Source organism: Theropithecus gelada, chromosome 10, assembly GCF_003255815.1.
Source record: "Theropithecus gelada isolate Dixy chromosome 10, Tgel_1.0, whole genome shotgun sequence".
In the NCBI taxonomy this organism is placed as follows: domain Eukaryota; kingdom Metazoa; phylum Chordata; class Mammalia; order Primates; family Cercopithecidae; genus Theropithecus; species Theropithecus gelada.
Window position 1 is genome coordinate 65,874,098 of NC_037678.1, and position 140,330 is coordinate 66,014,427.

The 140,330-nt window shown below is 46.4% G+C and overlaps 3 protein-coding genes across 9 annotated transcripts in view; all 3 read left to right on the forward strand.

Moving 5' to 3' along the window:
* The window catches only part of DSN1 (DSN1 homolog, MIS12 kinetochore complex component), a 20,349-nt gene extending 16,440 nt beyond the window's left edge, over positions 1–3,909 (forward strand). For 4 of the 6 annotated variants that reach the window (XM_025400458.1, XM_025400455.1, XM_025400460.1 and 1 more), the window contains 2 exons: positions 886–973; positions 2,812–3,909. In XM_025400458.1, coding sequence (XP_025256243.1) covers positions 886–973; positions 2,812–2,915 — 192 coding nt within the window. In that variant the 3' untranslated portion in view covers positions 2,916–3,909. The remainder of the gene's footprint in view (positions 1–885; positions 974–2,811) is intronic. The other 2 variants (XM_025400456.1, XM_025400457.1) reach the window with 1 other exon arrangement.
* Positions 3,910–13,018: 9,109 nt separating this feature from the next.
* Positions 13,019–106,042, forward strand: NDRG3 (NDRG family member 3). 2 transcript variants are annotated; one of them, XM_025399853.1, is made up of 17 exons: positions 13,019–13,076; positions 39,582–39,686; positions 54,582–54,617; positions 69,538–69,643; positions 70,721–70,841; positions 74,532–74,594; positions 76,209–76,269; positions 77,898–77,984; positions 83,287–83,343; positions 89,573–89,676; positions 90,654–90,719; positions 90,842–90,893; positions 95,549–95,596; positions 101,240–101,275; positions 101,364–101,415; positions 102,942–102,980; positions 104,094–106,042. In XM_025399853.1, exons 2-17 carry the CDS (start codon positions 39,630–39,632, stop codon positions 104,273–104,275), a joined length of 1,167 nt encoding a protein of 388 aa, XP_025255638.1. In that variant the 5' UTR covers positions 13,019–13,076; positions 39,582–39,629; the 3' UTR covers positions 104,276–106,042. The 2 variants fall into 2 exon arrangements, with proteins under 2 accessions (XP_025255638.1, XP_025255639.1); XM_025399854.1 differs by lacking the exon at positions 102,942–102,980.
* Positions 106,043–112,021: 5,979 nt separating this feature from the next.
* SLA2 (Src like adaptor 2) overlaps positions 112,022–140,330 on the forward strand; it is a 37,357-nt gene continuing 9,048 nt past the window's right edge. The window contains exons 1-5 of the mRNA XM_025398860.1: positions 112,022–112,398; positions 117,285–117,418; positions 123,904–124,003; positions 125,348–125,434; positions 126,277–126,380. Coding sequence (XP_025254645.1) covers positions 117,328–117,418; positions 123,904–124,003; positions 125,348–125,434; positions 126,277–126,380 — 382 coding nt within the window. The 5' untranslated portion in view covers positions 112,022–112,398; positions 117,285–117,327. The remainder of the gene's footprint in view (positions 112,399–117,284; positions 117,419–123,903; positions 124,004–125,347; positions 125,435–126,276; positions 126,381–140,330) is intronic.

Consider the following 140,330-nt stretch of genomic DNA (forward strand, 5'->3'; position numbering starts at 1 on the left):
TTTTTTTTTTTTTTTTTTTTTTTTTTTTTTTTTTTGAGATGGAGTCTGGCTCTGTCACCCGGGCTGGAGTGCAGTGGCCGGATCTCAGCTCACTGCAAGCCCCGCCTCCCGGGTTCACGCCATTCTCCTGCCTCAGCCTCCCGAGTAGCTGGGACTACAGGCACCCGCCACCTCGCCCGGCTAATTTTTTTTTTTGTATTTTAGTAGAGACGGGGTTTCACCGTGTTAGCCAGGATGGTCTCGATCTCCTGAACTCGTGATCCGCCCGTCTCGGCCTCCCAAAGTGCTGGGATTACAGGCTTGAGCCACCGCGCCCGGCCAGAGGTGCCATTTTAACAGACTTGAAGGAAATGAACCATGAGGACATTTGAGGGAATAGTATTGTGTCAATCCAGGTATTAACAGCAAGCAGATGGTATTTGAAAGGACAATTCAATGAGAGTTTATTTTCAAAAAAGCTAAATAGATATGGGTATTGGAGAACCACAAGGGTTAGTAGAGTAACCTGGGGCTTACAGGCGGCAGAGCTCTTACTCCCCCTAGGCCTGAAAGGGAGGAGGGAGTAGCAGTTACTGTGGCACCTAATGGGAGAAAGTCACATAGTTAGCTGATTTGAGAGAGCGAACTCAAGATGACTCGTTCAGCTCCTTCCCACTTAGGCATCCTGTTGGTAGAGGTTACACGGGTCAGCCTCCTGGAGCATAGAGCAACCTGGAGAAGAATGTGGTGTGACTTTGGAGGAACAAATAGAGTATCTGGCATAAGCATTCCAGGCTGAAAGAACAGCAAGCCCAAAGCTCCTGAACAAGAGCTTGCTTGTCGGGTTTGAGGAACATCCAAGAAGCCATGGACCTTTACAGCTCACGGCTGTCTTTTTTTCTGCAGATGGATGAGCTGCAAGGGTCAGTGAAACAGCTGCAGGCCTTTATGGAGGAAAGTACCCAGTGCTTCCAGAAGGTGTCAGTACAGCTTGGTAAGCTTGTCTCTTGAGGGGACCAGAGTTTGGGCTGTTTTCCATCTGATAGCTTTTGGGATACAAACTGCCCTTCAAAGCCTATGGTCCAAGAGGGTAAGACCTATATGAGGTGATTTGTTTTTCTCCCCACAATAAATAGTATGTTATTGATACATACTATTTGATAGGAAATTTCTAGATGTAAATTCTACAGAAGCACAGTAGACTGAAAATTAAATCCCCATGAAATATGTTGTTGTTCTGGTAAATCCAAGACTTAAGAAATACCCACCCATTGCTTTTTCCCTCCTCATTTCTCAAGAATTCACTAAGTGACACTGACATTACTCCTCCCTAGCTTTTCCTGACCTCCTCTCAGCCCTTAATTATTTGCTATATGTACCTTCATTTTCTTTCTTTTTTTTTTTTTTTCTTCTTTTTTTGAGGCAAAATCTCACTCTTGCTCTCATCCAGGTTGGAGTGCAGTGGTGCAATGACTGCACAGCTCACTGCAGCCTAAACCTGATAGGCTCAAGCAGTCCTTTCACCTCAGGCTCCCAGAGTAGCTGGGACTAAAAGCGTGCACCACCACACCCAGCTAAATTTTTAATTTTTTTGTAGAGGTGGTCCAGGCTGTGTTGTCCAGGATGGTCTTCAACTCCTGGGCTCAAGTGATCCTCCTGCCTTGGCCCCCCAGAGTGCTGGGATTACAAGTGTGAGCCACTGCGCCTGACCATCATTTTGTTTGTTTGTTTATTTGTTTTGAGAAGGAGTTTCGCTCTTGTTGCCCAGGGTAGAGTGCAATGGCGAGATCTCGGCTCACTGCAACCTCTGCTTCCTGGGTTCAAGTGATTCTCCTACCTCAGCCTCCCGAGTAGCTGGGATTATAGGCATGCTCCACCACGCCCGGCTAATTTTGTATTTTTAGTAGAGACGGGGTTTCTGCATGTTGGTCAAGCTGGTCTCAAACTCCTGACTTCAGGTGATCCACCTGCCTCAGCCTCCCAAAGTGCTGGGATTACAGGCTTGAGCCACTGCGCCCGGCCTCCATCTGCTTACTGATCATGTTGTATTGTGATTGTAGTGGTAGCTGGCTTTTTTTTTCCAGACAGAGTCTCGCTGTGTTGCCCAGGCTAGAGTGCAGTGCCATGATCTTGGCTCCCTGCAACCTCCGCCTCCTGAGTTCAAGATACTCTCCCACCTCATTCTCCTGAGTAGCTGGGATTACAGGCATGTGCCACCATACCTGGCTAATTTTTGTATTTTCAGTAGAGATAGGTTTTCACCACATTGGTCAGGCTGATCTTGAACTTCTGACCGCAAGTGATCCACCCACTTTGGCTTTCCAAAGTGTTGGGATTACAGACATGAACCACCCTTTTTTTTTTTTTTTTTTTTAAGATAGGGTCTTGCTCTGTCGCCCAGGCTGGAATACAGGGGTGCAGTCATGACTCATTACAGCCTCAACTTTCTGGGCTCCCAGCTGATTCTCTTGCCTCCCACGTAGCTGGAGGATCATGCTAGGACCATGCTAGGCTAATTTTTTTTTTTTTTTTTTTTTTTTTTTTTTTTTTGTAGAGACAAGGTCTTACTGTGTTGCCCAGGCTAGTCTCAAACTTCAAACAGTCCTCCCGCCTTGGTTTCCCAAAGTGCTGGGATTACAGGCGTGAGCCACCTTGCCCAGCTGTGGTAAGATGACAGTTCTTACCAAATTGTCATCTCCTTGAGGCCAGAGACTCTCTTATTTGTCTTTGTAATGCCCTTCCATGTCTGGCACAATGTCCATACATTAAGTTTTCAATAAATGTTATGTTATTTCAATTGAAATTTATTTTTTTGGCCTCTTTTCTCTGCAGGGAAGAGAAGCTTGCAACAATTAGATCCCTCACCAGCTCGAAAACTGTTGAAGCTTCAGCTGCAGAACCCACCTGCCACACGTGGATCTGGATCTTGTCAGTGACCTTATGAGCTTTCCTGCCACAAGTTGCCCAAGAGGAGAAGAATGGGAAGAGTGCCCCAGCACGTGGAGACTGCATGATTTCTGCTCTGTTGCCTTTGAAGATAACTGGCTGGACTGACTATAGAGCACTTTGACTTTTTTCAAAAAGTGATGCAATTTGTACATCAAATGAATATTGTATAGACGTTTTTCCCAGGAATGTACAAAATTCTTGAAAGTTCAAACTTCTTTTTTGAAAGGCTCTTCAGATCCAGTGGCCCATTCTTTTATCTTTATCCTATGAAGATGTTTTTCAGGTTTTGAAACAATCCAAAAATCATTTAGGACCAAGTCTAAGGAAACATTTTAGTGGCCATCTTGGATTCTGGTTGTAAAGGAATGATACTAATTTTCTAGCATGGCTCTGAAGGTGATTTTAGGTAGAAGAGTTTTGAGGCTGGGCATAGTGGCTCACGCCTGTAATCCTAGTACTTTGGGAGACTGAGGCGGGTGGATTGCTAGAGCCCAGAGGTTCAAGACCAGCCTGAGAAATAAGGTGAAACCCTGTCTACAAAAAATACAAGAAGTTAGCTGGGTGTGGTGGCATGCGCCTGTAGTGCCAGCTACTCAGAAAGCTGAAGTGGGAGGATTGCTTGAGCCCAGGAGGTTGAGGCTGCAGTGAGCTCTGATTGCGCCAGTGCACTCCAGCCTGAGCAACAGAGTGAGACAGTGTCTTAAAAAAAAATTAAAAATTGTTAAAAAAAAAAGGAAAAGTTTTGAGCATTATTTGCATCATTGGGATACATATGTCACTTCACAAGATGTTCAATTTGAAGGAAATACCACTCATTCTCTATATCCTGTTGTGTGTAGTGTGCTTCCGTTTTTAATATTGAGTTGACCTCCTAAATCCTAGATTCATGACAAGAAAGACTTAAGTACTACTATTCATTGTTCTATTTGTTTATAATCTGTATTGTAAACTTGCACATAATTAAAAGCTTTCCCTTGTCTTTGTCTGTGTTTTGAGTGTATAAACAAAAAGGGAGTACTGGGCACGGTGGCTCATGCCTATAATCCCAGCACTTTGGGAGGCCTAGGCGGGCAGATTGCCTGAGCTCAGGAGTTCACGACCAGCCTGGGCAACATAGTGAAACTCTGTCTCTACTAAAAAAAAAAAAAAAAATTAGCTGGGCATGGTGGCATGCACCAGTAAGTAGTTCCAGCTACTCAGGGGGCTGAGGCAGGAGAATTGATTGAACCCGGGAGGCGGAGGTTGCAGTGAGCCAAGATCACACCACTGCACTCCAGCCTGGGCAAAAGAGCGAGACTCCATCTCAAAAAAAAGGGAGGGCAGGGCCCAGTGGCTCACACCTGTAACCCCAGCACTTTGGGAGGCCAAGGTGGGCAGATCACGAGGTCAGGAGTTCAAGACCAGACTGCCCAACATAGTGAAACACCGTCTCTATTAAAAATACAAGAATTACTTTGGGAGGCCGAGATGGGCAGATCATGAGGTCAGGAGATCGAGACCATCCTGGCTAACACGGTGAAACCCCGTCTCTACTAAAAATACAAAAAAAAAATTAGCCGGGCGTGGTGGCAGGCGCCTGTAGTCTCAGCTACTCGGGAGGCTGAGGCAGGAGAATGGCATGAACCTGGGGGGCGGAGCTTGCAGTGAGCCGAGATTGTGCCACTGCACTCCAGCCTGGGCGACAGAGCGAGACTCCGTCTCAAAAAAAAAAATTAGCCGGCTGTGTTGGTGCACACCTGTAATCCCAGCTACTTGGGAGGCTGAGGCAGAATTGCTTGAACTTGGGAGGTGGAGGTTGCAGTGAGCTGAGATCATGCCATTGCACTCCCACCTGGGCGACAGAGTGAGACTCTATCTCAAAAAAAAAGGGAGGGCTGGGCATGGTGGCTCACACCTGTAATCCCAGCACTTTGGGAGGCCGAGGCAGATGGATCACTTGAGGTCAGGAGTCCGAGACCACCCTGGCCAACATGGTGAATTCCCATATCTACAAAAAATACAAAAAAAATAGCCAGATATGGTGGCACATACCTGTAATCCCAGCTACTTGGGAGGCTGAGGCAGGAGAATCACTTGAACCCAGGAGGCAGAGCTTGTGCCACTGCACTCATGGGCAGTGCTTTATCCTGGGCGAAAAGGCAAGACTCTGTCTCAAAAAACAAAACAAAACAAAAAAAAAGAGTAGGAGGGTTTAACAGAAAATAGGATTCTTTGCCAAGATGCTGAAGTGAACAGTAGTGTTGAGCTATACCTCTGCATTAGTTACCAGTAGAACACCAACTAGGCCAGGCACTTTGGGAGGCTGAGGTGAGTGGTCGCTTGAGCCCAGGAGTTTGAGGCCAGCCATGAGCAGCATGCCGAAAATCAGTCTACAAAAAATACAAAAATTGGCTGAGTGGTGGTGCATACCTGTATTTCCAGCTACTTGGGAGGCTGAAGTGAGAGGATCAATTGAGCCTGGAAGGCCAAGGCTGCAGCAAGACATGATCGTAGTACTGCATTCCAGCCTGGGCAACAAAGTGAGACCCTATCTCAAAATTAAAAAAATTAAAAATAAATAAAAATAAAAAAGGGCCGGGCGCGGTGGCCCACACCTGTAATCCCAGCACGTTGGGAGGCCAAGGCGGGCGGATCATGAAGTCAGGAGATCAAGACCATCCTGGCTAACATGGTGAAACCCCATCTCTACTAAAAACACAAAAAATTATCCAGGCATGGTGGCAGGTGCCTGTAGTCCCAGCTACGTGGGAGGCTAAGGCAGGAGAACGGTGTCAACTCAGGAGGCAGAGCTTGCAGTGAGCCAAGATCACGCCATGGCACTCCAGCCTCGGCAACAGAGTGAGACTCCATCTCAAAACAATAAATTAATTAAATAAATTAAATTAAAAAGCCACACACACACACAAAAACCCACCATCTAATTTATTACTTATGTTTCTTATTCTGGCCAGGCATGGTGGCTCACACCTGTAATCCAGCATTTTGAGAAGCTGAAGTAGAGATCACTTGAAACTAGGAGTTCGAGATCAGCCTAGGCAAGATGGTGAGACCCCCATCCCTTCAAAAATTTTAAAAATTAGCCAGGCTTGATGGTGTGTGCCTATAGTGCTCATGCCTGTAGTCCCAGCTACTCAGGAGGCTGGGGCAGGAAGATCCCTTGAGCTCAGGAGTTCAAGGCTGCAGCGAGCTATGATTGTGCCACTGCACTCCAGCCTGGACAACAGCAAGACCCTGGCTCAAAAGCTAACTAACTAACTAACTAACTAAATAAATAAATAAATCCAGGCAGTAGGTGCCATGGCACGCTTATGGCTCACTGGACCCTCAACCTCCTGAGCTCAATCAATTCTTCCACCTCAGCCTTCCAAACAGCTGGGACTACAGGTGTGCACCACCACATCTGACTAATTTTTGTTTTGTCTGAGAGGAGTCTCCCTCTGTTGCCCAGGCTGGAGTGCAGCAGTGCCATCTCGGCTCACTCCAACATCTGCCTCCTGGCTTTAAGTGATTCTCCTGCCTCAGCCTCCTGAGTGCATGGGATTACACACACGCACCACCACACCCAGCTAATTTTTGTATATTTAGTAGAGATGGGGTTTCACCATGTTGTCCAGGCTGGTCTTGAACTTCTGACCTTAGGTGAGCCACCCGTCTTAGCCTCCCAAAGTGCTGGGATTACAGGTATGAGCCACTGCACCTGACCTAACCTTTTTTTTTTTTTTTTTTTTTTTTTTTTTTGAGACGGAGTCTTGCTCTGTCACCCAGGCTGGAGTGCAGTGGCCGGATCTCAGCTCACTGCAAGCTCCTCCTCTCGGGTTCACGCCATTCTCCTGCCTCAGCCTCCCAAGTAGCTGGGACTACAGGCGCCCGCCACTGCGCCCGGCTAATTTTTTCCATTTTTAGTAGAGACGGGGTTTCACCATGGTCTCGATCTCCTGACCTTGTGATCCACCCGCCTCGGCCTCCCAAAGTGCTGGGATTACAGGCGTGAGCCACCGCGCCCGGCGACCTAACCTTTTTTTAGACGGAGTCTTGCTCTGTCACCCAGGCTGGAGTGCAGTGGCGCGATCTCGGCTCACTGCAAGCTCCGCCTCCCGGGTTCACGCCAGTCTCCTGCCTCAGCCTCCCCAGTAGCTGGGACTACAGGCGCCCGCCACCATGCCTGGATACTTTTTTTTGTATTTTTAGTAGAGACAGGGTTTCACCGTTTTAGCCAGGATGGTCTCGATCTCCTGACTTCGTGATCTGCCCGCCTCGGCCTCCCAAAGTGCTGGGATTACAGGCGTGAGCCACCACGCCCGGCCCTGACCTAACTGTTGTATTGTCGTTGAAATGGGGTTTCTCCATGTTGCCCAGACTGGTCTCAAACTGGACTGAAGATATCCACCCACCTCAGCCTCCCAAAATGCTGAGATTACAAGTGTGAGCCACTGTACTCAGCCAAAATAAAATGTTTCTTATTCTCTGATCCCACTAAAGGGACAAATCCCATTTCAGTTAAACACCCAGTCTTAATCTTAAGTCTTAAACCTTGGCGCAAGTGCCAGTTAATAAGAGATGACATCTCCTTGCTTTGACCTACATTTGTTCTTTATTCCTTTATATATTTACTGAGGACCTGCCATATGCCACACACAGTTCTAGGATTGGAGGGGCAAGCAAAGAGCAAAAACACATGGGTTCTTTCTCAAGATGCTCAGTTTCCTGACGACACAAGGACCAAGAGAAAACACTGCAGAAGAGATATTTCAGTTGACTTGAGAAAGATGAAGGAGTTAAATGGGACATTTCAGGCAAAAGGAGATGCAATTTTCAAAGGCTTGAGGAGCAGAGTGGAGCATGCTAGGATACTTAAAAAAAAAAAAAAAAGGCCGGGCGCGGTGGCTCACGCCTGTAATCCCAGCACTTTGGGAGGCTGAGGCGGGCAGATCACAAGGTCAGGAGATCGAGGTCATCCTGGCTAACACGGTGAAACCCCGTCTCTACTAAAAAATAAAAAGAAAAATTAGCTGGGTGTGGTGGCGGGCGCCTGTAGTCCCAGCTACTGGAGAGGCTGAGGCAGGAAAATGGCGTGAACCCGGGAGGCGGAGCTTGCAGTGAGCCGAGATCCCACCACTGCACTCCAGCCTGGGCTACAGAGCGAGACTCCGTCTCAAAAAAAAAAAAAAAAAAAGAATAAAGCAGGAGTGCTGGGCACCAGCAGAAGACTGGCCTGAAACAAGTATAATTGAAAGTTATTAGAAGGTTTCAAGAAAGGGCAAGAGGACAGAACTTTATTTTTAAAAGATTACTCGGCCGAGCGCAGTGGCTCACACCTGTAATCCCAGCACTTTGGTAGGCCGAGGTGGGTGGATCACGAGGTCAAGAGATCAAGACCATCCTGGCCAACATGGTGAAACCCCGTCTCTACTAAAAATACAAAAAATTAGCTGGACGTGGTGTCGCGTGCCTGTAGTCCCAGCTACTCAAGAGGCTGAGGCAGGAGACTCGCTTGAAACAGGAAGACCGGAGATCGTGCCACTGCACACCAGCCTGGGCCACAAGAGTGAAACGCCATCTCAAAAAAAAAAAAAAAAAAAAGATTACTCTAGTTGCGGTGTGGGGAAAAGACAAAAGCAAGCAAGGTGTGGGTGTGAGAGACCAGTTAGGTTATTGCAGGCGTCAAGGACAGAAATGACAGCTTGTGCTGGGTGTTTGCAGTGGACGAGTGGGGTGAGACTGCTTCTGTTGCCCACAGTGTCTGGAACATAGACATGGAACCTAGGTATTAAAAACCTTACTCTAGCCGGGTATGGTGGCTCACACCTGTAATCCCAGCACTTTGGGAGGCTGAGGCAGGTGGATCACCTGAGGTCAGGAGTTCAAGACCAGCCTGGGCAACATGGTGAAACCCCATCTCCTCAAAAATACAAAAATTAGCCTAGCATGATGGCAGGTGCCTGTAATCCCAGCTACTTAGGAGGCTGAGGTGGGAGAATCGCTTGAACCCGGGAGGGGGCGAAGGTTGTAGTGAGCCAAGATTGTGCCACTGCACTCTAGTCTGGGCCACAGAGCAAGACTCTGTTTCAAAAAAAAACCCTAACTCGGCCGGGCGCGGTGGCTCACGCCTGTAATCCCAGCACTTTGGGAAGCTGAGGCGGGCTCACGAGGTTAGGAGTTCCAGACCAGCCTGGCCAACATGGTGAAACCCTGTCTCTGCTAAAAATACAAAAAAAAAAAAAAAAAAAAAAATTAGCTGGACGTGGTGGTGGGCGTCTGTAGTCCCAGCTACTCGGGAGGCTGAGGTGGGAGAATCGCTTGAACCCGGGAGGCGGAGGTTGCAGTGAGCTGAGATCGCGCCATTGCACTCCAACCTGGGCAACAGAGCAAGACTCTGTCTCAAAAAAAAAAAACAAAAAACAAAAAGCACCTAACTCTGCCATCTATTTATGAGATGGAGTTTTGTTCTGTCACCCAGGCTGGAGTGCAGTGGCACAATTGGCTCACTGCAACCTCCATCTCCTGGGTTCAAGCCATTTTCCTGCCTCAGCCTCCCCAGTAGCTGGGATTACAGGCATACACCACCACGTCCAGCTAAATTTTGCATTTTAGTAGAGACAGGGTTTTCACCATGTTGGCCAGGCCGGTCTGGAACTCCTGACCTCGTGATCCACCCACCTCAGCCTCCCAAAGTGCTGGGATCACAGGCGTGAGCCACTGCGCCCGGCCCTTCTGCCATTTATTAACTGTAACTGAGAAATTTATTTAATCTCTTATCTCGAAGGTTGAGAGAATTATAGAACCTGTATCACAAGGATGCTATAAGGATTAAATAATATAAAAGTTTAGTGGTATCAGTATGCTGCAGAAAGTGAAGCTTGAACAGTGGATAGATGATGGAGCAGTTAGAGATAGGAAAACTAGTTCTATTCGGGATACCAAATGGAGAAATCAACTGGTCTGTCAAATAACACAGGTGGAGAACTGGGTGGAGAAATCTGTACTGGAAATAACATTTGAGAGTTGTTGATGTCTAGTTATTGATGACTTGAGAATGAATGATATAGTCCACAGTAGAGCAAGAAGGGAAAGTTTGGATGGTCTCATGGAAATCCAACATTTAAGAATCAGAGGAGGCCGGGCGCGGTGGCTCAAGCCTGTAATCCCAGCACTTTGGGAGGCCGAGATGGGCGGATCACGAGGTCAGGAGATCGAGACCATCCTGGCTAACACGGTGAAACCCCGTCTCTATTAAGAAATACAAAAAACTAGCCGGGCGAGGTGGCGGGCGCCTGTAGTCCCAGCTACTCGGGAGGCTGAGGCCGGAGAATGGCGTGAACCCAGGAGGCGGAGCTTGCAGTGAGCTGAGATCCCGCCACTGCACTCCAGCCTGGGTGACAGAGCGAGACTCCGTCTCAAAAAAAAAAAAAAAGAAAAAAAAAAAAAGAATCAGAGGAGGGCAGGACACAATGGCTCATGCCTGTAATCCCAGAACTTTGGGAGGCCTAAGCTTGCTTGAGGATTGCTTGAGTCCAAGAGTTCTAGACCAGCCTAGGCAACATGGTGAGACCCTCATCTATATCTATCTCTATTTATCTGTATCTCAAGAATCAGAGAAATGCTCTTAATTGCCTACTGTTTCATAAACAAAGTAGTATAATGGAGAGAGTTGGAGTGAATTTTCTTTTTTCTTTTTTTTTTTTTTTTTTTTTTTTGAGACGGAGTCTCGCTGTGTCGCCCAGGCTGGAGTGCAGTGGCCGGATCTCAGCTCACTGCAAGCTCTGCCTCCCGGGTTTTTACGCCATTCTCCTGCCTCAGCCTCCCGAGTAGCCGGGACTACAGGCGCCTGCCACCTCGCCCGGCTAGTTTTTCGTATTTTTTAGTAGAGACGGGGTTTCACCGTGTTAGCCAGGATGGTCTCGAACTCCTGACCTCGTGATCCGCCCGTCTCGGCCTCCCAAAGTGCTGGGATTACAGGCTTGAGCCACCGCGCCCGGCCTTCTTTTTTTTTTTTTTGAGACGGAGTCTTGCTCTGTTGCCCAGGCTGGAGTGCAGTGGCACAATCTCAGCTCACTGCAAGCTCCGCTTCCCGGGTTCACGCCATTCTCCTGCCTCAGCCTCCCGAGTAGCTGGGACTAAAGGTGCTTGCCACCATGCCTGGCTAATTTTTGTATTTTTAGTAGACATAGGGTTTCACCTTGTTAGCCAGGATGGTCTCGAGCTCCTGACCTCGTGATCCACCCACTTCGGCCTGCTGGAATTGCAAGCGTGAGCCACCGCGCCTGGCTGTGAATTTTCATTTTATCCTCAATTTCCTCATCTGTAAAATGGGGATAGATTATCTCTCTAAAGATGATTATACCCTCCCTCATTTTATTTATTACATTGTATTGCATTTTTTGCTTATGAGGATTTGTTCAAACTCAAGAAGTATGTTTTGTATCTTCAACAACAGCAAAACAGGAGAGAATAAAGAAAAATAATACTTACTGAACTCTAAGCATTTTACATGCACATTATCATTCAGTCTTTGCCACAACCTTGTAACTTCTATTTCTGGGTGTGTGACTATATAGATGAGGAACTGGGGCATGGAGAGGCATGGAGAGACTTAATCATCTAACCAAGGACATATGGATACATAGTGGATGGTAAACTAGAATAATTTGAATTCAGTAAATGTTAACAAACATAAACCATATAATAAATGGCTGTGATCAATTAATGTTAGTTTTCCCTCCAACTAAATTTGGTTCAGGAATTGTGCTTGATGAATAACAATATTATTGTTGCCCTCTGAGATGTTCGGTAATATTTATTTGTTCAGTTTGCCTTAATTAAAAGAATATACTTCGGGCACGGTGGCTCAAGCCTGTAATCCCAGCACTTTGGGAGGCTGAAGAGGGCAGATCACTTGAGGTCAGCAGTTTGAGACCAGCTTGGACAACATGGTGAAACCCCATCTCTACTATAAAAAAAAAAAAAAATACAAACATTACCCGGACATGGTGGCCTGCGCCTGTAGTCCCAGCTACTTGGGAGGCTGAGGCAGGAGAATCGGTTGAATCCGGGAGGCAGAGTTGCAGTGAACCGAGATGCTGCCACTGGCTCTGGTTTAAAAAAAAAAGGGGCGGGGAGAGTGGGGAGGGGCTGGGCGCAGTGGCTCACACCTGTAATCCCAGCACTTTGGGAAGCCGAGGCGGGCAGATCACTAGGTCAAGAGATGGAGACCATCCTGGCCAACACGGTGAAAATCTGTCTCTACTAATAATAGAAAAATTAGCCAGGCCTGGTGGCACACGCCTGTGGTCCCAGCTACTCGAGAGGCTGAGGCAGGAGAATCGCTTGAACCCAGGAGGCAGAGGTTGCAGTGAGCCGAGATCGCGCTAGTGCACTCCAGCCTGGTGACAGAGCGAGACTCCGTCTCAAAAAAAAACAAAAACAAAAACAACTTTTAGTCAGTAGTACTTAATGCGAAAGAAATAACAGATAATAGAGGAAGAGAGTGTGTCCTATACATTTTGGTGTTGTTTAAATTGTTGGGTCATTAAGTTTAATATCTGCAATCATTCCGGGAAAAAAAAATTCCATCTCTAATGTTGTATTCAAGAAAGTAGATGATTTGGCTGACAGTTGTAATAGGGGTGATACAATGGAGGACCGATAATTCGGAGCCCAGAGTCTTGGACTCTAGTTCTTAAATTACTATGTTCATTCACCAAAAATTTACTAAGTTCTTTCCACGTGCCCAGCACTGTGCTAGGCGCCCTGTGACCTTGGGTATGGCTCTAGGGCACCTTAAAAGGAGAATGCCATACCCTGCAAGAGCTTTTAGGGATTTCATAAGGATGCGACTCAGAGAACGGAGGGAAGCGCTCCAGATGCAGCGGTCAACGGCCCTCCCGCCCAGCGACTCCAAAATCTGAGATTCTACCCTGAGGAAACTCCGCAGCAAGAAAAACTACATCAAAGATGGCGCCGCCGGCCTCTCCCGGCTCAGCCACCATCTTCTCGGTAGTTCCCGAGGTGGACGGGCACAGCACGCATGAGCGGCCCTGGCGTCCTCGGCGCGCCTGCGCGGCCGCAGCACCTCCCCCGCCCCCTCGCCGCCGCCGCCGCCGCCGCCGCCGCCGCTGCTGCTGCACTCACGGCGGGTGCCCGCGCCTCAGGTGAGTGAGCGCCTCCGCCCGGCCCGCGGGGGGCGCGCGGCGCCGCATGCGGGGGCGTCGTTCCTTTGCCCTGCTCCTTCCCGGTATCATCTCCGTGGCACAGCGAGGCCCTGGGGGCCCGTGCTGCCTGCCTCCCCCTTACCCCCGGGGCCCTCTGCCCCGCCCCGCCCGCCGGACCCAGGTCAGCCCGGCTTTCTTCGGCGGCTCCCCGAGCCCAGCCCGCCGGCGACAGCGTGCGGGCAGCAAGAGAGCTTCTCTCCGGGCTCAACGCCCTAGGTCACAGGGACGCCCCCCGCAGGCGCGAACCCTTCTCTCGCTCCGGCTCTGCAGGCAGCAGAGCTCGGTGGGCCTTGGGGTTGTTCATCCATCTACCTCGCCCGCTGCAAGAGCCCAGATGCTTGGAAGAGGGACCGTGAGCAGCCGTTGCACCCGTCCGGCCCCAAAGCAGCAGAGGGCATCCTCTAACGGGACCCTACTACTGCCATACCGGGGAGAGGCTTCTTAGCCCCACTTAACACCCGAGGAAACTGAGGCACGGAAAGGTGAAGTGCCATGCCTAAGGTCACGCAGCTGACAAGTGGCAGGGTCAGCTCTCAACTCAGGGTCTCGGGCTCTCAGGCCAGTGCGGTTGGAATTTGATCTCGTACCTTTGAAAAAATTTTGAAATCACTTGTCATCTCTGAAGTTACTCTCGAACGTCATAAAAGTAGGCTGCACAAAGAAGATTTTCTTGTTGTCGGAGTACAATTGAGGTGTTATTGTAATAGTAATAGTGTTATTAATATAAGAGCTAACGTTCTTCCAACGCTTGCTGTGTGCCAGAGATCTTGCTAAGCATTTTATTAAGATAACCTCGCATAACCACCTCTGCATGTCCCAATCCAAATGCTGCCCCCTTCCTTGTCATGAAGCCCTTTTTTTTTTTTTTTTTTTTTCCTGCAGAGCTGGCCTCCCTATCACAGGTAGGAGCCCCATGGCTTAAGAGGCAGGAAAGCTCTCCTTTGGTGGCTTACTGACAGAACAAGAGTGATCCTTCCCTACTGGCATCCAGATCCGCCCCCCGCTCCCCCCCGCCCCGCGCCCCCCTCCCTTACCCTGGCCCTCAGGGGATATTATTAGCCGTCCTTTCTCAGCTGCCCAGACAGCAGGACTGGGCTGACTGGGGTAGCTGGGCAGGCTGGATTTGGAGGTGACAGAGCAGATTTGGCTAGCACTCACCTCATTCCGGGGCTTTCTGGTTCTGCCCTAAGGTTAGGCTTGAATATTTCAGTATTTAAGATAAAGTAAGAAGAGAAAGAGAACATTGATAGAGTGGTGCTGAATTTAAGAAGTCTCCCATGATTTAAAGTTCCAAATGAACAGCTATAAAAATATGTGAATGTTTCTCCCCCAAAATAACTAGCTCAAACTGTCGTTTTTCTCCCTTAGCAAATCCTCCTCCACATTTCAAAGGCTCCACTAAATCACCACCTTCTCTGTGAAGCCTTCCCTGCTTGATTTTCCCAGTTAGAATTACACGTTCACAAAACAGGGTCTTAGCCTCAGTCTTACCCTGCGGACTTCTAGCCCCTTGAGGGCATGGTCCATCTTTGCAGCTCCAGATGCCTGGCTCACAGTAGATCCTTGGTTAAGGACTCAGTGAATTTCCACTGCCCCTTTTCATTACTCAAAGGGTGGTGTTCTGCCCTTCTGTTCCTCCTTCCTGCCCTTCAGTTTCTCTTTGTTTGTCCCTTCCTTTAGATTCAACTTGTCATCACCATTTACCACTCAAAGGCCTCCATCCACCCTGTCGTTTTTGAAAACTTGCAGATAAGAGCCTTGCATCAAAAAGCCTGTTTCTGGAAAGGGCGCGGAGGTTCACGCCTCTCATCCCAGCACTTTGGGAGGCCGAGGCGGGCGGATTACGAGGTCAGGAGATCGAGACCATCCTGACTAACATGGTGAAACCCCGTCTCTACTAAAAAATACAGAAAATTAGCCGGGCATGGTGGTGGGCACCTGTAGTCCTAGCTACTCCTGAGGCTGAGGCAGGAGAATGGCGTGAACCCGGGAGGCGGAGCTTGCAGTGAGCCGAGATCGCGCCACTGCACTCCAGCCTGGGCGGCAGAGTGAGGCTCCATCTCAAAAAAAAAAAAAAAAGCCTGTTTATGTTACTCGAACGTGCACTCATAGTTGAGCTGCTTTTGGTTTTTCTTGTTTGTTTGTTTGTTGAGACGGAGTCTCGCTCTGTCGCCCAGGCTGGAGTGTAGTGGCGCGATCTCGGCTCACTGCAAATTCCGCCTCCCAGGTTCACGCTATTCTCCTGCCTCAGCCTCCCGCGTAGCCAGGACTACGGGCGCCCGCCACCACGCCCGGCTAATTTTTTGTGTTTTTTTAGTAGAGACGGGGTTTCACTGTGTTAGCCAGGATGGTGTCGATCTCCTGACCTCGTGATCCACCCACCTCGGCCTCCCATAGTGCTGGGATTACAGGCGTGAGCCACCAGACCCGGCCGAGCTGCTTTTGTTTTGTTGTTATTATTATTATTATTATTATTATTTTTTTTTTGAGACAGAGTTTTGCTCTTGTTGCCCAGGCTGGAGTGCAATGGCGCAATCTTGGCTCACTGCAACCTCCCCCTCCCGGGTTCAAGCAATTTTCCTGCCTCAGCCTCCCAAGTAGCTGGAATTACAGGTGCCCACCACCATGCCCAGCTATTTTTACATTTTTAATAGAGATGGATTTTCACCATGTTGACCAAGCTGGTCTTGAATTCCTGACCTCAGGTGATCCACCTGCCTCCGCCTCCCAAAGTGGTGGGATTAGAGGCATGAGCCACCGAGCCCGGCTGCTTTTGTTTTATTCTAAATTGTTACTTTTGAGCAGGGAAAAATGCCTGTTTATCCTCAACAGTGGAGTTGGTATATGCTGTTTCGATGTACAGGTCAGTTTTCATTTGCATGTTGCAGTAGGATAGCCTGAGGCTTATACTCCTTTAGTCTGTCCCTAAATGCTTGAGAGATCCATTTTTACATTCTTTTACCTTCTGTGGCTGATTGCCCCTGGTTGTATCAAAGTAATCACAATTTTTACTGTATATCATTACATGGAATTTATAATAACAAATATTCAAAAGAGTCCTTTGGGAGGCAGCAGATATGTGCATAGATTCTCTATTTAAATGAAGCTTCTAAAAGTTTTTCCAAATAATTTTCTGTAAATATATTAACTATGGGTAAGGCATGGATGTGTGGCGCCTGATATGGTGGAAGATTCGCAGTTGAATCAAACAGGGTCTTGTTGAGAGAGCTTACTAGCTAATTGGGAAACATTGTATCTTTTTTTTTTTTTTTTTTTTTTTTTTTTTTTTTTTTTTTTTTTTTTTTGAGACGGAGTCTCGCTCTGTAGCCCAGGCTGGAGTGCAGTGGCCGGATCTCAGCTCACTGCAAGCTCCGCCTCCCGGGTTCACGCCATTCTCCGGCCTCAGCCTCCCGAGTAGCTGGGACTACAGGCGCCCGCCACCTCGCCCGGCTATTTTTTGTATTTCTTAGTAGAGACGGGGTTTCACCGTGTTAGCCAGGATGGTCTCGATCTCCTGACCTCGTGATCCGCCCATCTCGGCCTCCCAAAGTGCTGGGATTACAGGCTTGAGCCACCGCGCCCGGCCCATTGTATCTAACTGTACTAAAATCAAGTCTAAACATTCTCATATTAATGTTACAAACAAAGCAATATTAGACTATAATGGAATAAGATATTCCTACATGGGGTGTTTCATAAAATTGTATGTTATTCAGGCTGAAAAGGAGCATTGAGTCATTAAGTGACCTTCTCTTTTTTTTTTTTTTTTTTTTTTTTTTTGAGACCGAGTCTCGCTCTGTCGCCCAGGCCGGAGTGCAGTGGCCAGATCTCGGCTCACTGCAAGCTCCGCCTCCCGGGTTCAAGCGATTCTCCTGCCTCAGCCTCCCGAGTAGCCGGGACTACAGGCGCCCACCACCGCGCCCGGCTAGTTTTTTGTATTTTTTAGTAGAGACAGGGTTTCACCATGTTAGCCAGGATGGTCTCGATCTCCTGACCTCGTGATCCGCCCGTCTCGGCCTCTCAAAGTGCAGGGATTACAGGCTTGAGCCACCGCGCCCGGCCCATTAAGTGACCTTCTCACTTAGCACTGTGATTTAAAAAAATTAATTTACCAAAGAAAGCCCTGAAACCTGGTAAATATCCATAATCAACCTAACTAAGTTTTTGTGTGCTATTTTCAAGCGCTGTTAAGAAAGAAAGGTGGCGGGGGGCATCATCCTGAGAATTGAACTTGTCCACGGTCACAGAACTGGGGCTACGACTTGAAATTCCAGACTTTTTAGCCACTAAAGGTTTATCAGTATTTTTCTCAGTGAATTCATCCTTAAAGACATTAACCAGGCCGGGCGCGGTGGCTCAAGCCTGTAATCCCAGCACTTTGGGAGGCCGAGACGGGCGGATCACGAGGTCAGGAGATCGAGACCATCCTGGCTAATACGGTGAAACCCCGTCTCTACTAAAAATACAAAAAACTAGCCGGGCGAGGTGGTGGACGCCTGTAGTCCCAGCTACTCGGGAGGCTGAGGCAGGAGAATGGCGTAAAGCTGAGAGGCGGAGCTTGCAGTGAGCTGAGATCCGGCCACTGCACTCCAGCCTGCGCAACAGAGCCAGACTCCGTCTCAAAAAAAAAAAAAAAAAAAAAAAAGACATTAACCAGCAACTCTATTAAGATTCCCTTTATGTGCTTAGAACAGGGGTAGGAGAAGACATACAGAAACATGATCCATGTCTTCAAGGAAGTTATGGTCTGTTGGGGAAGAGTAAAGCACTGTTCTCTAATGTTGAAGTCAGCATATATGTAATTGTTAAATTGTATGGTAGAGGGACTAGTTATATCATGGGAGCTGGGGAAAGCGGGGCAAGAAGGATCAGTATGAGATGTGGTGGTGAGAGCACTTCGGGTTTTGACTTTCTGGGCTTTGACAGGTGGATAGGGTCAGCATTAATCAAAAGGACAGAAAAACATTTTGAATCAGGGGCTGATAAAACAGACCAGATAGCAGTGCCTACCATGTTTAACGGACAGTAAAAAAATTGGCTTGACTGGCTTAGAGCAGTGGTTCTCAGCCTTTAATGTGCACCAGCATCACCTGGAGAGCTTATTAAAACCCATATTCGGCCGGGCGTGGTGGCTCAAGCCTGTAATCCCAGCACTTTGGGAGGCCAAGACAGGTGGATCACGAGGTCAGGAGATCGAGACCATCCTGGCTAACATGGTGAAACCCCGTCTCTACTAAAAAATACAAAAAAAAAAACTAGCCGGGCGAGGTGGCGGGCGCCTGTAGTCCCGGCTACTCGGGAGCCTGAGGCAGGAGAATGGCATGAACCCGGGAGACGGAGCTTGCAGTGAGCTGAGATCCGGCCACTGCACTCCAGCCTGGGCGACAGAGCAAGACTCTGTCTCAAAAAAAAAAAAAAAAACAAAAAAAAAAAACACAAAAAAACCCATATTCCTGGGCTTGACCTTCAGAGTTTCTGATTCATTAGCTCTGGAGTGGAACCCGAGAATTTGCAGTTCTAACAAGTTCCCAGATGATGCTGATGCTGCTAGTCTAAGGATCACACTTTGAGAACCACTTGATTAGAAGGTTGAGAAGCTAGAATCAGAAACTGTCAAATAACTTGTTCCAAAAAAGTGCATGTGTGTCAGATGTGAGGGTATACTGACATGGGAGAGTTCTGGAAAGATACATACCAAGCTCTAATGGTCCTCACTTCTGGGAGTGGGATTTAGAGACTTGGGGAATTTACTTTTTTACCTTTCTGTATTATTTTTGTATTGTGCACATAAAGCTTTTGTGTTTTAAAAATGAAAGAAAAATAAGAATCTTTTTTGAAGATATATAGTAAAATATTTATGGATTAAAAAAAGACCTTGCTAAAGTAATCTGGTGTCATCCAACAAACATTTTTAGAGTGTCTGCTATGTGCCAGATGCTGCTAGCTTCTGGAAATGCAAAGCCTTTGCTAAAGCTTGCAGGCTGGTGATGGTGATTGAGATGGGCAGATAACAGCTTTAGTTAGTATCATGTGAGCTTCCTAGGAGCAGGGACCAGGGTCTAGCTCTGTGCTTGGCTGATAATAGGCACTTAGTAAATGATGAATGAATGAGCAAATCCAGGTAAGAATTGAAGACAGAAGGAAAGAAAAAAAGGCCAAATGGGAGATTCTGGAAGAAAACAGGCAAGCCTGGATAGGAATGGTGAAAGGAAGGGGTGCATCAAGAAGTACTTTCAAGTACAAAGATTGATAACATTTTGGGTTTACTGCAGAACTGGATGTCAAATTGTTTCTTCTAAAAGATGCCCCTCCCCCCCCCCACATTTCTTTTTTAATAGCGCTTGAAAATAGCACACAAAAACTTAGCTAGCTTGATTATGGATGTTTACCAGGTTTCAGAGCTTTCTTTGGTAAATGAATTTTTAAAAATCACAGTGCTAATTCTATAAAACTAATGTATAATATTTACCTACAATTAATTGTTCTCTCATTCATGTGAAATTAACTGATATATGAAGGATGTTTTACATGTTATACAAAAGTGGGTAGTATTATGTCTTTTGATTTTATCTCTTCAGTGAAAGGGCTAGTAGTCCACTCAAAGTTCTGTGATATGTCTCATAGTAACTGACAGAATTTGACATTTTATCAGTCATAAACAAAAATTTGTTGCCCAGGTGTGGTGGCTCATGCCTGTAATTCCAGCACTTTGGGAGGCTGAGGCAAGTGGATCAGGAGGTCAGGAGTTCAAGACCAGCCTGGCCAACATGGCAAAATGTCTCTACTAAAAATACAAAAATTAGCTGGGTATGGTGGCACGCGTCTGTAGTCCCAGCTACTCAGGAGGCTGAGGCAGGAGAATCGCTTGAACCTGGGAGGCAGAGGTTGTGGTGAGCCAAGATCACACCATTACACTCCAGCTTGGGTGACAGAGTGAGACTCCGTCTTAAAAAAAAAAAAAAAAAAAAAATTGTTGTTGGCCCAATAGGGTGCACTTTGGAGGAATCCAGCTTCTTTGCCTTCTGAATTTAATTCTGTATAAACACTAATTACAATGGCAAACATTAATTAATGTTATTGATAGGGAGCTGATGTCCTCCCTGGATTTGGGAACAATGTGTTATATGGAGTCTTTTTGTGTGGAGGTGCCACTTTTTATCTTCCCTAGAGATTTAATATAGTAAGTGAAGATTAATTTTCTAAGTACAGTGGTGGTTTCCACCAGGCTTTAGCTATAGCATTTGACAATAATCCCCTTATTACCTAAAAGTACCCATGGTCTACAGTCTGGGGTTTTCAATTGATCAAGTAAAATTCTGGATATAGCCAATCTTTATACTTAATTTTATTACTTATTACGTTTTTCTATTGTAAGTCTTGCAGTGTTTTTTGTTTTTTTGGTTTTTTTTTAGATAGATTCTCGCTCTGTCACCAAGGCTGGAGTGCAGTGGTGCAATCTCAGCTCACTGCAAGCTCCGCCTCCCTAGTTCACGCCATTCTCCTGCCTTAGCCTCCTGAGTAGCTGGGACTACAGGTGTCCGCCACCACGCCTGGCTAAGTTTTTGTATTTTTAGTAGAGATGGGGTTTCACCGTGGTCTCAATCTCTTTACCTCATGATCCACCCGCCTTGGCCTCCCAAAGTGCTGGGATTACAGGTGTGAGCCACCGTGCCTGGCCTGCAGTGTTTTTTCAAAAGATGCTACTGTTTTTAGTTTTAGGGCAATAGCTGTCATTTTGGGGGTACCGCTAGTGTGATGGCCTAAGAAAATCATAAACCCAATAAATCAGAGTAAGAAAAATTATATGTAGCTCATAAAGATAACATGAAATTGCTTCCCATTTCCTTTTTTTTTTTTGAGATGAAGTATCGCTCAGTTGCCAGGCTGGAGGTGCACTGGCATGATCTTGGCTCACTGCAACCTCTGCTTCCCAGGCTCAAGCTATTCTTCTGCCTCAGCCTCCCAAATAGCTGGGACTACAGGCGCACACCACCACGCCCAGCTAATCTTTGTACTTTTAGTAGAGGCGGGGTTTCACTGCGTTGGCCAGGATGGTCTTGATCTCTTGACCTTGTGATCTGCCCACCTCGGCCTCCCACAGTGCTGGGATTACAGGTGTGAACCACCATGCCTGGCCTTCCCATTTCTAGTAATAATTTAAGATCAGAAATCAGGCCAGTCTCTGTAGTCCCAGCTACTTACAGGCTGAGGTGAGAAGATCACTGGAGCCCAGAAGTTTGAGACCAGCCTGGGCAGCATAGTGAGACTCCTGCTCAAAAAAGGTTAGAAATCATGTCTGCTTTTCCTTTAATTTGTAATCATCATGTGGTAATCTTTCCAGAAATGTGTACTTTCAAAACAAATATGGTTATTTAAAATGACAGTTTTATCCTTACAGTGCTTCCATATATATATATATATATATATATTGTGGGGGGTCAGGGAAGGTGCTTCTTACAAAAAGGCAGCTGCAAAATACGGAGACTTCTGGAACAATTATTTGTTTTTTCTTAAAGCGAAAAAATGGGTGGGATCCAAGGAATCAAAGCAGTAGATGGACAAACCAGGAGCATCCCCAAGTTATTTTCAGGAAACAGAGCAACAAAACACAAAGGTAAAATTTTCAATTAAGGAATATTTCCAACAACTTAACTTTAGCTAGTCTCGGGGATTCCGAAGCCCTCCCTTTCAGTGGAAAAGTATGACTTATTACTGCAAACACATTACTCCACTACAATAAACACCTTAAAACAGAGTTTTTGATCACATCTGTTTAATTGCACACAAGTAATACTACTGGGTAACTAGAACCAGGTGTGAATGTGTTGAGATTTCTACTGTTTTGCATGATGGTGCTTCTACAAATATATATACATATATATATTTTTTTGTTGTTGTTGTTGGTTTTATTTTTTTTGTTTTTTTTGAGACAGAGTTTCGCTTTTGTTGCCCAGGCTGGTGTGCAATGGCACGATCTTGGCTCACTGCAACCTCCGCCTCCCGGGTTCAAGTGATTTGCCTGCCTCAGGCTCCCAAGTAGCTGGGATTACAGACATGCAGCACCACGCCTGGCTACTTTTTGTATTTTTAGTAGAGACGGGGTTTCGCCATGTTGGCCAGGCTGGTCTCGAACTCCTGCCTCGACCTCCCAAAGTGCTGGGAGAAAGTGTTGCTTTTAAGTCATTTTGTTCGGATGGTTTTAACCAGGGTGTTCACTAAAATATAACTTTGGATGATTAGTCCACAGGGTGTATTGCATTTCCAATACCCCCAGATAGGTACAAGTCTCATATTAAAGTAGTAATGATAATAACAGTACCTAAATTTTGTATGGGGCTTTTCAACGTTCAGAATTTTTTTTTTTTTTTTTTTTTTTGAGACAGAGTCTTGCTCTGTCACCAGGCTGGAGTGCAGTGGCACAGTCTCAGCTCACTGCAACCTCCACCCACTAGGTTCAAGCAATTCTCATGCCTCAGCCTCCTGAGTAGCTGAGACTACAGGTGACCGCCACCACGCCCAGCTAGTTTTTTGTATTTTTAGTGGAGACGGGGTTTTGCCATGTTGGCCAGGCTGGTCTCAAACTCCGCCCACCTCAGCCTCTCAAAGTGCTGGTGTTACAGGCGTGAACCACTGCGCCCAGCCAATTTTCAGAATTATTTTATAGTAACATCCTGGTAAGCTCCAGTAACCTAACCTGAGAGTATGCATTAGAAGGATTAATGATCAGATGGCATCAAGTGGGGAAAATTGGTTATAGAGGTCAGGATACAGATTGCTCAGGTTCATATCCTTGCTCTGCTGCTTGCTAGCTGTGTGACCTTTGGCAAATTACAACAAATTTCATCTGTAAAATGGGGTGGATTACAGTACCTAGCTAAATATGTTGGGAAGCAAAATGAAATCATGAGTCGATAAAGTGCTTATCACGGTACCTGGCATAATGTAAGCGCTCAATAAATTTGGCTAGTATGAGTATTATATACTGCATTTTAGGGCTCTTGTTTGTCCTTTACCTCACTCAGGCCGTCTTAAAGTACAAATTGTTTTCAGGGATTCCGCCTTACAGCTGGCAGGAACCTGGAGCCATCTAAGAGCATGCCCAAGGGCTTTGCTGGTGGTAGCTTTCCTTGTGTCCTGAGTGGCCTTCTTCAGGAGTGGAAGGCAGGGGGTTGTGCTTCTGCTTTTAGAGTTACCTTAGTATGACTCCTGTGTTAAAACTTCTGCTGGCCGATGGGTGTCTGGGATTAACCAGAAGGCTTCTAGACGGATCTTGCTTTGTTCTAGCAGTTATTTATACCAGTACCCTGAGATGGATAGAATTAATATATAGGACAGACTCAGATTCCCAGCTTGGCAGTCTCTACAAACCTCTCATTTACCACCTTCTGCCAGAACCCAGGAGTGACACAACAGGAAGGTGGGCCTATTGCAGGGATTGCTGCCCTTTTCCTTTCAGGAAACTATGAGGGGCGTGAATGGCTCTTATCTAGGCCTGAGGATGAGCAGGGGTACTTCCTGTTACAGTGAGGATCTGTGAGCATATGGGCTACTTAAGTAGCTGCCTTTGATCCTTCCCACCCCTTAGCTTATGGAGATAGGGGGGATAGTGTCTCTGAGAGTATTTCTTCTGGCGAAGAGGTACCCAGACTTTCCTTTATGCAGTGAAAAATCTCAGTGAACTGTGTTTTTAAAAGTGTTCCATGGAGCTGGGTGGTTTGGCTTGTTTATCTGGCTTCCTGGGGGAGTCCCCTGAGATCCTTTGCTTTCCTAAGGGCCCCCAGGAGACAGCAATAGAACCAACATCCGTTATCGTTACCGTAGACACTTGAGGGGATGTTTAAGTCAATAGTTTTATGATTAGATTAATTCAGGCTTTAACCCTGAGGAAACTTAAGAGCCAAGTCTTCAGATAATTGTGCATCTTCTAGACTGAAGTATGGAATTTAGCCCAGTACTCTGGGATCTCTTTCAGAGCTAAGCTAGGAATCCACATGCTAGTTCCAGCTCCACACCTAGCTGGCTGCGTGAATTCAGAAATCACTTCAATTTTCTGGGCCTCTTTTCTCACTGGAGAATGAGGGCATTACTGGAGAATGAGGGCATTACTGTAAACCAGTGGTTCTTAGCCCTGGCTGCATGTAAGAATTACCTGTGAAGCTTTAAAAACAATACTCAGGCCCTACATTAGCCCAATTAAATTGGATCTTTAAGGTTGAGGCTGAGTCGTTGATAATCTTCTCTGTTTCCCAGGTTTAAGTGTAGCTAAGATAACTATGTGCATAACATGACCAAGTTTTAAAAAAAAAAAGTTAAGCTTCTGTGTCATTATGCTCCTCAGAAACCTTCAGGGGTTGTCTGTGTGGTAAAGTCCAGCTCAGGTGCTCTGCGTTCTGACCCAGCCTACTTCTGCAGCTTGTCTTCTTTCCCAGCTACATTGTTCTTGGTGTCTCCTGAATGTATTGTCCTTTTTTTTTTTTTTTTTTTTTTTTTAGACGGAGTCTCGCTCTGTCTCCCAGGCTGGAGTGCAGTGGCCGGATCTCAGCTCACTGCAAGCTCCGCCTCCCGGGTTCCCGCCATTCTCCTGCCTCAGCCTCCCGAGTAGCTGGGACTACAGGCGCCCGCCACCTCACCCGGCTAGTTTTTTGTATATTTTAGTAGAGACGGGGTTTCACCGTGTTAGCCAGGATGGTCTCGATCTCCTGACCTCGTGATCCGCCCACCTCGGCCTCCCACAGTGCTGGGATTACAGGCGTGAGCCACCGCGCCCGGCCATCCTTTTTTTTTTTTTTTTTTTTTTTTTTTTGAGACAGAGCCTCGCTCTGCTGCCCAGGCTGGAGTGCAATGGCGCGATCTTGGCTCACTGCAACCTCAACCCTCTGGGTTCAAGCCTCAACATTCCGAGCTGGGATTAAGGCATGCACCATCATGCTCAGCTAATTTTTGTATTATTACAAAATTTGTATTAATTTTGGTGATAATTTGTCACCATGTTGTATCACCATGTTGGCCAGGCTGATCTTGAACTTCTGACCTCAAGTGATCCTCCCGCCTTAGCCTCCCAAAGTGCTGGAATTACAGGTGCCCTGCCTGAATGTATTGTCTTTAATTCTTTCCCAAACCTGATGTCCTCACCTGTAATGTCTCTTTTCCCTTCCCCTTCTCAAAACATATCCCTTCAGGGCCCATCATTCTCCCCTCCCTTGGGAAACTCCTGACAATCCTAGTCCTTAATTATTTCTCCTGCCTCTGCATAGGTTTTGAGCTTCATTAGCTCTGAGTGTATGTTCCAAACACTAACTGCAATGTAAACATGATAACTCAAGCAACATTCAATCCTTCAGAAAGTGGGACACATGTAAATATAGATTGAGTATCCTTTATCCAAAATGCTTGGGACCAGAAGTGTTTCAGGTTTTGGATTTTTTCCAATTTTGGAATATTTGAATTATACTTACCAGTCGAGCATCCCTAATCTGAAAATCTGAAATCCGAGTGCTCCAATGAGCATTTAGTTTGAGGATCATGTCAGTGCTCAAAAAGGTTTAGATTTTGAAGCATTTTGGATTTTGGATTTTCAGATTGGAGAGGCTCAATATGTGCCACTGGGGTGACTTGTATACTGTTAAACGTGTGATATGGTGTATTGTTGGCTATTTCATTATGTATGTATATCTTGTAAATATTAGTTGATGGATAGCTATCCATGACCAGCCTCCAGCTGTCATTTTTATCCTTATTTCCTATTTCCAGCAGACCTTGTGCCTTCTTTAAGTTCTCCTTGCCTTTAAGTTGTCCTCCCTTTCTGGAATTTCTTCTTTTATTCTTATTCTCATCTACAGAAATTTTCTCTGTTTCTCAAGGTGCAGTTCAGATATTACCTCCTCCATGAAACTTCTTCCCAGCACCCACAAGCTGCATTGCCTCAATTATGCCGTAAACCTCTGTAACCCTTAGAGCAGTGGTTCTTAATTGGGAGTGATTTTGCCCCAAAGAGGACATTTGGCATTATCTGGAGACATTTTTGGTTGTCACAGCTGTTGGGAGAGTGTGCCACTGTCATCTAGTATTGTAGGCCAGGGATGCTGCTACACATTCTACAGTGCACAGGACAGACCTCCCACAACAAAGAATTATCTGGCCTAAAATGTCAGTCGTGCCAAGGTTGAGAAATTGCCTTTGAGTTTGTCCAGTTCGTAAGCTTATATGTATACTGCCTTGAACTGTAACAATTTGTTTATAGACCTTATCTCCCCTACTTAATTGAATTAATGGGTGAAGACTAATTCCAGTCCTCCATCTGTGCTTTCTTGTTATTCACTACATATCAGGGCTTAATCCTAGAGCCTGTGGCCTAATCCTAACTGCTTAAGCAGAGATAAAGACATGTTCAGTGTGGAGTGGGTGTGGTGAGGCAGTCTTCTCAATTCTGAATTTCTCTTCTTTTCACTCTCTGTCTTTTCATCTGTGATGACCTGGGAGAAAGTGTGATTTAGGGCATAAAGTGAGCATTTGGGATAAGAATACCTGGGTTTCAATTCCAGCTGTGCCATTTATTAGTTGTGGTATTTTGGTCAATCCATGTCACCTCTTCTTTTTTTTTTCTTTTAGACAGAGGCTCGCTCTGTCACCCCGGCTGGAGTACAATGGCACGATCTCGACCCACTGCAAAGGTGATCCGCCCACCTTGGCCTCCCAAAGTGCTGGGATTACAGGCATGAGCCACTGCGCCTGGCCATGTCACCTCTTTAAGCCTTAGTTTCTTCATGTCTGTAATAGCCATGATGCCAGTGCCTCAGTGTTTTAGCTCATGGTACCATCATGATATTCCAGTGAGATGTTAAATGTGAAGGTGCTCTGTAAATTGGAAAGTGCTGTAATGATTACTCATATATCCACTGTTCAAAGGTATAAAGAGAGAGGATGTGAATCTGTTTGCTTAGGAGCTCTGCTGACTACCTTCCCAGCTAGTCCCCTGGCCACTTCCTGTGGCTTTCTAACCATAACTGCTTCAGCATCAACTCCAGCTGACCCCTTCCAGGTTATTCTCTCCAGTGTGCCTCCTTTGTTTGTTGCCTTCATTCTGTTTTGGTTATCTGTCTGCAATCTTGCCAGAATCAAAAGTGATCGACTCTGCCCCTAGAATACTAGCTAGTGGCCTGGTGTCAGCACATCCTGGCAAGGCCTGACATAGGCCAAACATGGTCATGGGAAAAAGCTATAAAACAAGACAACTTGCAGTTTCAAAAGCCAGTAACTTTCTTATTGTTCTTTTTGTGTTTATTAAACTAACAAAGAAATCTATTTTTTATATATATATGTGTGTGTGTGTGTGTGTGTGTATATATATATATATTTTTGTGTGTGTGTGACAGAGTCATGTTCTGTCACCCAGGCTGGAGTGCAGTGGTTCAATCTCAGCTCACGGCAGCCTTCACCTTTTGGGCTCAAGCAGTCTTCCCACCTCAGCCTCCTGACTAGCTGGGACTACAGGCACACGTCATCACACCCGGCTAATTTTTGTATTTTTTATAGAGACAGGGTCTTGCCATGTTTCCCGGGCTGGTCTCAAACTCTTGGGTTGACCCTCACTAGGCTAATACCTGGGGAAATGCTTAGGATGTAGTAAGGCTCATAATGTGAAGTACTACTTTTACAGGGAGCTTCAGGATCACAGAATGCCAACCCTGTCAGGGACTCAAAAAGGTCATCCTGCCCAATCTCTTCCCTTGACAGTTGGGGTAACTGAGGCCCAGAAAGGGAAAATGCTTTGCTTAGCGCTATTGAGCTATGTAGGTGCCCATCTAGGTTTAGAATCCACATCTGATGTGCTTACAGGCTCTTTCCATTACTGGAAGAATCCATGTGTCTCTGCGTGTCTTGTCTTTTTTCTGAGTGAACAAAGATTGCACTCTGTATTATCAGGCTTTAAACTGTGTTCTGCAGAGCCCTAGTGGTCTCACCACCACTTCAAGCACAGCTTCTACATGTTTTCTGTTTTCTATTTCAGAGTTTTGCTGTAAAACTTGAAAGTCACTGATCTTGTTGATCTTTTTTTTTTTTTTTTTTTTGAGACGGAGTCTTGCGCTGTGTCACCCAGGCTGGAGTGCAGTTGCGCGATCTCGGCTCACTGCAAGCTCCGCCTCCCAGGTTCACGCCATTCTCCTGCCTCAGCCTCCGAGTAGCTGGGACTACAGGCGCCCGCCACCACGCCCGGCTAGTTTTTTGTATTTTTAGTAGAGACGGGGTTTCACCACGTTAGCCAGGATGGTCTCGATCTCCTGACCTCGTGATCCACCCGCCTCGGCCTCCCAAAGTGCTGGGATTACAGGCTTGAGCCACCGCGCCCAGCCATCTTGTTGATCTTTTAAAGCCCCTCCCAGTATGTGTCTCTCCTGGATTCCTGGTGAGATTTTTGCTTGCATTTCAATTCAGAAATGTTAGTTTCTGTATTTCTATTATTTATTTATTTATTTTGAGACAGGGTCTCACTCTGTTGTCCAGGCTGGACTGCAGCAGTGCAGTTGTGGCTCGCTGCAGCCTCAACCTCCTGGGTTCAGGCGATCCTCCCACCTCAGCCTCCTGAGTGGCTGATGCTACAGGCATGTACCATCACGCCCTGCTAATTGTTTAATTTTTGGTAGAGATGTGGTCTCACTGTGTTGCTCAGGCTGGTCTTGAACTCCTGGACTCAAGTGATCCTCCCACTTCGTCCTCCCAAAGTGCTGGGATTACAGATTTAATCCACTGTGCCAACTATTTTCTTTTCTTTTCTTTGAGATGGAGTCTCGCTCTGTCGCCCAGGCCGGAGCGCAGTGGTACGATCTCGGCTCACTGCAAGCTTCGCCTCCTGGGTTCACGCCATTCTCCTGCCTCAGCCTCCCGAGTAGCTGGGACTACAGGCACCCACCACCACACCCGGCTAATTTTTTTTGTATTTTTAGTAGAGACGGGGTTTTACCATGTTAGCCAGGATGGTCTCAATCTCCTGACCTCGTCATCCACCCACCTCGGCCTCCCAGAGTGCTGGGATTACAGATGTGAGCCACTGCACCTGGCCTAATTTCTATATTTCTAAAAAGTGGTCTACATAGTCATGGACTTTTCAGCATGGAGAACTGAACTTCATTTTTCCTAGATTTTGACACCACTGACTTTTATTGTCCATAGTTAATGGCCCTTTCATAGTCTTCATCCTCCTCCTTTTTTCTTCAGCATTTGACAGTTTTCCTCCACTTTTGTGTAAATCTCTCTTCTCCTTTGAATTCTTTGACATTGTATTTCTGCCTTTTAGCATCTCTGAATATTTTTTCTTTGTCTCTTACTGGTTCTTTCTTTTCCATCACTGAGTTGTCCTTCAGAAGAGCCCAGGCCTACAGACCTCCTTATCTCTGGTTTGGTGATCATTTGGAGGCTTACCTCACTCATTCTCACTCCCAGTTGTCCTTGGGTCTCTCTTGGATTCCTGACTGAAACTGATTTTCTTTTTAACAAATCAGTTTCTCTGTTACTTTTTCTCAGCTCACTCATTTTCATTCATTGTGCCATAATTCTTTTATCTCCCTAACTGAAAACTTTGGCAAAATCTAACTCTTCTCTGACCTTGTTCTATTTTCTACTTTTTTTTTTTTTTGTCGAGACAGCATCTCCCTCTGTTGCCCAGACTGGAGTGCAGTGGTGCGATCTTGGCTCACTGCAACCTCCTTCTCCCAGTTTTAAGCGATTCTCATGCCTCAGCCTCCCACGTAGTTGAAATTACCACCACGCCTGGCTAATTTTTATATGGTTAATAGTGACAGAGTTTTATCATATTGGCCAGGTTGGTCTCGAACTCCTGGCCTTAAATAATCCTCCCATCTTGGCCTCCCACAGTGTTAGGATTATAGGCATGAGCCACTGTGCCCTGGCCAACCTTGTGCTATTTTTACAAACTTTTTATCCCAGAGCTCCCACTCTCTCTCTCTCTCTTTTTTTTTTTTTTTTTTTTGACATTTTGTAATTTCAGGAGTCTAACAGCCCCTTGTTACCTTTCAGCAAGGTTTCTGCAAACTATTTTGTTTCTCCAGTATATTCACATTTTAGTTGATCAGACCTGTTGAGTCTTTAAACAATCGCATCTCAGCCTGGGCAACCTAGTAAGACCTGTTTCTACCAAAAAACAAAAATTAGCCAGGCGTAGTGGTATATGTCTGTAGTCCTAGCTCCTTGGGAGGCTGAGGTGGGAGGATTGCTTGACCCTAGGAGTTCAAGGTTACAGTGAGGTAAGATGGTACCACTGCACTCCAGCCTGAGTGACAGAGCAAGACCCTGTCTCCAAAAAAAACCAATTTTTTGGCCGGGCGTGGTGGCTCAAGCCTGTAATCCCAGCACTTTGGGAGGCTGAGGCGGGCGGATCACCTGAGGTTAGGAGTTCGAGACCAGCCTGGCCAACATGGTGAAACCCCATCTCTACTACAAATACAAAAATTAGCCAGGCATGGTGGCAGGCGCCTGTAATCCCAGCTACTTAGGAGGCTAAGGCAGGAGAATCGCTTGAACCCAGGAGGCAGACGTTGCGGTGAGCCAAGATCGTGCCATTGCACTCCAGCCTGGGGGACCAGAGTGAGACTCTGTCTCAAAAAAAAAGAAAAACAAAAAACAATTTTTTTTTTTTTTTTTTTGGAGACAGAGTCTCGCTCTGTCGCCCGAGCTGGAGTGCAGTGGCACAATCTCAGTTCTCTGCAACTTCCGCCTCCCAGGTTCAAGCGATTCTCCTGCCTCTGCCTCCTGAGTAGCTGGGATTACAGGCACGCGCCATCATGCCTGGCTAATTTTTGTACTTTTGGTAGACACCAGTTTCACCACGTTGGCCAGGCTGGTCTCAAACTCCTGACCTCAGATGATCTGCCCGCCTTGGCCTCCGAAAGTGCTGGGATTACAGATGTGAGCCACCATACTCGGCCCCCAAATTTAAAAATAAAAAATAAAAGTTCCATCTAGTTTACTGAAATTTTGGAATAAGGCAGGACAAAATCAATGGAGTCTTTCTTTACCCCATCCTCACTGATCTCTATTGAAGATTGTTGCTAATTGGCTGGGCATGGTGGCTCACGCCTGTAATCCTAGCACTTTGGGAGGCTGAGGTGGGTGGATCGCCTCAGCTCAGGAGACCAGCCTGAGCAACAAAGTGAAACCCTGACACTACAAAACGTACAAAAATTAGCCAGGCATGGTCGCGTGTTCCTGTGGTCCCAGCTGCTTGGAAGGGTGAAGTGGGAGAATGGCTTGAGCCTGGAAGACAGAGGTTGCAGGTAGCCAAGATCATGCCAATGCACTCTAGTCTGGGTGACAGAGCCAAACTCTGTCTCAAAAGAAAAAAAAGATTGTTGCTAATAATAAGCCTTTCAGTTCATCTCCTCACCTCAGATTATCTCCACCTCTCCTCAGTGATGAGGGCACATGTTAGATTTTCATCACTTAAAACTGATTATATCTGAGATCCTAAACAAGATTCTCAGGTGATAGATTTTGAGGCTCACTGTTCTAACAAGCAAGAAATAGCCCTTGCCTCTGAAACTGGTTGCCAAGTAATAGCTAGAACTTCATTTGTCTTTTCTCTACTCATTCCACATCCTCTATGCCCTTAGTGTTATAACTACTGAGATAGTGAGGGCTCTTGTCCTGGTGTGATGACTCAGAGCTTCATTTCTAAGGTATCTGAGTCATTGTTGGTATGTATAGGATTGCTTTAGGCTTCTCTTACCTCAAGGAGGTGCCACAGGGTGGGTAAAGAGAAAAAAAAACTTGCTCAGGGTCCTACAATCAGTAGATGGGGCCTGGCACAGACATTATGGTACGTGAGTTGAGTATCCCTTATCCAAAATGCCTTGAACAGCCTAGGTGTGGTAGCTCACGCCTATAATCCCAGCACTTTGGGAGGCTGAGGTCGGTGGATCACCTGAGGTCAGGAGTTTGAGACCAGCCTGGTCAACATGGTGAAACCTTGTCTCTACTGAAAATACAAAAATTAGCCGGGCATGGTGGTACATGCCTATAGTCCCAGCTACTCGGGAGATGGAGGCAGGAGAATTGCTTGAGCCCAGGAGGCGGAGGTTGCAGTGAGCCAAGATCAAGCCACTGCACTCCAGCCTGGGTGACAGAGTGAGACTGTGTCTCAAAAAACCCCCCCAAAAAAAACCAAAAAAATGCCTTGAACCAAAAGTGTTTCAGATTTTGGATTTTTTCTGATTTTGCAATATTTGCATTATACTTGCTGTTTAAGCATCCCAAATCTGAAAATATGAAATCTGAAATGCTCCAAAACCCCAATCTTTTTGAACATGGACTTGATGTTCAAGGGAGATACCCATTGGAGCTTGTTTATGTATATATGTGTCCATGTATCCATTGACCCATCCATCCATCTATCCATCCATCTGTCCTTTGTCACTTCTTCCAGGAGCCCATTGGAGCATTTTGGATTTCAGATTTTTGAATTTGGGATGCTCAACCTGTAATGGGAAAGCAAAGGTTTTAAAATCCTTTCCCTATTATTCACTTATTTAGAGGCAGGGTCTTGCTGTGTTGCCCAGGCTGGACTCAAACTCTTGGGCTCAAGCAGTCCTCCTGCATTAGCCTCTCAAGTAGCTGGGACTATAGTTGCATGCCACCACTCCTGGCTCTTTATTAGATGTGGGGATTTTAGAATAGTTACTTAACTTCTCTGAGCCTGAATTTCTCATCTATAAAGAAATAAAGGCTGGGTGCGGTGGCTCACACCTGTAATCCCACCACTTTGGGAGACCAAAGCAGGCGGATCACCTGAGGTCAAGAGTTCGAGACCAGCATGGCCAACATGGTGAAACCCCATCTCTACTAAAAATACAAAAATTAGCCAGGCATGGTGGCGGGCGCCTGTAATCCCAGCTACTTTGGAGGCTGAGACAGGAGAATCGCTTGAACCCAAGAGGTGGAGGTTGCAGTGAGCTGAGATTGCGCCACTGCACTCTAACCTATGTGATGAGTAAAATTCTGTCTCAAAGAAAAAAATAAATAAATAAAGATATCTAGGCCGGGCAGGGTGGCTCACACTTGTAATCCCAGCACTTTGAGAGGCTGAAGCTGGCAGATTACTTGAGGGCAGGAGTTTGAGACCAGCCTGGCTGACAGGGAAGCCCTGTCTTTACTGAAAAATACAAAAATTAGCTGGGCGTGGAGGCATGTGCCTAATAGTCCCAGCTACTCAGGAGGCTGAGGCAGGAGAATCACTTGAACCTGGGAGGCGGAAGTTGCAGTGAGCTGAGATTGCACCACTGCGCTCCAGCCTGGGCAGCAGAGCAAGACTCTTGTCTCAAAAAAAAAAAAAAGAAAGATATCTACCAGAGAGGATTGTTATGAGGATTAAACATAAAGTGCCGAGATTATAATTCCTGACAGAGTAGATGGCCACCTTTTCTCCTTTCCCTTTCTAGCCATTTGGTATCAGACTCATTTCCTTAATTTGAAGATGGCTAGTTTTTCCTTGTCAATCCTCCCTCCTACTCATATGACTAGGAAAGAGGCAAAAATTATTTACTGCAATTTATAAAATCCCTACTAGCCTTTTGAAAATATTAATAGCGGCCGGGCGCGGTGGCTCAAGCCTGTAATCCCAGCACTTTGGGAGGCCGAGACGGGCGGATCACGAGGTCAGGAGATCGAGACCATCCTGACTAACACGGTGAAACCCCGTCTCTACTAAAAAATACAAAAAACTAGCCGGGCGAGGTGGCGGGCGCCTGTAGTCCCCGCTACTCGGGAGGCTGAGGCAGGAGAATGGCGTAAACCCGGGAGGCGGAGCTTGCAGTGAGCCGAGATCTGGCCACTGCACTCCAGCCTGGGCGGCAGAGCGAGACTCCGTCTCAAAAAAAAAAAAAAAAAAAAAAAGAAAAGAAAATATTAATAGCTTTTAGTACCAGTATGGGATCTGGCAACCCTACCATTTGTGCAGATGCTGGAACTGCAGGCCTTAGATCCCCAGGAGGGAATCTGTCTGTGTAGCTGAGGGATCTGGAGATGGAGTTTTCTACCAGAATCTTAGTTTTCTTGTATATGTTATACAACTGCTCACTGGCAAGGGCTTGAGACATTGAAAGTGGAGCAAAAATGGAGTCTCCAGAAGAATGCATTAGATCCCCTAACATGTGGAAGGTGAATGTCTACTGCTGTGATGCCAAATCCTGAGTCACCCTGGAGCAGCTTACTGTCCTGCACAGCATTATTGCCCGAGCCTGCATTGGGCCTAGCTGATAGGGACAGCCTTCTCATTTAATTTGTGTCTTCGTTCGTTTGTTGGTGTAAAAATTGCATTTTTCTTCATCTTTAAAAAAATTACATAGGGCTGGGTGTGGTGGCTCACACCTGTAATCCCAGCACTTTGGGAAGCCAAGGCAGGGGGATTGCTTGAGTCTAGGAGTTCAAGACCAGTCTGGACAACATAGTGAAACCCCTGTCTCTAAAAAAAATTTTTTTTTAATTAGCAAGGCATGGTGCCACATGCCCGTTGTCCCAGCTACGTGAGAGGCTGGGGTGGGAGAATTGCTTGAGCCTGGGAGGTTGAGAGCCATGATTGTGCCACTGCATTCCAGCCTAGGTGAAAGAGTAAGACCCCATCTCAAAAAAAAAAAAAAAAAAAAGGAACACTAGGTGAACGCCTGTCACTTTGGACTTGAGGGCGCCTTAGGCCTTTCTCTGACCCTTTGACAGGCCCACCCATGTGGAGTCATATTTGAATAATTCCCATCTTGAAGTGCATTGCTTTCTAGTGAGTGAATTAAAGTAGGGAATAAAGTGGGTGAGTTGAAAAAACAATTTCAGGAAATCACCATTTAACTGGGAAAAAAGAACAAGTGGAAATAGGCTAAAATGGCTTTCTTTAGATGGAAGGACTATGAGTAAATTATCTGTTCATTATTCTGTGATTTCTGTTTTTTCTTTTTTTTTTTTTTTTTGAGACAGAGTCTCGTTCTGTCACCCAGGCTGGAATGCAGTGGCATGATCTTGGCTCACTGCAACCTTTACCTCCCGGACTCAAGTGATTCTCCTGCCTCAGCCTCCTGAGTAGCTGGAATTACAGCACCTGCCACCACACCCAGCTAATTTTTGTACTGTTAGTAGAGACAGGGTTTCACCATGTTGTCCAGTCTGGTCTCGAACTCCGGACCTGAGGTGATCCTCCCACCTCGGCCTCCCAGTATGCTGGGATTACAGGTGTAAGCCACCGTTCCCAGCTGATTTCCGTATTTTCTTCTTTTTTGTTTTTTGAGACAGGGTCTCACTCTGTCTCCCAGGCTGGAGTGCAGTTGCGTGATCTTGGCTCACTGGAACCTCCGCCTCCCAGGATCAAGCGATTCTCCTGCCTCAGCCTCCCGTGTAGCTGGGATTACAGGCGTGCACCACCACACCTGTCTAATATTTTTATTTTTAGTAGAGATGGGGTTTCTCCATGTTGGCCAGGCTGGTCTTGAACACCTGACCTCAAATGATCCACCTACCTCGGCCTCCCAAAATGCTGGATTATAGGTGTGAGCTACTGTGCCCGGCCGATTTCCATATTTTCTAAAGTGAGCACATATTGCTTTTATAAAAGAGAAAAAGCTGGTTTGGTTTTGTTTTGTTTTTAAATTTTTGAGACAGAGTCTTGTTCTGTTGCCTAGGCTGGAGTGCAGTTGCCAGATCGTGGCTCACTGCAACCTCTGTCTCCTGGGTTCAAGTGATTCTCATGCCTCAGCCTGCTGGAGTAGCTGGAATTACAGGTTTGTGCCACCACATCCAGCTAATTTTTGTACTTTTAGTAGAGATGGTGTTTCACCACATTGACCAGGCTGGTCTCGAACTCCTGACCTCAGGTGATCGAGCCTCAGCCTACCAAAGTGTTGGGATTACAGGCATGAGCCACCATGCCCGGCCGAGAAAAGGTTGTAAGTTGCCATTTTAAATAACTGATAAATAGTAAAGTTCAAATAAAAAGTGGCCTCAGTTTATAGTGTTATTAATAAATAAGCAAGGAGTAGATTCCAGTTAGGCCAGTATTTTGAGAGTTAAGTGGGGACTGTGAAAGAGAGAATGTAGGTGCTGGCTGAAACTCACTGTGTAAGAGTCAAACCACCTCATCCCCTTTTGAAATGTGACTGGTATAAAAATAAACAAAAAAATTCAACTTCTGGGCATTAAGTAGCTCATTCAAGTATATGGGTGCTTGGGATCTGACAAAAGAACCACTGTCCTATAGGGAGGTCAAACATCATCAAGCTTGTGGTCTCTAGGTGGTTCATACTTTTAGAATATTCACAGTTAGCATGTCGGGTTCATAGCCTGAGGAGTGTTCTCAATAGACATCCCCTGGGTCTCTTGAATAAATGATAAGAGGGCTTTTTTGTTAGTCTGTTCTAACATAGGCGTAGCTGGGAGCAGGATTTATTTCAGTGAGTTGGCAAATAATAGCTAAAAGGTAACCTGGGACACATACCCTCTCCATAGGTAATTAAATCAAAATCATGTCATTCTATCTCTAGAAGGTAAACAGAACAGTGGATTAATATAGTACACTAGGCTGGGCGCAGTGGCTCATGCCTGTGATCCCAACACTTTGGGAGGCTGAGGTGGGTGGATCACTTGAGGGCAGGAGTTCAAGACCAGCCTGGCTAATATGGTGAAACCCTCTCTCTACTAAAAATACAAAAATTAGCTGGGCATGATAGCAGGTGCCCATAATCCCAGCTTCTCAGGAGGCTGAGGCACGAGAATCGCTTGAGCCCAGGAGGTGGAGGTTCCAGTGAACCACGATTGTGCCTGTGCCACTGCACTCCAGCCTGGGCGACAGAGCAAGACTAGGTCTCAAAAAAAAAAAAAAAAAAAAAATATATACACACACACACACACACACACACACACGTATATATTAGACTGATATCTTTGGAAGGCTTTCTTGATTCCCACCAATCAGACATAATTGCTTCTCCTTTGAATTCCTATGGCCCTTCTTTTTTTTTTTTTTTTTTTTTTGAGACGGAGTCTTGCTCTGTAGCCCGGGCTGGAGTGCAGTGGCCGGATCTCAGCTCACTGCAAGCTCCGCCTCCCGGGTTTGCGCCATTCTCCTGCCTCAGCCTCCGGAGTAGCTGGGACTACAGGCGCCCGCCACCTCGCCCGGCTAGTTTTTTGTATTTTTAGTAGAGACGGGGTTTCACCGTGTTAGCCAGGATGGTCTCGATCTCCTGACCTCGTGATCCGCCCGTCTCGGCCTCCCAAAGTGCTGGGATTACAGGCTTGAGCCACCGCGCCCGGCCTTGGCCCTTCTTTTTATTTGTCAATTTATAGATCAATGTCATCTCTACTCTTTAGAGGCAGGGACCCTTTTTGTATCTTCCACAGTGCAATGGGTACTCAATAAATGGTTATTAAGTGTAAATCCCCAACTCTGAATTAACATTTTTTTTTTTTTTTTTTTTTTTTTTTTTTTTTTTTTTTTTTTTTTTTGAGACTGAGTCTGGCTCTGTCGCCCAGGCTGGAGTGCAGTGGCCGGATCTCAGCTCGCTGCAAGCTCCGCCTCCCGGGTTTACGCCATTCTCCTGCCTCAGCCTCCCGAGTAGCTGGGACCACAGGCGCCCGCCACTTCGCCCGGCTAGTTTTTTGTATTTTTTAGTAGAGACGGGGTTTCACCGTGTTAGCCAGGATGGTCTCGATCTCCTGACCTCGTGATCCACCCGTCTCGGCCTCCCAAAGTGCTGGGATTACAGGCTTGAGCCACCGCGCCCGGCCTGAATTAACATTTTTCCTGACTTGATAGGTTTAGGGCCAAGACGAAAAGGATGATGCCTGAAGCTGTGAAGTCTAGGTGGGAATCACTTTCCTGCAATATTGAGTATTTGCAGCCTATCTCCATGGCTTCTTGCATGGTGGGATAGAAGAAGAATCTGTAATTCATTACCCTGCCTATCTCTCTCCAACTTGCCTCTTCTCTCTGAACTCCCCATTCTGCTCTCCCTCTGTATTAGTTCTCTATTGCTATAGATCACTCTAAAAACAAAATTATTATCTCTCATGGTTTCTGTGGGTCAGAAACTTGGGAGCAGGCTTGCTAGGGTGGTTCTGGCTTAGAGTCTCTCATGTGGTTGCAGTGAGATGTCCCTGGGACTGTAGCCATCCAAACTCTTGACTGGGGCTGGAGGATTCATTTGCAAGGTAAATCATGCATATGGCTAGCAGGTTGGCACTGGCAAGTTGCTTCCTCTCCACATGGGCCTCTCTAGAGGGCTGTTTGAGTGTCCTGATGATACGGTGGCTAGCTTCCCCCAGAACTAGCAGTTTATAGTGTCTTGAAGCAGAAACTGTAATGTGTTTTATGATGTAGCTTCAGAAGTCACCTATTGTTGCTTCCTCCATATTCCATTAGTTACACAAGCCATCCCTGATTTATTTGGGTGGGGGATTATACATATGTGTGAATGAATATCAGGAGTCAGGGATCACTGGGCTCGTTGAAGGCCATCTTGGAGCTGACTAGCATACCTTTCATCCACTGCTGTGATTCCCCAAATGAGGATTAGTAAGCTTAGCCTTGGTTCCCTCCTCCTTCATTCCCACTGCCATTCCTAATTCAAGGCCTCATCCTGCAGTAATAACCTTCAATTTTTGTCCCCGCTTAATCCGTCTTTCAGTCTGTTCCAAGCATAGCTTTGAGTATGTTGTTTCTTTATCCATCTTCAGTAATTAAAATGTGTGCTCCATGAGAGCAAAGACTATTGTATTAATTGTATTAATCTGTTGCTGCATAAAAATATTACCACAAATGTAGTAGCCTAAAACAACACATATTTATTGTCTCACAATTTCTGTGGTTCAGGAGTCTGGTGTGGGTTGTGTAGGTCCTCTGCAACATGGCGATCAAGGTGTCGGGCAGCTTCTTATCTGACACTCAGCTGGGGAAGGATCTGCTTCCAGGCTCCTGTTGTTGGCAGCATTCAGTTCCTTGCAGATTGTTGAACTGAAGGTTTCAGTTTCTTGCTGTCTTTCTGCCGGAGGCTGCTCTCAGTTCCTTGTTACGTGGCCCTCTCACAGCACATCAGCTTGCCTCTTCAGACCTAGCAGGAGAGAGTGTCCCTCAGCAAGACAGATGTGAAAATACTATATAATGTAATCATGTAAAGTCACTCATATACATTCCATCACTTTTGCTATATTCTGATGGTTAAAAGCAAGCCACAGGCCCTACCCACACTCACTGGGGGGATTATGCAAAGGTGTGAATACCAGGAGGCAAGAATCCTGCAGACCACGTTAGTGTCTGTCTGCAGTGACTATGCGTCTTTAGCACCCTGAGCAGGGCATGGCACAGAGTAAGTCTCATATTTGAATGAATGGGTGTACTGTGACTATTATGTTTCCAACTTCTGGCTTAAGCCTTTTTCTTCACTTCTTTCTTTTCTGTTTCAGAGTTACCAATTTATTCTTGAGACTCCTCTACTCTCGTCATCTGACCTCATGGATGAACTTCAGGATGTTCAGCTCACAGAGATCAAACCACTTCTAAATGATAAGGTAAAGACTTCTCTGTTTTCACTAAAATATGGACAAGCCTCTTCTTCTGATAGTATTTCATTTTCCGTATCATCTAAATAGTAACTTAAAACATATGTGGCTTGATTTTCAATGAAAGGAATACTTTAAACAATCTATTTCTTTTTTTTTTTTTTGAGATGGTGTCTCACTCTGTCCCCAGACTGGAGTGCAGTGGTGCAATCTCGGCTCACTGCAACCTTCGACTCCCTGGTTCAAGCGATTCTCTTGCCTCAGCCTCCTGAGTAGCTGGGATTACAGGCACACGTCACCATGCCCAGCTAATTTTTGTATTTTTAGTAGAGACAGGGTTTCATCATGTTGACCAGGATGGTCTTGATCTCCTGACCTCGTGATCCACCCGCCACGGCCTCCCAAAGTGCTGGGATTACAGGTGTGAGCCACCATGCCAGGCCAAAAAAATCTATTTCTTAAGCATCTTTTTGATGTTTCCCCATCTTTTCTTTCTTCCTACTTTTGTTTCCATGAGCCACATTCAATCAAGTTATCTTTGAGATTTTTGTATTTTACAGATAGAGATGTTAAGGGAAAAAATAATGTGGCAATGTTAAGCAGAAAGTATGAGGGTGGGGCTGGGCGCAGTGGCTCACACCGGTAATCCCAGCACTTTGGGAGGCCGAGGCAGGTGGATCACTTGAGGTCAGGAGTTTGAGACCAGCCTGGACAACAAGGTGAAACCTTGTCTCTACTATAAATGGAAAAATTAGCTAGGTGTGGTGGCACGCACCTGTAATCCCAGCTACTTGGGAGGCTGAGGCAGGAGAATTGCTAGAACCCAGGAGGCGGAGGTTGCAGTAAGCCAAGATCGCACCACTGCACCCCAGTCTGGGTGACTCAGTGAGACTCCGTCTCAAAAAAAAAAAAAAAAGAAAGAAAAAGAAAGTATGAGGGTGGAGTTTGACTCAGAATCCAAGTGTCTTGACTTTCAGTTTCAATAAGGAAAATTTACCATCCATGACTGGTGATGTATGTGGGCTACAGTGTTCTCCCTAAAGTTTGCCAAGTCTATGATGCGATCTTTCTGTCAGTATCACAGTTTTTATCAGGGAGGACTGGATGTCAGTCATATACCACACTTTTATGTTAGTGTCAGAGAACTACACAAGGAGCAGATGAGCAGCACAGTTGATGACCACTAGACACTGGTGTGATATGATTTACCAAAAGAAAGGTTTTGGCCGGGTGCAGTGGCTGATGCCTGTAATCCCAGCACTTTGGGAGGCCAAGGCTGACGGATCACTAGAGGTCAGGAGTTTGAGACCAGCCTCGCCAACATGGTGAAATTCCATCTCTACTAAAAATACAAAAATTAGCTGGGCGTGGTAGTGCAGGCCTATAGTCCCAGCTACTTGGGAGGCTGAGGCAGGAGAATCACTTGAACCCAGAAGGCAGAGGTTGCAGTGAGCTGAGATCATGCACCTGCACTCCAGCCTGGGTGACAGAGCAAGACTCTGCCTCAGAAAAAAGAAAGTTTTGTTTTCTCTCTTGTTCCTTAGTGTTCAGTAAATGTGCCTGAAATTCCTTCTTTTTTTTTGAGACGGAGTCTTACTCTGTCACCCAGGCTGGAGTGCAATGGTATAATCTTCGCTCACTACAAGCTCTACCTCCCGGTTTCAAGTGATTCTCCTGCCTCAGCCTCCTGAGTGGCTGGGATTACAGGCATGCACCTGGCTAATTTTTGTATTTTTACAAAACTGACCTTGTGATCCACCCGCCTTGTCCTCCTAAAGTGCTGGGATTACAGGCATGAGCCACCATGCCCAGCTGCTTGAAATTCCTTCCTTTCCACTCTATTGTTTTGGTTTATTTTCATTGTCTCTATTGAAGTACTCTTGTAGCTCTGTGTGAGTGAGGTCATGCCATCCTTTCCTGAGGGAGTGTTGATGGAGTATGAGGATAAAGATGGATGGACGGGGGGGACGGGGAGGGGATGTGCGGGTGACACCAGGAGATAATCTGTTGCTTATTATTTTTATCTGCCCAAGGCAAGGCCCTTCACCTGCAGCCTCTGGAGCTGCTGACGTCTTATGTGTTTGCTAGTTTGCTTTGGAATCCTGTCACCCCATTTTCATCCCTGTGACCTCTCCATTCCCACTCCCACCCCTTCTTTTATCTTTCACCAGACTTCTCTCTCCCTTGGCAAGCTGCAGGCTTTTTTTTTTTTTTTTTTTTTTTTTTTGAGACGAAGTCTTGCTCTGTCACCAGGCTGGAGTGCAATGGCGTGATCTTGGCTCACTGCAACCTCTGCCTCCTGGGTTCAAGCAATTCTCCTGCCTCAGCCTCCCAAGTAGCTGGGACTACAGGTGCGCACCACCACACCCAGCTAATTTTTGTATTTTGACTAGAGATGGGGTTTCACCGTGTTGGGCAAGATGGTCTCGATCTCTTGACCTCTTGATCTGCCTGCCTCAGCCTCCAAAAGTGCTGGGATTACAGGTGTGAGCCTCTGCGCCCGGCCACTGCATGCTTTTTTAACCTCCATTTGGTTTCTCCTGCTGCTTCCCCTCATATTTCCAGAAAACTCTCTCCTTTAAGTACTATTTGTGTATGTGTATATGTGAGGGCTGTTCCAAAAATGTTGTGCCTAGGAGAGGAGGAAGGAAATAAAATCTGAGCCAGGCACACACCTATAACCGGGCTCACACCTATAATTCCAGCACTTTGGGAGGCTGATGCGGGAGGATCACCTGAAGCCAGAAGTTCAAGACCAGCCTGGGCAACAAAGGGAGATCCTGTCTACCAAAAAATTTAAAAAATTATCCAGGTATGGTAGCAGATGCCTGTAGTCCCAGCTACTTGGGCGGCTGAGCTGCGAGGATCACTTGAGCCTGGGAGGTTGAGGCTGCAGTGAGCTGTGATTGTGCCACTGCACTCCAGCCCGGGCAACAGAGTAAGACCCTGTCTCAAAAAATAAATAAATAGAGAAAGAGGCTCTCTTTCTCTCTCCCTTCCCCTGCCATATGGGGACACAGCAAGAAGGCAGCTGTCACAAACCAGGAAGAGATTCGTCATGAGAAACTGAAACCTTCTAGAACCTTAATCTTGAACTTTGCAGCCTTCAGAACCGTGAGAAAATAAATTTCTGTTCTTTTAAGCCATCAAGTCTATGTGATTTTGTTATGACAGCCCGAGTAGACTAAGACACGAAGCAGTGTCTCACTTCCTAACATCTATCCGCTCCTCTTTGATAGGCCTATGCTGTTCCTACCCACCTCCCACATTCCACCTTACTCCTCTCTCTCCCTGAGATGTAAGTGCTCCTGTGCCATCACTATTCATGAGGACTCTCTCGGCTCTTGCCAAGCAGGTAGATAGGCAAGAGGCCCTCTTTAGATCATGGCACTTCCAAACAAAGACTTCTGTCCCATTAGCGTCCCTCTCCCCCTCCCCAGTACGTGAATGCTTCTGTCTGCCCAGCAGGTGGGTGGTTTTGTGTATGTGGTAAACGGTATAATGATAATAATGCATCCATTATTATGAGAGCATCCATTACTTCATTTGAATCTCCCAATAGCTTGATGAGGAAGAGAACACAGATAAATTTATTCCCACATTGCTAGTGAGTGAACAAAGGCTGGAAAAGGTGAAGTAGCTTACTCCTATTGAGTATCAAAGAATGCCTGCTGTATGGCAGGATTTCTCACTGTTGATGTTTTGGATTGGATCATTGTTTGTTGTGGAACACTGCTCTGTGCATTGTAGAATGTTTAGCAGCATCTTTGGCCTCTACCCACTAGATGCTAATAGTACTCCCCAGTGGACAACTAAAAATGTCTCCAGACATTGCCAGATGTCCCTGGGAGGCAAAATTGCCTTGGTTGAGAACCACTGGTGTAGAGGAAAAACCTCCAGATTTGCATAGAAGTAGATGGCTTGAGGGTTTTGTTGTTGTTTTTGCCTGTCCTGCTGTGATTTATTTATCTTTTATGTGCCAAGTGCTTTACATACATTCTCTCTAATTCTCAGAATATCCCTTTGAGATAGATAGTAGTATTCCTACTTCACAGATTAAAAATCCGAATGAAATGCTGGTTTGCCTAGTAAAGAAGTGGCAAAGCCAGACGGAAACCAAAGTCTTTCCTACTCTTAAAACCTGAGCCGTTTCCACTGTGTTAATCCTATAGATGTTTTGGCATCACCTTTGTGGCTTGCCCTGTCTCTTTTAAGGAGAAGCCTAAAAATGTGCAGTATTTCACCTTATCCTTCTGTCCATTATCCTTATAAATATACTTTTTGCTAAAGACATTGCTGCATCCTCCAGGCTTCAGGAAGCTAAAGGAAGACTAGAACCAACGTTTTACCGTGAAATTTGTCCTGAGATGACTGTAAGGAGGCATTCTCAATATAGCTTTGAGCAAGGCTTATGTTAACTTGTCTCACGTCATTTGTTGGTACTTTTCCCATTTTATTTTAGTATGCCTGTAATTTTGTCTATGGCTCAGAATTGTCAAGAAGTGGATAATTTTGCCATACTTGTTTTGGCTCCAGTGATGAAAAGAAGCAACCACCAGTACTTTGTTTTGCGGGGCAGAAATTCCATGGGCATATGAAATGATTTTTAAAATAGCATTTAACTATTTTCAGAGCACTTTCACAAATAATATCTTATTTTAATCTTCCAGTCTCTTGTAAGTAGTTGAAGATATTTTAACTCCATTTTACAGATGACACTGAGAGGTTATGTGACTTGCTCAGAGCTAGTGTCTGTTAAGTTGGTGAAGCCAGGATAGAAGCTACGTCTTTTGACTTTGACCTGGACCTGGGGGTCTAGGGTTCTTCCCACCATCTACTGCCTCTTGTACCTGGTTGCTCCACTCTCCTCACCCAAAACACCTTGTAATAAACAGGAGAGTATACTGTTTTGCTTCATTTTCCCTGCCTTCCTCTACCTACTATTGGTTCAGATACTACCGAACCCTGTGAAAGCAAAAGGTGAGGCTTGAGAAAACAAGTAGAAGGCCACACTTAGCTTCTGAAGAATTGAGGAAATAGCAGAAAGGGGAATAAATGTTTAGTAGAGAGAACAGAAATAAGTTATGTACTTTGTTTTGGTTGTTACAGTAGAAAGTGAGGTAAATCTTTTTTTGTTTTGTTTTGTTTTTTGAGATGGAGTCTCGCTCTGTTGCCCAGGCTGGAGTGCAGTGGCATGATCTTGGCTCACTGCAACCTCCGCCTCCTGGATTCAAGTGATTCTCCTGCCTCAGCCTCCCAAGTAGCTGGGATTATAGACACCTGCCACCATGTCCAGCTAGTTTTTGTATTTTTAGTAGAGACGGGGTTTCGCCATGTTGGCCAGGCTGGTCTTGAACTCCTGACCTCAAGTGATCCGCCCGCCTTGGCCTCCGAAAGTGCTGGGATTACAGGCATGAGCCACCACACCCACCTGAAAGTGGGGTAAATTTTACTGCAATTTAAGTTTTCCTTTTCTACTAATCGCAACATGTAAACAGAGGAGGGAGAACCCTGGGAACAACATTTTGTAACCTCCAGAACAACAGAGATAGCCAAAGCATTTGTGCTCAGGGCTTGCTCTGTTGCCCAGGCTGGAGTGCAGTGGCACAATCATGGCTTATTGCAGCCTCCCGGGCTCAAGCGATCCTCCTGCCTCTGCCTCCTGAATAGCTCTTGCCACCATGCCTGGCTAAGTTTTGTATTTTTTTAGAGACCAAGCTTTGCCATGTTGAAACTCCTGGGCTCAAGCCATCCACCCATTTTGGCCTCCCAAAGTGCTAGGATTACAGGCATGAACCACTGCCTTTTTTTTTCTTTTTTTTTTTTTTTTTAGACAGGGTCTCTGTCATCCAGGTTGGAGTACAGTGGCATGGCCATGGCTTGCTGTAGTCTCTACCACCTGGGTTCAAGCAATTTTCCCACCTTAGCCTCCTAAGTAGGTGGGACCACAGGTGTGCGCCACCATGCCTGGCCAATTTTTAAATTATTTGTAGAGAAGAGGTCTCATTATGTTGCCCAGGCTGGTCTCAAACTCCTGGGCTCAAGCAATCCTCCTGCCTCAGCCTCCCAAAGTGCTGCTATTATAGGCATGAGCCACTGCACCCAGCTCCAAGGTTGTTTAAAAAAAAAAAGAAAAGAAAAAACGAGGGGGAGAGAGAGAAAAGAAAAAGCAGCTGTAATTAAAAATAGATTTATTGACATTTTCATCAAAGAATATTCATGAAGTGCTACATCTAGTGTGGACTAGAGAGTGGGTGTCCCTTAATGTACTAAGACATGAGTGTTACATCTGTTGTCATCTGTTGCTGTAGATGGGACTGCAGCAGGAAATGGGTTCCCAAACAAGTTGCCATGCCACCATTACAGACCAGATGACCCTTAACCAGTTACAGGAGGCAATAGGTGATCCATGTCTTAGCCACACCTTAGCAGAATGCCCATGGGATTTTTAGAGTGGAAATTCTACTTTTTCAGCAATCTACAGGGGATTATCTGATTGCAGATAGTTTTATCTAAGTATCCAACCTCTTTATAAATTTCTTTATGAAGTCTGTTTCTTAGTATATTTTGAAGGTAATGATTGCTATAGATACTTAAATATATATATATATGCACGTATATATAGAATTTTCATTCTTGTCCCTGGATTATCAGTTTGAACTGATTTCTACTTGAAAATGATTTGCTGGGCTAGGCGCGGTGGCTCATGCCTGTAATCCCAGCACTTTGGGAGGCCGAGGCGGGCGGATCACCTGAGGTCGGCAGTTCGAGACCGTCCTGACCAACATGGAGAAACCTGTCTCTACTAAAAATATAAAATTAGCCGGGCCTGGTGGCACATGCCACCTCAGCTACTCCAGAGGCTGAGGCAGGAGAGTGGCTTGAACCCGGGAGGTAGAGGTTGCTGTGAGCCGAGATCGTGCTATTGCACTCCAGCCTAGGCAAGAAGAGCAAAACTCCGTCTAAAAACAAAAGAAAGAAAATGATTTGCTGATGATTTTTTTTTTTGAGTTAGAGTCTCGCTCTGTCACCCAGGCTGGAGTGCAATGATGCGATCTCGGTTCACTGCAACCTCTGCCTCCCAGGTTCAAGCAATTCTTCTGCCTCAGCCTCCCGAGTAGTTGGGATTATAGGTGCCTGCCACCACACCCTGCTAATTTTTGTATTTTTAGGTAGAGATGACGTTTCACCATATTGGCCAGGCTGGTCTCTTGACCAGGCTGGTCTCAAACTCCTGATCTCGTGATCCACCTGCCTCAGCCCCACAAAGTGCTAGGATTACAGGCGTGAGCCACCACGCATGGCCCTGCTGATGATTTTAATACACTGATTTATTATACTAATTGATTATATTAATCTTTATTATTAAAGAAAAACGGAGTATTTTCTGAGCTTATCTAACTCTTTGCTTGTACAATCCCCCATCTTTGTTTCCACTTTTTGTTGGGAAGGATTATCTTTTTTGTGTATGGCTTTTTAATACAAACAGTCATATTTTATTCTCTTTAACAGTTTTGTTTTGTTTTGTTTTGTTTTTTGAATCAGCTTATTTCTGAAACCTTTTACTATTGCAACAACTCACTTTCTCCACTTTAGTCCCTAGCATGTCAATTACATATAACCTTTCCTCTTTGGTATTCGTTTCTTCCTCAAATCAAGTATCTCTATTTTGAGATGTTCAAAACCTCTACAAAATGATATTTGTTACACTCATTAAGTGTCAGGACCAGGAATAGAGCGGTGAATCAGACACAGACCTTTCCTTTACATTCACAGAACAGGTAAATTCACCCGAAATCTCTTCCTATTGATAGTTGGTCTAAGGTCTTATCTATCTCGTCTTTCTTTACATTATGTCTGTTGCTTCTGTCTTTTGAAACTATGCCTGTTGACCAGATCTCATGTTAGGAAACGACATGTCTCTTCTCCCCAGGAACGACTTGTTTTTGAAACATTTCTCCCTTTCACACCCCCCTTTCTTTTTTTCATAATTCACTTTAATCATTGACCCGTTCTAGTTTATTTTTGCTAATTCTCTAAGCTTGTAACTGTGAGGCTTACTTGCTGTAATTTACCTTTTGGGTTACTTTATTTACCTTCTACATATGGCCACTAGGCTCCATCAGAAAACACTCCTGTTAGCTGGCTTCTACTTTGACTGCAACCTTCAGTAATAATTAATGGCCTTCCTTGACTTTTTTCCTCTTCAAATTATTCTGTTGTTTTAATTTTTTCCTTGAATCCCTTTCTGCTGCTTAAGTCTGCTTCGTGTAAGAATTTCTCAGAATATGGAATTAATGGCATCTTCAAAATGGACAGAAAAAAGAAAGTACCCATAGCCTGAAATTTCTAGAAGTTTTGTTAGAATGGAACCATATACTGTGAACATCAGAAACAAACAAACTGAGGCAGGAGAATTGCTTGAGCCCAGAGGTCAAGGCCACACTGAGCTATGATCATGCCACTGCAACTTCAGCTTGGGTGACAAAGCAAAACTCTGTCTCAAAAAGAAAAAGAAACAGGATAGGTGCAGTGGCTCATGCCTGTAATCCCAACACTTTGGGAGGCCAAGGTAGGCAGATTGCTTGAGCCCAGAAGTTGGAGGCCACCTGGGCAACATGGTGAAACCCTGTCCCTGTTAAAAATACAAAAATTAGCCAGTTGTGGTGGCACGTATCTGTAATCCCAGCTACTCTGGAGGCTGAGGCAGGAGAATCGATGGAACCCGGCAGGCGGAGGTTGCAGTGAGTGGAGATTGCGACACTGCACTCCAGCCTGGGCAGCAGATCAAGACTCAGTCTCAAAAATAAAAACAATTAGCCAAGCAGGGCAGCACATGCCCGTAGTCCCAGCTACTCAAGTGACTGAAGCAGGAGGATTGCCTGAGCCTGGGAGATCAATGCTGCAGTGAGTTGTGATCATGTGACTGCATTCCAGTCCGGCTGACAGCAAGACCTTATCTCAGGAAAAAAAAAAAAAAAGAAAAAAAGAAGTCTCTAGGGAAGGGCCCCAGAAGGTATTCAGCCTTTTAGAATGCCCCCAATGACTAGTATTGAACTTTTAATGAGTACCGAGAATAAATAATATGGCCTCAGTTAACCACAGTTGAATCAAGGACCGGCTAATGATCCCCATTCAGAAACTCTGGAGCCAATTACTGTCACATAGACCTAGTCATTCCCATTTTCCAGGGTGATTACTCATGAAACTGGAAGCCTTTCTCCAAGAGGGTCTGGGATCTGTCTCAAAAAAAAAAAGGCTGGGTGCGATGGCTCACGCCTGTAATCCCAGCACTTTGGGAGACTGAGACAGGCAGATCACGAGGTCAGGAGATCGAGACCATCCTGGCTAACACGGTGAAACCCCATCTCTACTAAAACTACAAAAAAAATTAGCCGGGTGTGGTGGCGGGCACCTGTAGTCCCAGCTACTCAGGAGGCTGCGGCAGGAGAATGGCATGAACCCAGGAGGTGGAGGTTGCAGTGAACCGAGATGGCACCACTGCACTCCAGCCTGGGCGACAGAGCGAGACTCCATCTCAAAATAAATAAATAAATAAAAAGCCAGGAAAACAAGTGCTAAATAGTCTTCCCTCAGTTATTGGTACCTTTTATCTGGGAGTATAGCTCTGAAGATGGGATTGAGAACACAGAGTTGTTTTTTGCTAGGTACTCAACAAATAAGACATAGCTTGAGGTTATTGAGGGCATTGCCTTTCTGCTTTTGGCATGCTCCTTTGTGCTCATGTCAGGAACTGAGGGCTTTACAGAATGCCTCATGGTCATGGTCACATCATTGTAAGAAAAGAGAATTCATGGATACAATGACAGCTGCTTCCCAAAGAGCTAATCAGAATTTGTGGCTCTATATTCTATGACTGAGATTTTAATTCAATCTAGAGTGATTTTTTCTAATTTTTTTTTTTTTTTTTTTTTTTTTTTTTTGAGACGGAGTCTCGCTCTGCCGCCCAGGCTGGAGTGCAGTGGCCAGATCTCGGCTCACTGCAAGCTCCGCCTCCCGGGTTTACGCCATTCTCCTGCCTCAGCCTCCCGAGTAGCGGGGACTACAGGCGCCCGCCACCTCGCCCGGCTAGTTTTTTGTATTTTTTAGTAGAGACGGGGTTTCACCGTGTCAGCCAGGATGGTCTCGATCTCCTGACCTCGTGATCCGCCCGTCTCGGCCTCCCAAAGTGCTGGGATTACAGGCTTGAGCCACCGCGCCCGGCCTTTTCTAATCTTTCTAAATAATCGCTAAAGGAACCTCTGGGACTTCTGTTAGACTGAAGTACTAATATGGTCTGTTTAGACATCATTATAAATCATTCCTCAAAAGGTGAGGTCAATCTTTAAATCTATTTATTTATTATTATTTTTTTGAGATGGAGTCTCGGTCTGTCGCCCAGGCTGGAGTGCAGTGGCATGATCTCTGCTTATTGCAAGCTCCGCCTCCAGGGTTCACACCATTCTCCTGCCTCAGCCTCCCAAGTAGCTGGGACTACAGGTGCCCGCCACCACACTCAGCTAATTTTTTTGTATTTTTAGTAGAGACGGGGTTTCAGTGTGTTAGCCAGGGTAGTCTTGATCTCCTGACCTCGTGATCCGCCCGCCTCAGCCTCCCAAAGTGCTGGGATTACAGGCATGAGCCACTGCACCAGTCCTTATTTATTTATTTATTTGAGATGGAGTCTGCTATGTTGCCCAAGCTGGAGTGCAGTGATACTGTCTGGGCGGCTCACTGCAACCTCGGCCTCCCAGGTTCAAGTGATTCTCCTGCCTCAGCCTCCCGAGTAGATGGGACTACAGGCATGCTCCACCATGCCTGGCTAATTTTTTTTTTTTTTTTTTGAGATGGAGTCTTGCTCTGTAGCCCAGGCTGGAACGCAGTGGTGCGATCTCCACCTCCTGGGTCCCGGTTCAAGCAATTCTCCTGCCTCAGCCTGCCAAGTAGCTACAATTACAGGCACGTGCCGTCATGCCCAGCTAATTTTTGTATTTTTAGTAGAAACAGGGTTTCACCATGTTGGCCAGACGGGACTTGAACTTCTGACCTCGTGATCTGTCTGCCTTGGCTTCCCAAAGTGCTGGGATTACAGGCATGAGCCAACGCACCTGGCCTAATTTTTGTATTTTTAGTAGAGTTGGAGTTTCACCATATTGGCCAATCTGGTCTTGAACTCCTGACCTTGTGATCTGCCCACCTCAACCTCCCAAAGTGTTGGAATTACAGGCATGAGCCACCGCACCCAGCCGTTTAAATCTTATGTTACAAAATACTAAATTTGGTATTTTTTCTAGGGTTTGCTAGACCCTTTTTTTCTAGTTTTCTAATTTCAGAAAGGGAAGTACATGCTCATTGTACATAATATGAAGAAAATTATAATCACCCGTAAACTCTCTCTGCAGAAGCAGCTGCTGTTGTTAATTTTTTGTCTTTTATTTGTTTATTTATTTATGAGACAGGATCTCACTTTGCACCCAGGCTGGAGTGCAGTGGTGCGATCTCAGCTCACTGCAACCTCGACCTCCCAGGCTCAAGTGATCCTCCCACCTCAGCCCCTCAAGTAGATGGGACTATAAGCATGCACTACCACGCCTGGCTAATTATTTTTGCATTTTTTTGTAGAGATGGGATTTCGCCATATTTTCTATGCTGGTCTTGAACTCCTGACCTGAAGTGATCTGCCTACCTCAGCCTCCCAAACTGATAGGATTATAGGCATGAGCCACTGTGCCCGGCCTTTTAGTCTTTTTAAATACATATTTTTAGTGTAGCCAAGGTCAAACTGTAAAGACTATTTTGTATCCTACTTTCTTTTCCTTACATGGTTCTTATTAACCATACATATCTTAAGCTGGAATGCAGCAGAAGTTTTTTTTTAAACCCCAGATTTTAACAGAATTTCCTCAATATTTAATTTTTTAATATTGGCTTATTTGTTTTATGAATCTGTATCAATCACCTGATTTATACCAGGCCCTGTGCTATATTTGGAGGAAGGTACAAGTTGAATCAGGAACCAGAAACTCACTGGCTGACCATTTATATCCTACAAAAACCATCTATCCTAATCCATGAGAGGGCCCTTCCTTTTGCTTCTCATAGTCTATCTGTAAATTAAGCACAATGATTTCTCTGAAGAAGTCCTCAGACATTTCTTAGGGCTAGTGGGAGCCATGGAACACTATGCTCCTTTTAATCAATAGCAACATTCCTTGGAAATGTGCTGCCCAGTTCCATCTGCACAGTATCTTAGTTGTCTTTCCATACTGTGACTGTAGCAGACTTTTTGTGAATTCAGTTTCGTGTTACGAATAATGCTTTACTGTCTCTACCATTCTCTTGCCCGTTCTCAGTGGCATCTGTAGTCTCTCTGTAACTGGTAATCTGTTGTGAGTTTTTAGAAAGTTTTTAGAAAGTTAAGGGCTACTCTTTCATAACCTTATTCCTTCAGAAGCTTTTGGCTTCTAGATCACTGTTATCCAGTAGAAGTTTCTGTAGTCATGGAAATGTTCTGTGTCTGTACTGCCCAAGAGTATGAACACTTGAGATATGGCTAATGTAACTGAGAAACTGAGATTTTATTTTATTGAGTTTAAATTTAAAGTGTACATATGGCTAATGGTTACCATACTGGATAGTGCAGCTCTAGATAGTCCCTCTTATGGAGTGGATAGTTTGTTTATTTGGGTGTTTATACCACACTGGGCTGTGATTTTTTTTTTTTTTTTGAGACAGAGTTTTACTCTTGTTGCCCATGCTGGAGTGCAATGGCGTGATCTCAGCTCACCACAACCTCTGCCTTCCCGGTTCAAGCAATTCTCCTGCCTCAGCCTCCCGAGTAGCTGGGATTACAGGCACGCGCCACCATACCTGGCTAATTTTGTATTTTTAGTAGAGATGGGGTTTCTCCATGTTGGTCAGGCTGGTCTCAAACTCCTGACCTCAGGTGATCTGCCCACCTTGGCCTCCCAAAGTGCAGTGCTGGGATTACAGGCATGAGCCACCGCCCAGCCTGGGCTGTGCTTTTTAACCTCTCTTTTGTCCAGCCAGCAGTGTAGTTGGTGGGATCCCAAAGAACTATTGCTTCTTTTTTTTTTTTTTTTTTTTGAGATGGAGTCTCGCTCTGTCATCCAGGCTGACACGCAATGGGTCAATATCGGCTCACCGCAACCTCTGCCTCCTGGATTCAAGTGATTCTCTTGCCTCAGCCTCTCAAGTAGCTGAGATTATAGGCACCTCCGCGCCCGGCTAGTTTTTGTAATTTTTTTAGTAGAGATGAAGTTTCACCATGTTGGCCAGGCTGGTCTTGAACTCCTGAACTTGGGTGATCCACTTGCTTCAGCCTCCCAACGTGCTGGAATTACAGGCATAAGCCACCGTGCCTGGACCCAAAGAACTATTTCTAGGAGGATCATCTTGAAGGGAGATGAGATTACTTAGTATTTTTGGGGATCGGATATCTATAGTATCTCTGGAGGGGCAGCTTTTGGGAAGCTGTTAGGAACTTTCTGGAAGTCATTGTAGAGACAGAATAAATAGTCGGGATAAATCAGTTTCTACACAATGGGAGACATTTTTCAGGAAAGGGGTTACACTTTGTGAAAATTCAAGTAGAAGTTTTCTTTTATTCCCAAATACATCACTTGTTACCATTTTTTTTTTCCTTTTTTTTTTGAAACGGAGTCTCACTCTGTTGCCTAGGCTGGAGTGCAGTGGTGCGATCTTGGCTCACTGCAACCTCCGCCTCCCGGTTTCAAGCAATTCTCCTGCCTCAGCCTCCTGAGTAGCTGGGACTATAGGCGCCCACCACCACGCCCGGCTAATTTTTATGTTTTTAGTAGAGATGGGGTTTCACCATGTTGGTCAGGCTGGTCTTGAACTCCTGACCTCGTGATCCACCTTCCTCAGCCTCCCAAAGGTCTGGGATTACAGGTGTGAGCCATCGCGCCTGGCCCACTTGTTACCTTTTTTTTTTTGAGACGGAGTCTCACTCTGTCGCCCGGGCTGGAGTGCAGTGGCCGGATCTCAGCTCACTGCAAGCTCCGCCTCCTGGGTTTACACCATTCTCCTGCCTCAGCCTTCCGAGTAGCTGGGACTATAGGCGCCCGCCACCTCGCCTGGCTAGTTTTTTTGTTTCGTATTTTTTAGTAGAGACGGGGTTTCACCGTGTTAGCCAGGATGGTCTCAATCTCCTGACCTTGTGATCCGCACATCTCGGCCTCCCAAAGTGCTGGGATTGCAGGCTTGAGCCACCGCGCCCGGCCTATGTTTTACTTTTTAAATGATTCTATGACTTGTCCTTTTTCCCTATCGGTGATTTCATAGGATGCAACAGACAGGCCAGTGTGTTAAGAACCTTGTTTTGTCTTTCTTTCCCTCCTTCAGTAACACTGCCTTTCTTCTCTGTTAGATTTCAAGGCTTCCATTTCTGATCCATTCATATCTTTGTCCTCTTCCTGATCCTTTCTTTAATTCCTGGTTCTGCACCTGTTCTCCTTCACCCTTCTCAGCTTTGGCCTCTTAACTCCTTTCCTCCCAGGTGCTTCCCTTGCATGTTCAAGGTATGCTTCCAGACTATGATCCATGTTTTACCCTCTTCCTACAAATTCCCACTGCTCTCCTTAGGTAGGAAGGCAAGAAGTTATAAGCTTGCTGGAAAACTAGGCCCCTTCCCTTTATCTTCTCATGAGCCCGCTAAAGCATAATCTCACCTCTGAAGATTTAGCCTTTGTTAACACATGTTCATAACCCTCCCTGCCTCTGAAACCTTCTGATGAGAACCATTTCAGTTTTATGGCAACCAAAAGGCTGCACATGCACTGCTTTCACTGTGAACTGAATTTGCTGCACATGTGGGGAAACCATGTGGGGAAACTGACTGTGTTTTGTGTCTTCTGTTGACAGAATGGTACACGAAACTTCCAGGACTTTGACTGTCAGGTAAGGACTGTACAAGCAACCAGGAGGCTCTGTACAGGATCTCTGCAGTGTTTCCTTTCCTGTAGTGGTGGTCTTGTAGAAGTGGATCTCTCCTTATAGCTAATAATGAGTCCTTAATGTTCGTTTGGTCATTGGATCAAGTTCACTTAAAATGATTTGCAATTGTTGGCCATTGGCACAGTGGCTCATACCTGTAATTCCAGCACTTTGAGAGGCTGAGGCAGACAGATCACTTGAGGTCAGGAGTTTGAGACCAGACCGGCCAACATGGTGAAACCTCATCCCTACTAAAAATACAAAAATTAGCCAAGTGTAGTGGTGCATGCTTATAATCCCAGCTACTCAGGAGGCTGAGGCAGGAGAATCACTTGAACTCGGGAGACGGAAGTTGCAGTGAGCCGAGATCGTGCCACTGCACTCCAGCCTGGGTGACAGAGTAAGACTCCATCTCAAAACAAAACAAAATAAACAAACAAAAAAAAACAACTGATTTGCTGTCATGTTCAGAAATTGCCTGCCAGGTACCTGTTTTATGATTGTAGATTACTGAATAGAGCTGTCTCTTTGTGATTAAGAGTTCTTTTCCTCACATGACATTGGAAACCTCATTTGTCATAGGTGGCGAATGGAGATTTGCTACCTTACCGCAGAGAAGATGGGAGAGGGGCAGATGGAGGAGAGATTTCTTGACAGTAACATCTTTCCCTAAAAGAAATCTTTCCCTAAATTGTTATGAATACCATTTGCAGATTTCTCTTGGGTTTATGTTTGGAAATGCAAAATCAACTTGACTCATTAGTGTTTTCTTAAATGAAACTGTTCTTCCTGGTCTGCTTTTGCATCACCTCTGTTGCCAGTTTGGAAATCGGTAAAATGAACCAGCAGTTCATCTACCTCTTTTATCTGTTGACTGGTCCTGAAAGAAATGGGACTAAGGGCCGGGCACAGTGGCTCACACCTATAATCCCAGCACTTTGGGAGGCTGAGGCAGGCAGATCACTTGAGGTCAAGAGTCTGAGACCAGCCTGGCCAGCGTGGTGAAACCCCATCTCTACTAAAAATACAAAAATTAGCTGGACATGGTGATGTGTGCCTGTAATCCCAGCTACTCAGGAGGCTGAGGTGGGAGAATTTCTTGAACCTGGGAGGCAAAAGTTGCAGTGAGCTGAGATAACACCACTGCACTTCAGCCTGGGCAACAGAGTGGGACTCTCTGTCTCAATAAATAAATAAATAAATAAATAAGAAATAAATAAGAAAAAAGAAAACATAGGAGTAAGAAATAAGTACAGGGAAATGGAAACCTTATAAACTGGGCATCCTGACCCTCCCACTTTTGGGATAGATGCCATAGCAGTAACAGAAGTGACATGAAGTAGACCCAGAGGGTATTAGCAGGAAAGGAAGGTGCTGGCAACATCCTTGCTTCCAGTATTCAGCCAACCTGTATACCCACCAGCAAATAGTTATTTTCAAATACGCATTTTATGTTAAGTACAGTGGAATCTCTAAGCATTAGCATCAGAACAAAGGACTATTTATAAGCAAAACAGTTATAATAATTTGAATGCCTACTGTAGGGTACCTAATAAACATATAGTATCTTCAATACTTAGAGCAATATTACAAGATGGTTTCTTTTTTTCTTTTCTTTTTCTTTTCTTTCTTTCTTTTTTTTTTTTTTGAGACAGAGTCTCGCTCAGTCGCCCATGCTGGAGTGCAGTGGCATGATATCGGCTTACTGCAACCTCCGCCTCCTGGATTCAAGCAATTCTCCTGCCTCAGCCTCCCAGTAGCTGGGATTACAGGCGCCCACCACCACGCTCAGCTAAATCTTTTGAACTTTTAGTAGAGATGGGGTTTCACCATGTTGGTCAGACTGGTCTCGAACCCCTGACCTCAAATGATTCGCCCACCTCAGCCTCCCAAAGTGCTGGGATTACAGGCATGAGCCACCACACCTGGCCAAGATGGTTTTTCTTATTTCTGTTTTATAGTCAGAAAATTAAGAATTAAGTTTTATAACTTGCCATTGAGTGGTTGGGATTGAAAAACCCCATTCTTCCTGAATCTGTTGCCCATTCTTTCCCAACCTGGACGTATCCGGAGCTGAAATGTAAGAAACTAGTTGTTCTTAAAGCTGAGGTTCCTTGGCAGAACAGATGAGACTCACCTTGGAAGGGTCAGGCTCATAGTATAGTTATAGATTTCTGAATCTCAGTTGCAAACACCTCTTGTAATAACTATTTGGTACTTTGTATATACAACATAATCAGCCTAGTGCTGTTACAGTCATTCACTGTAGGCAATGGCTCCTTTCCTCTAAAACAGTAAGTTACATTATTTTTTAATAAATAGTGACAATGAAGTTTGGGTTTGATTATTTTTAATTTGATCTAACTTCAGTTATGGTTTGGATCCTAGGTTGAACCAGTAGAGCTTGATTACTGTTAATATTTGACATAATTTACCTAGAAGGAAAACATTAGAGAGAGGGTGACAGTAAAATTCAAGGTGAAGAACTCCAGAAATAGTATGTGTATACATGTATACTCCTGCCCCAAAGTGTAGAAGTATTAATTTTCTTCAAATTCAGCACCTCCCCTGAAGTAAGAAAATTAGAATATAGCCAGGTGCGGTGGCTCACACCTGTAATCCCAGCACTTTGGGAGGCTGAGGTCAGGAATTCATGAGGTCAGGAGTTTGAGACCAGCCTGGCCAACATAGTGAAACCCCGCCTCTACTAAAAATACAAAAATTAGCCAGGCATGGTGGTGTGCATCTGTAATCCCAGCTACTCAGGAGGCTGAGGAAGGAGAATTGCTTGAACCCGGAAGGCAGATGCTGCAGTGAGCCGAGATCCTGCCGCTGCAGTGAGCCGAGATCCTGCCACTGCACTCCAGCCTGGGCAACAGAGCGAGACTCTGTCTCAACGAAAAAAAGGAATAAAAGAGAAAAGAAAATTAGAATATAATAGATTACATACTTGTTGCAAAATAAATGAGAAAACACCAAAAAGTAAATAAATAAAAATCACCTGTTATTTCACCAGTGTTAATATTGTTAATATTTTGGCATATGTCATTTGAGATTTTTTTCCATACATATATATAATTGTAGATATGAAATTGAGTTTTAGAAATATAATTATGAATCACTTTGTAATATTAAGGCTTAAAAATAGTCTGGCAAAAATTCTTGATACTTTGGGTAAAGCTTTAAAATAGTAACATGTTCTGGCCTTGTGAAATAGAACTTTTAGTTCAGTTCTGATACAAATAGAAAGTCTGGGTGCTGTGGCTCATGCCTGTAATCCCAGAGCTTTGGGAGGCTGATGCAGGAGAATCGCTTGAGCCCAGGAGTTTGAGACCAGCCTGAGCAACATAAGGAGACCCCCTTCTCTACAAAGAATTAAAAAATAAAAAATTAGCTGGGCATGATATCATACGCCTGTAGTCCCAGCACTTTGGGAGGCTGAGGCAAGTGGATTGCTTGAGCCCAGTTGTTTGAGACCAGCCTAGGCAACATAGTGAGACCCCAGTCTTTCTCTCTATATATGTAATATATATATATATTTAGAGATGGAATATTACATATATATATTTAGAGACGAGGGTCTCACTATGTTCAGTATATGTATATATGTGTGTGGGTATATGTACCCACACACATATATGTAAACTATATAGATATATTACAGATAACTATAGCATCTGTCACAACACTCTCTAATATACATATATATGATATACATATATACACATGTAGTATGCATATATGTATATTAGAGAGAGTGTTGGGATAGATGCTATAGTTTATATGTGTATATGATATATTGCTTTAGATAAATAACACTTATTTTGTGTATAATCAGAAACAAATTTAGAAAACTTAGAAAAGCATAAAAATAAAGATTGCTTATACTTCTGCGGGTAGATCACCTGAGATCAGGAGTTCGAGACCAGCCTGGCCAACATGGTGAAACCCTGTCTCTACTGAAAATACAAAAATTAGGACAGGTGTGGTGGCTCACGCCTGTCATCCTAGCACTTTGGGAGGCTGAGGTGGGCAGATCACCTGAGGTCGGGAGTTCAAGACTAGCCTGACCAACATGGAGAAACCCCGTCTCTCCTGAAAATACAAAATTAGCTGGGCGTGGTGGCGCATGCCTGTAATCCCAGCTACTCGAGAAGCTGAGGCAGGAGAATCGCTTGAACCTGAGAGGCGGAGGTTGCAGTGAGCCGAGATCGTACCATTGCACTCCAGCCTGGTCAACAAGAGCGAAACTCTGTCTCAAAAAAAAAAAAAAAAAAAAATTAGCTGGGCATGGTGGCAGGCGCCTATAATCCCAGCTACTTGGGAGGCTGAGACAGGAGAATGGCTTGAACCCGGGAGGCAGAGGTTGCAGTGAGCTGAGATTGAGCCTTTGCACTGCAGCCTGGGTGACAAGAGTGAAACTCTGTCTCAAAAACAAACAAACAAAAAATCTTCTATAACAAAAACTATACCCAAGTCTCATACAGTAGCCTGCTTATTGGAAACAATAACAGTTCATACTAATAAAAATATAGGGGCTGGCGCAGTGTCTCACACCTGGAATCCCAGGACTTTGGGAGACCGAGGCGGGTGGATCATGAGGTCAGGAGATCGAGACCATCCTGGCTAACACAGTGAAACCCCGTCTCTAGTAAAAGTACAAAAAAGTTAGCCAGGCTTGGTGGTGGGTGCCTGTAGTCCCGCCTACTCGGGAGACTAAGGCAGGAGAATGGCGTCAACCCGGGGGGTGCAGGTTGCAGTGAGCCGAGATCGCGCCACTGCACTCCAGCCTGAGCCACAGAGTGAGACTCTTGTCTCAAAAAAAAAAAAGTTGACATTTTCTAGAGCATGTTGTCACGCAAATATAACAAAACTAGTTCAGACTGGCCAGGGAGAGGAAGAAATAGTAACAGGTATGAAATGATCGTGATTTAGTTAAGTGTAGAAATATGGGACAAGTCAGATCGTGTCATTCTGGTGTCAACACATTTATTGAAGTCAGAGGACTCAAGAAAAAAGTGAAAGTTGGTTATCACATAATGGTAACATCTTAAACTCTTACATTCTTAAAAGGCTTTTTGTTGTTTTTTTTTTTTTAAAGATACAGGGTCTAGGCTGGACGCGGTGGCTCACGCCTGTAATCCCAGCACTTTGGGAGGCCGAGGCGGGCGGATCACCTGAGGTTGGGAGTTTGAAACCAGCCTGGCCAACATGGAGAAACCCTGCCTCTACTAAAAAATACAAAATTAGCCAGGCATGATAGCACATGCTTGTAATCCCAGCTACTCAGGAGGCTGAGGCAGGAGAATCACTTGAACCCAGGAGGCGGATGTTGCGGTAGGCCAAGATTGCACCATTGCACTCCAGCCTGGGCAAAAAGAGTGAAACTCCATCTCAAAAAAAAAAAAAAAGATACAGAGTCTTACTTTGTCACCTAGGCTGGGGTTCAGTGACGCGATTATAGCTCACAGTAACCTTGAACTCCTGGGCTGAAGCAACTGCTTCAGCCTCCTGAGTAGCTAGGACTACAGGCACATGCCATTGTGCCTGGCTAATTAGAAAATATATATATTTTTCATAGAGATGGAGTCTTGCTATGTTGCTCAGACTGGTCTTGAACTCCTGGCCTCAAGTGATACTCTCACTTTGGCTTCCCAGAGTGCTAGGATTACAGACATGAGCCATCCTGCCTGACCTTAAAAAGACCTTCTGTTTAAGACTACATCTTTCATTAGGTGGGAGAGACAGTCCAGAATAGAGAATTATGTCAAGGACCTTTATGATTTCAGGTTGTTTTATAAACATGGAGAATAAAGGGATTATGTTCAAGAAGTGCATAGCCTTGGAGTTGATAAATAATCAGAAAGTACTGGGAGAGCCGGAGAATGGTGGCTCATGCCTGTATTCCCAGCACTTTGGGAGGCTGTGGCAGGAAGATCACTTGAGCCCAGGAGTTTGAGATCAGCTTGGGCAATATAGGGAGACTTCATCTCTGCAAAAAATTTAAAAAGTAGTTGGGTATGGTGGCAAGCATGTGTGCTCCAAGCTACCTGGGAGGCTGAGGTAGGAGGATCATTTGAGCCCAGGAATTCGAGGTTACAGTGAGCTATGATCACACCACTGGACTCTAGCCTGAGTGACAACGACGAGACCCTGTCTCAAAAAATAAATAAATAAATGAAGAAGAAGAAAGAAAAGGAAAAGCAAAGAAACTGCTGGGAGAGAGGGGAGAGATCTATGACCAGATGCTCCCTTAGGCTGTGCTCTTTGAGCACAGGCTCATTGTGTAGTCACACTCTAGAATGTTGGGGTGGGAGATGAGATAACTGGATGAAGAGCCAGTAAAACAGATGATAGTTGACTAAGACAAAAAGGTAGCAACAGCAAGTCACTCCCTGCAGTGGCCTGACAATTGAATCAGCTCCTTAGCCAGGGTCTCTGCACATTCATCTTCAGATGGAGTTTTTTTCAAGCTGTTCATTCACAAGGCCGCGAAAAATGTGCATGCCCATCACCATGGAGGTGAGTGCTTCCTTTCTTTTCGTTTTTTATTCTTCTAAGCATATTTACATTCACATACTTTGAAAATGAAGAACTTTGAGACATTGACAACTTGAGGCTGCTCCAAGTAGGGCAATGAACAGGGCCTAGGACTCTTGGCCGTTGATACTTTGGTTGTTACATGACTTGAGGGCATATTATGGCATGGTAGGGGCTGAGATGTCCCTAAAAAGTTGAAATTTTGTAAGGAGCCAATTTTACTTTTGAATATCATCCAGATTATGAAATGGCAACAAAGTAGTAACTTTGCCCTATTCCTTCATCTACTTTTTTTTTTTTTTTTTTGAGATGGAATATCACTCTGTTGCCCAGGCTGGAGTACAGTGGCACGATCTCGGCTCACTGCAACCTCTGCCTCCTGGGTTCAAGCAATTCTACTGCCTCAGCCACCTGAGTAACTGGAATTACAGGTGCGTGCCTCCACGCCTGGCTAATTTGTGCATTTTTAGTAGAGACGGGTTTCACCATGTTGGTCAGGCTGGTCTTGAATTCCTGACCTCGTGATCCACCTGCCTCAGCCTCCTAAAGTGCTGGGATTTTACAGGTGTGAGCCACCGTGCCCAGCCTCCCTCATCTACTTTTAAAGTATTGTGTTTTACCCCACCTTTTATATCTCCCTTTTTACCATCCTTCTCCTGACCTTCCCTGGCAGCTCACTGTCTCATCCCCGTCCACCTCCTGTGTGTATACACACACACACACACACACACACACACACACCCACCACCACCACCACCACCACCACCACCACTAGTTACCATCAGTTACCGGGCCTTGGCGAGGTCCTGCTATGCTTAGAGTCAGAGTATAAACTGGTGTTTCCCTCGATTCTCAGTAGTGGCCAAACGAATCTTTAAGCAGGACCCTACTGAAGGTTTGAGTTTGACAGAAGACAGGTTCCAGAAGACAGGTTCCAGCAACCAGATTGTCAAGGTGACAAGTTGTTGGTGACTCTCTTTAACTTGGATTTGCCTGTAGTGTCACTTCATATGGCAGACACTTTCTCCTTCTCTCCCTTTTTCTTACTCCCTCCCCTGCTTTATTCTTTATTTCTCTCAAGAAACAAAACATGAGAGATACTGAAACAGCTCCTTTAGTTCTCGTTAATAATTTATCCACTCCCAGAAGGAAACAAAGTTCTAAAGTTAGTGTACCTTGTTTCTCCTCCAAGTTTTTATACTTTAGTTATAGGCTGGCTGTGCTGGCTCATGCCTGTAATAGTGCTTTGGATGGCCGATTTGGGACAATCACTTGAGGCCAGGAATTCAAGACCAGCCTGAGCAAATATGGAGACCCCGTCTCTCCAAGAAATCTAAAAAATAAAAGTTAGCCAGGTGTAGGGGTGTGCACCTGTAGTCCTAGCTACTTGGGAGGCTGAGGTGAGAGAATTGCTTGAGCCCAGGAGTTCTATGCTGCAGTGAGCTATGATCACATCACTGCACTCTAGCCTGGGCACTAGAATGAGATCCTATCTCTAAATATATATGTGTATGTATATGTGCGTACACATATGTATAAATAAACAGAATCTATAGTGTTGCTTTTTTAAAAATTGTCATAAGTGGTATATTTTTAATATATATCCTTTTGCATCTTGCTTTTTTACATTTTTTTCAAGATTTTCTGTGTATATTAATGCTAATAATTCTAGTTCATTTTTATCTGTATGTCATATGAATAAATCATAATTCATTTATTTCCCTATTGAATATTTGGGCTGTTTCCAATTTTTTTGACATTATAGAGAAGGTTGTGATGTTTACACCCTTGAACAACACAGGTTTGAACTGTATAGGTCCACTTATACATAGCTTTTTTTCAATACATATATTGGATTTTTTTTTTTTTTTTCCAGAAAGAGTCTTGCTCTGTCACCCAGGCTGGAGTGCAGTGGCAGGAACACGGCTCACTGTAGCTCAAGTGACTTTCCTACCTCAGCCTCTGAGTAACTGGGACCACAGGCATGCACCACCAGGCCTGGCTATTTGTGAAAAATTTTTTGTAGAGACAGGGTCTCACCATGTTGCCAAGGCTGGTCTCAAACTCCTGGGCTCGAGCAGTCCTCCTGTCTCAGCCTCCCAAAGTGCCAGGATTATAGGCACTATCACACACAGTCAGAAAGCTTTTGGAGATTTATAGCAATTTGAAAAAACCCACAGCGGGGCGGGATGGCTCGTGTCTGTAATCCCAGCACTTTGGGAGGCCGAGGCAGCTGGATCACTTGAGGTCAGGAGTTTGATACCAGCCTGGCCAACATGTTGAAACTGTATCTCTACTAAAAAAACAAAAAATCAGCCAGGTGTGGTGGAACGTGCCTGTAGTCCCAGCTACTCAGGAGGTCAAGGCAGGAAAATCGCTTGAACCCGGGAGGTGGAAGTTGCAGTAAGTCGAGATCGGGCCACTGCACTCCAGCCTGGGTGACAGAGCAAGACTCTGTCTCAAAAAAAAAAAAAAAAGAAAAGAAAAAAAACTCGCAAACTGTGTAACCTAAAGCTATTGAAAACATTAAGAAAAAGTTAGGTATGTCATGATTGTATAAACTATATGTAGACATTAGTCTATTTTATCATTTACTAACAAAATATACACAAATCTGTTACAAAAAGTTAAAACTTATGCACACACTTATAGATCATACATGGCGCCATTCATGGTTGAGAGAAATGTAAACAAATGTAAAGATGCAGTATTAAGTCTTTTTTTTTTTGAGACAGAATTTCGCTTTTGTTGCCCAGACTGGAGTGCAATGGCGCGGTCTTGGCCCACAGCAACCTCCACCTCCCGGGTTATAGAAAACGCCTCTGGCCTTTTCTGTAACAACAATGGCATCTTCAATGATGTGGTATGGGTATGAGAAATGGGTACCAGACTTTAAGGCAGGTGCGTGCCTGTAGTCCCAGCTACTTGGGAGGCTGAGGCAGGAGAATCACTCGAACCTGGGAGGCAGAGGTTTCAGTGAGCCAAGATTGTGCCACTGCACTCCAGCCTGGCGACAAAACAAGACTCCGTCTCAAAAAAAGAAAAAGAAAAAGCCAGAGGCCATATGCGGTGGCTCACACCTGCAGTCCCAGCACTTTGGGAGGCCAAGGCAGGCAGATTGCTTGAGCTTAGAAGTTCAAGGCCAGCCAGGCACAGTGGCTCAAACCTGTAATCCCAGCACTTTGGGAGGCCAAGGTGGGTGGATCACCTGAGGTCAGAGTTTGAGACCAGCCTGACCAACATGGTGAAACCCCATCTCTATTAAAAATACAAAATTAGCCAAGCGTGGGGATGCACGCCTGTAATCGCAGCTACTTGGGAGGCTGAGGCAGGAGAATCGCTTGAACTGGGGATGCAGAGGTTGCAGTGAGCCAAGATCACACCATTGCATTCCAACCTGGGAAACAAGAGTGAAACTCCATCTCAAAATAAAAAAGTTAAAGGCCAGCCTGGGCAATATGGCGAAACCTCAACTCTACAAACAGTACAAAAATTAGCCGAGCATGGTGGCATGAATCTATGGTCCCAGCTACTTAAGAGGCTGAGGTGGGAGAATCGCTTGAGCCCAAGAGGTGGGGAATGCAGTGAGCCAAGATCACGCTACTGTACTCCAGCTTGGGTGACAGAATGAGACCCTGTCTCAAAAAAAAATAAAAATAAAATAAAATAAAATATAAAATAAGCCTTGAAAGCCATGAAGCCAAAAACAATAAATTTCTGCCAAAGAAAACTGTGTATAGATGTTGTATATGACTTCACAGGATTTACAACAGAGCCAATCAAGTATCATTAAAAAGATTATGAATATGACCAAAAAAAAGTGGGTCATAGGATGAAGAGTTTCAAGGTATGGATTTTGGAGAAATTTAAGAGCTAGTAGACACCACACCGGAGTAATTAGCAGAAGACAACTTGATGGAGATGAATGCTTCTGAACCAGTGCCAGGCAATGAGGACTATGTAGAAGTAGCAGTGCCAGAAAACAAATTGACATTAGACAGCCTGGCAGAAGGGTTCCAGTTATTCAAGACTGCTTTTCACTTCTTTTGTGTCAGGAACTATTCTGTGATACTCACACTTTAACTAAAGTAAACAGTGGAAGAAGGATTGGTACCGTATAGAAACATTTTTAGAAAAATGAGACATAAAAAGTCAGACAAATTACCATGTGTTTCTATAAAGTTACGTTAAGAGTGCCTGCCTCCCCTTTCGCCACCTCTACCTCTTCCTTCTTTGCCACCCTTGAGATGGCAAGACCAACCCCTCCTGTTCCTCCTCGTCCTCAGCCTACTCAACAAGATAACAAGGATGAAGATCTTTGTGATGATCCACTTCCACTTAATGAATAGTAAATGTATTTTCTCTGCCTTATGATTTTCTTAACATTTCCTTTTCTTTAGCTTACTTTATTAAGAATACAGTATATCAGTGGTCCTTAACCTTTCTGGCACCAGGGATCGGTTTTGTGGAAGACAATTTTTCCACATCCTTGGGGGGTAGGAGATGGTTTGGGGATGATTCAAACACATTGCATTTATTGTGCACTTTCTATTATTACATTGTAATAGATAATGAAATAGTTATGCAACTCACCATAATGTAGAATCAATGCGAGGCCTGAGCTTGTTTTCCTGCAACTAGATGGTCCCATGTGGGGTGATGGGAGACAGTGATAGATCATCAGGCATTAGATTCTCATAAGGAGTGCACAACCTAGATCCCTTGCATGCTTAGTTCACAATAGGGTTCGTGCTCCTATGAAAATCTAAGGTCACTGCTGATCTGACAGGAGGTGGAGCTCAGGCAGTGCAATGGGCAGCAGCTCTTAAGACAGATGAAGCTTCGCTCTTACCTGCCACTCACCTTCTATGCGGCCCGGTTCCTAAGAGGGCACAGACCGATACCAGTCTGTGGCCCAGGTGTTGGGGACCCCTGCAGTATATAATATAACATACAAAATACGTGTTAGTTAGCTGTTTGTGTTATCAATAAGGCTTCTGGTCAATAGTAGGTTATTAGTAGTTAAGTTGTGGGGGCATCAAAAGTTATATGCGGATTTTTGACTACACAGTGGGTTGGCAGGGTTGGCATTACTAACCCTTGTGTTTGAGGGTCACCCGTACATCTCTGCACGTGTCCTTTTGTGTATGTGACCATGTTTGATAGTTCATTTAGATTATATGTTGTCGTTGTTGTTGTTTGAGACAGGGTCTTGCTCTGTCACCCAGGCTGGAGTACAGTATTGTGATCATAGCTCATTGCAGCCTCTACCTCCTGGGCTCAAGCCATTCTCCTGCCTCAGCCTCTCGAATAGTTGGGATTATAGGCACATGCCACCACACCTGGCTAATGTTTTTTTTGTGTGTGTGTAGATACGTGGTCTCGCTATGTTGCCAGGGCTGGTCTCGAACTGAGTTCAAGTGATCCTCTCACCTCAGCCTCCCAAAGTGTTGGGATTACTGGCGTGAGCCACCACCATTGCCTTGGTTAAGATCCTTTAGGGGTATAGGGTACAAACCCACCCAATACAGCTTAAACCAGAGGCAATCCAGGGATGTCTCAGAACTTACAAATACATACAGCTAGCACCAGAAACTAAGGCCCCAGCCTTAGATTATATCTATATGTAAAATTGCTGTAGGGTAGGTACCTCTTAACTTTACTAGAAATTACCAAATTATTCTCCCAGTAGTTGTTCCAGTTTATATGCCTTACCAACAATATATGTTGATTCTTGTGGGGCACGGTGGCTCACGCCTGTAATTCCAACACTTTGGGAGGCCGAGGCAGGTGGATCACTTGAGGTCAGGAGTTCAAGACCAGCCTGGACAACATGGTGAAACCCCATCTCTACTAAAAATACAAAAATTAGTGGGGCATGGTGGTGGTACCTGTAGTCCCAGCTACTCAGGAGACGGGCAGGAGAATTTCTTTAACCTGGGAAGTGGAGGTTGAAGTGAGCTGAGATCATGCCACTGCACTCCAGCCTGGGCGGGCAATAGAGTAAGACTCCGTCTCAAAAACAAAAGAAAACACAACAAAAAAACAGTATATGTTGGTTCTTATTTATTTCTCTGCATCCTGGCCACTACTTGGCATTATCTAACTTTAAGTTTTTGCCATTGTGGTATGTATGAAATAGTATTTTATTGAATTTAATTTCCATTTTCCTGTCTGTTTAGTGAAGGTAATGTCTTCTTATCATAGCACTCTATTTGTTTCTTTTATAGCACCTATCACAAGCTATTATTATGGGTGGGTTTGTTTCTGTGTTTATTGTGTGCCTCCCTATCTAGAACATAATCTTTGTGAAGGCTGGGATCACGTTTCTCAGGTTTACTGTTTTATCCCCACAGCTCAGTCTAGGGTCTGGCATGGAGTGGCATTCAATAAATAGATGTTTAATGAATGAACCAGGGTCGGGAAGTGAGTCTTTTAATAAGTCTAACATTACTGTAAGAGAAATACAGAAATAGGAAGTTATTTCTTTATCTTCCCCCTATCCAAACCTTATACCTTATTTATTTATTTATTTTTTGAGACGGAGTCTCAGTCTATCACCCAGGCTGGAGTGCAGTAGTGTCACAATCTCGGCTCACTGCAACCTTCACCTCTTGGGTTCAAGCAATTCTTGTGCCTCAGCCTCCCAAGTAGCTGGGATTACGGGCACCTGCCATCATGCCCGGCTAATTTTTGTATATTTGTAGAGACAGGGTTTCACCATTTTGGCCAGGCTAGTCTTGAACTCCTGACCTCAGGTGATCTGCCCTCCTCAGCCTCCCAAAGTGCTGGGATTACAGGTGTGAGCCACTGTGCCTGGCCTGTACTTTATTTCATAGCCAGTACACAGTACCTTATTCTAGTCTTCATTTCTTACGTTCATTTTTCAAGGCTTTGAATATACTTGACTAGGAGGTAGTAGTAATAGAAAATAACAGAAATATTGAGTCACGCATGGTTTCATTTGATAGGGATGGCTATCAGCTCCAGCCTACGGCCTGTAATTTGAGATATATTGATGTCCAATTAGCTTGAGATTATATTCTGTGGCCCACATCAGAGAAACCAAAGCTCTGATGAGGTTCATTATTAGACAGGAAATTAAACTGGAAGCGCTTTGCCTTTTTTGGGATTCTCATTGACAGAGTGAATCTTGTCTTGCCTAATGTAAGACTTTCTGAGATAGTTACAGGCTTCATCAACAGAAATTCACTAGGCTAGGATGGTAATTTTTTTTTTATTTTTGAGAAATGTAAAACTTGGTCATGACTAGAATAAATCTCAGTTAACTTTTCTGTAGTCCCTTTTTTTTTTTTCCCACCCAACCACTCTTAGTGCGGCATCTACTCTCAGCAGCTTGGTGCATCCTTTGTCTGCTTTATTCAGTTCCTGAGCTTTGCTGTGGCTACATCTTTAACTTATTGGCTTGGTTAAGATCTTTTAGGAGTGGAGGGTACAAACTCACCCAATATAGCTTACACCAGAGGCAATCCAGGGATGTCTTAGAACTTACAAGTACACACAACTAGCACCAGAAAGTAGAGTAGTGGAAATGCCTACTAAAAGCTCCCAAGTTGATTCCTCTTTTCAAGAGAAGAGCCAAGCTGAAGTTAGAATCTTTTAGTTCCAATTACAAATACCTAGGGAAAGATACTGACTCAGCATGGGCCAGATGCCTCCCTGACTCCAGTAAGCTGTGGCATAAGGTTATGTTCCACAGACATGGTAGCCAAGACCCACCCCTGTAACGTGTGGATGACACAGAAGGGCAGCTCCCAGGAAAGAAGAGATCCTAGGCAGATACACACATAGGTGTCTAGTGAAATTATCTACTGAAATTAATTATAAATTTTCTGAACATGTGTTCAGAAGCTCTGAAACCTCTCACTTGCTACCCAGCAACTTCTTCATATCTTCCATTTCCTTTTATTTTATTTTATTTTTTGAGATGAAGTCTCGCTCTATCATCAGGCTAGAGTGCAGTAGCACGATCTCACTGCACCCTCTGCCTCCCGGGTTCAAGTGATTCTCCAGCCTCAGCCTCCCAAGTAGCTGGGATTACATGTGTGTGCCACCACAGCCAGCTGATTTTTGTATTTTTAGTAAAGACAGGGTTTCATCATGTTGTCCAGGCTGATCTCAAAGTCCTGACCTTAAGTGATCCACCCACCTCAGCCTCCCAAAGTGCTGGGATTACAGGCATGAGCCACTGCATAAACATGTAGTTTATTAATGTGTCCTGCCCCAGCTAGTGGGAAATGGCGGTAAAGCAGGTATTGTAAAACTTTGGCAACCTGGGAAGTTCATTCTGCTTTTTCTGAGACCTTATATTATCTTGTTACAGGAACATGACATAGAAACAACTCATGGTGTGGTCCACGTCACTATAAGAGGCTTACCCAAAGGAAACAGACCAGTTATACTAACGTATCATGACATTGGCCTCAACCGTATGTATTTGATTTTACACCTTCCCTTCTTATCGTACTTGATCTTTGTATCTTAAAAACCAAACAACAATAATATTCTAATAGAGCAGAGGTTTTCCCCTCTCTGTGGTAACCTTCCCTCCTTGTTCCCACATTTGTTAATGGTATAAAGTTCCTGGGAAGTGTGCAGGGGAATATATTTTGGGGATACTGGAATCATATCTCACCTTCATGTCTGCTAAAGGATTGAAGATTATACAATGAATTGCTTAAGAAAGTAGAACTGAAATCCATGTTTTCAAGCCTGTACTTTTTTTTTGTTGTTGTTGTTTGTTTGTTTGTTTCAGGTTAGAAAATTCAGAGTTGGAACTTAACTTTGTTGTGAGCTCTTCAATGAATTAGTAAAAGAGTTCTTGCTAGAGTCTGTCACCAGTGACTTTAAGTGGACTTTTCTAGATGGTAGTGTAAGATTCCGGCCCCAGCCATGGACACACACAGTCTGCATACATGTGTTTTCTTTCACGCTGCTCTGGCTTTCATAAATGCCCTGCATTTGAGGCTACAGTTGAGTGTTAAAGCTTTTGTAGCCGCCTTGGCATGAGAAGTGATTTAAGCAGGTATACAAAGAGGGTAGAAGTGGAAGCAGCAGCCCCTCCCTGCACCCTGGCAATTTTGCCGAGAGGCAAACTCCCGTGAGGTGAATGTGAGCAGCTCAGGACATTCACTCCACCTGTGCTCTTGGGATATAATCAGTGTCTCTTTGTGAGATAGAGGAATAATGTCCATGAGAAACGACAGCATTATGGGTGTAAGATTATTTTGTGCAATAATCGGAAGCCACCAGACATTAACAAAGTAATTTCTACTTTGCAGACATTATTTAGAATTGAGAATTATTTTCAATATGTATCTCAATATGAGATGTCTTATATTCAGCCTTTAGGGCAGCTTGAATCAGACAGATTGTTCAGACACCTCACTTTGGTGGATTGGTGGTTAAAAAGCAGTGAAAGGAGGTGATGATAGGCATTGACTGAGTGGAGGAAAATTGAGGAGATACGGAGAGCCTGTGACTTATGGGTACTTTTATTCTTATAGATAAATCCTGTTTCAATGCATTCTTTAACTTTGAGGATATGCACGAGATCACCCAGCACTTTGCTGTCTGTCATGTGGATGCCCCAGGCCAGCAGGAAGGTGCACCCTCTTTCCCAACAGGGTAAGGCCACAAAAAGATCATCTGGGAGATAAGCACTCAGAGCAACTGGCTGAGCTCCAATGGGAGAAGGGGTTTGTGCTTCCCTTTGATTTTATTACAGTCTATAGGTTATACTTATTGACCATCCATCCTCATGTTTTCTCTCCTTGGGCTGAGAGGACTGGTATTTACAGTTTTTTGGGGGAAACTGTATGTTTTCCCATATCCAGGAATGGCTTTCCATAGCAGGTGCCTGCTTTCCTGTAATCTCAAGGCATAAGTGTCTGGAACACCTACTTCTCACTGTCTTTATCTTTCCCTTCCTTATCTATTTGAAAGCTGTCATTTTTTAGCCAGACGTGGTGACTCACACCTATAATCCCAGCACTTTGGGAGGCCAAGGCAGGAGGATTGCTTGAGCCCCGGAGTTCAAGACCAGCCTGGATAGTGGGCTGGGTGCGGTGGCTCGTGCCTATAATCCCAGCACTTTGGGAGGCCAAGGCAGGCAGATCATGAGGTCAGGAGATCAAGACCATTCTGGCTAACATGGTGAAACCCCATCTCTACTAAAAATACAAAAAATTAGCTGGGTGTGGTGGTGGGCGCCTGTAGTCCCAGCTACTCGGGAGGCTGAGGCAGGAGAATGGCCTGAACCTGGGAGGCAGAGCTTGCAGTGAGCCAAGATCGAGCCACTGCACTCCAGCCTGGGCAATGGAGCAAGAGACTCCGTCTCAAAAAAAAAAAAAAGAAAAAAAAAGACCAGCCTGGATAACATAGGAAGACCTTGTCTCTACAAAAAATTTAAAAATTAGCCAGCCAGGCATGGTGTCGTTCACCTGTGTTCCCATCTGCTTGGGAGGCTGTGGTGGGAGGATCACCTGAGCCCGGAAGATTGAGGCTGCAGTGCCTGGGTGACTGAACAAAACCCTGTCCCCAGAAACAAAACAAAACAAAACAAAACTGTCATTTTTGTGTCCTTCCTCGAAACTCCCAACTACCTAGGCCCAAATTCAGGTCCTTCTGAGCTTTCCTGGGAGCATCTCCCCATCCTGGTAATGGAAATTTGACTCTCAATCTGATCATGGAAATTTGACTATCTGTGTAACTATTTATTCTGAGAGTCTGTCCTGGCAGATAGAGGTGTGGGCCGATTGATTGGCTTTGGCACTCTCAACTTCCTCCTACGTCTGCTTTGCAGGGCAGAGTTACAGGCTCCCTACCTGTTTGTTCCCTGGACGGTGTGCTTATCAAGAAGACCTTAGGAGGAGTGAGCATACACATTGTGGAATGCTAATTCTTCTCTCCTTTCACTCATCTCCAGAGCTGCCTTTGGCCAGTGACTGCTGGGAAATAGACAATTGCAGACAAATAATAGCTAATACTTAAATAGTACTCAAACCATGTTCCAGACACTGCTTTAAATGCTTTACATTTGTTAACTCATTTACTCCTCATAACCTTATGGGATAAGTTTACTATTATTCTCATTTTATAAGTGAGGAAACTGAGGCCCAGAAAAATTAAGTAACATGGCTAACATTACATAGCAAATAAGTGGCAGAACTAAGATTTGAACCCAGACAGTCTGGTGCCAGAATCTGTGCTGTTCTGACTCTATAATGCAAATTGGCCAGTGGTCAGTTTATATCCAGCGGATTTGGATCCAGTTCCTTTTTTCTATTTTGTGCACAAATGGTTCCATAGCACACCATCCCTTAAGTGTTCAGGCAGAGGCAGGCTGACTTCCCTGTCAGATGTAGAACAGATACTGCCTCATATATAAGTGGTCATCTTAGGATCACCTCCATCTTCAATTCTGTAATCGCTTTTTTTTTTTTTTTTGAGATAGGATATTGCTTTGTTTCCCAGGCTGGAGTACAGTGGCGTGATCGTGGCTCACTGCAGCCTCAACCTCCTGGGCTCAAGTGATCCTCTCATCTCAGCCTCCCTACTAGCTGGGACTACAAGTGTGCACCAGCACGCCCGGCTAAGTTTTGTATTTTCAACACGTCCGGCTAGTTTTTGTATTTTCTTTTTTTTTTTTTTGAGACGGAGTCCCACTCTGTCACCCAGACTGGAGTGCAGTGGCGAGATCTCCGCTCATTGCAAGCTCCACATCCCGGGTTCACACCATTCTCTTGCCTCAGCCTCCCAGGTAGCTGGGACTACAGGCACCTGCCACCACTCCCGGCTAATTTTTTGTGTTTTTAGTAGAGACGGGGTTTCACCGTGTTAGCCAGGATGGTCTCGATCTCCTGACCTCGTGATCCGCCCTCCTCGGCCTCCCAAAGTGCTGGGATTACAGGCGTGAGCCACCGCACCCAGCCAATTTTTGTATTTTCTGTAGAGACAGGGTTTTGCCCTGTTGCTCAGGCTGGTCTCGAACTCCTGGGCTCAAGCAATCTGCTTGCCTCAGCCTCCCAAAGTGTTGGGATTACAGGTGTGAGCCAACGCTCCCAGTCAGATGCTTACTACTTTTCTAAGAATTCTGATCTGGGTCTGTTCCTGGGCTTGCTCGAACATCTTAGGATCAGATGGGTCATACTATGAACCAAATTCAAAAACAGTAAAATAACCATGCCAGACACAGTGGCTCACACCTGTAGTTCTAGCACTTTGTTAGGCCGAGGTAGGAGGATCACCTGAGGCCGGGAATTCAAGACCAGCCCTGACAACATAGCGCGACTCCATCTCTACAAAAAATTGAAAAATTAGCCAGGCATGGTGGCACGCGCCTGTAGTCCCAGCTACACAGGAGACTGAGGCAGGAGGATAGCTTGAGCCCCGGAGTTCAAGGTTATAGTGAGCTATGATTTCACCACTGCACTCCAGCCTGGGTGACAGAGTGAGACCATGTCTCTTAAAAATTTAATAATAAATTTTAAAAAATAACTATGTTATTCTATGCCTAAGTGAAACAAATAAGCATTCATGCTAAGGGTTTATAACTGTGTGCCCATAACTAGAAAACCTTTGTTTATTTTTGCATTTAGTTGTCTAAATATAGCGGTAGACCAAGACCCACTTACTGAGTTGACTCTTAACTGCCAGAGGTTTACTGAGCCTGGACTCCAACTGAAGTGATTGTTAGAGGTCTGGAAATACCCTAAGAGAGAACTGTGTTACTAATTCTTTTCATGTGGCACCCTCTGGTCCCAAGGGCTGCTCGTTAGGATATAGAAACAGTGGATTCTTTTACTTTCTCCTTAGCATGGCAGTTGTAGAGAGTTACACAATATGCCACAGTCATTTTCAGGTGCCACATCACCTCCTTTGAGCCTTTGGTAAAAGGAAATGCTTTTATCTAAGACTTCTTTTTTTTTTTTTTTTTTTGGAGGGGGGCGAAATTTCGCTCTTGTTGCCCAGGCTGGAGTGCATTAGCGTGATTTCTGCTCAATGCAACCTCCACCTCCCAGGCTCAAGCGATTCTTCTGCCTCAGCCTCCCGAGTAGCTGGGATTACAGGCACACACCACCATGCCTGGCTAATTTTGTATTTTTAGTAGAGATGGGGTTTCTCCATGTTGGTCAGGCTGGTCTTGAACTCCCAACTCAGGTGATCTGCCCACCTCGGTATCCCAAAGTGCTGGGATTATAGGTGTGAGCCATTGTGCCCAGCCTTTTATCTAAGACTTCTGTACCTTTCCAGCTGTTCTAGTAACTGGGAATTGTGAGTACTTTCTAATTCAGGAGATATCCTTCTGGATTTCAGGTATCAGTACCCCACAATGGATGAGCTGGCCGAAATGCTGCCTCCTGTTCTTACCCACCTAAGGTAGGTTCATTCTGTAGTCTTTCGTGTAGTTTTTATTGACTTTCTATGGCGAATTCTTTAGTGTCTGTTTCAGAGGATACGATGGTTAGGAAAACAATAGTCACTGTCCTTCTAGAGCTTAGTGGGGTAACAAGTAAGCAAACAAATAATAAAGTTTTATAAAATAAGTCAGTGGGGGTGTTGTGATGGAGAATAAGGGCAGGATCTACATTAGTAAGGCTAGTGAGGGAATTCCTCTAGGAAGGTGGCACATACGCTGAGACCTAGAAGATTTAGAAATCTACCTTGAGCTGGGCCCAGTGGTGGGAAGATCACTTAACGACAGGAGTTTGAGGCTACAGTGAGTTGTGATCCCACCCCTGCACTCCAGCCTGAGTAACAGTGACACCCTGTATCTAAAAAATAAAAATAAAGCTGTTTAAATTTTTTTAAGGGGTTCATCTCACTATGAAGAGAATGCTTTGGAGAGGAATCAGAGAAAGCAGGGAGAACAGTTAAACTTAACAATAGTCCAGGCAAGAGATAATGAAAGCATGGTACTGGATGCTGCTGTTGGGGATGATTGAAGTAGATAGTAGTAGGTAGATGGATATATTCTGGAGGTGGACTCCACTGACTTGCTGATGGGTTGGATACTGACAGTAAGCTACCAAGGATAACTCCCAGGTTTCAGTTTTATATATGTGTGTGTGTGTGTATGTCTCTGTGTGTGTGTATATATGTGTGTATATATATGTATATATATATACACTACTTTTTTTTTTTTTTTTGAGATGGAGTCTGATTCCGTTGCCCAGTCTGGAGTGCAGTGGTACGATCTTGGCTCACTGCAACCTCTGCCTCCCAGGTTCAAACGATTTTCCTGCCTCAGCCTCCCATTTAGCTGGGATTATAGGCGCAGGCCACCATACCTGGCTAATTTTTTTTGTATTTTTAGTAGAGACAGGGTTTCATCATGTTGGCCAGGCTGGTCTTGAACTCCTGACCTTCAGTGATCCACCCGCCTTGGCCTCTCAGTCCTGGGATCATAGGTGTGAACCACCGCCCCCAGCCTTAGTTATATTTTATTTAACCATTAAAACCAGCCTGAAAGTAGGTGGTGGGATCCTTCTTGTTGTTGTTTTTGAGACGGAGTCTCACTCTGTCACCAGGTTGGAGTGCAGTGGCGTGCTCTTGGCTCACTGCAGCCTCCGCCTCCCGGGTTCAAACGATTCTCCTGCCTCAGCCTCCTGTTTAGCTGGGACTACAGGCACACGCCACCATGCCTGGCTAATTTTTTGTATTTTAGTAGAGACGGGGTTTCACCATGTTGGCCAGGATGGTCTTGATCTTCCGACCTCGTGATCCACCTGCCTCAGCCTCCCAAAGTGCTGGGATTGCAGGCATGAGGATTACAGGCATGAACCACTGCGCCCAGCTGGGATCCTTGTTTTATAGATAGGGAAGGAACTGAGGCTCAGAAAGTTAGGGAAAAGGAAAAAAGCACTTGCCCAAATTCTCACATCTAATAAATATCAGAGCCAGGATTTCAACCCAGGTTGTATGCTTTCAGTTATGCAGTGCTGCCTCCAAATGAAGTTGACTCTGTCATTTGTCATTATGTCCCATTCACAGCCTGAAAAGCGTCATTGGAATTGGAGTTGGAGCCGGAGCTTACATCCTCAGCAGATTTGCAGTAAGTATATAGAGGATTAGCCTCAACATGCTTGAGGCACTGCCTGGGTCACAGCTATTATGCTGTGTTAAATGACCAGGCAGTATTCTGGGACTTATGTCAATTTTTCTGTAACTTCTGTCAGCTTTAGATGCAGGTTGTATAAAGCCTTGCTTTGTACTTTTAATACTTGAAAAATCACAAATGGGGACAGTACGTCATCAATAAAAAGCCATTCCTAGATGCTGCTTATAATGGAATTTTGTACAGCCATTAAAATTAAGTTTACGAAAAGCTTTATAATGATACATGGTTTGCATACATTATAATGTTAACAAAAAAGTTAGAATAGAATAGAATATGACAAAATGTAAAGTTTGTCATAACTGTAGGAAAGGATTGGAAGAAAATGTACCAAAAAATATTAATGGATTGATGTGTGGTAAGATAATGTGAAATTTTATTTTCTGCTTTTTATAATTTCTCTGCTTATCAAATTTTCTACAGTGAATGTAATCACTGTAGTAAGAGAAAAAAAGTAGGCTAGGGGCTGGACGCAGTGGCCCACGCTTGTAATCCTAGCACTTTGGGAGTTTGACGTGGGCAGATCACCTGAGGTCGGCAGTTCGGACCAGCCTGGCCAACATAGTGAAACCCCATCTCCACTAAAAATACAAAAATTAGCCAGGCATGGTGACGTGTGCCTGTAATCCTGTAATCTTAGCTACTTGGGAGGCTGAGGCAGGAGAATTGCATGAATCCTGGAACCCAAGGTTGTCGTGAGCTGAGATTGCATCACTGCACCAGCCTGGGCAGCAAGAGTGAAACTTTGTCTCAAAATAAATAAATTAATTAATTAAATAAGCTAGAGAGCTAGAACTTGTTTTAAAGAAATTTTTTTTTTTTTTGAGACCGGAGTCTTGCTCTGTCACCCAGCCTGGAGTGCAATGGCACAATCTTGGTTCTCTGCAACCTCTGCCTCCTGGGTTTAAGTGATTCTCCTGCCTCAGCCTCCTAAGTAGCTGGGATTACAGGTGCCCGCCAATACTCCTGGCTAATTTTTGTATTTTTAGTAGAGATGGGGTTTCACCATGTTGGTCAGGCTGGTCTGTAACTCCTGACATCATGATCCTCCCCTCTCACTCTCCCAAAGTGCTGGCATTACAGGCACGAGCCACTGTGCCCGGCCAGAAATTATTATCATTATTTTTTTCAATACCTCCTCAGTGATAGGAGAGTCTTCTGAGGATGATATAAACTGTTCAGGTGGTTTCGGGAAAAAAAAAAAAAAAATTTTAGAAGCCCCTGTTGAGAACAAAGATATATGAGTGTGGATCAGCCGCTTGTGCCAACGGCACTTTCCCAATGAGAAAGATCCACCATGAGTTGAACAACTGCATATAGATCTTTGCAAGGCAAGATAATTTGATAGTAAAATAAGTAATTTGATAGTAAAACCAGAAACTGGTTTCCAGATGCTGAGTCAGATTTCAAGAGCTATTTTTCCACATGTTCTCCTTCTTTGTAGTTTTACTTTCAAATGTGAGGCGTTAAGGCATGTAAGAAAGAATTGATCAGTCATGTTCCAACTATTTAGAAGAACTGTGGGAGTGTAGCTTTCATACTGTCGTCTTTGTCTCATCTTTCAGCTCAACCATCCAGAGCTTGTGGAAGGCCTTGTGCTCATTAATGTTGACCCTTGCGCAAAAGGCTGGATTGACTGGGCAGCTTCCAAAGTAAGTACCACATGAAGGTGTCCATCGGCTCATCTTCGCCCATCTCAAAACAGCTTACCAATTTTTCATTGAGGTATATATACAGTTAAGGGTAAAAATGTTAAGTATACAGCTTGAAGACTGTTTACATATAAAATCACCATCCAATCAAGATACTTCAGAATGTTCCCAGCTCACTAGGGGATTCCTTTGTATCTTTTCCTAATTGATACTTCTTCTCCTTCCCAGAAATTACCTGTTCTGACTGTTGCCACCAGAGATAAGTTTTATCTGTTTTTAAACAGTTTTATCTGTTAAATTGGAATTGTAGAAAATGTATTCCTTTTTTTTTTTTTTTTTTTTTTGAGACAGAGTCTAACTCTGTCGCCTAGGCTGGAGTGCAGTGGTGCGATCTCAGTTCACTGCAACCTCCACCTCCTGGTTCAAGCGATTTCTCTGCCTCATCCTCCCAAGTAGCTGGGACTACAGGTGTGCGCCACCACGCCCAGCTAATTTTTGTATTTTTAGTAGAGATGGGGTTTCACCATTTTGGCCAGGCTGGTCTCAAACTCCTGACCTCGTGATTCGCCCACCTTGGCCTCCCAAAGTGCTGGGATTACAGGCGTGAGTCACTGTGCCCGGCCGAAAATGTATTCTCTGTCTGGTTTCTTTCATTCATCACGGTGTTTGTGAAACTCATCCAAGTTGTGTGTAGCAGTAGTTCTAAATTACAATTTGGGCCAGGCGCGGTGGCTCACGCCTGTAATCCCAGCACTTTGGGAGGCTGAGGCGGGCGGATCACTTGAGGTCAGGAGTTCGAGACCAGCCTGACCAACATGGAGAAACCCCATCTCTACTAAAAATACAAAATTAGCCGGTGGTGCATGCCTGTAATCCCAGCTACTCGGGAGGCTGAGGCAGGAGAATCGCTTGAACCTGGGAGGCGGAGGTTGCAGTGAGTCAAGATCGTGCCACTGTACTCCAAGCCTGGGCAGCAGACAAGACTGTCTCACAAAAAAAAAAAAAAAGCCAGTTGTGGTGGCACACGTCTGTGGTTCCAGCTACTCGGTAAGCTGAGGTGGGAAGAATGCTTGAACCCAGCAGGTCGAGGCTGTAGTGAGCCATGATCATGCCACTGGACTCCAGCCTGGGTGACGGAGACAGACCCTGTCTCGGAAAAAAAAAGAATCTGGCTGGGCATGGTGGCTCATGCCTGTAGTAATAGCACTTTGGGAGGCCAAGGCAGGAGGATCGCTTGAGTCCAGGAGTTTAAGACCAGCCTCGTCAACAGAACAAGACTTTGTCTCTACAAAAATGTAAAAGGTGGTACGTGCTTGTAGTCCCAGCTACTCGGTAGGCTGAAGGGAAAGGATTTCTTGAACCCAGGTGTTGAAGGCTGCAGTGAGCCATGATCATGCTACTGCAGTACTGCCTGGGCAACAGAGAGAGACCTTATCTAAAAAAAAAAAAAAAGCTTTATTGATACTCAAACCATGAGATTCAATAAGTCAATATGTAGGAACTTATTTGAAAGGTAGTTAGTGATCTTTAAAAAGATTTAAAGAGGGCAGAGCGTGGTGGCTCACGTCTGTAATCCCAGCACTTTGGGAGGTCGAGGTGGGCAGATCACCTGAGGTCAGGAGTTCGAGACCAGCCTGACCAACATGGTGAAACCCCGTCTCTACTAAAAATACAAAAATTAGCCAGACGTGGTAGCACACACCTGTATTCCCAGGTACTGGGGAGGCTGAGGCAGGAGAAATCACTTGAACCCAGGAGGCAAGGTTGCAGTGAGCCAAGATTGTACCACTGCACTCCATCTAGCCTGGGTGACACAGCGAGACTCCATCTCAAAAAAACAAACAAACAAACAAAAGGATTTAAAGAGATGGATAATAATTTTTTTTTTTTAATGTAACACCTATATAGTGCTTACTGTGTACCAGGTACTATTCTTAAATGTCTTTTTTGTTTTTTGTTTTTTGTTATTTTGAGACGGAGTTTCGCTCTTGTTGCCCAGGCTGGAGTGTGCAATGGCATGATCTCAGCTCACTGTACCCTCCGTCTCCCGGGTTCAAGTGATTCTCCTGCCTCAGCCTCTTGCGTAGCCAGGATTACAGATGCATGCCACCACGCCCAGGTAATTTTTGTATTTTTAGTAGAGACGGGGTTTCACCATGTTGGTCAGGCTAGTCTCTAACTCCTGACTTCATGATCTGCCCATCTCAGCCTCCCAAAGTCCTGGGATTACAGGCGTGAGCCCCCGCGCCCAACCAAATGTTTTAGATATACTTAACCTTTTCATCCTCAGGACAATCCATTGGTACTATTACTATCCTACAGAGAAATTATTTACTTAAAATTACATTGCTAGTAAGGGGGTTGCAGACCCAGAATATCCATTAAAGCATTGTTTTAATGCTTTAAAGCATTCATTAAAGTGGGCGGATCACTTGAGGTCAGGAGTTCAAGACCAGCCTGGCCACCTGGCCACCATGGTGAAGCCCATCTCTACTAAAAATACAGAAATGTAGCCAGGTGTGCTGGTGCACACCTGTGGTCCCAGCTACTCGGGAGCTGAGGTTGGAGAGCCACTTGAACCTGGGAGGTGAAGGTTGCAGTGAGCCTGGATTGCGCCACTTCACTCCAGCCTGGGTGACAGAACCAGAGAACAAGACCCGGTCTCAAAAAAAAAAGAAAAGAAAACAAACAAATGATGTCTTTTGTATTGTTTTTTCGTAATTTTCTGTGATAAGCATATTTTTATTAAAACTGTTAAAATATTCTAGTCACCAGCAAACTGCAGTCTAAATATCCATTTCTTCCTATGTTTACATTTTTGAGAAATGAGGTATTTCTTAGCTGAAACACATTAACAGTGTTATTGCCAGATGCTGTGGAAATTCCTTCTCACAGCCTGGCTTATTTAAAATTTGTCCTGGCTGGGTGCAGTGTTTCACACTGCTAATCCCAGCACTTTGGGAGGGTGAGGCAGGAGAATTGCTTGAGCTCAGGAGTTCAAGACTACCCTGGGCAACATAGTGAGACCTTGTCTCTATAAAAAATTTAAAAATTAGCCTGGTGCGGTGGTGCACACCTGTAGTCCCAGCTACTTGGTGGCTGAGGCCAGAAGACACTTGAGCCTGGGAGGTCAAGGCTGCAGTGAGCTATGATGGCGCCACTGCACTCCAGCCTGCGTGACAGAGCAAGACCCTGTCAGTCAATCAACCAAACGTGTCCTAATTCTTACTATGTGGGTACAATTTATTTTATTTATTTTTATTTTTTTTGAGACGGAGTCTTGCTCTGTTCCCAGGCTGGAGTGCAGTGGCACAATCTCAGCTTGCTGCAACCTCCACCTCCTGGGTTCAAGTGATTCTCCTGCCTTAGCCTTCCGAGTAGCTGGGACTACAGGCGCGTGCCACCATGCCTGACTAATTTGTATATTTTTAGTAGAGACGGGCTTTCACCATGTTGGTCAGCCTGGTCTCAAACTCCTAACCTCAGGTGATCTGCTGGCCTTGGCCTCCCAAAGTGCTGGGATTACAGGTGTGAGCCACCACGCCCGGCCTGATTTTCTAGTTCATAACCTGTGCATCACTGATAACCTATACAAAGATTTCGGGACTTCTTTCTGGGACTATATGATCCTACTCCAGGCATAGCCATGTCTGTCTCCCTCATCGCCTCTTCTCCATGCCTACCCCCAATTCAGTACTTCACCCCTGATCAGCAGTACGAGTTCAGCATAAAACCAAGGAAGAAGGCTTAACAAGAATCAGCAACATAATTTGAGTTGGAAATTTTTCTGAAAATAGACTACAGTATGTGGATTTACACAGATTGCTGCATTTATTAGACTGTGAGATGCATCATTTTGAAATGGGAAAAATTAGGAGAAAAATGTTTAAAACTCAAGAACATTCTGTAAACAACTCATTTCCTCCTACTTCCTGAAATGAAGATAGCAAAAACGGGAAGAAAGAGAAAAAAATTGTTTTTGTCTCTTGGAAGTCATGGGAGTGATTGTTAGTCCTTATCAACCATTAGTCCAGTGTAAATACAGAAATACAGACAGGAATAAAATATCAAACAACCGGCCGGGCGCGGTGGCTCAAGCCTGTAATCCCAGCACTTTGGGAGGCCGAGACGGGCGGATCACGAGTTCAGGAGATCGAGACCATCCTGGCTAACACGGTGAAACCCCGTCTCTACTAAAATACAAAAAAAAAATTAGCCGGGCGAGGTGGCGGGTGCCTGTAGTCCCAGCTACTCGGGAGGCTGAGGCAGGAGAATGGCGTGAACCCGGGAGGCGGGGCTTGCAGTGAGCTGAGATCCGGCCACTGCACTCCAGCCCGGGTGACAGAGCCAGACTCCATCTCAAAAAAAAAAAAAAAAAAAAAAAATATCAAACAACCATGAGGTCTAGGTCTCAGGCTTTCAAAGAAGGAATGTTCAGTGTCTCTTCCAGTCCCCTGTTTCACAGCAGGCTTTATTATCACCCTGGAAAGGAGACAGTTTTTTCTGATTTGTTTCTCATCTCTGTGTTTCTTTGAAACCATGAAAATGTATAACAATGAATTGTGGGGTTTTTCTCTTTTTTTTGAGATGGAGTCTCACTCTGTTGCCCAGGCTGGAGTGCAGTGGCACAATCTCGGCTCACTGCAAGCTCCGCCTCCCGGATTCACGCCGTTCTCCTGCTTCAGCCTCCAAAGTAGCTGAAACTACAGGCACCTGCCACCACGCCCAGCTAACTTTTTTGTATTTTTAGTAGAGATGGGGTTTCACCATGTTAGCCAGGATGGTCTCGATCTCCTGACCATGGTCCGCCCATCTTAGCCTCCCAAAGTGCTGGGATTACAGGTGTGAGACACCGTGCCCAGCCAAGGGTTTTTCATTTGGTTTTTTTTTTTTTTTTTTTTTTTTTTGAGACGGAGTCTCGCTCTGTCGCCCAGGCTGGAGTGCAGTGGCGCAATCTCGGCTCACTGCAAGCTCCACCTTCCGGGTTCACGCCATTCTCCCACCTCAGCCTCCGAGTAGCTGGGACTACAGGCGCCCGCCACCACGCCCGGCTAGTTTTTTGTATTTTTAGTAGAGACGGGGTTTCACCATGTTAGCCAGGATGGTCTCGATCTCCTGACCTCGTGATCCACCCGCCTCGGCCTCCCAAAGTGCTGGGATTACAGGCTTGAGCCACCGCGCCCGGCCTTCATTTGTTTTTTAAGAGATAACATATATAATAAAGTGCATTCATTTTAATTGGGTAGCTTGATAAATTTTTGCATATGCTTACATTCTTAACACAGAGTTTTTATCTTTTCAGCTCTCTGGCCTGACAACCAATGTTGTGGACATTATTTTGGCTCATCACTTTGGGCCGGTAAGTACCTGTTCCACCCAGAAGAGCTGTGTTTATTGGTTTGCATGCAAATTCTTATTTTACCTCAGGAAAGAAGGGTTACCTTAGAATTTACCTGACCCTAGTAAATAACAGTTCCAATGTAGTCTGAAAGGCATGTGGCCCTGCAAAGGTGAATCTTTAACTCATTGCCACATGACTGTTGACATGTGGAGCTATGAGAGAAGATAGCATCTCCTGCTACCTGCTCCTGTAAGTAGCATGCCATCTGTTAATGTTTGACATCACATGCCTCCCCAGACATCTTTAGAGCCATTAGGAGGTCTGGGAAAGGCTTCACAGAAATAGAAATTTCAGGGGGGAAAACTGTGAAATAATAGTGCTGAAAGAAGCTTAGAGATTATCTTGTTCAAGCCCTGTGTTTTTCAACTGGTGAGGAAACCGAAGTCTTCACAGAAAGTGGCAGTTATCGTGTACATAAGTGCTGGGTAGGGGAGGGAGCTTAACTGGTAGGTGAGAGGGACCCTTCAAAGGGAAAAGTGAGTTGGGTGACTGACAAAGGAGTGATGGAGTAAATGAGCAGTGAGGTCAGAGAGCTGTGAGGTGTCTGGAATGAGGAGACGAGCGTGGGTGCTCAATTGTAATCTGCTTAATTTAAAATACTATCTGAAGGAAAATGGCAGATGGGAAGAAAACTGCTAGTTTTTTTCCTTTCTGAGTACTGATTATTTATAAGTACTTTAGATGTGCAAACCAAGTTGCTTTTTACATGGTTCTATTAGTCTGATTTTAAGATAGGGAAACCAAAGACCAGAGAGGCCACATAACTTGCCACCACTGTCCAGATGGTAAGTGTGGAGCTGACATTTGAATCCAGGTCAGGCTAAGTCTGAAGTCCATAGTCTTTTATTTCATCATATTTTTATCAAAGTTACAAATTCACATATATTTTAGAGTAGAGAAGTTCTACAGGGCTTATTACAAAGAATCTGTCACCTACCCCATATTCTGCTTTTTAGTGGCAACGACTTTAATTCTTCCAGCTGACTCCTTTGGGCTTTGCCTCCATCTTGCCCTCTCTTTAATTGAGGTAATTCTTATACATAGTGTAATGCACACATCCTAAGTGCATCTCAGTGACCATTTACTGATGTATAGTTTCTTGTAACTACCACCCAGAACACAAATAAAACATTTTCATCACCCCACAAAGGTTTACTCATTATCCTTTCCCACTCAATAATTCCCCACCCCAAACAACGTTTTCACTATTCTGTTACCTCCATAGATTAATTTTGACTGTTCTTAAACTTCGTATAAATGGAATAACAGAGTGTTTACTTCTCTGAGTCTAGCTTATTTTGCTCAACATACTATCTTGAGATTCATCCATGTCATTCCATGTGTCAGTAGTTCATTCTTTTTTATTACTGTGTAGCAGCAGTTCATTGTATTAATATACTACAAATTAGGGGTCGGGCGCAGTGGCTCCACATCTGTAATCCAACACTTTGGGAGGCCGAGGTGGGCAGATCACTTGAGGTCAGGTGTTTGAGACCAGCCTGGCCAACATGGTGAAACTCTGTCTCTACTAAAAATACAAAAATTAGCAGGGCGTGGTGGCGTATGCCTATAGTGCCAGCTACCTGGGAGGCTGAGGCAGGTGCCCCATAGTGGGACCCTGTCTTTATAAAAATTCAAAAATTGGCTGGGTGCCATGGCTCACACCTCTAATCCCAGCATTTTGGGAGGCCAAGGCAGGTGGATCACCTGAGGTCAGGAGTTTGAGTTCAGCCTGACCAACATGGAGAAACCCTGCCTCTACTAAAAATACAAAATTAGGCTGGGCACGGTGGCTCACACCTGTAATCCCAGCACTTTGGGAGGCCCAGGCAGGTGGATCACAAGGTCAGGAGTTCAAGACCAGCCTGGCCAACATGGTGAAACCCTACCTCTACTAAAAATACAAAAAAATTAGCCAGCTGTGGTGGCACACGCCTGTAGTACCAGCTACTCGGAAGGCTGAGGCAGGAGAATTGCTTGAACCCAGGAGGCAGAGGTTGCAGTGAGCCGAGATTGCACCACTACACCCCAGCTCTGGGCGACAGAGCAAGACTCCATCTCGGGAAAAACAAACAAACAAACAAAAAATTAGCCCGGTGTGGTGGTACATGCCTGTAATCCCAGCTACTCAGGAGGCTGAGGCAGGAGAATTGCTTGAACCCAGGAGGCGAAGGTTGCATTGAGCCAAGATCGTGCCATTGCACTCCAGCCTGGGCAACAAGAGCAAAACTCTGTCTCAAAAAAAAAATTTTTTTCAAAAATCAGCCGGGCTTAGTAGCCTGTGGTCCCAGCTACTTGGGAGGCTGTGATGGGAGGATCACTTGAGGCCAGAGTTCGAGACCGGCCTGGGCAACATAGCAAAAAGAAATGCCACTTCATATAGGCCTCTGAGGGGAAAGCTAAGGCCAGTATTTAATAATTTCCAGGCCGGGCGTGGTGGCTCAAGCCTGTAATCCCAGCACTTTGGGAGGCCGAGACGGGCGGATCACGAGGTCAGGAGATCGAGACCATCCTGGCTAACGCGGTGAAACCCCGTCTCTACTAAAAATACAAAAAACTAGCCGGGCGAGGTGGCGGCGCCTGTAGTCCCAGCTACTCGGGAGGCTGAGGCAGGAGAATGGCGTGAACCCGGGAGGCGGAGCTTGCAGTGAGCTGAGATCCGGCCACTGCACTACAGGCTGGGTGACAGAGCGAGACTCCGTCTCAAAAAATAATAATAATAATAATTTCCAAAAAGCAAGAACATCCTCACTATATATAGAGAGTTTTATATATATATATATAGAGAGAGAGAGAGAAATATATATATAATATATATTTTTTTAATTTAAAACATATATGTAAATTAAACATATATATGTTTAATTTAAAACATATGAGGTCACAGTGGATTTTCATAAGTCTTATTTTCGTAAGACTGAAGAGTTCATTAAAATTTAAGCATCCAGGCTGGTCTGAAGGTAGGGAATTATCTGAATTGATTGTTCACAGTTAGTTACAGATTGAATTCCCTGTTCTACTCTTTCCCCTTTCTCACTACTGCTCTTGACCAGTCAAAAAGATAATAAAAATTAAAAATAAATTTTATTTTATTTTATTTTATTTATTTTTTTTGAGACGGAGTCATGCTCTGTCGCCCGGGCTGGAATGCAGTGGCCGGATCTCAGCTCACTGCAAGCTCCGCCTCCCAGGTTTACACCGTTCTCCTGCCTCAGCCTCCCGTGTAGCTGGGACTACAGGCGCCCGCCACCTCGCCCAGCTAGTTTTTTGTATTTTTTAGTAGAGACAGGGTTTCACCGTGTTAGCCAGAATGGTCTCGATCTCCTGACCTCGTGATCCGCCCGTCTCGGCCTCCCAAAGTGCTGGGATTACAGGCTTGAGCCACCGCGCCCGGCCTAAAAATAAATTTTAAAACATGTAAGCAAGTTAATGCTTGTATTACTTTGAAATGGAAACAAACATGGTTTTTAAACATGAATAATGTTCAATTCACCAATTAGAGAAATAAATTAAAAATACGTTTGTACTAGCAAGGATGTGGGAAGACAGGTAGTGTAAATAAATGAGATAGCTCTATATATCCGGATAAGGAATGATCTTTACCATACTTTACAAGGGAAAGCAAGTGTAGAACAATGTCTAGAGGACTATAATTTGTGTTTTTAAAAACATGGGAGTCTGTTTGTTTGTTTGTTGAGACAGGGTCTTGCTCTGTTGTCCGGGCTGGAGTGCAGTGGTGCCATCTTAGTTTGCTACAGCCTCGACCTCCTAGGCTCAAGCCATCCTTCTCCTTCAGCCTCCTGAGTAGCTAGTATTACAGGCATGTACCACCACACTAAGCTAGTTTTAAAATTTTTTGTAGAGATGGGGGTCTCGCTACGTTAACCCACGCTGGTCTCAAACTCCTGGCCTCAAGAGATCCTCCTGCCTCAGCCTCCTAAAGTGCTGGGATTACAGGCATGAGCCACCACACCTGGCCTATCATTTGGTATTAACTTTTCTTATAATATCTTTAGAATGAGACTGGGGCTCTCACAAAGTTCTCTAGTAGTGATTCACATACCCTTCAGTTTCAGGTAGACTCTTGTCAGTTTCCAACTGTATTCTGGGTTCATTTCATCCACATGGTTGTGAAAATGTGAAGAAAGTTTTTCCATATCTCTATTTCTCTAACAAGGCTTGGTCACTGGTGAACTTTACACATTGCCCTGGATTAACAGATTTCTTAATTATCCCTGATATTATTTCTTTCCTCCAATGCAAGAATTTTCCTTTCTGCTTAAAACTGGTTAATGATGGCCGGGCGCGGTGGCTCAAGCCTGTAATCCCAGCACTTTGGGAGGCCGAGACGGGCGGATCACGAGGTCAGGAGATCGAGACCATCCTGGCTAACACGGTGAAACCCCGTCTCTACTAAAAAATAAAAATAAAAAATTAGCCGGGCGAGGTGGCAGGCGCCTGTAGTCCCAGCTGCTCGGGAGGCTGAGGCAGGAGAATGGCGGGAACCCGGGAGGCGGAGCTTGCAGTGAGCTGAGATCCGGCCACTGCACTCCAGCCCGGGCGACAGAGCGAGACTCCGTCTCAAAAAAAAAAAAAAAAAAAAAAAAAAAAAAACTGCTTAATGATGTATGTGTGTATGCACACACGTATTTACATGTATGTTTATGTACTCAAGAATCTGGCAACTAGCTCTGATGACATCTGAGAAGGCCAGCAACAGAGTGACCATTAAACAGTGGGTGGTGGAGAGGGAGACTTTTCACTGTATAGACCATTTTGTTTCTCTCGTATTTTATACCTTCAAAAGTATTGGTAATAAGATTAAAATAAGTGAGCCAGGCACAGTTGAGTGTGCCTGTTGTCTCAGCTCCCCAGGAGGCTGAAGCAGGAGGATCACTTGAGCCCAGGAGTTCCAAGCTGCAGTACCTTATGATAGTGCCTGTGAATCGCCACTGCACTCCAGCCTGAGCAGCATAGTGAGTCCCCATCTCTGAAATAAAATTTAAAAGATTAAAATAAATAATGAATTACTAAATCAATAAAGTGTCATAAACGCAATGGAATATATAATTATACAGTGTGTAATATTAAATGGTGGTACATATAGATAGGTAATACGCTGATTATATCATTGAAGATATAGATAAGTTAATTGCACAGATTTATGGTTATTAGAAGAAATGCAGCCAGGTGCAGCAGATCACTTGAGGTCAAGAGTTCAAGACCAGTGTGGCCAACATGGTGAGACCCTGTCTCTACTAAAAATACAAAAAAATTAGCTGAGCATGGTGGTGCATGACCCTCATCCCAGCTACTCAGGAGGCTGAGGCAGGAGAATCGCTGGAACCCGGGAAGTGGAGGTTGCAGTGAGCTGAGACTGCACCATTGCTCAGCCTGGGTAACTGAGCAAGACTCTGTCTCATAAAAAAAGAAAAGAAATGTTACGCCGGGCGCGGTGGCTCAAGCCTGTAATCCCAGCACTTTGGGAGGCCGAGACGGGCGGATCACGAGGTCAGGAGATCGAGACCATCCTGGCTAACACGGTGAAACCCCGTCTCTACTAAAAAATACAAAAAACTAGCCGGGCGTGGTGGCGGGCGCCTGTAGTCCCAACTACTCGGGAGGCTGAGGCAGGAGAATGGCGTGAACCTGGGAGGCGGAGCTTGCAGTGAGCTGAGATCCGGCCACTGCACTCCAGCCTGGGCGGCAGAGCGAGACTCTGTCTCAAAAAAAAAAAAAAAAAAAAAAAAGAAATGTTACGCTCCATTTGTTTTACACTTTGTGGTTTATATGTTTCTATAACTTTTCTTACTTAATCTTTAAAACAGCCTTGTCAGATAGCTGGTTATTGTCTTCATTTTATAGTATCTCCGTTTTTGTGAAGAATGGCAGAACATTAAAAAAACACACAAAGAAATCAGGGTTCAGAGTGATGAGGTGACCTAAGTTCCACAACTAGTACTTGAATCCTTTGCTGCCCTCATCTGACACAGAATATGGCACTGAACCAGTCTGATGCAAATCATCAGCCATTCAGCCTACGAGCACATCAGTAGTCCCCAGGCTCTGCCCCAGTTCCCATCATGAGCTGCACGATTTGACTCGTGGTAATGAAAATGCAAACCAAACAAGATGGACTTATTCTGGAGCTCAAAAGCTTGCCCATGTCTTCTTTAAATTGTTCTAGGAAGAGTTACAGGCCAACCTGGACCTGATCCAAACCTACAGAATGCATATTGCCCAAGACATCAACCAAGACAACCTGCAGCTCTTCTTGAATTCCTACAATGGGTATAGTTTTTTCCCATTTCTTCACTTAAATGTAAACAGCTCTAAAAAGAGGAGGGCGGGAGAAGGAGAGAGGACTGTATCTAATATTGGGACGAGCTTCTCTGAGGTGAAAATGTGAGCCCTTTCTGGCTTTCTAGAAACATGGACAAAGATTGAGGAAATGGATCAGCTGTAACTTAACCAAAGTTATACAGCCAGTAAGGAGTGAAGCCAGATTTTGAACCTTGTCTCTCTAGCTCTTTCCTCTATATAACAGAGCCTCCCTATTTTTAGTTGAAATCAGAAAGATTAAGCCCTGTGCTAAACTCAGTTACGAGGAAAACACCCCTCCCTCCTCCTCAAAGTGTAAGTCATTCTCTTAAGGAATTTATTCCTGTAAATTAAACACTTAGGGCCGGGCGCGGTGGCTCACGCCTATAATCCCAGCACTTTGGGAGGCCGAGGCAGGCGGATCTCAAGGTCAGGAGTTCAAGACCAGCCTGGCCAACATAGTGAAACCCCATCTCTACAAAAATACAAAAATTAGCCAGGCATAGTGGTGGGCGCCTGTAGTCTCACCTACTTGGGAGGCTGAGGCAGGAGAGTCACTTGAACCCGGGAGGCGGAGATTGCAGTGAGCTGAGATCGCGCCACTGCACTCCAGCCTAGGTGACAGACTGAGACTCTGTCTCAAAAAAATTAATTAATTAAACACTTAGGACTTGAGAGTTTCAGTGGGGTTGCTGTTGAGTGTTGAGGCTGTCTCCTTGTAGCATCCCAAAGAGTCCTTCAGGGTTAAGCCAGGAGCCTCCTTCCTGCTCCGTACCAGATGCCACTGAAGTGGCGACTCAAGAACCAAGTCACAGGCCTCTTCCCTTCTCAGGTGTGAAGAAAAGATAGTTTCACCTTCCTTGATAAATTTTGGTGTTTATGACCAGAAAACCTGAGTTGCTATGACTTTACCCAAAAAGGGCATTGCTTCTGCTTTGTTTTTCTAGACGCAGAGACCTGGAGATCGAAAGACCCATACTGGGCCAAAATGATAACAAATCAAAAACATTAAAGTAAGTTCTTCAGTTTCCTCAGCTGACTTGCCAAATATCTTTGCCTTTCATAGACTAATTTGGTGTTCAGTGGAATTTATGTGTCTATTTGCTGAGTGATACCTCTTACTTTGCCTACCTAGGTGTTCTACTTTACTGGTGGTAGGGGACAATTCGCCTGCAGTTGAGGCTGTGGTAAGTATGTCCTCATGCTGTGAAGATGAATGAGATCAAAATGTAATAAGATGTATAGGCCGGGTGCAGTGGCTCACGCCTGTATCCCCAACACTTTGGGAGGCTGAGGCAGGAAGATCACTTGAGCCCAAGAGTTTGAGATTAGCCTGGGCAACACAGTGGGACCCTAACTCTACAATTTTTTTAAAAAAATTAGCTGGCGTGGCTGGGCGCGGTGGCTCACGCCTCTGATCCCAGCACTTTGGGAGGCCAAGGTGGGCGGATCATGAGGTCAGGAGATCGAGACCACCCTGGTTAACACGGTGAAACCCCATCTCTACTAAAAATACAAAAAATTAGCCGGGCATGGTGGCGGGCACCTATAGTCCCAGCTACTCGGGAGGCTAAGGCAGGAGAATGGTGTGAACCTAGGAGGCAGAGCTTGCAGTGAGCCAAGATCGTGCCACTGCACTCCAGCCTGGGCAACAGAGCGAGACTCCATCTCAAAAAATAAAAAAAAAAATTAGCTGGCATGGTGACAGCCTGTAGTCCCAGCCACTCTGGAGGCTGAGGTAGGAGGTTTGCTTGAGCTCAGGAGGTCAAGGCTGCAGTGAGCCATGATTGCGCCACTGCACTCCAGCCTGGGTGACAGAGTGAGACCCTGTCTCAAAAAAAAAGTATGTAGCACACTGCTGACACACTAGAAACAGTCGGTAAATACTAGTTTTCGTTCTTTCTGATTGCACATATCAGGGTTTGCTCTTTGTCATACATTTTGGAAAATTAATTCATCATTAGATTTCCTTAGATGGGATCAGTTTTTTTCTTGATTGCTTTGTGTTGTGTAGTTCACTTTGTGGCAAGTAGTACAACTAAACACCGTTTACTTATTGTCAGATTTCTGACAGCCTCAGCCTTTAATCTGGAATAGATTACCACCATAAATCCAGCAGGCTGGAAGGCCACCTCTGCCTCCTTCTGAAGGACATAGCACATGGATAAAAATGATATATGCTCATTGTAGAAAATATGAAAAAAATTTAAAAATAGAAGGATGAGGGGAAAATCATGATCCTATTACCTAAAGACAGAGTATTATTTTTTGCCTTACGTAGACCTGATTATATTAAATATACAAGATTTGGGGGCCTGACTTAACACTATTGATAGCATTTTTCCATTACAGAATCAGTATGTCTGTAGGTTTACCATTATTTAACTTTGTTCTCATGTTGATTAATTCCAATTTTGCACTATTAATGTTACTGTTGGCCAGGTGTGGTGGCTCACGCCTATAGTCCCAGCACTTTGGGAGGCCGAGGTGGGTGGATCACCTGAGGTCAGGAGTTCAAGACCAGCCTGGGCAACATGGTGAAACCCCGTCTCTACTAAAAATACAAAAAATTAGCTGGGTGTGGTGGCATGCCCCTGTATTCCCAGCTACTTGGGAGGCTGAGACAGGAGAATCGCTCAAACCTGGGAGTCAGAGGCTGCAGTGAGCCAAGATCGCACCACTGCACTCCAGCCTGGGTGAGACAGAGAGACACTCTGTCTCAAAAAAATAAATAAAAATAAAAATAATGATACTGTTGGACATCCTTAGAAAATCTTTGAATCTTTTATTATTTCCTTGGGATGGATTTCCAGAAGTGGGATTAATGTGTCCAAAATTATAAATCTTTACAAAGTCTTTCATACATTTTGCCAGGTTCCTTTCCAGAAAGAATATACCAGTATATTGCCACCAGCACTGTATAAGCATGCCTGTTTCACTGCACACTGTCTAGCATCGAATCTTTTTTTTATTAGTAGTTAATTCGATAGGTTAAAAATAGTATCTCACTGTTTTAATTTGCATTTATTTGATTACAAATGAAGTTGATAGTTTTTCATATGTCTTATTATGTGTTTCCTACAGCATATATAACTTAACTAAATATCTCTGTGAAATTACTTGATTTCTTTGCCCTAAATAGAGCAAAACATTATGGAGTAAAGCTTTTTGGAAAGGAAGTCTAACAAATAATCAGAGGTGTAGACATAGTTGAGAAGGTTTGTAGAGTGGGGAAATGTTTGTAGGGTGAGAACATGCAGATGTGAAAGGATACATTCGCATCTCCCTGAACTGTCCTATAAAACACTCCGTGTCTGGTGTGAAATACATGGCATGACTTCCCATAGAGGCCAATAACGCTCAGTTCCCCTTCCTCAAAAAACATTCCCCAGAGGTAAAAAGGTTATAGAGGTGACCCCAATTTATCAAGAAGGAACTTTATAAAGGTCACTGTTTGCTGGCTAAAAAGGTGGAGATACATGCTTCTAAACTATCAAAAACATTTTAAAATGAACATATATACTTAATACAGGAAAATATTTTTAGAAAATATCCTTAATCAGAATTTCCTTACAATGCTAAATATTTCTGTTCATCTTGTATCTACTTATTTGCCTTTTTAAAATTGTGTGGACTTAAAGCAACCTCTGCAGTTATTTTTCAAGACTATATTAATTTGGCCATATAGATAAGGGCTCTTCCTCTTTCTGATTTCCACACCTTCAGTGTTTATGAGAATTCTGCAGCCCTGTCTATACCACAAGTAGATGCTCTTTCATACGCAGTCAAACCTAGTTCCTCTGCCAGAGCATTTTATCCCACAAGTGTGTAGGGATTAAGAGGAATATCCATGCATTGAAGAGCAAAAAGAAACTCTACAAATTCTAGTCATTGTCAGTAACTATTCTTGCTTACTTATTCATTCAACATCATATTTTGAGCATCTCCTATTTACTTTGCTATGAAGAACATGAAAATGAGTAAGACTGAGTGCATTCAGGCAGCCGGGGAGAGAGTAGATGTCAAAAAACAGTGGTTGTGGCTCATGCCTGTAATCCCAGCACTTTGGGAGGCCGAGATGGGCAGATCACCTGAGGTCAGGAGTTCAAGACCAGCCTGGCCAACATGGCAAAACCCTGTCTCTACTAAAAATACAAAAACGAGCTGGGCGTGATGGCACACACCTGTAATCCCAGCTCCTTGGTGGGAGAATTGCTTGAACCCAGGAGGCGGAGGTTTCAGGGAGCTGAGATCGTGCCACTGCACCCCAGCCTGGGTGAGAGAACAAGACTCCATCTCAAAGAAAACAAAACAAAACAACAACAACAACAACAAAAACCCACAGTGATTGTGGTTGGTCTACTAGGTATCAAGACTTCTTATATAATGTAGAAATTGCAAAGTAGTGAACCAAGGAAAGCATGATTGATTATATTAAATCCAGATTTGAGAGTTCATTCTTCCAGAAAATATTTATAGTCTATCTACTATATTCTAAGCACTGTACCTAGCAGTTAGGGATCCAGTTTTTAAATTCTACGTTTTAGAGTTAATGCACATTCTGTAGTGAACGGGTACATTCATTTGTCACTGTCTGCATTGTCCTTTGTATAGAGCAAATCAAAACTCCGATTTGGTGATCCTGACTTTTATATATTCCCTGATTTTAGAAAAGTTTTGTATACCCCCCAGCCGCAATCCCCAGAGTAAAAGTTCATCTGGATTACTGGGTCTTGCTTAGGTAATTTTAACCACTGCTTGCTGCTACTGCAGTCTATCATGTAGGCCACTGCTCTCCTAAAACAACTCAAATCCTGTCACTTCAGACACCTTCTGTGGCATCCTGCCTTCCACAGTCAGCTCCAGCCTGTGCCCCAGCCTCACCTTCAGTCTACCTCACCTCACACTTGCCTTGGTAGCTGTTCCGTTCCCACCCCTGGGGCTTTGCTTATGCTTTCGCCTTAATTCTGGAAGCCCTCAAGCACTCACCCTTTCCCTTTATCTACCTGTAGAAATCCCACTTCTTTCTGTGTTCACTCAGCTCAGTTGCGAAGCATTTGCAGTGGTTTCATTTTGCTTTGTATTACATATTTCACCCTGCTGGATCCAGATTCTAAGCACAGGTTTTACATGTATGTTCTTAGCAAACATATAAACGGAGAGATCCAGTTGATCAAAATAGCTGTAAAACAATGCGGAACCAAGAGATTGTCTCCCCAGAACATTTTCTTTGAGATCTCTGCCTTCATGAACACAAGGGTGCAGGATATCAGACATGTGAATACACAGGGCCACGATTCTTAATTAAATGACTCCATGAGAGAAAAATGAGAAGAGTTCAACTTTGGACTGGATAGCCAAAGACCTTGAGATAGAAAAGAGTGAGGATATAAAGAATGGCAAACCCACTAAGGAAAGAGGTGAAAAGTGAGGCAAGGGAGGTGCCCAGGGCTTAGCCATTAGAACCAGTTGTGCTCAGAAGCCATTAAAGAGATTCCAGCAGGAGAGGACCCACGGTCCAGTCCATTTTTCAAAGAAGTAAGGTAACCTACTTTCATGTTATATAGCTAGTCAGTAGGAAGACTTAGATTCAGCTTATAGTTTTTTAAAGACACATAACTGATTCAGAAAATTAGATAAGTTAAATTTTTAGATCTGCTCAGAAATATCAAAGTATATCATATAAATATATCTCCCATTATGTATTTTGGTAATCTCTTTGGCTGGTTCAGCCTTCTGCAAACTGAGCTGTTGATCTTGCAAGATCATTCTCATGCCGAGCTATTTCATTTTTTTTCCTAGCAACTCATAAAATTATTTTCTCCTTTTTTTTAAATTTTAGGTCGAATGCAATTCCCGCCTGAACCCTGTAAATACAACTTTGCTAAAGGTAATGTGTCTTCTTCCCTCACTTCCAACCCTTATATATGCTTCAGATTAATCATTGGAATAATTGCCCAGAAAGAAGCAAAGCTTCTCTCTCTTTGGTTATCTCATTCTCTTCTTTTTTTTTTTTGAGACAGACTCTTGCTCTGTCACCCAGGCTGAAGTGCAGTGGCTCGATCTCGGCTCACTGCAACCTCCACCTCCCGGGTTCAAGCGAATCTCCTGTATCAGCCTCCTGAGTAGCTGGGAATACAGGCGCCCACCACCACCCCCAGCTAATTTTTCGTATTTTCAGTAGAGACGAGGTTTCACCATGTTAGCCAGGATGGTCTCAGTCTCCTGACCTTGTGATCCATCCACCTTGGCCTCCCAAAGTGCTGAGATTACAGGTGTGAGCCACCACGCCCAGCCTTCATTCTCTTTTTGAAATTATGCTTTTGGCCAGGTGCAGTGGCTCATACCTGTAATCTCAGCACTTTGGGAGGCTGAGGCAGGTGGATCATGAGGTCAGGAGTTTGAGACCAGCCTAGCCAATATGGTGAAACCCCGTCTCTACTAAAAATACAAAAATTAACCGGGCATGGTGGCACACACCTGTAGTCCCAGCTACCTGGGAGGCTGAGGCAGGAGAATCGCTTGAACCCGGGAGGCAGAGGTTGCAGTGAGCCGAGATCACACCACTGCACTCTAGCCTGGGCGACAGAGCGAGACTCCATCTCAAAAATAAATAAACAGGGCAGCCAGAGGGCGACGCCGCCCAGCTTGCGGCCACTCACGTCTCCGCACTGCTGGGTGTCCGCAGCCAGGACGCTGGCGACCGTCTTGGTGACGGCGATATTGGCAGGCTTGGAGCAGGCGCCGAGGAACAGAGTTGGTGGGAATCATTGCTGTGAGAAGCTGATGGTGGTGGATGACAAGCTTGAATTTCCAGAGGAAATAGACAAAGAAAGACTAGAGAAGTTTGTGAGATTTACCAGAGAAAGTTGTGAGGAAGCAATGGGCAGGTTCAGCAGAAGAGAAGCTGATGCCAAGGGTAATATTTTTTAAAGTAAAGCAAATGAGAATAGAACAGAATAGTGTCTTTCAGATTTAGTAAGAGTATTAACTTATGCAAATTTATTTTCAGTATAGATGTATAATTTACATACTTTGCTTATATAAATATATGATGTGTGTATTACGAGTTTAAGGAGGGAAAGTTTGAACGTGACACAAGATGATTGATTATGAGTATTTATATTTCAATAAAATATTCTAAAATGTGAAACCCTTCAAAATGTTAGAACAGAAGTTACTATGGAACATCATTGAATTGAACATTTTAATTTTATAAACAATAATACGGGCACTCAGTAAAATGAAATTATCTTCTAAAATTATAAATTAGATTAGTGGGAGATTTAGTATTAAAACTCAAGTCTTCTATCAGTTTTCCATCAAATCATACAGCTAAGAAAATATAATGCTAACTGTTCAAGCATGTAACTTTGGATCAGTTCTATTGATTAAAATGAAACTGGCATTGAGTTAAGATTGTTTTTTAAGCAAACATATTTGTTACTTTAAATGCAATAACCACAAAAAATGTAACTGTTCTCCAATTTTAAAGATTAAATATTCATTTAAATAGGATGCCTCTAAAAAAATAAATAAATAAATAAACAAATAAAATAAAATAAAGCTTTTTTCCTGAATATGTTCTCATTGTAAAACATTGCAAAAAAGAGGAAAGGATATGGAATAAAATAAATTTAAATTATTTGTAATCCTACCACCCAAACCTCTGGTAAAATATTGCTGTCTTTTTCCTATACATTTTTACATCATTAAAATTAGGCCGGGCGCGGTGGCTCAAGCCTGTAATCCCAGCACTTTGGGAGGCCGAGACGGGTGGATCACGAGGTCAGGAGATCGAGACCATCCTGGCTAACACGGTAAAACCCCGTCTCTACTAAAAAATACAAAAAACTAGCCGGGCGAAGTGGCGGGCGCCTGTGGTCCCAGCTACTCGGGAGGCTGAGGCAGGAGAATGGTGTAAACCTGGGAGGCGGAGCTTGCAGTGAGCTGAGATCGGGCCACCGCACTCCAGCCTGGGCGACAGAGCCAGACTCAGTCTCAAAAAAAAAAAAAAAAAAAAAAATTAAAGAGGGGCTGGGCATGGTGGCTCATGCCTATAATCCCAACACTTTGGGATGCTGAGGTGGGCGGATCGCTTGAGTCCAGGAGTTTGAGACCAGCCTGGGTGACAGAGTGATACCCTGTCAGAGAGTATTTACAACCCTGTATGTTTTCCTCAACTTTATGACATAGCCTTTCCCATGTAACTAAAAACTTTGGCTGGGCACAGTGGCTCACACCTATAATTCCAGCGCTTTGGAAGGCAGAGGTGGGAGGCCAGGAGTTTGAGAGCAGTCTGGGCAACATAGTGAGACTCTGTCTCTACAAAAACAGTAAGAAAATTAGCTGGGCTTGGTGGTGCGCATCTGTGGCCCCAGCTACTCAGGAAGCTGAGGCACGAGGATTCCTTGAGCCCAGGAATTCGAGGATTTGTGCTCCTGACGCTGCGCTTCAGCCTAGGTGACAGAGTGAAACCCTGTTTCAAAAAAAAAAAAAAAAAGGCCGGGTGCAGTGGCTCAAGCCTGTAATCCCAGCACTTTGGGAGGCCACGAGGGGCGGATCACAAGGTCAGGAGATCGATACCATCCTGGCTAACACGGTGAAACCCCGTCTCTACTAAAAAATACAAAAAAAACTAGCCAGGTAAGGTGGCAGGCACCTGTAGTCCCAGCTACTCCGGAGGCTGAGGCAGGAGAATGGCGTAACCTGGGAGACGGAGCTTGCAGTGAGCTGAGATCCGGTCACTGCACTCCAGCCTGGGCAACACAGCGAGACTCCGTCTCAAAAAAAAAAAAAACAAAAAAAAAACTTTGTCAACATTATTTAATGTTGTGAGAATTAACATAATGGATGTAAATTCTTTATATGCAAAGTCCTGCTGCTGTATTGGTAAGGAAGCTTTCAGTAACAATTCTCATGATGAGAGTGTATGCATTTTCTTTCTCTTAGGGCAAATACAGACCAACTCTTATGCTAAATATCTAGAGATAGTATCAAGTGTCTCCCACTTTTGAGTATATAGGAGGCAAGAATTTCTACCTGTTATTGTTTCAACCTAGCTTTTCCTAGAGCCTCTGCTAAAGTGTTTAGGTAGCTGACCTTCTAGTTTGTACTTGGACTACTGTAGATTTCAGTGCTGATCATATGTTGCTTACTGCTACATTTTCAGTCTGAAAGACCTCTGCCATCTTCCTTTTCTCTTTGAAGTGTGTTTGAAAGGGAAGTGCTGTTACCAGAAACAGCCTGTAGTTCCTAGAAATCTAATGTGAGGTTAATGCTCTGAGGTGACCACATTCAAAATGTTCTGCCCTCCAGGCAATTGATGGGCTGGTCTAAAAATCTGGGGGAGGGGCTGGGCATGGTGGCTCATGCCTGTAATCCCAACACTTTGGGAGGCTGAGGCCAGGAGTTCAAGACCAGCCTGCCCAACGTGATGAAACCTCATCTCTACTAAAAATACAAAAATTAGTCAGGCATGATGCCGGGCGCCTGTAATCCCAGCTACTCTGGAGACTGAGGCAGGAGAATCACTTGAACCTGGGAGGCAGAGGTTGCAGTGAGCTGAGATTGTGCCATTGCACTCCAGCCTGGGCAACAAGAGCGAGACTTTATCTCAAAAAAAAAAAAATTTTTTTAAGTTTGTAGTTTCAAACTAGTTTCTCACTTCAGGTTTGAATCAATATTCAAACGCAGAAAACTAAACCCTACAATAACCATAGACATAGTTATTTTTGGGCAAAAATGCCCATCTATAACACCATAGAATAGAGTGGATAACTCCTATGGCAGATCGAACTGATTCTCAAACCATTTGATAGGTACCCATCTTGGAAATAGTTTCTTCCAGTATTCTCTCTGCATATGGGAACTGTTCTATATTCCAATCAGGTTTCAGCTCCTAAACTTCATGAAAATACAGCCTGTGCTGGTTTGGTTTTTTGTATATTTGTTAGATTAAATGTTTGTTTATAATCTTATGCTTAGAATTGTCAGAGGCCTCTCCCTTGTTAATCTCAAACTTCTATGTCTTCTGTGGCATTCTCCTCAGTTGTAGTCCCTCCTCATAATAAGTTTTGATGCCAGTGAATTGAAACCATGGGGTTCATGTTCCTTTTTGAAAAAAGCCAGTCAGCCTGAATAGGATATCATCTGAGCCCAGAGTGCGTAACAGCTAGAAGAAAGAGCAGGCCTAGGGCCAGCATGCCCTAAAAATGCTTTACTGTGGATAGTAGATTCAAATCACCTGGGAGCTTATTAGAACTGTAAGTTCCTTTTTTTTTTTTTTTGGAGATGGACTCTCTGTTGCCCAGGTTGGAGTGCAGTGGCATGATTTTGGCTCACTGCAACCTCCGCCTCCTAAGTTCAAGCAATTCTTCTGTGTCAGCCTCTAGAGTAGCTGAGACTACAGGTGTGTGCCACCATGCCTGGCTAATTTTTTGTTTGTTTGTTTGTTTGAGACAGAGTCTCGCTCTGTCACCCAGGCTAGAGTGCAATGGCGCCATCTCGGCTCACTGCAAGCTCCCCCTCCAGGATTCATGCCATTCTCCTGCCTCAGCCTCCCGAGTAGCTGGGACCACAGGTGCCTGCCACCACACCCGGCTAATTTTTTGTATTTATAGTAGAGACGGGGTTTCACTGTGTTAGCCAGGATGGTCTCGATCTCCTGACCTCGTGATCCACCCGCCTCGGCCTCCCAAAGTGCTGGGATTACAGGCGTGAGCCACCGCGCCCAGCCAATTTTTGTGTTTTTAGTAGAGATGGAGTTTTACCATGTTGGCCAGTCTGGTCTGGAACTCCTGACCTCAGGTGATCCCCCCGCCTCGGCCTCCCGAAGGGCTGGGATTACAGATGTGAGCCACCGCGCCTGGCCAGAAATGCATGATCGTGAACCATACCCCAAACCTATCAAATCAGAATCTCTGGGACAGGAATCCAAGAATCTGAGTTTTAACAAGTCCTTCAAGTAATTCCAGCACACACTAATGAAGCCATATCCTAGAAATCCTTGCACGCATGAGAATAACCAGCTGTAAATGTTTATGAAGTGAAAAGCAGCATTACCAAACCCAGCTATTAGAGGAAAGTAACTGACTGAGCGAGCTGGCTGAATCAGTATCAGCTCTTGATGGCTGAGTGTCCTTACTCATGGAGGAAAGATAATGTAGAGTTGAAATGGGACTTGGAAAGCACGATGCACAGAGAAGTTAGGGTCACACTGTTCGAGGGCTCTGAAGGGAACATTCTTCAGGTGCTTTTCATGGTTGAGAACAGTGGTTAACTTCACTATCACCTCAACAGAAAATTCCCACCATGGGCCTGAAAATCAGGGCTTCAGTCTTATTGAGGAATAAGTATGTAATAATGATATCAGATTTTCATCCAAGGTTATAAATGTTTGTATGTAGGTAAACTTGCAGTTAAACATTAAAACCTAGAATTCGATCTTGTTCTGTTTGAAAGGACTTGGGGTGTTCAGAGCAATTCTCTTAAGGGTAAGTCCCAGCTGACTTGCATATTTTTCCTTTTCTAGATGGCAGACTGTGGGGGACTGCCCCAGGTAGTTCAGGTAAGGAAATTTTTTTTTTTTAAACACCCATTTAATTCTGCCTCTCTGTCTGTGCGAAGATTAATGCCCTCTTGTTTTATCCCCCCAGCCTGGGAAGCTCACCGAGGCCTTCAAGTACTTTTTGCAGGGAATGGGCTACAGTGAGTAGTATACAACTTTCTATCTAGCAACAATTTAGGATTATTGGGGTCCAGTTTCACATCTGGGAGCCCACAATTCCTGAGATATAACCTCTGTGGCAGCTAGCCTTAAGCAAAGTAGAAACTGAAATGGTTATGGAACATTGATTTGTCCATATTTATGAGAAGCTAACACTCAGCACTTACTTTTTTCAGGCACTATATATTCTTTTGTTTTCTGTTTTGTTTTTTTTTTTTTGAGATGGAGTGTCACTCTCGCCAGGCTGGAGTGCAGTGGTGTGATCTCGGCTCACTGCAGCCTCTGCCTCCTGGGTTCAAGCGATTCTCCTGCCTCAGCCTCCCAAGTAGCTGGGACTACAGGCACATGCCACCATGCCCGGCTAATTTTTATATTTTTAGGAGAGACAGAGTTTCACCATGTTGGCCAGGATGGTCTTGATCTCTTGACCTCGTGATCTGCCTGCCTTGGCTTCCCAAAGTGCTGGGATTACAGGCGTGAGCCACCACACCCAGCCTATATATTCTTAATCTAAGAGGTCGTTCTGTTATTAGTGCCATTTTATAGAAGAAGAAACTGAGGCTCAGAGAGACTAAGCACATTGCCAAGGGTAAAAATTCAGCTGCAAGGCCATGATTCAAACCCTGGCAGTCTGACTCCAAAGCCCAATTTTGAACCCCTGCAGCTTAGGCTGTCCTAGGTGTGAATCTGAAATTATGATTTGCATTTAAACTCAGCTGGTTAATAACTCCTGACCAAGAGAAATGAAACGGAGACGTAGGAGAAAAGGGCAGTATCCTTGGGAAAGTCTCCTCCACTCCAGGAGATGAACTTGGAGAGTGTTTTAGAGCAAGTCCAAGGGTGTGTCCATACCATATGCCATTGTCTTGGTCTTTTGTGTTGTAAGACCCCTGAGCTTTCTCATGGTCACAGAATTATCTACACTTGCTCCTTTCTTAGAGTTTTAAGAAAAACTCTTTCACCCAGGTACAGAGCTCCTTACCCAGTAGGGTGATTTTTCTCCTGTCTTTGGTATTAGTGTGGATAATGGTCATTGGAGAGCTGCCTGGTCAGCTGCTCTGGGCAGCTGGGCCCTGGGTGCAGCCCTGTACCTGCCAGGCAGACCATGTATGTCTTGTCTTAAGTGGCTGTGTCATCCTTGCCTGTGAGCTGCTACCAACCGAGCCCACACCCACAGCCTTGTGGCTCACTGGGAGGAGCAGGAGCCCCTCTCCTATCCCATTCTTATCCTTTTCCTATGAAATAGCTGATCTTCCAGCCCACTTCTGATCCAAAGCAAGATGACTGTTTATAGGCGAGGGGAAAACAATTGCCTTTGTCTGGTGGGGGAAAGTAACATTTGAGATGTTATTGAAGTATCTGTCAGCCTCACCTCCTCTCTGGGAGCTTAAAATAAAACTTTATCCCTGGCTTAGAGTATTCTGTCATGTCTACCAGGCAGCTGAGGTTGCCACTTGGCACTCTCGGATCACTAACTTGCCTTTTCCTGTGTCCATCCTGCTTCCAGTCCCGTATGTGCAGCTCAGTCACCTGAGCACCGAGTCAGGTACCTTCCTCTGTGTTGGCCCCGCCCCGCCTTCCAGTCTCTCCTGGCTGCACTGGCTGCCTGCAGCATGTCCGCGGTCTTCCTGTGCAGTGAGAGCCCGATAGAACGTGGCTCAGTACGCCCCAAGAGGTTTAGCCTACAGGTCCAGCCCTGGCCTCCCAGGAGGAAGAAAGGATCTGGTTGTAAGGGGCAGGCCTCCTCTTGTCATCCTAAATCCAGGGTCATAGCAGCAGCTGAAACTTGATAGGCAGGGCACATCTTCCACCGCCACCTACTAATTCTTGAATTAACCTCCAGACATAGGAATCCAAGGACAGCCTTGGCTCTAAATAGGAGGGTCAGAGCCTGTGCCCAGAGAACTCTGCAGATGATAGCACCTTCTGACCCCAGCATTGAAATACAGCATTGAAATACAGTGGCTGCTGCCCAGGAGGATAGGCAGGGAGGCTATATGCCAGGTAAGGCCCAGTCCCAGCCAAGCTGGAAGGACCTTGGAGTCAAGCAGTGGCAGAACAGGAGTCTGAGTTTAACACCTACCCCCAGAGCTCCTCCATCCCTGGCAACCTGTACCTCATCCCTGTGTCGAGGTCAGCTCCAAGCCAACCTGCCCTGCCCTTCACCTGCACCGTCCTACACATCTCCTCCCTGGTAGCAAGGTAGCCTGTGGACACGGATGGTAGTCTCGTTGTATCGGGCTTGCACTGTGTTTGTGAAACACCTTCATACTTGTGTGTTTGTCTTTCTTTTCTTTTGGTTTAGTCTTGCATGCACTGTAGGTTTTGGTTACCTGTTTGGGTTCCCAAAGCCTCCATTCTGTCACTGTCTGAATGGTGTGGGCATAGCTAAGAGGCCATACTCTGGACTTAGGGTTTCCCCTTGTTCTGTGGTGACTACAATCAGCTGAGATTCCAACCAGATCTAAAGGATTAAAGTGGCCTCACATATCACCACTCACCTAGAGCAAATAATACCAAATGGGGATGGCTATATCTTGTCCTGGGTGTCATTGTAAATGAGTCGGAAAAGCTAAACATAAAGCCTTTGGTGAGACTCCTAGGTTAGCTGGGCTTAACTAGGGCTTCATCTTCTAGTCCCCTTGGTTCTCTGTTACAGTACCATCTGCCAGCATGACTCGGCTCGCCCGATCACGAACCCACTCAACCTCGAGTAGCCTCGGCTCTGGAGAAAGTCCCTTCAGCCGGTCTGTCACCAGCAATCAGTCAGATGGAACTCAAGAATCCTGTGAGTCCCCTGATGTCCTGGACAGACACCAGACCATGGAGGTGTCCTGCTAAGCAGATGCTCCTCCCCTGGACCATTGCAAGTCCATCCTTCTTCAAATGACCACTCCATAATATAACATTTCATCCATGTAAACTGGCCTCTACTATCTTTAACTCATGCATGGCCACTGAACCTCTCTCTAGTAGCCTGGATTTATCATTCTCTCTGCCTGCCCACCCCCTTTTTTGTATAGCCCAAGAACCACTTCCATGCCATACTGTAACATTCCAACATCTTTAGCTGATCAGATCTCTCCATATCCTCTCTTGCCAGCTTTTTCCCGTGCTCCCCCAACTATGTATCGGATAAGATTCTTTGATCCCAACTCTGTGTGTGTGCGAGCACGTGTGTCTCTGTTTGTGTGTGCATAGTTCTGTGGTTTTAGACACGCTTTCTTGTAGTGCTTCTGCAAAAAAACAAAAAAGGGACTTATTTTGCATTCTCAATGGTGTTTTTAAGGGAATTAGGCAGAATAGATTTCTAGGTTGGGTAGGCCACTGCATTCTCTTTTGTTTGCAAATTGGTCAACAAAATTTGCAGAGTGATTTCAGGAGAGAGCAGCTCTGAGGAATGTGGAAAATCGTAATTGCTATCTGGACCATTGATTGATTGTGAGCAATAGTAGAAGGGTGCCTATTACATAGAGAGACTCCTTCTGTCCAAATGAATTTCTGTATACTCTTCTATAAATAAAAGGGAGGAATATATTCTGCTGGAAGCCCATGAACCATCGGTGAGGTTCCGATACAACATAGAGTTTTTTCCAAGGAGTGAATGTGGCTTAATTACTGGACTCTCTTAGCACAGGAAGGTGGAAACAAAATGCCAGGCCTCTGCTCTGAAGAGCAAAACTGCTGTCGCTGCAGTATCTGATACTGGACATCCACATATCCACAAGAAGTGCCTCTTAGGTCTATGACAGAGAGTGTCTCCATTCCTCAGTTACCAGAGAGGGGAGAGGTATGGCCTAAAAAGCATGTAGATGGTGGAGAAATGGGTGGGGAGAGAGGAACAACCATTAACATAGTATCATGTTTAATAAGTATGGCCTTGATTTCAGTAGATGTAATGGAAGCCAAATTAAATTGATACAGAACCCATTTCTCAGAATCTTTTTTTTTTTTTTTTTTTTTTTGGAGACAGAGTCTCGTTCTGTCACCCAGGCTGGAGTGCAATGGCGCAAACTTGGCTCACCCTCTGCCCCCTGGGTTCAAGCGATTCTCCTGCCTCAGCCTCCCGAGTAGCTAGGACTACAGGCACCTGCCACCACGCCCAGCTAAGTTACGTATTTTTAGTAGAGATGGAATATCACCATGTTGGCCAGGCTGGTCTGGAACTCCTGACCTCAGGTGATCTGCCTGCCTCAGCCTCCCAGAGTGCTGGGATTATAGGCATGAGTCATTTTGCCCAGCCATCAGAAAGATTGTTAATCCTATGAACTCCCTTTTGTAGGAGAGAAAGGGCCACTCTGTAGGGGCAGCCCTGTCCAGGTAAAGTTGTTTTCAGCCTCCTGTCTACTGTTAAGTGAGGAAGTCACAGCAAGACAGAGAGTATTGCTGGAGGGTGAGAGAACTGTGGAGACCAACTGCCACATAGCAAGAGCCCAGCTCTTGGGAACGTTGAGATGTAAGCTCAGGGTTACACAGTTCCAAATCTTGGGAAGGGGCTTTTCAGACACACTGTTTGCTTTCTGCTGAGATAAGGAATGCATCACTCTGCCAGAGTATGACTTTTTACAGATTATTAAATAAAGCTGTATATGTCTCATTGTTACCTGATTGCTGGTGGTATTTCTTTCAAGCCATTCACTGGGGTTCAGGGTGGGACGAGTTGCTGTATGCTGGTTCTGTGTTGGCATTTTCACATGTGATTGCTTATCCACCAAGCGACACTGTCCATTTATAGGAGGAAATGAAGCCTGATGATAAATCATTCGCCCAAAGTCATACAGCCAATAACTCCAGCCAGGATCAAATCCTATGGAATTATGCAGAATTCTATCTGATGTGTCTATATTTCCCTGAAGCCAAAAATCGTGAGAAGCCTGACAGTATTGTTTGTGATGGAGAAGCTGAGGTCTTGAGAAGGTGGTCCACGTCACAGCTCTACCACTTGTGTGGGATTGCTGAGTCTCACTTCTCATTTAATAATCTGCAACCACTTGTCTGGGTTCCTCTAAGAGACCAGCCTGTGTTTCTCCAGAAATAGCTATATTTGTACCCATCAAGAATAATTTCAGACCGGGTGCGGCGGCTCACACCTGTAATCCCAGCACTCTGGGAGGCTGAGGTGGGCGGATCGCCTGAGGACAGGAGTTAAAGACCAGCCAGGCCAACATGGTGAAGCCCTGTTTCTACTAAAAATACAAAAATTAGCCGGACATGGTGGTGCGTGCCTGTAATCCCAGCTACTTGGAAGGCTGAGGCAGGAGAATCACTTGAACCCAGGAGCTGGAGGTTGCCGTGAGCTAAGATCACACCACTGCACTCTAGCCTGGGCTACAGAGCGAGACTGTGTCTCAAAAAAAAAAAAAAAAAAGCCAGGTGTGGTGGCTCACACCTGTAATCCCAGCACTTTGGGAGGCCAAGGCAGGCGGATCACCGGAGTTCAGGAGTTCAAGACCAGCCTGACCAATATGATGAAACCCCATCTCTACTAAAAGTACAAAAAAAAAAAAATTAGCCGAGCATGGTGGCATGTGCCTGTAATCCCATCTACTTGGGAGGCTGAGACAGGAGAATCACTTGAACCTGGGAGGTGGAGGTTGCAGTGAGCCAAGATTGCACCATCGCACTCCAGCCTGGGCAACAAGAGTGAGACTCCGTCTCAAAAAAATAATAATAATCATTTCAGGAGACCACCATCTCAGATGAGTTTTCAATGACCCAGGGGCAAGTGCCAGCAAAAGTGCATGTGGATTGCTACATCTGCGAGAGGCACTCGTAAAAAATGACATGGACTGCAGGGTGCAGTGGCTCACGCCAGTAATCCCAGCACTTTGGGAGGCTGAGGTGGGCAAATCACGAGGTCAGGAGATCGAGACCATCCTGGCTAATACAGTGAAACCCCATCTCTACTAAAAATACAAAAAATTAGTCGGCCGTGGTGGCGGGCACCTGTAGTCCCAGCTACTTGGGAGGCTGAGGCAGGAGAATGGTGTGAACCCAGGTGGCAGAGCTTGCAGACAGCAGAGATAGCACCACTGCACTCCAGCCTGGGCAGCAGAGCGAGACTGTCTCAAAAAAAAAAAAAAAAAAATGACATGGACCCTGCCCGTTCTTGCAGAGGAATTGAAACAAATGTATGTGAACAGATAAAGATTACCAAGCTGAAGTCTTACGATGCAGGCCAGTGGTCCACAGAATGCTGACATGGGAAGGAATTGATCTGATGGCCTCAGTTGCCCTTTTTTTGTTTTTTGTTTTGTTATGTTTTGTTTTGACATGGAGTCTCGCTCTGTCGCCCAGGCTATACTGCAGTGGCACGATATCCACTCACTGCAACCTCCGCCTCCTAGGTTCAAGCAATTCTCCTGTCTCAGCCTCCCGAGTCCTGGGACTACAGGCATGTGCTACCACACCCAGCTAATTTTTTGTAGAGATGGGGTTTCGCTATGTTGACCATGCTGGTCTGGAACTCCTGACTTTTAGTGATCTGCCCGCCTCAGCCTCCCAAAGTGCTGAGATTACAGGCATGAGCTACTGCGCTGGGACTTTTTTTTTTTTTTAAATAGTGTCTTGCTTTGTCACCCAAGCTGGATGGCAGTGGTGTAATCATAGCTCACTGCAGCCTCAAACTCCTGGGCTCAAGCCATCCTCCCACTTCAGCCTCTTGAGTAACAGAGACTACAGGCATGCACCACCATGCCTAGCTAATTTTTTATTTTTTATTTTTTATTTTTTTTTTTGAGACGGAGTCTCGCTCTGTCACCCAGGCTGGAGTGCAGTGGCCGGATCTCAGCTCACTGCAAGCTCCTCCTCTCGGGTTCACGCCATTCTCCTGCCTCAGCCTCCCGAGTAGCTGGGACTACAGGCAACCGCCACTTCGCCCGGCTAGTTTTTTTTTTATTTTTTAGTAGAGACGGGGTTTCACCGTGTTAGCCAGGATGGTCTCGATCTCCTGACCTCGTGATCCGCCCGTCTCGGCCTCCCAAAGTGCTGGGATTACAGGCTTGAGCCACCGCGCCCGGCCAAATTTTTTATTTTTTGTAGAGACAGGGTATCACTTTGTTGCCCAGGCTGGACTTGAACTCCTGACCTCAAGTGATCTTGCCTTAGCCTCCCAAAATGCTAGGATTACAGGTGTAGGAATCAGCCCTTTATTGAGCATCTATATATAGGCCAGGCCCTTAATGCCTTCCTATAAATTTCCTTCTATTGATCCAGTGAGATACATGCTATTCCCATTTTATGGATGCAGAAACGGGTCCAGAGATAACTAGTTTGTAAATGGTCACAAAACTAGTAAGTGGCTGTATGGGAAACAGTTTCCTTCACTACACTCAACAATTCCAACACTTCTGTGACCAAATGTATGAGCTTTTTTCCCATACCAACCAATTCTCCAACACCCCAGACACGGAGTAGGTGTCCTAAGTTATGACTCCAGCTTCCTGGAGTTAGCACAGACCCTACAGGTTAAGGGTTCAGGCCCACAAGACCTACTTCAGATGCCAGTTGCAAGCAGTGGATCCCCAGGTTATTCATACTTCTGTCCACCCTGGCTACAAATTGGACCCCCTCCCTCAGGTTTGATAGTTTGCTAGGATGGCTCACAGAACTCAGGGAAACACTGAATTTACTGGTTTATTATTCAAAAGGATATGAGGCTGGATACGGTGGCTCACACTAGTCATCCTAGCACTTTGGGAGGAGGAGGATCACTTGAACCCAGGAGTTCAAGACCAGCCTGGGCAATATAGTGATCATGAGGTCAGGAGATCAAAACCATCCTGGCTAACATGGTGAAACCCCATTTCTACTAAAAATACAAAAAATTAGCTGGGCATGGTGGCAGGCACCTGTAGTCCCAGCTACTCGGGAGGCTGAGGCAGGAGAATGGCGTGAACCCGGGAGGCGAGCTTGCAGTGAGCCAAGATCGTGCCACTGCACTCCAACCTGGGTGACAGAGCAAGACTCCATCTCAAAAAAAAAAAAAAAAAAAAAAGCATACGATAAAGGATACAACAGGTAAATGGCCAGAAAAAGAAGTATATAGGGCCGGGTGTGTGGCTCACACCTGTAATCCAGCACTTTGGGAGGCCAAGGCAGGTGGATCACAAGATCAAGAGTTCGAGGCTGGTCAACATGGTGAAACCCCGTCTACTAAAAATACAAAAATTAGCTGGGCATGGTGGCAGATGCCTGTAATCCTAGCTACTTGGGAGGCTGAGGCAGGAGAATCGCTTAAACCTGGAGACTGAAGTTGCCAAGATTGCACCATTGCACTCCAGCCCGGGCAACAAGAGCAAAACTCCATCTCAAAAAAAAAAAAAAGATATATATATGTAGGAGGCTGGACACAGTGGCTCAAGCCTGTAATCCCAGCAGTTTAGGAAGCCAACGTGGGTGGATCCCCTGAGGTCAGGAGTTCGAGACCAGCCTGGCTAACACGATGAAACTGCCTCTCTACTAAAAATACGAAAATTAACTGGGCACGATGGTGGGCACCTGTAATCCCCGCTACTCGGGAGGCTGAGGCAAGAGGATCGCTTGAACCCAGGAAGCAAAGGATATAGTGAGCCTAAATTGTGCCACTGCACTCCAGTCTGGGCAACACAGCAAGACTCTATCTTAAAAAAAAAAAAAAAAAAAAGTATGTAGAGCAAGGTCTGGAGGGGTCCCAGGGAGTTGGAGTGTGCCATCCTTCTGGTGTGCTGGATGTGTTCAGAGACCTGGAAGCTCTCTGAACCTCGTACTTGAGGATTTTTATAGAAGCTTCATTACATAAGCATTATCAATCATTAACTCAATCTCCAGCTCCTCTCCCTACTCCAGAGGATGAGGGTGGGACTGAAAGCTCCAAGCTCATAATGATGGCTTTGTCTTTCTAGTGACCAGTCCGCATCCAGGAGCCCACCAAGTGTTGCCTCATTAGAACAGAAAACACTTCTGTCACCGAGAAAATTAGAAGGGTTTTAAGAGCTCTGGCCAGGAGCCAGGGAGGAACACCAGTGCATATTTCTTAGTGGAAGACCTAGGATTTTAAATTTTGTAATTCTTAGGTGCCTCCCTAAGTAGAAAAGGAGAGTTATGCGGTGGGATTCTTTTAAGAAGAGACCAGAGTTTCCCTACTTCCTGCCCCATTCATGAACTGCACCTTGAGGCTTGTTTTGGAAATTTGCCTGTCATAAGAAGATGGGCATTAGAGTTGTATGGCAGCAGGAGTGGGAAGGTGGGCTCAAGCCAAGGCCTACGTCCCTGAGTGAATGTCACCCATTCTAACATCCTGATTAGAACTTTCGTGCAGAAGCGTGCCTCCACTCTGGCTCCTTCAGCTGGCTATGCCGAGTGCCTACAAAGATAAAAATCAAACCAGCCTTCCCCAGGATCAAGGGAGAACCTCAGCAGGAGTGCTCTAGCTGGCAAGGCCCCAGAAAGGGCTGCATGGGCTGAGCTGGAGTCAGGAGTCATTTCAGTGCAGTGGGCCCTTTGTCTCCAGGAGTACTAATCCCCCTAATGGGGAAGCAGCAAGAGGGTGTGGTTAAATCTTAATGAAAGGTGGGACTGAAGGTAACACACTGATCAAAGACAATTCAGCCCTCCGGAGTCAGATTCTTTATCCTAGACCAGTGACTCTCAGGCTTAGGCATGGACCGTGGCTCATGCTTGTAATCCCAACACTTAGGGAGGCGGAGGCGGGAGGATCAATTGAGGCCGGGAGTTTGAGACCAGCCTGGGCAGCACAGTGAAACCTCATCTCTACAAAAAAATTTTAAAATTAGCCATGAGTGCTGGTGCACACCTGTAGTCCTAGCTACTCAAGGCTGAGAAGGGAGGATCACTTGAGCCTGGGTCAAGGCTGCACTGAGCTATGATTGTGCCACTGCATTCCATCCTGGGTGACAAAGCAAGACCCTGTTAAAAAAGAAATCAAGCCTGGGCATGCATTGGAATCACCTGGAAGCATGAAAGCAGCTTGCCGGGCCTACCCCCAGAGTAGGATTCCGTGGATCTGGGATGCAGCCTGAGAAGTTGCATGTCTAACAAATTCCCGCTGAGGCTGCTGGTCTAGGGACCACACTTGGAGACCACTGTCCAGATCCTGCTATTCAAAGTGTGGTCCCCAGACTGGCAACATGGGGTCACCTGGGAGCTTATTAGAAATGCAAAATATTGAACTCCGCCCCAGACCTTCTGAATCAGAGCCTGCAGTTTAACAAGATCTGCAGGTGATTCCTATGCACACTAAAGGTTGAGAAGGCACTGCTTCCCAAACTCGGCAGTCAAGGGAATCGCTTGGTTTAAAATTTAGATTCCTGGGCTCCCTGTCTGGTGACTTGGATTTAGAAGGTTTGGGAGATCCCAGAAATTACTACAATTAAGCCCGGCTGAGTGAGTGTTATGGTCAGGCCAGCAGGGGAACTCCTGCTCATTTTCCTCAGTCCTGTGTTCCTTGGACAAGACCATGCCACAAAGCCAGAGAAAAACCTTTTGCTCCAGGATCATGACAAGGCAGCAGCTGCTCCCCTAGAAACAGGAACTCGGGGAAGGTGGCTCCTCCATGGTCTGTGATGCCGTCAGAGGAAACGGGTGGTTGTGAGAACCACAGAGTCTGCAGTCGGAGCTAGAGCTCCAAGGACCCCACGCCTGTGTCTCTGTGACAGAGCTCAGAGGGCCCTGGGCCTTCCTTCCCTGGCTCGGCTGTGCTTGGGAGCGTTCCCCAATCCAGAATCCCTCAGGAGCATGGGGCAGCTGATCCATCCCTGCTGTACAAACTGCTGACTGCAGACGGATGCTGAGCTACCCAAACCGACACCTAGCCTCTCCCTGAAGATCCTCCCAGGCTGAGAGTTCTGGGTGTCCCAGGACCAAGGACACTGGCAGACTTCCAGAAGGCCCCCAAAGCCCTAACCTGTCCAGCCAGAGCATGCGTCTCAGCAGAGCCGTCTTCCCAAGCCTTTGATGACAAACCAGTAAGTATGCTTGCTTTTGTTCTCGGATGGCCTAGAGCCAGGTGAGGAAGAATGATCTCCCCGGCTCAGACTGGGTCTGGGCTTTATTTGCCATTGGGAAAAAAAACAGCTCAAGGAGAAGGGAGAGTGGCTGTAAAAAGGGGTGGTTTCTGGGGGTCCCAGAAGAACCAAGACCCACCTTTTCCACCTTTGACTGCCTCTTGGAGCTTACGCTCTTCCCTGCAGCTTGTCTTCACGCCCGTCCTAGTCCCATCTCAGTTGCGCATTTGCTGTGTGACTTTGGGCCCCTCTCTGCGCTGCAGTGAGACTCCAAAGGCAGGAATGTGAGGGCTATCATCTCTCAAGACAGTTCAGCTGGAGAGCCTACAGTGAAATCTCACTCTCAAAAGGGTGATATTTCTCAGTTGAAAGAAAGGGAGAGATCTCCCTTTAACTCGATCCAAATTCATTATTATTTTTTGTTGAGTTGGGGTCTCATTCTGTCACCCAGGCTGGAGTGCGGCGGCGTAATCATGACTATAGACTTGAACCCCTGGGCTCAAGTGTAGTGGTGCAGTCCTAGCTCATTGCACCCTTGAACTCCTGGGTTCAGGGGATCCTCCCACCTTAGCCTCCCAAGTAGCTGAGACTACAGGCATGTACCACCATACCCAGCTAATTTGTTATATTTTTGTAGAGATGGCGGGGCCGCGGGGAGGTCTCACTGTGTTGCCCAGGCTGGTCTCAAACTCCTGGCCTCAAGCAATCCTCCTGTCTCAGCCTCCTGAATTGCTGGGATTATAGGCATGAGCCACCGTGCCTGGTCAAATCCATCACTCTTACACCCACCGCTGAAAAATGATCTTCAGAAGCGCAAAATACACATGACAACAGGCCCAGCCCTTCACGAATGGGCTATGTGACCAGAAGCACAAGGTCGTCCTCTCAGGGAGTTGGTCACTGTATCTGAAATGGGGCCCAAGTGAGACATTGAAAAAAAAAAAAACAACCAATATTCTGGGCAGTGAGCTGATCTCGGCTGCCGTTGACTAACTTTTTCCTTTCACCCGATGCCTCATGTCCTCCGGAAAGTGCCTGGCACATAGTAAGATTTTCAAAAATTTGTGTAGTTAATGATTAGATGCTGTCTTATAAAAGTTGTGGCTAATACTGCCTCCTCCTAGGCTGGCCTATCGCATGGTCTTTATTTTGCTCCCAGGGGCTTATTGGCCTTGACCTGACCAAGTCCTTGACCAGGTGAGGGGAGCTGCAGAGACTTTGGGGAGGCTTCCAGCCTGAGTACAGCTCCCCGGTCTCCGTCTGCCTTTGGGCCCAGCCCCCAGCTCCACCTGCGGCAGGAAGGAGTCTCTCGGTCTATTGCAGGTGGTGACTGTGGTCTTCCTGAAGGAGGGGAAAGGAAACTAAGCCTTACTGAGCACCCACTCTGTGCTGGACTCCTGCGACTCTCCCCACAGCCCGGTGGCGCCTGTGGTGCACCTCATTCACAGATGAGATGCAGGAAGCTTGCATGCTTTGCCTGAGGCCACACAGCTCCAACCAGGTTCAAGTGGGCACTCACGCTACCCAAGCCAGAGGTTCTCTCCCTGGGGTTTCCTGGTCTTGGGTTTGTAAAATTCCTCCTCAGGAGGATCGTTTGAGCCCAGGAGTTCAAGACCAGCCTGGGCAACACAGCAAGACCCCAATAATGTAAAACAAAACCAAAAAACCTCCTCAAGAACAGCAGCACCATTTCAATGTACCCAGGCTGCAGGATCCTAAAACTCTGAGCAGCAAGTGGCTGTCAGGACTCATTTCCATGCCATATGCCCATTCTGTGTTCAAGAGCTCCCTTCCAGATGAATGCTGAACACCCCATAGGGAGGCAGCAGCAAGCAGGTATTGGGTGTTTGTTTGTTTGTTTGTTTTGCAGCAGGGTGGGTACAGAGTCTCGCTCTGTCACGCAGGCTGCAGTGCAGTGGCACAATCTTGGCTCACTGCAGCCCCTGCCTCCCAGGTTCAAGCAATTCTTTTGCCTCAGCCTCTCAAGTAGCTGGGATTACAGGCACCCACCACCACACCAGGCTCATTTTTGTATTTTTAGTAAAGACAGGGTTTCACCATGTTGGCCAGGCTGGTCTCAAACTCCTGACCTCGTGTGATCTGCTCGCCTCAGCCTCCCAAAGTGCTGGGGATTACAGGAGTGAGCCACCGCACCCGGCCCAGGTATTGTTATTCCCATGTCAACGACATGAGGCTGAAGAACAGAGAGGCTGTTCCATCCGCTAAGGTAGGATCTTTACTCCCCGGACAGGACTGGCCCAGGAGGCCACAGAAATCACTCCATGATGTTGATGGACACCCGTCCTCATCCAGGAAGGAGCCCACTCTGTCACCACCCCCTTCAGTGAGCTCCTCCAGAGCAAGGAGCATGGGTTCCCCTCCAGGGACTGCCAGCCCTTGGCAGGTGCCTGACACAGAGCAGGAACTCCATGAATACCAGCTGAACTGGGCCAAATGTGTAATTGTGCCTTGTCCCTACTGAAAAGAATGAAACCATCTGAAAAGAAATACAAAGCTCTGCCTCCCACTCCCCAAACACTTTAATACAGTGTTTGGAAAAGTCAGCACTACCCTGGAAATCTGGGGATTTAAACTATTCTAAGGATAAGACACCTGTCCGAAGAGCTAACGGTCTCATTTAGTTAATGTGTGCTGAGTGCTTCCCTAAATGCTGAGTAATAGGCAAACAAAAGAAGTTCTTGTCCTCATTCAGTTACAGGATAGTGGCAGATTAAAGAAATGAACTCTAAAATGAATGACGAAAACTTCCCAAGAGGCTGGGTCCCATGGCTCACACCTGTAATCCCAGGACTTTGGGAAGCTGAGGTGGGAGGATTGATGGAGCCCAGGAGTTCAAGAACAGCCTGGGCAAAAAGGCGAGAGCCCATAACTTAAAAAAAAGAAAAAGGGCTGGGCGCAGTGGCTCATGCCTGTAATCCCAGCACTGTGGGAGGCCGAGGTGGGCGGATCACCTGAGGTCGGGAGTTCGAGACCACCCTGACCAATATGGAGAAACCCTGTCTCTACTAAAAATACAAAATTGGCCAGACGTGGTGGCGCATGCCTGTAATCCCAGCTACTCGGGAGGCTGAGGAAGGAGAATCACTTGAAGCCAGGAGGCGGAGGTTGTGGTGAGCCAAGATCGCGCTATTGCACTCCAGCTTGGGCAACAAGAATAAAAATCTGTCTCAAAAAAAAAAAAAAAAAAAAAACTTGCAAAGAGGCTGGGTGTGGTGGCTAATGCCTGTGATCCCAGCTACTTGGGAGGCTGAGCTGGGAGGATCCCCTGAACCCAGGAGTTCAAGGGTGCAATGAGCTAGGACTGCACCACTACACTCTAGCCTGGGTGACGGAGCGAGACCTCCTGGGGAGGCTCCCAGGAGAGGCCTCTGATGAAGTGACATTCAGGACGTGGTAAAGGAAACAGGGGGCTGGCCAGGGTTTTCATGTGCGTTATCTCTCGGACCTGTATGTTGAGTGTTGTTATCCCCATTTTTCAGATGAGGAAAAGGAGGCACAGAGAGGGGAAGTGGCTCAACAGTCAGTCCCCCGAAGCCTTGCAAGTCATCACTGCATCATACAACCCCTGGTACTTTTTTTTTTTTTTTTTTTTTTGAGGCAGCATCTCACTCTGTTGCCCAGGCTGGAGTGCAATAGTATGATCTTGGCTCACTGTGAACTCCACCTCCCAAGCTCAAGCAATCCTCCTGCCCTCCCACCTCAGCCTCCCGAATAGCTGGGATTACAGGTGTGCACCACCACAGCCGGCTAATTTTTGTGGCTTCTTTTATAGAGACTAGATTTCACCATGCTGGCCAGGCTGGTCTGGAACTCCTAAGCTCAAGCAATCTACCCTCCTCAGCCTCTTAAAGTGCTGGGATTAAGTACTCGGCCTCTTAAAGTTCAGGGCCTGGTGGCTCACGCCTGTAATCCCAGCAACTCAGGAGGCTGAGACAGGTACTCTTACTTGGCCCTGTGACACCAGTAAGTGTATCCGTGTCACCGTGGCTTGCTGTGACACCATCTCTCACGCCTGCTCAGATCTCCCTTGCAGACCTCTTTTTTTTTTTTTTTTTTTTGAGAGGGAGTCTCGCTCTGTCACCTAGGCTGGAGTGCAGTGACTTGATCTCGGCTCATTGCAACCTCTGTCTCCCAGGTTCAAGCAATTCTATCTCAGCCTCCCTCCTGAGTAGCTGGGACTACAGGTGCATGCCACCATGCCCACCTAATCTTTGTATTTTTAGTAGAAATGAGGTTTCACCATACTGGTCAGGCTGGTCTTGAACTCCTGACCTCAGGTCATGCACCTGCCTCAGCCTCCCAAAGTGCTGGGATTACAGGCATGAACCACCACACCCAGCCCTCCTTGCAGACCTCTGACCCAAGCCACAGGTCCTGGTATGCCTGGAGGGAGCTCACTGTCCTGTCATTGTCCCCTCCCACCCATAGCAGAGTGTGATCCCTGGTCAGAGAAAGGGTTCTAAGTGAGCCGTAGGAAGTCAAAGGAGTGATCAACAAAGGCTAGGGGCTGGGAAGGCTTCCTGGGGAAGGAAGAATAGGATCCAAACAGGACTGAAGGAGAGGAGAAGGCATAACTGCCCATGGGAGGGACCTAAGCAGAGGCCCAGAAAGAAAAAGTTGAGCCTGTTGCGGCATAAAAAAGATGAGATGTGGAGAAAACAGCGTCCAATCTGCAGGAAGCCTTCAGGGGCTGGAGCCTGGCCCCACAGGAGGGAGGTCATTCACATGCTCTGTGAGGAGACAGCCAGGGCCGATCTGGGGAGGGAGAGTTATCTGAGATTGGGCCAGAAGCCTCGGCTCTGTCCCCATCACTGTGTCTCTTTCAGATTTCCGTCGATGATGTGCTTCTGAGTGCTCTGCTGAGGAACAATGGGAAGTCTGCCCAGCAGAAGAAAATCCCTGCCAAGCCCAAGCTTGAGTCCCTCTGTCCAAGGCCAGGGACCTGTGACCACGGAAGCAGGTAAGCCTCAGGGCCTGTGACAGCCAGGCCCTTCCCACACAGTACTAGACTTCACTGCCTCTGTGCGCCTTCCTAGCCAGCAGCTCCAACACAGCATAAGCACCACTGAGGTCCTGCTGCATACCAGGCCCTGCCTACTGAGACATACAGCAGGGTCCCTGCTCCTATAGAGCCCACCTTAGCAGTAATAGTAAACAATGGGGTAAATGAGAAAATAGGAGAAAGCAATAGGCACTGACCAGAATATTAAACCAGGAGGCATGATAGACCCCCAGGCATTTCCCAAGGCTTCCCTCCTTCCCAACAAGTTGTTTATCCAAACACCGAGCTGGCCAGCCCCACCTCTGCAGCCCCCTAGAGCTGCACTGTCCATTGCAGTAGCCACCAGCCACACGCAACTGCTTAAATTTAAAATTTTAGGCCGGGGTCGGTCACGGTGGTTCATGCCTGTAATCCCGCACTTTGGGAGGCCAAGGCAGGCAGATCACCTGAGGTCAGGAGTTCAAGACCAGCCTGGCCAACATGGTAAAACCCTGTCTCTACTAAAAATACAAAAATTAGCCGGTCATGGTGGCAGGCACCTGTAATCCCAGCTACTTAGGAGGCTGAGGCAAGAGAATCACTTGAACCCGGGAGGCAGAGGTTGCAATGAGTCGAGATCATGCCACTGCACTCCAGCCTGGGCAACAGAGTGAGAATCTGTCTCACCAAAAAAAAAAAAAAAAAAGTCTTAAATCACCCCAGCCACATTTATTTTAAGTAACTGCTTGATAGCACATGTAGTGAGCGACCACCTTGTTACACAGCACAGAACTACAGAACATTTCTATTACTGTAGAAAGTTCTGCTATACTGTTCTAGTGTACGTGACAGGTACTGTGAAATTACCTGAAGTGACATTAGGGCTGTCTTTTTTATTTTTGTGCTATTTTTTTCTTTTTTAAATGCATGATCTTGCTCTGTCACCCAGGCTGGAGTGCAGTGGTGTGATCATGGCTTACTGCATCTCGAACCTCTCAGGCTCAAGCGATCCTCCTACCTCAGCCTCCCAAGTAGCTGGGACTACGGGCACATGCCACCATGCCTGGCTCCATTTTAAATGTTTTTGTAGAGATGGAGTCTCCCTATGTTGCCCAGGCTGGTCTTGAACTCTTGGGGTCAAGTGATGCTCCTGCCTTGGCCTCCCAAAGCGCTGAGATTTCAGGCATGAGCCACCATGCCTGGCCCTTGCCAGGACTGTCTTAATGGTAGAAAAATAGCATAGACAATGCATATGCTGAGTCTATAACCATGATTTTCTAATATAGTCTTTTTTTTTTTTTTTTTTTTTTTGAGACGGAGTCTCGTTCTGTCACCCAGGCTGGAGTGCAGTGGCCGGATCTCAGCTCACTGCAAGCTCCGCCTCCTGGGTTCACGCCATTCTCCCGCATCAGCCTCCCGAGTAGCTGGGACCACAGGCGCCCGCCACCTCGCCTGGCTAATTTTTTGTATTTTTTAGTAGAGACGGGGTTTCACCGTGTTAGCCAGCATGGTCTTGATCTCCTGACCTCGTGATCCGCCCATCTCGGCCTCCCAAAGTGCTGGGATTACAGGCTTGAGCCACCGCGCCCGGCCTCTAATATAGTCTTGACTAAAACTCTGTTTCTAGGACAGTTGAACAATAAAAATATCCTAGCAATTCTGGTATTTTGATGTTGGAACTATGGCCCCAGGTCTATTTCTTGTTCCCCCAAACAGGCCACAAATCCTTTCTCAAGTCACACCTTGATTGGGATTTCAATAAGGTGTTAGGGTTCTCCAGAGAAATAGAACCAATAGGTGGTGTGTGGGGGGATGTGTGTGTGTGTGTGTGTGTGTAGAGAGATTTTGTTTTGAGGAGCTGACTCACATGATTGTGGAGGCTATAAGTCTGAAATCGGCAAGGCAGACTGGAGACCCAGGGAAGAGCTGATGCTGTGGTCCTGAGTCCGACCACAGTCTGGAGGCAGAATTCCCTCTTCCTCAAAGGACGTCAGTCTTGTTCTTTTATGACCTTCAGCTGATTGCATGAGGCCAACTCACATTATGGAGGGTCATCTGCATTACTCAGTCTACTGACTTAAATTCAATCTCGGCTGAGCGCAGTGGCTCACGCCTGTAATCCCAGCACTTTGAGAGGCCGAGGTGGGTGGATCACCTGAGGTTGGGAGTTTGAGACCAGCCTGACCAACATGGTGAAACCCCATCTCTACTAAAAATACAAAATTAGCCAAGCATGGTGGCGCACACCTGTAATCCCAGCTACTTGGGAGGCTGAGGCAGGAGAATCACTTGAACCTGGGAGGCAGAGGTTGCAGTGAGCCAAGATCGCACCACTGCACCTGCACTCCAGCCTGGGCAACAAGAGCGAAACTTCGTCTCAAAAAAATAAATAAACTCAATCTCATTCACAGCAACATCTAGACTGGTATTTGACCACATATCTGGGTTGTGTGGCCTAGCCACAATGACACATAAAATCAACTAGCACAGATAACAAGATCACGCTACTTCACGGTGTATTTCCTCGCTCCCCTGGACAGAGCCTAGGGACATGTGCCTTATATGGCTTTTGTGCAAGTTTTGCTACTGGGACTTTAGTTAAATCACCTAAATTGGCTAGGGGTGGTGGCTCATGCCTGTAAATCCCAGCACTTAGGGAGGCTGAGGCAGGTGGATCACCTGAGCTCGGGAATTTGAGACCAGCTCAACCAATATGGTAAAACCCTGTCTCTACTAAAAATACAAAAGTTAGCCAAGCATGGTGGCATGTACCTGTAGTCCCAGCTACTCTGGAGGCTGAGACAGGAGAATTTCTTAAACCTGGGAGGCGGAGGTTGCAGTGAGCCGAGATCGCACCACTGCACTCCAGCCTGGGGGACAGAGCAAGACTCTGTCTCAAAAACAAAACAAAACAAAACAAAACAATACATCGCCTAAATTCCCCATCTCAAGTTTTTCATTGTAATGTAGAACTCTCCTCAACCATATGATAATTAAAGATGTGAAAATCTTAGCACACTGTTTTATGGAGCTGACTAAAAAAAGCAAACTTCAGGCCAGGTGTGGTGGCTCATGCCTGTAATCCCAGCACTTTAAGAGGCCAAGGAGGGCAGATCATGAGGTCAGGAATTCGAGACCAACCTGGCCAACATAGTGAAACTCCATCTCTACTAAAAATACAAAAAGTTAGCTATGCGTGGTGGTGGGTACCTGTAATCTCAGCTACTTGGGAGGCTGAGGCAGGAGAATCGCTTGAACCCAGGAGGTGGAGGTTGCAGTGAGCCAAGATCATGCCATTGCAGTCCAGCCCGGGTGACAGTGTGAGACTCTGTCTCAAAAAAAAAAAAAAAAGGCCGAGGCAGGCAGACCTGAGGTCAAGAGTTTGAGACCAGCCTGGACAACATGGAGAAACCTGTCTCTACTAAAAGTACAAAAAAAATTAGCCAGGCATGGTGGTATGTGCCTGTAATCCCAGCTACTCAGGAGGCTGAGGGAGGAGAATCGCTTGAACCTGGGAAGTCAAGATTGCAGTGAGCCTAGATCATGCCACTGCACTCCAGCCTCGGCGACAGAGTGGGACTATCTCAAAAGAAGAAAAGCAAACTTCACAGACTATGAGCCTACATTGAAGAAATAACATCACTGTGCCTACAAATATGTAGCAAAGTTTACAGCTGGACATTTCAAACAAGAGTACTGGGTTCAAAACAATTAAAACCTTAGAGGTAGGCTGGGCACAGTGGTTCAATTCTGTAATCCCAGCACTCTGGGAGGCTGAGGCGGGCAGATCACGAGGTCAGGAGTTCGAGACCAGCCTGACTAACATGGTGAACCCTCATCTCTACTAAAAATACAAAAAGTAGCCAAGTGTGGTGGTGGGTGCCTGTAATCCCAGCTACTCAGGAGGCTGAGGTAGGAGAATCGCTTGAACCTGGAAGGCGGAGGTTGCAGTGAACCAAGATTGCAAAGCGAGACTCCGTCTCAAAAAAAAAAAACCAAACAAAAAAAAAAACATGCCTTAGAGGTAGATCTTGACTAATGGAACAAGGGTCACCTCACTCCTATTTCAGTTACAGAAAATGCTGACAAGCAAACACTGATGAGCCAAGACAATTCCGAGCAGATTTACTTACCTCAAAGAAAAATTATTTAGAATTGTGAGTAAATTCTGCCAACCAAGCTATTAATCTGTCACTGCAGTAAAACAGATTGAAGCACATTTTTTTCTTTTTTTTTTTGGAGACGGAACCTTGCTCTGTCGCCCACGCTGGAGTGCAGTGGCGCAATGTTGGCTCACCGCAACCTCCGCCTCTCCTGTCTCAGCCTCCTGAGTAGCTGGGATTACAGGTGCCTGCCACCACGCCCGGCTAATTTTTGTATTTTTATTAGAGACGGGGTTTCTCCATGTGGGCCAGGCTGGTCTGGAACTTCCGACCTCGGGCTATCTGCCCGCCTCGGCCTCCCAAAGTGCTGGAATTACAGGCGTGAGTCACCACGGCCGGTCAGTCTTGCAACCTTTTTTTTTTTTTTTCTTTTTGAGATGGAGTTTAGCTCTTGTTGCCCAGGCTGGAGTGCAATGGTGTGATCTCGGCTCACTGCAACCTCTGTCTCCTAGGTTCAAGTGATTCTCCTGCCTCAGCCTCTCAAGTAGCTGGGATTACAGGCATGCGCCACCACACCGGGCTAATTTTGTATTTTTAGTAGAGATGAGCTTTTACCATGTTGGTCATGCTGGGCTCAAACTCCCAACCTCAGGTGATCCACGTGCCTCGGCCTCCCAAAGTGCTGAGATTGCAGGCATGAGCCCCTGCGCCCGGCCTCTTGCAACCACTTTAAATCTACCACATGCCAGGCCTTGTGACAGGACCTGGGGACACAGAAGTAGACAAGACAGGCACAGTCCATGCCTTCAGGGACAGTTGAGCCCCAGGGACAGGTGCTAAACCAATCACCAACTAGAACTTAGATTTTGGTGGCAGTATGTTTTAAGGGATTCTGACCAAGAGTGTGTGCAGAAGTGGCTGGTCAGGGAAGGCTTCCTGGAAGAAGGGACGTTTCGGTTGGGAAATGGATGAAGGTAAGTCAGCCAGGCAGAGTGAGGCCATTCAGGGGGACAGTGTAGTGTATGCAGCTGGGTGGCTGCCCCCAGGGGTGCAAGGCCAGGGCTTCCAGGAGGGAAAGGGGCCCTCCTAGGCCACATTTTCCCATTCTCATCAGAGAGCACCTGTCACAAGATGTGCATCATTTGTCCAAGCATCAGACATTTCCCTGCACTGTGGAATGGCCAGGCCTTATGCTGCAAAGACCTCAGAGGAGAGACCCCTGGGGAGCTCTCCAGGCTGGGTTCACTGCAGGGGTCTCCACATGTGTCTGGGAGGATGTGGAGGAACTAGTCCATTTCCAGAATCAGCCTCACTCTTCCCATGCCCACCTGGAGCACAGGCCCTTCAGCCCACACGGTGCCCCCACCCAACCCCCACATCCTTGTCTGCTCGTTTGCGTCACCTGCCCCACTTCTTGGGGTCCCAGCTCCATCTTAGAGGACCAGAGTCCTCTAAGACCTTGCTTCCTACAGGGTGTCTAGGATGCAGATGGACCCTTCTTGCTGACCCTGGCTGCTTCTCATACTTAATGCGTTTATGTGCTACAAGTGTCTCAGGAATCCTTACAGAGAAAGGACAGGGGAAAGAAGGGAGGGACGCTAGGGTGCAGTGAGGTGGCCTTCAGCAGCTGCTGAAAGCTGGATTTTCAGGCGACAAAGCTCGGCAGTCACAGGGAGTCTGGCTGGCCTGAGCAGGCTGCCCTCTGGGGTGGGTGAGGGCGTGCATCCTGTGCTGAGGGTGCCCTTGCCGCCTGAGGCCCAGCCTTGAAATTGGGCCTTATGGTTACCACATCCTGAGCCTCATGGCCATCATGTCCTGGGCAACATAGCGAGACCTCATCTCTACTAAACAATGGTTTTAAATTAGCTGGGTGTAGTGGTGCACACCTGTAGTCCCAGCCACTCAGGAGGCTGAGGCTGGAGGATTTGCGCCCAGGAGGTCAAGGCTGCATTGAGCCTAATTTTTAGAGATAGGATCTTGCCCTGTCGCTCACGCTACATGCGGTGCTGATGGAGCACAACCCAATTGCAAATTTCTTCCTTTCCTCTCCTCTCCTCTCCTTTCTTCCTTTCCTCCCCCCCCCCCCCCCCCCCTCCCCTTCCCCTCCCCCTCCCCTTCCCCTTCCCCTTCCCCTTCCCCTTTCCCTTCCCCTTTCCTTTCCTTCTTGGCACTGTCAGGGCCCTGCAAAGCTCTGCTGGCAAAGCTTGATTCCAGGGTGGCCCTCTTAGGAAGTGGATGGGACTCCATCAGGGTGCTTATGGAGGGCTGATGCTGGGAGCCAGACCCAGGCCAGACTCCACTAGACGTCACGCATGGAGCAGGGCTAGCTAAGTGGGTGACCATTTCTGTCCCTCCATCTAGAGAGAAGCAAGGCCACAGCCGTGGCCCTGGGCAGTTTCCCAGCAGGTGGCCCAGCCGAGCTGTCGCTGAGACTCGGGGAGCCATTGACCATCGTCTCTGAGTAAGTCCATGGGCACTGGGTACCTGAATATGCACTAATAGAGCCAGGCATGGTGGTGCCTGCCTGTAGTCCCAGGTGTCACTAATAGAGCCAGGCATGGTGGTGTGTGCCTCTAGTCCCAGCTGTTACTAATAGAGCCAGGCATGGCGGTGCGTGCCTGTAGTCCCAGGTGTCACTAATAGAGCCAGGCATGGTGGTGTGTGCCTGTAGTCCCAGCTGTCTGGAAGGCTTAGGTGGGAGAATCGCTTGAACTCGAGAGTTCAAGACTGCAGTGGGCTATGATCAAGCCAGTGCACTTCAGCACTTCAGCTTGGGTGACAGCAAGACTCTGTCTTTAAAAATAAATGAATGGGCCACGTGTGCTAGCTCACACCTGTAATCCCAGCACTTTGGGAGGCCGAGGTAGGCAGATCACCTGAGGTCAGGAGTTTGAGACCAGCCTGGCCAACATGGTAAAACCCTGTCTCTACTAAAAATACACAAATTAGCCAGGTTTGGTGGCAGGTGCCTGTAATCCCAGCTACTCGGGAGGCCAAGGCAGGCGAATCGCTTGAACCTGGGAGGCAGAGGTTGCAGTGAGCTGAGATCACGCCACTGCACTCCAGCCTGGGCGACAAGAGCAAAACTCTATCTCAAAAAAATAAAAATAGATGAAGGAAGGAAGGAATAGAGATGCTGTCCCGGGAGAAGGGGCCCTTCCCCAGGTAGAAAAGCATGAGCCTTCGCTGAAGTGCTCACAGAAACCCTGTGGTGGGCCGGGCGCGGTGGCTCAAGCCTGTAATCCCAGCACTTTGGGAGGCCGAGACGGGCGGATCACGAGGTCAGGAGATCGAGACCATCCTGGCCAACACCATGAAACCCCGTCTCTACTAAAAAAATACAAAAAACTAGCCGGGCGAGGTGGCGGGCGCCTGTAGTCCCAGCTACTCGGGAGGCTGAGGCGGGAGAATGGCGTAAACCCGGGAGGCGGAGCTTGCAGTGAGCTGAGATCTGGCCACTGCACTCCAGCCTGGGCGACAGAGCGAGACTCCGTCTCAACAAAAAAAAAAAAAAAAAAAAAAAAGAAACCCTGTGGTGGGATTTCAGGCGGCTGGACACCCCCACAGGGAGAGGCAGTGGGTGGGCAGTGCCCTGTAGCAGGGAGCCTGAAGTCGTGCCATTTACCACTGGCCCCAGCCCTGACTCAGGAGCCACGTGGACAGGCTAATGCAGGGAAGCCTGGGAAACAGGTGGGACAGGTGGCTGCAGGACCCAGCCTGAGAGGCTCCTTGCCAACCCTGAATGTGCAGTTCTTGGGGCCTTGGCTCATCTGAAAAAGGTACCCCGACTCTTTTCTCTCTCCAGGGATGGAGACTGGTGGACGGTGCTGTCTGAAGTCTCAGGCAGAGAATACAACATCCCCAGCATCCACGTGGCCAAAGTCTCCCATGGGTGAGTTCCCACCCCAGGCCCGCCTTGCGGAGCTTCCTACTTTCTCTTCCCACAAGAGCTCCCCTTTATGCACGGCTCTGCGCTGAGCAAAGCTGAGGATGGAGGAGAATTGAACCGAGGCCCTGCCCTCAAGAGGGGCAGAGAGCTCATCCTAGCACAGGTTGGCCTGTGAGACGTGGGAGCCAGGGGAGGGGCTTGGGAAGGCCCATAGAGGAGGTGTGGAGCTCTGGGCTTTGGAGGTTGCCAGGATCTCATGATGGAAAATGCTGAAAAGTCCAAATAGGAGATGGGAGCATGCCCTGTGAGGGCCTGGCACAGTGGTGCGCACCTGTGGTCCCAGCTACTAGGGAGGCTAAGGTGGGATGATCGCCCGAGCCTGGAAGGTCAAGGCTACAGTGAGCCGTGATTGTGCCACTGCACTCCAGTCTAGGCCACACAGCAGGAGCCTGTCTCAATTAAAAAAGAAAAAATCAGAGGGGCAGCTCTTGGGAAGGTGGGGCTTAGAAAGGTGAGTAGATAGAATCAGGGTGCTGGGGGCACTGAGCAGGGATAGCAGAGAGGCTGGGACCAACCCAGGTTACTTGGGAATGAGGTCTCCAGGCAGAGAAAGCTGAGGCTGTCCCCATGAGTTTGTCCTGCCGGGGCCCTGGAGCCAGGACTAGGAGGCCAAAGATGGCGTGGGCTTCCGAGACCCTGAGCCCAGCTCTTTGCGGAACAGGTAGAACTTTGAGGCCCAGAGAGGGAGGGCCTTGTGAGGGTCACTCAGAGGTGGTGGTAAAATCTTGGCTTCCCTCTTCCTCCAGGCTGACCCTGTCCCTTGTCCCTCTCTCTCACTCCTCCAGGTGGCTGTATGAGGGCCTAAGCAGGGAGAAAGCTGAGGAACTGCTGTTGTTACCTGGGAACCCTGGAGGGGCCTTCCTCATCCGGGAGAGCCAGACCAGGAGAGGTGGGTAAGCTCAGCGCCAGCCCAGGCCCTCCCTGCGTGGAGGTCTCAGAAAGGAGCCCTGGCCAGGTGCCGTGGCTCAAGCCTGTAATCCCAGCACTTTGGGAGGCCGAGACGGGCGGATCACGAGGTCAGGAGATTGAGACCATCCTGGCTAACACGGTGAAACCCCGTCTCTACTAAAAAATACAAAAAACTAGCTGGGCGAGGTGGTGGGCGCCTGTAGTCCCAGCTACTTGGGAGGCTGAGGCAGGAGAATGGCGGAAACCCAGGAGGCAGAGCTTGCAGTGAGTGGAGATCCAGCCATTGCACTCCAGCCTGGGCAACAGAGCGAGACTCCGTCTCAAAAAAAAAAAAGAAAAGAGCCCACAGATATATGACTGCAGGTGCGGCCCAGAAAATAGGCTTTGCCTGACTCCTCAGTCAACCAAGATTTCCTGAGCCCCAGCTCCATGTCCTGCCCATATGAGCCATGGGGGGCCCAGGCTTGGGGAGATGGAGACAGGCCATGAAAGCAGAGGAGAGGCAGCTAACTTTCGAGCAATCAAGGGAGGCTTCATGGAGGAGTGGGCCATGAGTGGAAACTTGAAGGATGTTCCCACAGGATCCCAGGCAACAAGACACATTGGTGCTGGGGTGGCCCGGGGGCTGCACCTCAGGACAATAGGAGGTTAGAAGTGAGCAAGGCTCCAGCATAGAGGCCTTGGATGCCGGGCTGAGAAGCTCGGGTTTTCTCCCAAGGCAGTGGAACTGCTCCTCAGCAGAGACACGGTGCTGGGCGTGGGCTTTGGGGGAGACGAGAGGATTCATTACAGGGACTCTCTGAGTGTGTTCTGTGGGCCACCTGCTTAGAAATAGAGGAGATGGGGGGTCAGTTTAGGGGACACCGAAAATCATCCTTCTCTGAGAGGTTCATAATCCGTGTTAACACAAGACTTCTTAAGGCGTCGCGCTTGCCTAACTGGGCATTTCCCAAGTGTTTCTGAAGTCAGGAGCGTTTCATCATGCAGCACCTGTAATATTCACTCTATGTTCGTTCATTCAGCAAATGCTTCTCCAGCACCCATGATGTGGGGAGCCTTCAGGGAAGGACAGGACCTACTGTATGTGTCAGGCCTTAGGTATCTCTGCTGAGGGAGGTGGACATGGTCCCTGCTCTCAGAGAGCTCCTAGGTCACTGGAAACCAGTGTTCCATGGCACAGAATCTCTATTTGAGATTCACAGTGATGCCAGGGCTTGCCCCTCCAATGCCGAGAGCCAAGTATGATATGACTTGAGGGTGGGGCAGGCAGAAGGCCAGATGTGAAGGGCTGGAGTTCCTAGCCTTGGTGTCGAGCAGTCTGGCTGTTGTCTGCCATGTTGCTGCCATGAGAGCCTATCAGCAATAGAGCAAAAATCTGCATTTCTAAAAATGAATACAGGCGGGGCACTGGGGCTCACACCTGTAATCCCAGCACTTTGGGAGGCTGAGGTGGGAGAATCACTTGTGCTCAGGAATTTGAGACCAGCCTAGCCAACATAATGAGACAACTTCTCTACAAAAAAATTTAAAATGTAGTGAGGCATGGTGGTGCCTGCCTGTAGTCTGAGCTACTTGGGAGGCTGAGGCAGGAGGATTGCTTGAGCCCAGGAGTTCCAGGATGCAGTGAGCCATGACTGCATCACTGCACTCCAGCCTGGGCAACAGAGCCAGACTCCATCTTAAAAAAATAAAAGTGAATATGAATGGCCCACAGTAGGGATCTAGGCTCAGCCAATACATTGGCAACTAGGATTTTTAATAGAGTATAGTCACAGAATTTCCTTGCGCTGACTAGGAGGGATTCCTCCCTCCCCAAAACACCACATGATTCTGATCTCTTGGCAAAACGTTAAAACAGTGACAGGATCTCTTGGGTCAGTAGCCAGTCAGAGCTAGAAACCCATTGGAAGTCACCTCATGGATCCTCCTCTCCCCACCGTACAGACTGAAAAACAGGCCCAAAGAGGGGTAGGGACGTGCCACATCACACATTCATGTGGGACGTCTCCCATCCCAGGTGCAGGGCCTTTTGCAATGAAAACACAAAGTTGATTGATAGTCTCTTTGATGACCCTGCCTCCCTCTGAGCTGCTGCCCGAGTCCCTTAAGGCAGAGGCAAAGAGGGACGTTGAAGGAGCAGCAGCACCCACATTTGTGTTAAACCCTTTAAGTGACTTAAAACAATGTGTGGGGATTGTACTCCCATTGTCTTCATTTTACAGATGGAAAAACTGAGGCTTAGAGAAGAGAAATAGTTTGCCTGGGGAAATACAGCTAGTAAGTGCAGAGCCAGGATTCAAACTCAGCCACAGCTCCTCTCACTCCAGGCCCCCAAGAAAGGCCCACATGGGGCAGTAATGTTGGCACTGCAAGCACAGTGACAGACCAGGAAAGGAGGTATCAGGAGCGGACAGACCTCCTGGCACCCGCCTTGATATGAACCAACTGTGAGAGGCTGTCGGGACCCTTTGTTCTCTGCCTCAGTCTCCTTCCCAGGACCCTCTCCAGCTTCTTTATGTCTCCTCCCTTGTCCTTGGGCGCTCCTGGGTTGACCTCTCCGAGGCCCCTCCTGCTATTTTCTAGGCAGCATCAGCACCCCCACCTCACATACATCCATATGCTGGTGGAGGGGCTGGGGAGGCCAGCCCGGCACAGCAGCTGCAAACAGGAAACCACAGCAGCGGTGCGGAGTGGAGCAGGGCCCCACTGCAGACTGTCCCCCGGAGCTTGAGAAGCCACAGGAAGTGCTCAGTGCTCAGCTGCCCCACCCCTGGCCCATTCTCTGGCCTGGTTCAGCCCCAAGAATATAGTGGCCGGCCCTTATGGCCACTCTGCCCCTTACCTAAGAAGGTACAGACGCAAAGAGGAAACCGTGTGAGTGATAGAGGAGAAAGCCGTATGGATCCATGAATTTTTTTTTTTTTTTTTTTTTTTTTGAGACAGAGTCTCACTGTGTCACCCAGGCTGGAGTGAAGTGGCACATTTTGGCTCAGTGCAGCCTCTGCCTCCTGGGTTCAAGTGATTCTCATTCCTCAGCCTCCCTGGTAGCTGGGATTACAGGGGTGTGCTACCACACCGGGGTAATTATTATTTTTTTGAGACAGAGTCTCTGTTGCCCAGGCTTGAGTGCAGTGGCGCGATCTCGGCTCACTGCAACCTCTACCTCCTGGGTTCAAGTGAGTCTCCTGCCTCAACCTCCTGAGTAGCTGGGATGACAGGCATGTGCCACCATGCCCAACTAATTTTTGTGTTTTTAGTAGAGACAGGGTTTTATCATGTTGGTCAGGCTGGTCCCAAACTCCTGACCTCAGGTGATTGACCCGCCTCAGCCTCCCAAAGTGCTGGGATTATAGGCATGAGGCACCATATCGGGCTATTTTTTTTTTGTATTTTTAGTAGAAACGGGGTTTTGCCATGTTGGCCAGGCTGGTCTCAAACTCCTGACCTCGGATGATCCGCCCACCTTGGCCTCCCAAAGTGCTGGGATTGCAGGCGTGAGCCACCGCGCCCGGCCAGAAATACAGACTTCCAACGAGAAGGCACGGTGAAGCCTCTAACGGGACGGAAGTGCTGGGATTGCAGGCATGAGCCGCCCGCCGTGCTCGGCCGGATCCAGGAAGATCTTTAAAGATCCATAAGATCCACATAAGGCCGGGCGCGGTGGCTCACGCCTGCAATCCCAGCACTTTCGGAGGCCAAGGTGGGTGGATCACCTGAGGTCAGGAGTTTGAGACCAGCCTGGCCAACATGGCGAAACCTCATCTCTACTAAAAATACAAAAAAATTAGCCGGGCGTGATGGCGGGTGCCTGTAATCCCAGCTACTCAGGAGGCTGAGGCTGGAGAATTGCTTGAACCTGGGAGGTGGAGGTTGCAGTGAGCCAAGATGGCACCACTACACTCCAGTCTGGGTGACAGAGTGAGACTGTGTCTCCAAAAAAAAAAAAAAAAATCCACATAATTACTGGGACTGATTATCCAGGTCCCCATAGTCAACTCCAAAAGGGGATGGATCAATATGCAGCTCTTCTTATCAAAGAGGAAGACGAAAAACGTGAACAGGGAAAGAAAAAAAGAATTTGCCAATTTTTCAGGAAAGGTAAAGTTTTCCTGCACGTCATGGTCAATTTGTGGGACAAGAATCAGTTTAGGGGCCATGTGCAGTGTCTCACACCTGTAATCCCAGCATGTTGTGAGGCCAAGGCAGGAGGATCACTTGAGCCCAGGAGTTCAAAACCAGCCTGGGCAACAAAGGGAGACCCCCATCTCTTAAAAAAAAAAAAAAAATTTTTTTTTAAGTTAGCTGGGTGTGGCGGCATGTGCCTGTTGTCTCAGCTACTTGGGAAGCTGAGGCAGGAGAATTACTTAAGCCCAAGAGGTCGATGCTGCAGTGAGCTATGATCACACCACTGGACTCCAGCCTGGGTGACAGACCAAGACCCTGTCTCTAAAAAATAAATACATAAATAAATAAATTCAATAAATCAACTACTGATGCCTGTACCCCACCTCCAGGGTTTCTGACTCACTGGTCCGGGATGTGGCCTGCACACTGTAAAAGCTGCCCAGGTGATTCTGATGGGTAGCCAGGGTCAGAACCCACTAATTTAGTGGGTCTGGACCAGTTCGTGTTTGTAGTGAAATTGAGCAGAGAACATGACCATGGTTGGGGTAAATACTGCGTCATAAAACTTTTGTTTCAGATTTTTTATAAGGTGTGTCCTGGGTCACAGTGTAAACTTCTGTACTGTGGTTTGACACCGCAGTGACTCTAAGGGCCCAAGTGACCTCAGAGAACAGTGGTTCTCAGACTTGAGTGTACAGAAATCATCAGGGGAACTTGTTGACACTGTCGACTCGTGGGCCCCACCGCAGACCTAACTGAATCAGACTTTTGGGGGCAGAGGTCAGAAATCTGCTTATTGGACAAGCTCTCTGGATGGTTCTACTGTTCTCTTGAGTTTGAAAACAGAGTTCCAATCTAGGGAACCCAGAATGAAGTAATAAGAGATAATGTATTTTACAGTATGCTCTTGTCTTATATAATGGGAATTAGCCATTGACCCAGTGAGTGAGTGAGCGATGCCAGGATCAGCTTTTCATTGGCCCAAAGGCACTGATTCCACAGGGGCTTCAAGCCTGTGTGTGGACCAAGGAGGAAGGCCTGGGGCCCTGAGCTACTAGGACACTACTCAGAGTCTGGAGCGGGAAGACCCCATCTTCCCAAGTCCCTCTGGCATACCTGGCTATATGACAGGCCTCGGGACAGCCATGGCCAGGCTCTACTCAGGCCCCAAATCTTGGTCGGTGAAGGGTGCCTGGAAGACTCTGTGGAGGTCACAGGATTGTGCAGAGGTCAGCACAGGGTTGGGGACAGGCCCCAGCAGCAGCCCCACCTGGCTGTCCTCCTGTATATCTGTTCTGCATCAGGCACTATAAGGGAGATTGATGAGCAAGACGTCGTTCCTGCCCCCGTGGGGCTCACCTCTGCCCACTTTCAGTTGGGAAACACTTACTGAGCATCTCCTCTGAGTCAGGCCTGCTAAGTCATGGCTTTTGTCCTCAGGGTGCAGACAGTGGAGGCTGCCAGATTCAGCATCCCCAAAGCTTCTCAGAGGCCTCAGCAGAGAAGGTTCAGGAGGGTCCTGCTAGGTCCACTTCCCACACGCAGCTCCTGATCTGATCTCTCATAGCCCCTCCCAGCATTGTCACTGGACCACCTGACCCCAGAGGTCCTAGAGGTGATGTTGCCTACGCCTGCCGGAGCTTTCTGAAACCAGGAACTTATACTGTGCCTTTCTTTCTGGTGGGTCCTCCTCTAGGCCCCGCATCCAGCCACAGCTTCCAGTGTTCCCTCTGGACCCTCTGCCCACCAGCCACTCTGTAAACATGCCTTGTTCTTTCTACCACTGCATCCTTACACATACCCCTCCCTCCATCTGGAAAGCCTGCCCTCTGCTTCTCCTCACGGCAAACTCACACTCATCCTTCGCCATTTGTTCCAATGGGACCTTCCCAGACCATCGCCTTCCCAGACCATCGCCTTCCCAGACCATCGCCTACCCAGACCATCGCCTTCCCAGACCATCGCCTTCCCAGATTATCGCCTTCCCAGACTATGTCAGTCTTTGTTCTCAACTCCCATAGCATCTTGAAAAGACCTCTTCTGTAGCTATAATAGGTTTATTTCTTTTCTTTTTCTCTTTTTTTTTTAAAGACAGGGTCACCCAAGCTGGAGTGCGGTGGCACTATCTTGGCTCACTGCAACCTCCACCTCCCAGGCTCAAGCGATTCTCCCACCTCAGCCTCCTGAGTAGCTGGGACTACAGGTATATGCTACCATGCCTGGCTAATTTTTGTGGGTTTTTTTTTGAGACAGAGTCTTGTTCTGTCATCTGGCTGGAGTGCAGTGGCACGATCTCGGCTCACTGCAACCTACACCTCCCGGGTTCAAGCAATTATCCTGCCTCAGCCTCCCGAGTAGCTAGGATTACAGGCGCGTGCCACCACACCCAGCTAATTATTGTATTTTTAGTAGAGACAGGGTTTCACTATGTTGGCCAGGATGGTCTTGATCTCTTGACCTTGTGATCCGCCCGCCTTGGCATCGCAAAGTGCTGGGATTACAGGCATGAGCCACTGTGCCCAGCTGTATTTTTTTTTCTTTTTTTTTGAGACGGAACCTCTGTCACCCAGGCTGGAGTGCAGTGGCGCAATCTCAGCTCACTGCAAGCTCTGCCTCCCGGGTTCACGCCATTCTCCTGCCTCAGCCTCCCTAGTAGCTGGGACTACAGGCACCCACCACCACGCCTGGATAATTTTTTGTATTTTCAGTAGAGATGGGGTTTCACCGTGTTAGCCAGGATGATCCCGATTTCCTGACCTCGTGATCTGCCCGCCTTGGCCTCCCAAAGTGCTGGGATTACAGGTATGAGCCACCGTGCCCGGCCTGTATTTTTTTTTTAAAGACGGGGTTTTGCTATGTTGCCTTGGCTGGTCTTGAACTCCTGACCTCAAGTGATTCACCCACCTTGGCCTCCCAAAGTGCTAAGATTACAGGCGTGAGCCACCATGCCTGGCCCAGGTAATGTTTGTATTTTGAATAGAAACAGCGTTCTGCTACGTTGCCCAGGCTGGTCTCAAACTCCTGACCTCAGGAGATCACCCACCTTGGCCTCCCAAAGTGCTGGGATTACTGGCATGAGCCACCACACCCAGCTTTTTTTTTTTTTTTTTTTTGAGACAGGATCTCACTCTATTGCCCAGGTTGGAGTGCAGTGGCACAATCATGGTTCACTGCAGTCTTGAACTTCTGGGCTCAAGTGATCCTCCCACCTCAGCTTCTTGAGTAGCTGGAACTACAGGGGGGTGCACCACCATGCCTAACTTTAAAATTTTTTTTAGAGACAGGATCCCACTATGTTGCCAGGCTGGTCTTGAACTCCTGGGCTCAAGCGATCCTCCCACTCAGACTTCCCAAGTGCTGGGATTACAGGTGTGAGCCACCACAGCTGGCTAAATTTATTTCCTGAAACAAAATCATGGCCAGGCACGGTGGCTCATGCCTGTAATCCCAGCACTTTGAGATGCCAAGGTGGGTGGATCACCTGAGGTCAGGAGTTCGAGACCAGCCTGGCTAACATGGTGAAACCCCGTCTCTATTAAAAATACAAAAAAATTAGTCAGGCATGGTAGCAGGTGCCTATAATCCCAGCTACTCAGGAGGCTGAGGCAGGAGAATTGCTTGAACGCAGGAGGTGGAGGGTGCAGTGAGCTGAGATCATGCAATTGCACTCCAGCCTGAGGAACAAGAGCAAAACTCCGTCTCAAAAAAAAAAAAAAAAAATCTGGGGACATGCTCTGATGAGAATAATACAGGAACTACATACGTGAAATGAGGACCATTAAGGAAAATCCTAGCTGTGGATGTGCTGACAAGACAGCGCTTATTTCCCCCGAGTGTGATGATTTCATACGTGTGTCTGGGCCCAGAGCAGAGTGTCCAGCATGTAGTGGGTGCTCAGCAGATGTTTACTGAATAAATGAATGAGCAGGTCAGCACACCTATGCATGTTGAGAGGGGGAGAGAGGATGAAGAGCTGGGGGAGACTGGCCCTCAAACAGGAAGATTCAGGCCGTTTGTAGCATCAGTTCCAAAGACAGAACCAAAGTCACCTCCCCATTACCCCTAGTGACCTGCTCCCCCATCAGTCACCTGGACCTGTGTGCCCCACAGCACTCTGTCTTCAGCTGAGGGCTGGCTCTGGGTGGGCCTTCTGTCCCCAGGGCAGAGTAGGGCTTAGTAAATGCTCAATATGTGTTTGCTGCAAATCGTGCAATGATAGGCCTTCAAGAATCATTCCCAACACCATCTGTGCCCACAGACAGTAGGAGTGCAAATGGTGATGAGCTCTCCTTTAAAACTGCTTGTCATCGTGGCTCCATCCGAGTGTTTATCACAGAGACTCAGTCATTCATTCAACAAACAGATACTGTGTGCTGACTCTGTGCCAGGCACTGTTCAGAAAACCAGAGATTCTGCAGTATGAAAAGCAAGATTCCTGCCCACAATCTAGTTGGCAAGGTGGACAGTAAACAAATAAGAAAAGAATGTGAGAGTGGTAAGTGCCAAGAGGAAATAAAGCAGCGTTCAGAGGACATGGAGTGCCAGGGTGTGAGTGTGAGCACAGGCCTCAGGGAGGCGCGTGCGTCCTCAGCAGGCGGCCACAGGAGACAGGTCGAGGGGAGTGGGGAGTTGGGAGTCAGGTCACACAGAGCCTTTCCAGGGAGAGGACTTGGGATTGATTTTAAGTGTGACAGGGAGGATTCTGAGCAGGGGAGTGAGATGACCTGACTCCTCCTGCCTGCTGCGAAGAGAGGAAGCCACGCAGGAAGCTGCAGCAGGCTCTCTCCAGGTGAGAAGTGGTCGGTTCTTAGCTGTATTCTGACCACACCCAGTAGGGCTTTCTGTTGGGCTGGATGTGAGGCTGAGAGAGAGGAAGCAATCAGGGATGGATCACCCCTGACCTCTTTATCCCTGAGACCAGATCCCAAGTGTAGCTACCCTTTCTGATTCTAATAACTGGTGACAGTGGCTGGGGTGGGGTGGTTCAAGAACCATGCAAAAGATATAAGGTCTTGGTCACTAGTTCAGCTGGGTTGGTTGGCCTTCTGGGCCTATTTTCAAATATTTAGCCCATTCCCAACCACAGAATTTTTTCAGGGTTACAGCACAGCTCAAGAAGAGACTCTTCTCAAAGGTACAGAATACAAACCGGGCGTGGTGGTGCACACCTAGAGGCCCAGCTACTTGGGAGGCTGAGGCAACAGGATCACTTGAGCCCAGGAGTTTGAAGCCTGCCTGAGCAACATAGTGAAACTGTCTCTAAAAAATAAAAAGAAAAAAAAAATTAAGGGTACAAAGGTCAAAGAGCTCTCAGTCAGGCAAAGAAACCAAAGAAAAGGAAGCAGAGACCCCACTGGGGTCACTACACTTCTCAAAGCATATTGACTCTGGGTCACGTTGCTAAATCTACTTTTAGTTCTAGTAGCTTTATGGCAGATTCCTTAGGATTATCTGTATATGATTGTGTTATCTGTAAGTAAACGTAGCTGTATTATTTTATTTTCCAATCCATATACTTTACATTTCTTTTTCTTGTCTTACTGCACTTGTTAGGGCCTTTGGTGCAACACTGAGTAGACCTGGTGAGAACATTGTTGCTTTGTTCCCAATCTTAGATGGAAAATAATCCCATGAAGTATGTTATAGATTTTTTTTTTTTTTTTTTGAGATGTAATGTCACTCTGTCACCCAGGCTGGAGTGCCGTGGCCCGATCTTGGCTCACTGCAACCTCTGCCTCCTGGGTTCAAACAATGCTCCTGCCTCAGCCTCTGGAGTACCTGAGATTACAGGCACCCACCATTATGCCCGGCTAATTTTTCTATTTTTGTAGAGATGGGGTTTCACCATGTTGGCCAGGCTGGTCTTGAACTCCTGGCCTCAGGTGATCCGCCTGCCTCGGCCTCCCAAAGTGCTGGGATTACAGGTGTGAGCCACCGCACCGGCCAATGTTCAGTTATTGATTGATTGAGCCAGGGTCTTGCTCTGTTGGCTAGGCTGGAGTGTAGTGGCACAGTCATGGCTCACTGCAGCCTCAATGTCACAGGCTCAAACAATTCTCCTGCCTCAGCCTCTGGGGTAGCTGGGACCACAGGCATGCACCACCATGCCTGACTAATTTTTAAATTTTTTGCAAAGACAGACTCTCACCATGTTACCCAGGCTCGTCTCAAATTCCTGGCTGGCCTTAAGTGATTCTCCCACCTCAGCCTCCCAAAGTTCTTAGATTACAGGCATTAGCCATTGTCCCTGGCCAATGTTCAGTTCTTGTTTTGTAAATAAATTTTAATTTTACATTTATCCTTATTGTTTTTTTTTTTTTTTTTTTTTTTTTTTGAGATGGAGTCTCGCTCTGTCACCCAGGCTGGAGTGCAGTGGCCGGATCTCAGCTCACTGCAAGCTCCGCCTCCCGGGTTTACGCCATTCTCCTGCCTCAGCCTCCCGAGTAGCTGGGACTACAGGCACCTGCCACCTCGCCCGGCTAAGTTTTTGTATTTTTAGTAGAGACGGGGTTTCACTGTGTTAGCCAGGATGGTCTCGATCTCCTGACCTCGTGATCCGCCCGTCTCGGCCTCCCAAAGTGCTGGGATTACAGGCTTGAGCCACCGCGCCCGGCCTATCCTTATTGTTAAGCAAGTGATGTTCAGTTTTTGTTTTTTGTGGTTTTTTTTTTTCCTTTTTTTTTTTTGAGATGGAGTCCTGCCCTGTCACCCAGGCTGGAGCACAGTGGCGCAATCACGGCTCACTGCAACCTCTGCCTACCGGGTTCAAGCGATTCTCCTGCCTTAGCCTCCCGAGTAGCTGTGATTACAGGTGTCCGCCACCATGCCCGGCTAATTTTTGTATTTTTAGTAGAGATGGGGTTTCACCATCTTGGCCAGGCTGGTCTCAAACTCCTGACCTTGTGATCCACCTGCCTCGGCCTCCCAAAGTGCTGGGATTACAGGAGTGAGCCACCGCGCCCGGCTGTGATGTTCAGTTTTTAAGTCAACTCTGCATTCCTGGGAAAAAGCCGGTTTGGTCATCATGTTATCTTTTTCTTAATTTGAAAAGTTAAAAATTCCTTAATTTTTATTCCTGGTACCACTACCACAATTTACAGGGCAATATACCTGATGTAAAGAAAAGGCTACAACACTATATTATATTAATCAATCGCTGCACTTTTTGCAAACTGCGGCTCTGACAGTCCTGCACAAGAAGGGTTTCCTATTGAAGCTGCAGTAACTTTTCTGATGATGGACCATCGTTCCTTCTGTGGCAGATTTTTAAAGTTCCTCTAATGCATTTGGAACTACTGTCTCCAAGTAACCTGCAGCTTTCCTGACAACTCCTTGCTCTCTCTCTCCTGCTAAGAACTGTAGCCCTGGCTGGGCGTGATGGCTCAGGCCTGTAATCCCAGCACTTTGGGAGGCCGAGACGGGTGGATTACCTGAGGTCAGGAGTTGGAGACCAGCCTGGCCAACATGGTGAAACCCCAACTCTACTAAAAATACAAAAAATTGGCCAGCTGCAGTGGCTCACACCTGTAATCCCAGCATTTTGGGAGGCCGAGGTGGGTGGATCATGAGGTGAAGAGATCGAGAACATCCTGGCCAACATGTTGAAACCCCATCTCTACTAAAAATTATCTGGGCATGGTGGCGCATCCCTGTAGTCCCAGCTACTTGGGAGATTGAGGCAGGAGAATTCCTTGAACCCAGGAGGTTGCAGTAAGCCGAGATCTGTAGCCTTTTTCTGCTGTTTTTAGAACCTTCTGCTACTATATTTACCACTTCCACCACCAGATCCGTAAGTACCACCATAGGGACTGCCTGAGCTTTCACCAAAACTACCCCCTTTCATAGGTCCATAATTTGATTGCTGTTGTCCACTATAATTGCTAAAATCATAGTTACCACCACCACCATAGTTACCAGCGCCAAAATTTCCTCCTTCATTGTAACCATCATATTCTCTGCCACCGCCACCATAACCACCACCTTGGTTTTCATATCTTGCTCCACCATCACCATAGCCCCCTCTGCTGCTATAAGCAGGCTCACCATTATTGATACCACCATCACCTCCTCCATAACTACCTCTGCTGCCGACACCTCCCACCCATCAACTCCTCCATAACTACCTCTGCTACCACCACCTCCCACCCATCACCTGCTCCATAACTACGTCTGCTGCCGCCATCTCCCACCCATCACCTGCTCTATAACTACCTCTGCTGCTGCCACCTCCCCCCCATCACCTCCTCCATAACTATCTCTGCTGCTGCCACCTCCACCCCATCATCTCCTCCATAACTACCTCTGCCGCCACCTCCACCCCATCACCTTCTCCATAACTACCTCTGCTGCCGCGACCTCCCACCCATCACCTCCTCCATAACTACCTCTGCTGCTGCCACCAACACCCCATCACCTCCTCCACAACTACCTCTGCCGCCACCTCCACCCCATCACCTCCTCCATAACTAACTCTCCTGCTGCCACCTCCACCCGATCACCTCCTCCATAACTACCTCTGCTGCTGCGACCTCCACCCCATCACCTCCTCCATAACTAACTCTGCTGCTGCCACCTCCACCCCATCACCTCCTCCACAACTACCTCTGCTGCTGCCACCTCCACCCCATCACCTCCTCCATAACTACCTCTGCCGCCACCTCCACCCCATCACCTCCTCCATAACTAACTCTGCTGCTGCCACCTCCACCCCATCACCTCCTCCATAACTACCTCTGCTGCCACCTCCACCCCATCACCTCCTCCATAACTACCTCTCTGCCGCCACCTCCACCCCATCACCTCCTCCACAACTACCTCTGCCGCCACCTCCACCCCATCACCTCCTCCATAACTACCTCTGCTGCCGCCACCTCCACCACCATCACCTCCTCCATAACTACCTCTGCCGCCACCTCCACCCCATCACCTCTTCCACAACTACCTCTGCCGCCACCTCCACCCCATCACCTCCTCCACAACTACCTCTGCCGCCACCTCCACCCCATCACCTCTTCCACAACTACCTCTGCTGCCGCCACCTCCACCACCACAGCCTTCTCTTCCACCAAAGTTTCCACCACAGTTAAAATTATCTCTACCACCTCCAAAGTTTCTTCTGTAACCTATAAAATTGCCAGATCCACCTCCATGACCACTTTGCCATACAGCAGACTACATCTCTTGTTTAGTAAGGACCTTTTTCACTTCACAATTATGCCAATTAACAGTGTAGTATTTCTGGCTGGGTGCAGTGGCTCAAACAATAGGGATATAGAAGACTTGAATAATGCATCAATCAATTTGATTTGACATAAAACAGGGCACTGTAATCCCAGCATTTTGGGAGGCCTAGGTGGGCGGATCATGAGGTCAGAAATTCGAGACCAGCCTGACCAACACAGTGAAACCCCGTCTCTACTAAAAATGCAAAAATTAGCTGGGCGTGGTGGTACGCGCCTGTAATCCCAGCTACTCAGGAGGCTGAGGCAGGAGAATCCCTTGAACCTGGGAGGCAGAGGGTGCAGTAAACCTAGATTGCACCACTGCACTCCAGCCTGGGCAACAGTCCGAGACTCTGTCTCAAAAAAAAAAAAAAAAAGTGATATTTCTGAACAGTTTTATCAACTGTATCTTTTTTTTTTTTTTTTTTTTTTGAGACGGAGTCTCGCTCTGTCGCCCAGGCTGGAGTGCAGTGGCTGGATCTCAGCTCACTGCAAGCTCCGCCTCCCGGGTTTATGCCATTCTCCTGCCACAGCCTCCTGAGTAGCTGGGACTACAGGCGCCCGCCACCTCGCCCGGCTAGTTT

Coding starts and splice junctions, on each gene's coding strand:
- NDRG3 (XM_025399853.1), top strand. CDS start 39,630: ATGGATGAACTTCAGGATGTTCAGCTCACAGAGATCAAACCACTTCTA. Junction 39,687..54,581: donor AACCACTTCTAAATGATAAG/GTAAAGACTTCT, acceptor TTCTGTTGACAG/AATGGTACACGAAACTTCCA. Junction 90,720..90,841: donor AACAAATCAAAAACATTAAA/GTAAGTTCTTCA, acceptor TTGCCTACCTAG/GTGTTCTACTTTACTGGTGG.